The 144,179-nt window shown below is 48.0% G+C and overlaps 5 protein-coding genes across 5 annotated transcripts in view; 2 read left to right on the top strand and 3 right to left on the bottom strand.

Moving 5' to 3' along the window:
- The window catches only part of kiaa0930, a 37,570-nt gene extending 11,659 nt beyond the window's left edge, over window positions 1-25,911 (top strand). The window contains exons 2-10 of the mRNA XM_084448238.1: window positions 1,980-2,128; window positions 17,641-17,745; window positions 18,017-18,094; window positions 18,240-18,341; window positions 19,210-19,350; window positions 19,571-19,759; window positions 21,417-21,576; window positions 22,606-22,758; window positions 24,099-25,911. Coding sequence (XP_084304364.1) covers window positions 1,980-2,128; window positions 17,641-17,745; window positions 18,017-18,094; window positions 18,240-18,341; window positions 19,210-19,350; window positions 19,571-19,759; window positions 21,417-21,576; window positions 22,606-22,758; window positions 24,099-24,139 — 1,118 coding nt within the window. The 3' untranslated portion in view covers window positions 24,140-25,911. The remainder of the gene's footprint in view (window positions 1-1,979; window positions 2,129-17,640; window positions 17,746-18,016; window positions 18,095-18,239; window positions 18,342-19,209; window positions 19,351-19,570; window positions 19,760-21,416; window positions 21,577-22,605; window positions 22,759-24,098) is intronic.
- LOC311316710 (uncharacterized protein) lies at window positions 4,400-12,669 on the bottom strand (the record flags this gene model as incomplete). Its single annotated transcript, XM_084447643.1, has 10 exons — window positions 12,487-12,669; window positions 12,221-12,317; window positions 11,653-11,835; window positions 11,133-11,376; window positions 9,742-9,866; window positions 9,170-9,252; window positions 6,227-6,409; window positions 5,339-5,435; window positions 4,845-5,027; window positions 4,400-4,665 (listed from the first exon to the last, which is right to left on the bottom strand). Exons 1-10 carry the CDS (start codon window positions 12,622-12,624, stop codon window positions 4,400-4,402), a joined length of 1,599 nt encoding a protein of 532 aa, XP_084303769.1. The 5' UTR covers window positions 12,625-12,669.
- A 235-nt stretch (window positions 25,912-26,146) lies between the features above and the next one.
- On the bottom strand, window positions 26,147-35,489 carry nup50 (nucleoporin 50). The gene is made up of 8 exons (XM_084448153.1): window positions 35,373-35,489; window positions 33,942-34,024; window positions 32,551-32,634; window positions 31,354-31,552; window positions 29,346-30,032; window positions 28,614-28,698; window positions 28,113-28,231; window positions 26,147-27,542 (listed from the first exon to the last, which is right to left on the bottom strand). Exons 2-8 carry the CDS (start codon window positions 34,008-34,010, stop codon window positions 27,343-27,345), a joined length of 1,443 nt encoding a protein of 480 aa, XP_084304279.1. The 5' UTR covers window positions 34,011-34,024; window positions 35,373-35,489; the 3' UTR covers window positions 26,147-27,342.
- An 8,238-nt stretch (window positions 35,490-43,727) lies between these two features.
- On the top strand, window positions 43,728-107,973 carry phf21b (PHD finger protein 21B; the record flags this gene model as incomplete). Its single annotated transcript, XM_084447602.1, has 15 exons — window positions 43,728-43,781; window positions 44,179-44,211; window positions 44,476-44,541; window positions 86,230-86,487; window positions 96,888-96,980; window positions 98,835-99,239; window positions 101,966-102,097; window positions 103,195-103,246; window positions 103,660-103,736; window positions 104,014-104,068; window positions 104,456-104,478; window positions 105,367-105,525; window positions 105,646-105,712; window positions 105,960-106,063; window positions 107,710-107,973. The coding sequence occupies 15 exons, from the start codon at window positions 43,728-43,730 to the stop codon at window positions 107,971-107,973; spliced, it is 1,842 nt and encodes a 613-aa protein (XP_084303728.1).
- A 5,703-nt stretch (window positions 107,974-113,676) lies between these two features.
- On the bottom strand, window positions 113,677-124,346 carry LOC311317199 (rho GTPase-activating protein 8-like). The gene is made up of 13 exons (XM_084448239.1): window positions 124,279-124,346; window positions 122,737-122,804; window positions 121,030-121,182; window positions 120,310-120,397; window positions 119,869-120,000; window positions 119,252-119,338; window positions 119,059-119,157; window positions 118,281-118,391; window positions 118,082-118,155; window positions 117,098-117,175; window positions 116,335-116,463; window positions 115,234-115,337; window positions 113,677-113,911 (listed from the first exon to the last, which is right to left on the bottom strand). The coding sequence occupies exons 2-13, from the start codon at window positions 122,774-122,776 to the stop codon at window positions 113,714-113,716; spliced, it is 1,293 nt and encodes a 430-aa protein (XP_084304365.1). The 5' UTR covers window positions 122,777-122,804; window positions 124,279-124,346; the 3' UTR covers window positions 113,677-113,713.
- Window positions 124,347-144,179: the final 19,833 nt, after the last annotated feature.

The raw sequence follows: 144,179 nt of genomic DNA, 5'->3' as shown, positions 1-144,179 counted from the left end.
TCAGTGGTTAAAAGAGAATAATTCGCACTCCGGTCAATCATTTTTATGGTTTTATTCCATAGCAGCAGTTAGTGAACGGACGCGTTTCGGCCGTAAGGCCTTCTTCAGCGTTTAAAGCCGCTCTTGCGGAACTGACCTCTATATATACTGTCATCAATAATCAGTAGCCTACGTCAGAAAGGTGAAGGTCCGGCTACCTGTGCGCATATGCAGAGGATCGCACATTTACATAATACAAATACAATACAATACAGAGTTACAACCATAATACAATATATACAACAATTTCATCAACAATATCACAAGAGAGAGACCTTTACAGAAAACAACCTAGCAATAGTTCTTCATTCAATCCTTTCGGGCACTCTGTCTTCAGGGCGTGAATCCAATAAGCTTCTCTCTGTAAAAGTAGGCGCTCTCTGTCACCACCTCTTTTCAATGGATTCACCAATTCAATGCCCTCAGCCACACGCCACCAGAACGTGCGCCCGCGGTGACGTCAGCGCCAGGCGCCGGCTTCGATGTCGCCCGGGGAGGCGGAGGAGGACCGCGTGCTCGGTCTCAAACTCAGAAGGTCGGCGGAGATGTGGGATATTGAACGTTGCCTCCGCCGTATGGAGCAGCTGCGGTCTTTTAAAATGTAATCACTGTTTGGAATGGACCTCTGTGAGGCGGAGTGAGATGGTTAACTGGCCTGCTACAACGCACCGTGCAATAGCCAGTTCTCATACTACTCGTTGGAATTGGGAAAGCTTGTTGCCCTGGCAACATCCATGTTGAACCAGTAGATCCAGTCTTCATCATGCTTGTGAATCAACAAGCTGCCGTCGGGCCCAATATACACTGACCTTTACTTGTTTGCTCAGATCTGGTTTTTGTTAAGTTGTGACCTTTCGATAGGCAGTCTGGTGTGTTCTGTATGTTCCTTCGTTCTTTAACTGTATTTGAGGTGGAAATTGGGGTTTGCAAGGAAAACTGGGGATTTCCATACCTCAGGTATTTGCTGTAAGAGGTGTGTGTGTGTGTGTGTTTGTTTGTCTGTGTCTGTGTGTGTGCCCTTGCACGCACTTCAACAAACATCTCTCTTAAATCATATCTCAGTCTGTCTGTGTGTATGTACAAGCACTTCTAGGGTCCTACCTTAACAGGGCAGACACCTGCCGATCGCTCGGCAACAGGGTTGCCTGGCAACCGGGTCCAGGATGACATTGCAGGGAGTGACACACGGGTTGCTCTGGGAAACCGAAGCCCGGCCTTTTAACACTGACCCCCTGTGATGCACAACACAGTGTGACCTGATGTTCCAGCTGTCCGTGGAGGGAAGAGAAGGCTTTGGTGGACAAGCTGTAAAGACAAGAGTCTAGATTCATCTGATACACAGCCTCTTCTCCCTACCGTACCTTGAAGAATTAGACTCTGAATGCTGCTTTAAATATGCATGAACTGTATTACAAGTTAACCACACTGAACATGCTGTTTTGTCTGTATTTGTCAACCATTTGACCAGCCTCTCTGTTCTGTATACTTTACTCATCATCTGCCAGTCAAAACTATCTCCACAGTCCTGAACTCAGTCAGACACCTGAACTTTCACCCTTCTGTCATTAAGACATCAGGTGGATCAGAACATTCCAGAACACAGTCCTAGTCACGATCTCTATGTGGCATTATATCAGAACATTCCAGAACTGAGTCCAAGTCACGGTCTCTATGTGGCTTTAGATCAGAACATTCCAGAACTGAGTCCAAGTCACGGTCTCTGTGGGCTTTAGATCAGAACATTCCAGAACTGAGTCCTAGTCACGATCTCTATGTGGCTTTAGATCAGAACATTCCAGAACTGAGTCCTAGTCACGGTCTTTATGTGGCTTTAGAGCAGAACATTCCAGAACACAGTCCTAGTCACGGTCTCTATGGGTTTTGCGGCCCTCCATCTCAACCTCCCTGTATCGTGTTTTTTTCCCCTCTTTTCTTCCCAGGTTGTTTTAAAGATGACCGGATTGTGTTCTGGACATGGATGTTCTCCACCTACTTCATGGAGAAGTGGGCTCCCAGGCAGGATGACATGCTGTTCTACGTCCGCAGGAAGCTTGCCTACGTCAACCCCGACAACACAGAGGGGAAGAAGGTTAGAGTTCGCTTAGTCTCTCACAGCTTCCACACGGCCTATCTCCATGGCTCGCTGTACCAGCTCTGGAGAAACGTCTGGCTCTACTTGTTACCATTCGGGGTTAGGGTTTAGTCTTGTTTATTTTAGGGCTGTCAATTTAAGTCGTTAATTTGATTAATTAATTATGCAAACATTAACGCGTTAATAATTAACGCAAATTAATCGCATTCATCAATTTCGTCCAGCTGTAGGTGGCATAGTTGCCTTGATATTGCCTGATTTAACATTATTGAAGCGACAAACTTCATTTTGATCTGAATGACCCCCTAGGCTATGTTGTATGTCACGCAAATTACCTTCAAACAAACTCGATGAGGCAGATAATCAGACTTTGCTTTGCCCTCCAAACGGAAAGTTTACTTAAAAAAAAAACTCACAGATAGGACAGTTAATAAGAGCGTGGTTGTGTGCAATATCTGCAAGAAAGAATTTGCATTCCATCGGAACTTATCATCTCAATGCTAAACATGTTAACAGCTGTCAGTCCCCATAGCCTACTAGCGCGCTTCGCCAATCCACACTCAATGAGAGCAGGATCCGAATGAGCTAGTCTACCACTGAAATATGTTATTTGCGAAGTGGATTGCTGTGGACTGCAGGCCAATTTCAATGGTAGAGGACAAGGGCTTAATGGAGGCGTTTCAAATTGCTTCCTCCAATGCAACTTACAAACCGCCTTCAAGAGGCACCGTAGTTACAAAAATCCACCAGCTGTATGGCATGGAAAAGATGACAAGAATGGAAGTACTGGCGCGGGCCGAATACGTTGCTCTGACCGGGGATCACTGGACGTTGGTCAGTAATCACAATCACAAAGCCACAATAATGTAATGTCTTTGAATTGAAATATCTTCATTTGGGGGCTTTTGCCAGCAAGAAATGGATGTGAGATTAATCGCAATTAATTAATTACACATCATGTGATTACAGATCATGTAATTAATTTGAATAATTAATTAATTTTAACTTTTTTTAATCGTTTGACATTCCTAGTTTGTTTGTTTATTTGGCAGGGACAGTGTACATTAACGAATATACCAGAATTAGCTAAGAGGGCTAGTTTTCATCTGTAATGCTACTCCCAGGAGCTACAATGGGGAAAACACACTGTATTTCTTCAAACCAATCACAATTGACTGTTTAACTGTTAATTCTATTCTTTTGTGTATTTAAGGCGACCTTGGGTGTCCTGAAAGGCGGCCAAATAAAATGTATTATTATTATTATTATTATTATTATTATTATTATTAACAACAATCGTCTTGGCGGGGTGGTTGCTGTTGTTGTTTTACATATTCTGGGAGAATCTACCGTCGCAACTGATTGGCCGACCACATGAATCAGCGCCACTCATTGGGCAGTAATGAGAAATGACAAGGCTCATCCCCAAAACCTACATCCGTTGGGTCAGACTAGAGTTCACTCCACACAAAAAAATAATTTGTCTTACTTCCACAAAATATTGGGTGTGGAGGCTCATAACAGCATTAGGGCCAACAACTGAGTTTTTTTTGTTGTTTTTTAGCTTCTGACTTTAAAGTCAGAATTTCTGAGAAAAAAGTCAGAATTTCTGACTTTATACTCAGAAGCTGAAAAAAAAATATAAAAAAATGTGGCCCTAATGCTCTTCCGTAGGAGGCTGTGTAACAACTGCACTGCAGATAAGTATTCAATAACAACGAGTTGTTCATACCTGTACATGGAAAGTATGGTAATTCAGTTAAAACATGCAGGGTAGTTCAGTTAAAACATGTAGGGTAGTTCAGTTAAAACATGCAGGGTAGTTCAGTTAAAACATGCAGGGAAGTTCAGTTAAAACATGCAGGGAAGTTCAGTTAAAACGTGCAGGGTAGTTCAGTTAAAACATGCAGGGTAGTTCAGTTAAAACATGCAGGGTAGTTCAGTTAAAACATGCAGGGTAGTTCAGTTAACATGCAGGGTAGTTCAGTTAAAACGTGCAGGGTAATTCAGTTAAAACATGCAGGGTAATTCAGTTAAAACATGCAGGGTAATTCAGTTAAAACATGCAGGGTAGTTCAGTTAAAACATGCAGGGTAGTTCAGTTAAAACATGCAGGGTAGTTCAGTTAAAACTTTATTTTATTTGAGCACAGAATATACAGTATATACAGTACATACATAACAAAATACATGTTAGAGTACATACGTCATTGTTTAAACATATAATTCTATATCTACAGAGAGAGGCAGCAGAGATGTCGAAGTTAAGCTACTCTAATAACATACGACGACGGGAGACTGGCCGTATCTTCATGGAGATGGATTTCAGGGAATAGTGATTATTTTTGAAGTGATACCAGTTTACACCTCCAGTTCTTACTGCTCCCCACACATAGACTCCATTTGGATTGGCATGATAACAATTATTGTACCAAAATGCACCCATATAGGTGTAGGCGCAGTTTCCTGAATGAGGGTCTTGGTCTCGATCAAAGGTTGTGAATCGTTGTCCGCTGTGGTAGGTCAAGGAATCCCCTAGTTGAAGAGAGAACATGGTGCCATTAAACATAAGTCATATTCCGGTGAAAGGGTTTGTTTCTGTTAGCTATTTCGATCACATTTTAAATGTTGGCCATCTTGTGTGGGCAGTGCTATACTCGTCATAATGACCAGCCGTGTACAGTGATGGCTCGTCCTACGCCATGCGCTCTTACCTGCCCCTCCGTTTCTGAAGCCGCTGACCCACAACCTGTAGCCGTCCACCTCTGCGTTCACCGCTCCGGGAGAGATGGAGAAGGAGGAGTAGGTGGCGAAGACCTTCCTCCCATCAAAGTCCTCCATGTCCACCCTCAGCTCATAGTCCTTCCTCAGAGTCAGCAGGTGGATGGTCTCCAGGCCTGTAACAGGCACAGAGAAGTACAGAGAGAACAGTTTGTCACGTGTTATGTTGCATCATCTTTTTTCTTTAGTTCTCTGTAGCCTACTTATCATCGCATGTCTTACGCCTGGTCAAATTAAAACTAACCTATGGCTCTCGTTGACAGAATGTGTTAAGTAAGCTAGGCTAGTTGTGCTGTGCTAAGGCTAGTTGCTTGGCTAGTTGTGCTGTGCTAAGGCCAGTTGCTTGTCTAGTTGTGCTGTGCTAAGGCTAGCTGTTTGGCTAGCTGTGCTTTACTAAGTGGGCTCCGGTAAGTTTATTCCTGCTTACCCAGCCAGTACTCGCCAGCTGCATGTCCAAACCCGTTCTTGTACTCCTCCCATCCTCGGTAGAAGTTCACCGTACCGTCCATCCTCCTCTGGAACACCTGCAGAGACAGAGATGGGAAGAGAGAGGGTTGAAAGAACAAAATGATGGACAGTTCTCTCATTTACAGTTTTAATGTATGACAGGAAATTATATCGACAGATTCTAAAGGGGATAATGGCAGTTTTCAAATCCAGTCATATTCCAGTGTGAAAGGACTTAACTATTAAATCAGTTGTTTTACCTTTTGTGTTCTCAGCAATTCAAGGTTCAAAGCAAATTAAAACCTGATAATTTTGGAATTCTATGCAAGTGTTGCTGAAGATGCAGACATTTTCTTCTATTTTGACATTATGAATAGTAGGAGGTTCTTCTCATGGCCACGTCTCTCTCAAACAAGACAAACATGGGCTGTGTTCAGAATCGCATATTTCTACTTTTTACTACAAGTACGTATTACAGCTGCCACTAGAAAGTACGTACTTTGCATGCAGTATGCATACAATTGGGACATACCACTTTGTCATACCATTGCGCCTTGAAATTTGACCACATCTGTCGCAGTCCATGAAGCGTCAATCGTCCACAGCTGTCGTGACTTTCATCAATCATTTCTGCTGTGCAATGGATTGTGTGCCAGAATAGCCAGAAAGGCCTGCTGGCTTGCATATGACACTATACGACCCGATGTAGTAGGACATCCAGGTATTTTTGTCATACTGCTTGTGATGTATTGGGACATATTACATTTTTAGGCATACTGTAAATATGGAAGTATGCTATTCAGAACGCAGCCATGGTGAAATGAAGGTAAAAACGTAAAAGGAAGTTAGCGTAACTCCGTCGACTCACCGTCCACTTCCCTCCCAGGGTGTCCATGTCGCAGTAGACGTAGCGCGGGGAGTTGGGTCCTGCTGGGTAGATCCTGTAGACCCCACTGCTCCCCGAGCCGCCGTTGTAGATGTCCGCACAGTCCAGGGGCTGGAACATGAGGCCCTCCGCTGCTGGGAAGAGTAGTGCTAGCATGAGAAGCACCTGTGAGAGACAGGAGACACATGAGGTTTCAACTCGCACAGATACAGTTCATTACTGTAACAGTGTTAGTAGCTTCAATGTGTTTTTGCGAAGAGCCCAATATTGTTTTAACGAGTCAAAGGGTTCCCTCTGTAATTGTGTAAATGGATATATTCTTACCTTCATTGTCATGTTTCTTTGTTGTTTGGTGTATGTGTCTGCAGCTCAGAAGTTAGGGATATGAATGCTTCACAACACCTTGTTTATATAGCCGACAGTAGGTCTCCAGAAATGTGATCACAACCTTATCTCAACGTTATCAAGGAGCAGAAGCTATAAAGGTGGGAATGTGACTACCACCCATATGATATACATATGATAACAACATTAGACTGGCGGGAAGTCATTAATGGTGGGTGTTTTATTGTTACTGTAGGTCTGTTTTCATTGGCCTGTTTGTTGCTAATCTGTAGCGACCTTCTTTCTGTGTATTATTGATAAGTTCTTCCATACAGCTTCCCTTCTCCATTCTCTACACTAGCTCCCTATAGCAGCTCACATCCAGTTTAAGTCTCTGGTGCTATCCTACAGTGCAATGAAAGGAACAGCTCCCTCCTACTGTACCTCCAGGCCATGGTCAAGCCCTACACCCCCTCCTGACCACTACGCTCTGCTACCTCGGGGCAACTGGTTGCCCCGTCACTCCGAGGCCCCTGCCGTCGATCGACCTGGTCACGGCTCTTTTCAGTCCTAGCACTGCAGTGGTGGAACAAACTGCCCACTGACCTCAGGACAGCAGAGTCGCTGCCCATCTTTCACCGCAGGCTCAATACTCACCTCTTAAAGAAATACTACCAGGATCCTCCCTCTTAATCACCTATTGTATTTAGCTGCACTTGAACTTTGACTTTAGTATGCTCTTATTCGCTTGAGAAGATGCACTTGTGAGTTCTGGAGAGTAGTAGTACACTTCAGATTCAGATTCACTTGAGGTTAAATGCAGTTATTGTAAGCCACTTTGGACAAAAGTGTCTGCTAAATGACTGTAATATAATGTAACCTAAATATAAAATAACTATGATCATATTATCAAATAATTTAAGGGTGATCAGGTGTGCTGTATAACATTACTTCAACTGGAATATGTTTGAAAACATTTGGAATATCGACTAGGCATATTCTACTGGTGAGAGCCGTTTGCCAACATGCAAAAAATATTGCGCAATATGTTTTTGCTGATGGCGTAAGTAATTTCCCAGAGCCACTTCCTTGTCTGGCCTGATAAAGCTGAGTCTGATTAACGATACCCATGAAACACATGATCACTCTCTAGCTTTGAAACTGCCGCTTCTGAGGTCTTGTTTGATGCGGCCACGTGTTGTCAGCAATATTGTTTGTATAATTTGGTGAGTCACATTAGATAATTGCTCTCGATATGAATGGTTGACTATCATTTCTGATGACTTTGAAGTTGAGGTTTTTACAGTTTGGTTCACTAACATGAATCTCAAAGACTTTGAGATTCATGTTAGTGAACCAACAAAAGTCAGTCAGTTTTGTACGTTGCATACTCCAATCATAAAAGTATGTCGGATGTGCAGCGAAATGTTGAAAAATTGAAATAATTGGAGAGAAAAAAAGTGATCTGCTGAAATTTGGGCAATAAAATACAAACACTCCTGTTACGACCCAAACACTGGACTCAAACTGTAAAACCTTACAACAAGAACATAAGACTCCACAGCTAGCTCCTGATGTTTACCAGGCTTTGTGTTGAAGAATAGTACTGTTAGTCGAAATGCCTGTGATGCTTAAGCCGGGCACGCGTTCCTGAGCGCAACAGCTGTGCCTGGACAGTAACACTGTGCCCAGAGCTGGATGCAGCCTATAGGGCACTGAGCCAAGCGGCCACACAGCGCAGGCTATGGAATATGGGGCTGAAATTAGAAGCGGATCTATATTGAATGAATATTGATTCCTTGTCCTTGGTAAGCGGCGCCAGGTGACATGAAATCAGATGTGTGGCGAGTAATGCAGTCACCCTATCAGAAAATGACTGAGACATGTGTGAGACTGGGGGCATGGTGTATGATTGATCATGGCAGTATGTCCAGGAAGATGATATTGTTGTGTTTGAGACTGGTTTGGATTATTGCGGTACTGTTGTGCTGTGCCCAGCTGTGTACGTCTGTGTCCCTCTCTACCCCCAAGTCCCTCTCTCTCCCGCCGTGAGGGTTAACCAAACCAAACAAAAAAACAGCTGTCTATGGGCTCCGATAGTCTGCTGTATAGTCCTACAGTATGACAACCATAGTATATCGAATTATTTGATATAGTCAATGGCCTTAATGTTTGACACATAACTGAAAGTCCGAAAGCATGAGAAAATATGAACAAAAAACATATTCAACCATTGAGTTTGTGATTTCAATATCGGACATTCAGCTGCACTTTATTTTGATTAAGCAGAAGCTGACAGGTGATAATGCTTACGATGCAAGGAACAGAAAAGTGGCCCTTTCACCAAGCTGCTTCGGGAACTGTCGGTACTGTAGTTTCACATCATTGCACATGTGAATGAAACGGTATGGTGAGGTAAAATATGAGTCTGAGGTAGTTTAGCTTGCAAGGTAGTTTTTCATGACTCTTCGCCATGCACAACATCCTGAACCTGCAAAATTAAAACAACATTAAGCAGGTTAAATAAAGGTGGAGCTGGATATGCTAAACGTGAACCCATTCTGGTCCACAATGCCCACAGGCCTACCGGAACTAAGACACAGGTCTGATCTTCATGGAGATGGCCTTGAGAGAGTAGTGGGCCTTCTCCCAGCGGTACCAGCTGACCCTTTTGGAGCCGACAGCTGCCCACACATAGAGGATACTGGGGCTGGTGCCGTAGAACCAGACGCCACCCTTGTGTTTCAGGCTGGAGAAGAGAGTATCGTCCTGATCGCGGTTTTGGGTAGAAAATGTCATGCTATTGTGGTATTCCAAGGAATCTCATATTGGATTGACAAGCAGATTCTGATTCAGAAAATGTTGTTGTCCATCAGATTTATATCAGACAAAAATGGTCTTTGACCTAATGTTCATAGTTGCGTTAAGTAAATTGCACTTACAGTAATACTCTCTTATCTGAGCAGTACAGGAAGTCAGTGACAGAACAAGGCTGGGGTCAACAATTGAGGAGTAGATCGTAAAATATAATGATAAGATATAACTTTATTGATCCCCAGGAGGGGGAATTTGGGCATTACAGCAGCAGAAAGATGGAACAGAACAGCAGAAGAACAGAATAATATCTAGAATCAATCATATAACACAAGACATGTGTAACGTGTAAATCCCACCTTCTCCGTCTTTGAAGCCGCCAACTTTCAGAGTGTAGTCGTCTTCTGAGCTGATGGAGGAGTACTGGGGGAAGTCTTGCTTTCCCATCAGAGTATGCTGGTAGAAGAAGGATACAGGAAGTATCCTGTTTGAAAAAGGGAGATTGGCATTCTGTAATGTCACCTGCCCATAATGATTAGCTAGTGGCTAGTTCCCATAAACGCAGAGACCGGTCAGAACCCTGAACCTAACCCTAACCTTAACCCAACTCTAAACCTTACCCTAACCTTAACCCAACTCTAAACCTTACCCTAACCTTAACCCAACTCTAAACCTTACCCTAACCTTACCCCCCCAGTGCTTAGCTGCATGTCCAAACACATTACCACTCCTACCCTCCTCTGGAACACCTGCAGAGATAAAGAGATGGAAAGAATGAGTGTTGATGCGCTGCATTAGTGAAGCGTGTCATTACCTCTGGCTCTCCACACAACCTGGTGCACCGATGATAGTCACAGGACCTGCTTCTCCACAGCCAGTCAATTGCACAAATTAGAGAGAGGGGGCAGAATTTTGTGGAATGCCCCTGACCACATGTAAATGTCAATATACCTTCACCCCAGTATAGGATCTGAGTCAGGAATTAAGTCAAGTAAATACATTTTTAACACCTAAGATTTGAATAGTTGATCATCAATGGTTGAAACTATCTGTGTAATATGTACAACCTCTACCTGCAGGTAAATTGTCAGTTCATTGTCATTTTGAGGTGCATCAGCAAAGGAAATGTAGAGTCCCATAGAGGAATGTCCAGATGAGTAGTTACATTCAGCTGGTGGTGTCAGTGTTGGCTTGATCAGCGGCCATATTCAAGCCCATGCCTTCATTTTGTAGTCCTGTTGGTAGGCTACAGGACAGGGTTAGACCTCAGTGTTATCTCACCAGCCCTCTCAGAGCTGAGGAGGAGATTAGGTTTGGCTGCTGTACATCTGTTTTCTGTTTCCCAAGTCTGGTGAACTTTGACCTATTCACACACTGTTTTTTTTCTATTAAGATTATTTTTTTTTAGATAGAGGTATGGGAGAATCCTGAATATTTCATATACATTTATTTAATAATACCATCATAATATTTTGATTGGTTGTTTTTTTGTTACCCAAAAGATATTGGTTATAACTCCCTTTAAATATAGTTTTAATGGATCACCAAGAATTGCAAAAACATGTTTTGCTCTATTCTAAAAAAGAAAATAATCATTGACACGTACAGTAAGGCTCTGAAGGTGTTTATAGGTCAGACAGCTAGTTTGATCATAGACACTGAAGCCAAGACGCACACTACATTTGCTAATCCCATGATGCACCAAACCCTGTGGGATACATGCATGGCCATTTGTTATTCCTCCAAGTACCGAAGTGACACAGGCCTGATCTTCATCGAAATGCTTTTCAATGACGTGTGTCTGTTCCGCCAGTCGTACCAGTTACAGCTGCTATTATGAGTAGCTCCCCACATGTAGACTCCATTTGGATTGGTGCGATAACCACTTGTATACCAGAATGCTCCCATGTATGCTGATGCAGGATTGCCGCTGGAAGCATCTTGACGGTCAAAGGTGGAGAACTTCTGTCCATTGTGAGCCGTCAATGAATCCCCTAGAAAACGAGAGCAGATGAAATATAACGGACGGAAAGGCTTGTCTGCCTCGTCTGACAGTCTCGTCATAAATAGTCATTATATTGAAATGCATATTGAAAAATAAAATATTTCAGGGGAGGGATTCTCCTGCAACTTTAGTTCCGACCAGGGACTGTAGTGGAAGTTAAACCCAAGTAAACTCGGTTTACCCACCTCTTTGAAATGAGGCTGAGTTTGATCAATAAGGGGAAACGATCAATGAAGGGAAACTGCACTCGTCAGAGTTCACCCACCTGCGCCTCCGTTGATGAATCCGCTGACCTGCAGCCTGTACCCGTCCAGCTCAGCGTTGATGGCCATTGGAGAGATGGAGAAGGAGGTGTACTTGGCGTAGGCCGTGGCTCCGTGGAAGTCCTCCATGTCCACCCTCAACTCGTAGTTCTTCCTCAGCGTCAGCAGGTGGATGGTCTCCAGGCCTTCGGGTCAGGGAGGGAGAGAACGAGACTGGACAAAGGAACACTGACTGACTGTGTCGCCATTTTCGTTTCACCTCATTATTCAGTCTGAACAGACTCCTGTCGCAGACATTTTCCGAGATGGGCGTCGCCGAAGGAGGGAGTCCTCATGCGATCAGTTCATCCCCCTAACCAATCACATTAATTCTAATTAATTCTGCCATCGCATTCAGAGGACGCTGATTGGCCCGGTTGGAATTCCAACCGAGAAATCATTCTGGATGAGAGCCTTTCCAGACCCTGACACACATTTTCGAAAAAGGCTACTTGTGCACTATAAACATATGGATGGAAGTAGTGTGGTCTTTTCTAAAACTGGTCAACTGATAAGCGGGATCCTCCTTACCCAGCCAGTACTCTCCAGCTGCATGTCCAAACCCGTGCTTGTACTCCTCCCATCCTCGGTAGAAGTTCACCGTACCATCCATCCTCCTCTGGAACACCTTTCGGAAGGAAACAGAGTGACACGATGGAAAGAAAAAGATCAATAGTCGTATCAAGATTATGAGGAGTCTTGGTTTTAACGGAAATTAAGGTGTAAATTATGTCATTTTGGTTAGATGGTAAGTTTGACTAGTCCTGGAGTTTGGCGTTTTTAAATCCGGTACTCACCGTCCAGTGCGCCCCGTCCGTGGCCATGTCACAGTAGACGTAGCGCACGGAGGTGGGTCCCGCCGGGTAGATCCTGTAGACCCCGCTCTGCATGTTCCCGTCGTTGTAGACGTCGTCGCAGTCCAGGGGCTGGAACATGATGGCGTTGACCGCCACGGGGAGCAACGCGGCCAGGAGAACCAAGAACTGAAAAATAAATCCAGAAGGGAAACAAGTGATAGTCTCACCGCTCCACGGAGGGATTTGTGTCTGCTTACACACGGCTCTCCTCTGCCGTCTACCCACCGAGAATCAATGAGGCTCAACAGTCACACCAAGGACCTTGTGATACAGTATTATATTAGAAAGATGGAACAGAGACCTGGCAATACAAAGACACTTCAGAGAACGCTAGGCCAGACTGATGTAATCTACTATTGGACTTTGCGTGCTTACCCTCATCTTTCTGTCGTGCCAGTTGCAGTCCACTGCAGACTAAACGTGGTGATCGCTTTTTTTTATTTTTATGGGAAAGCCCCCCCCCCCCTCACATCTGATGGGCTCGTGGCAAGGTCATTTTCCAAAGCACATGCAGATGCTGAATTGTTCCCATTGGCATCTTGTCATTTTCCGTGTGTGTGTCCTACTCTGCATTAACCTGACACGCCAAATGATTTGCTTCGCATAGCCTTCTGGGAACTCTCCGTTGGAAACTGAAAAGGTCTATGACGCGCTAACTTCAACCGCTCCTCGCTGTCATAAACCCGCCCAGCATAGCTGTTTGTATTTCAAACTCCTCAGAACCAACGCTGATTGGCGAGATCGTTTTCCAATCGGGCTCAGAATTTCCTCTATCGAGAGTATCCAGATTGATTTGCGAGTAACAATGTGAGCTCACGACATCAGGATGGCCTCACGAGACTAACTCGGAATGACATTTCACAACCACAGGAAAACACAACAGTGAAAAGTGTCATGTTGAATAATCATAGCTTTATGGAGATCTGCACTATAGAACTTTAAAGGCTGTCACTAACATTTTAACTGTATTTGCCCATAAAGAAGACAAATATTCTTGGAAGAAGTATCCTACAATAGGGCCTACATTTGATATAACCTGTCAGCAGTTTGGTGTCAGTATAGTATAACATTCTCAGTTATATAACTGGTTGTTGCAATCAGCCGCAGGTGCTGTGTCCAGGATAGATGACCTTGCTGTGATGTCACCTGCTGCATTCCTTGAGGCAAAGTTGGGCGTTCACACAACTTGGATTTCGTGCGGTTTCTTGTGGTGTCTTGCGTTCTCACTTGGTTACAAAACGACATGGATGTACCTGTTATGCATAATGACACACACCTGCTCTGTTCTCTCTCTGCTGTTGTTCTGCTCTCGCTCGAGCGTCACTAGGCTACTGTCAGAGATTTACTGTTTTGAAGCACGTGGAAGTCGTGCTCTGTGGAAATTCTCTCTGCTCTACCTCAGTCCGCCGCTCTCAATTGTCCTCTCTCACCCCTCTCCCTCATCCCTCTCTCATCCATATCTCTCTCTCATATCTCCTCTGTGTGCCTCAATCAATTTTTTCTTTCTCTATTAGCATTTACATGATGTTCATATCCAGAGACTTCTCTTAACCTCTCTCTCTCAGGGGTTACTCTCTTAACACTGGCCAGACACGCGAGGTGGGGGGGCGGTGTCGGGCATGGCGCCGTCTTGCCATTGGCTGTCCCGTGGCTCGTGTTCCCCGGTGATCTCCCGCTCTGAGACGCCACCGCCACACATTCCGACGACATTCCGTCGTCGTTCCGACGACGGCCTCCTGGTTCACTTCACACCGGCGAAGGATCCTGTGACGCTGGCGTTCAGACGTCCATCCCCCCCTCTCCCTCCCTCCTCTTCACATCATTCTCTCTCTATCTCCCATCACTCTCTCTCCCTCGTTCCCTCCATCAGTCGTTCGTCCCTCCCTCCCTCCCTCCCTCCCTCCCTGCGTCTCTTCCCCTCCATCATTCCTCTCCCCGTCTCTGACACCTCATCCCGCCATGCGCGGCTCTTGTGATTGAGCGGCGCGCTGCCGAGAAGGAGGAGTCACTCCATCACCTTTAACCCTCGCAACCCAACCGTCAGAATCAGTTGTGTACCGCAGGTCCCTCAGGTAGATTGTAGAAAACTGGCAAATTAATAGGCTACTATATTTCTACGTTGCTCTCTTAATGAGCATGGAGAACAGCCTCGTCAGTCCCTCCCAGAATGCTTCACTGTGTGTTTCTCCAACGACCGTCTTTGAGGAGGAGAAGACCAGGAGCTTCTCCCGGAGGGGGTTAAAGCGAAGGCCAAACGCAATAACGCTGGATGAGATTACAGTCTCTGACAAATCCATAGAAAAGTATCAATTTCAGTATCATACTTTCATCAGGTTGTCATGTTTCCTCACTGCAGAGGGTCAAAAGTAATATTAAAGCTTTTTTTTTTTTTTGCGTCAACCTCCTTGTGACAAATCTGATATTTACTGTTCAGTCTGCTCCTCTAAGTCTCTCTGTCTCTCTCACTGTCTCTCTCTCACCGTCTCTCTCTCCTTCTCTCTGTCTCTCTCTCACTGTCTCTCTCTCTCTCTCCCTCTCTCTCTCTCTCTCTCTCTGCTGCATTCTGCTATTGTAATTCCCTGTCTGTGTGAGAGCCTAAGGTATTCCACAGTCAGATGTAGTCCGAGGCCCTGTGTCTGTCTGGCTTCTAATCGCTGCCCTGCGTTACAAACAAGGGGTGCCCCCCCCCCCCCTCTTCCCCCCTGGGTTGTCGTGGTAACACAGCGTAGTTCTTTTTTTCCCACAGCTTTCCTGTCTCTATCCCAGCCTTATTCTACTGAGTCTTATTAAAAACCCAGAATAGAAGAATAGAATAGAAAGTTTATTTGCCATGTGTAACCAGTACAGGTACATTGGATTTCTTGTAATCGCTTGTCCGTACAGTATCATATCAGTGCTAATCAGTTCCTCATTCCAGTCCTAAGTACTCAGCTTGACTTTTAAAGGTTCCCAAACTGGCAATTTACTATACTATCCATCATCTAGCAGTCTGAGTATCATCCTCATCTACTTATCCCATCCGATCATGGATGGTTGTCTGTGTCCATGATGTAGTGCTTTAATTAAGCACTTAAGTAATTAAATAACGTTTGTGTACAGTTGTGCATAGTGTTCAATTGTTCGAGTGTTGTCAGGTGTTGGTTCAAGGGTTCCAAGTGTACAGTAGTGCAGAGTTTGTTGTCAAGGTGCTCAAAGTGTCAAGTGATCAGTTGTTGGTCCGGGGCGAGGGTGGCAGGCCAACGGGGGGTTGAGGGGAGTGGGATTGAGAGACTGGTCCGTCAGAGGGGTGATGGGGGGGAGATAATGGGCTGTGGGAAGGACCAGAAAGGCCTGGGAGCTACGCTGACAATGGGGGAGGGGTATTCTGCGTCCGCGTGCGTTGGTGCTGCTCGAGTGTGTTTATATTTCTGGAGTTGTTCCCGCCATCGAGCCGTGTGCAGCAGGCACCGGCCTGTTAGCCGGCTAGCGATGTGTCATACTCTTCGTCAGGCTGACGCCAGGCCGGGCCTCGGAAGCCGCGGCGCCCTCCGAGAGCGCCACTCTCGCCCTCGCCAACCCGGCCCGACCCCCTCCACGAGGTAGACACCCCCCTGTCTTTATTTAAACAATCTACAGTCACTCGGGTCCAGCATCAATGTCTTCTATTGTCAAGCAGAATTAACACAACATAATGCTAGTTTATGTATGTTTTCCAAACCGAGACTGCCACAAGGACACGGTGTGTTTGGGCGACGAGGCCTCGTCTGACTGAGAGCTCAGCTCAGGGCTTCAGCCTCTATTCCATCCCATGTCTGGTTGTCATGGGTGCAGATTATTGTTCATATTTCCCTGCTGGTGCACAGTGAGAGATAACGGATACGGTAATGCCCTCTGGAGGGCATTCCCCTCTCCCTGGTTCATCACACGCACACACACACACACTTCAAACACACACACACACCAAACACACACACACTACAAACACACATGCACACTAGAGGCAAGTGACTGCTAGAATACCCACACTTATTGGACGAAGGTGCTGAATTCCAAATTAGTTGTCAGATCTGTATCTAGTGGAAATTGCTAGATCCACGGGGGAATGACTGAGGTCTAATAGGGAATAGAAACATGGTGGACTCATTCATCATCATCATCATCATCATCATCACCACCACCACCCCGCTCAGAGACGTTGGGCACATAATAATAATAATAATGCATTTTATTTGTAATGCACTTTACATTTGATTTTTTAAGAGAAACATGACAAAACTGTGAAGCATAAAAAACAATAAAGCATAAAAACAGATAAGTCAGAAAAGGCTCAAAAAGGAAGGTTTTTAGCCCTTTTTAAAGGCATCAACAGTCTGTATCAACATAACGCCTCGCTGAACACAGTGACCCAGCAGTGAGTAGCTGAACACAGTGACCCAGCAGTGAGTAGCTGAACACAGTGACCCTGCAGTGAGTAGCTGAACACAGTGACCCAGAGGTGAGTAGCTGAACACAGTGACCCAGCAGTGAGTAGCTGAACACAGTGACCCAGCAGTGAGTAGCTGAACACAGTGACCCAGCAGTGAGTAGCTGAACACAGTGACCCAGCAGTGAGTAGCTGAACACAGTGACCCAGCAGTGAGTAGCTGAACACAGTGACCCAGCAGTGAGTAGCTGAACACAGTGACCCAGCAGTGAGTAGCTGAACACAGTGACCCAGCAGTGAGTAGCTGAACACAGTGACCCAGCAGTGAGTAGCTGAACACAGTGACCCAGCAGTGAGTAGCTGAACACAGTGACCCAGCAGTGAGTAGCTGAACACAGTGACCCAGCAGTGAGTAGCTGAGGGCGATGTGGTTCCCTGGGTCACAGTGGAGCGAGATGAACGCTAGAGATAAGCTCTGGAGGCCGTCCGTCCATCCAGTCACTCACACACACACACAGTACACACACGCTCATGCTCACGTATATACACACACACACCCAAAATCAGTGCGTAGAGGTCAAGCGGAAATAGTCAGGGGAAAAGGCCGACACGGGGACCCTGTTGGGCAGAGCTGAGGGTGAGCGTGCCGCGTATGAGAGCAACGCTGACCAAATTTTCTCTCGGTGTTTCAGGTGGAGGTGGAGGTGTACAGGAGGGACTCCAAGAAGCTGCCCGGCCTGGGAGACCCCGACATCGACTGGGAGGAGAGCGTCTACCTGAACCTCATCCTGCAGAAGGTGCGCTCACCCGAGGGCAAACACACACTCACTCGCTTTACACGCACACACACACACACACACCATAGGATGTGTATTCTACGTACATATATCTAAATGTGAAATGTCCAAAATCCAGATCGCCATACTGTTCGCATGTAACTCTTAGAGCAGTGCTGTTGTGTGTGTGTGTCTGTGTGTATGTATGTGTGTGTGTGTGTGTGTGTGTGTATATGTACGTGTGAGCATGTTGGCAGTACGCGTTCATGACACCTCCTCCTCTGTCTCTCAGTTGGACTATGTGGTCACCTGTGCCGTCTGCACGCGCTCAGATGCAGGCGACATCCACATCCACCGGAAAAAGTCTCAGGTACGAGCGGGCGGTGTTTGGCTGTCCTGCGCCAAACACCGTCGTTCGCTTACAAACGCACACTAATTAGGTTCATTTATCACAGTGGCAGAAGGTAATCTCATCTCTCTCTCTCTCTCTCTCTCTCTCTCTCACACACACACAGCAAGTGTTTGCGTCTCCAAGCAAAAACCCCATGGATAGCAAAGGGGAGGAGTCCAAGATGAGCTACCCTAACATCTTCTTCATGATCGACAGCTTCGAGGAGGTGACTGTCTTTATTACCCAGACCCCCGCCCTCAGCAAAGCAAACATCTTAAAGTCACTAAAATGTGAAAATAGGCTGTATTCCAAACGTTAGGGCTCTACCCTTCGAAGGGAACATAATCAGGGCCACGCCCACCGCCACCATATTGAAGGGCGTTCCAATCCGAAGGGTGCCAAAGTTCTAATAATTACCACACACATAACATACAACTGGCAATAGCTAGGTCAATCGTGATGTAACTAAAATATCTGCAAAAAAAATATTTTTTTTACACCGACAGATTTACCTTCGAAGGGAGTACTTTTGCACCCTTCAATTTGGCGGTTGTGGCTGTGAACCCGATTGTTCCCTTCGAAGGGTAAAGCCTTACCGTTTGGAATATAACCTTTGAATTCAGACGCCTGAGAAGCTTTGATTGACAGAAGCGCTGTCCAACGGGGGCCTCAGAGAGGCGGGTCGATCGACCTTGTGTAACGAAGTGTGACCTCGCAAATGTAGCAGTTTAAAAACAAGCTCCTGAATTTAACGCCCATCTTCCACCAGGCTGCCGGTGAAAAGACCCTAGTTTCAAAATGCTGTTTCTAAGTAAGGAAATCAATGGATGTCTCTTGACGGTTCCAAGTTCTGTCTCTGCCCACAATTCAAGGAAACAACTTAAGGTTGATTTCCTGGTATTCCTTTTTGCTCTGTCCTAACACCAGTCCACCAAGCAGTCTTGCCTGCACCATTCTGGCTCCATTCTGAATCCCTTTTCGTCTACGCGCCTGTGCGTGTGTGCGCGTGTGTGTGTGCGTGTGTGTGTGCGTGTGTGTGCGTGCGTTTGTGCGTGCGTGTGTGTGTGTGTATGTGTGTGTGTGTGACACTGCAGGTCTTCAGTGACATGACGGTAGGAGAGGGGGAGATGGTGTGTGTGGAGCTGGTGGCCAGTGACAAGAGCAACACGTTCCAGGGCGTCATCTTCCAGGGCTCCATACGCTACGAGGCCCTGAAGAAGGTCTACGACAACCGCGTGAGTAGCAGCAGCAGAAGCAGCTGTTGGAACAACTGGAACGTTTCACCATGTGGAAATTGCTGATAGCTCGAGGGTTTTTCCTGGGGAATGCAGCTCACATCATTAAATATATTTCATAGTATAGATCAAGCACATCTGTTTTGTTTGGTAAAGTCCACCGTGTTTGTGATAGAGTCTCTGGTGTGTGTGTGTGTGCGTGTGTGCGCTCGCGCCACAGGTCAGCGTGGCAGCCAAGATGGCCCAGCGGATGTCGTTCGGCTTCTACAAGTACAACAACATGGAGTTTGTGAGGATGAAGGGGCCCCAGGGGAAGGGCCACGCCGAGATGGCCGTCAGCAGGGTCCCCACCGGGGACACGTCGCCCTGCAACACCGAGGAGGACCAGGACTCCCCCTTGCACGAGAGGGTGAGGACACACACACGCATATACGACATATATATACACACACACACACACACACACACATATGCACACACATACACACTCACGCTCTATCCTGTCATAGACAAACACACACACATACACACCAACACTCTATCCTGTCATAAACACACACACACATCCACTCTGTCCTGTCATAAACACACACATCCACTCTGTCCCGTCATAGATCCTTTCAATGGAATTTTCGGTCACTAGGGCAACGACTTGAGAGAGAAAAACTGCGAGAACAGTTGTTGTTTGGTGGTGGGATTATTATTTACATATCTCGACTGTTCTGTCTTTGGGAGGCGCAAGAAATAGCTGCTTGTCATTTATAATGTTAGCTAGCCAGCTAGCTATTGATGCTAACGTAAGCTAACTTGACAGTGTTGTCGTTAAATCGGATGTTGAGATGGACCAAAGTGGTGTTATTGTTTTGAATATGAACATTCTATGAAATGGTCTTATAGAAGGGCTAAGTCTAGGACTTTACCCATGCCACGATCAGAGCATTACAACTTTGTATGCATAGCCATACACTCGAGAAATACACTGCATACACTTGAGAAATAGTCTTTAATCACAAACCAGTAATGAAAGCGGTTAAGAAGATCCATATCCCACACACATTTCTGCCGACTAGTAGTTCTCTTGCTTTGAATAAAGCGTCTGCTAAATGTCTGTAATGTAATATAATGTAATATATTATAATGTCATGTAATAATGCCTGTGAATGGGGGGAGAAACCCTGAGCCCCTCAGTACCATATGTCTGTCTGTAGCTGGCTGGAGATTATGAAACGGCTAGATTTGTAGTGTGTGTGTGTGTGTGTGTGTGTGTGTGTGTGTGAGAGAGAGAGAGTGTGTGCGTGCGTGCGTGCGTGCGTGCATGTGTGTGAGAGTGTGTATACGTGTCTGTGTGAGAGAGGGAGAGAGATGAAGGGGGCGAGCAGGAAACCAGGTCACCATCAAATATTAATGCCGAATTGAAGTATACATCATTTATCAGGACTTCCACCAGATGTGGAGCTCTGAGTCCCCCCCCCCTCGCTAGCCAAGAGCTTGGACATACTGTATGTTTGTTGACAGTAGATTTCTTTAGTGTACATTGATCAATCTGCTGCTACCTTTTGTATTTACCTAGAATAGTGCCGGGGGCTGAGTTGCCATTTCGTATGTTTGAATTTCATTTTGCTTACACTGCAAGAGGTACTGTAGTCCTGCCATCGTGGACAGCTGCTATCACATAATTCTCCTCTTGGCAGTAAAGATGTTGGTTACAGAGAAAGTGCTATGTAATTACATGGTATTACTGTCTAGCAGTGTAGGTTATTATACGTCTGGCTAAGGGTGTGGGGAAGCTGGGAAACTCTCCAGGAGGATGTTGACGTTGATCTTGTTTAGGTAACAATCTTCACCTGGCCCTGGAGAACCCTCCTCCACCCCGTATTCCACCTGTAAGCTAAGCTACTATATAGTCATATAATTACATAGCATTTCCTAGCTTCTGTAATGTTACTACTGGTATTACTATGTCACCTTGAGATAAAATGTTCCCAGATGTCGTCACTGACTGGTGTGTACCCAGATGTTGTCATTGATACGTGTGTGCGTGTGTGTGTGTGCGCCTTGACCCTCAGGTGACCTCGTTCAGCACGCCCCCCACCCCGGAGAGGAACCGCCCCAGCTTCTTCTCGCCGTCACTAAGGCGCAAGGTGCCCCGTAACCGCATAGCCGAGATGAAGAAGTCCCACTCGGCCAACGACAGCGAGGAGTTCTTCAGGGAGGAGGATGACGATGGTGAGCGAGGGCGGTGCTGACGCGGTCGCGCTCGAAAGTGAAACCAAAACTCTTCTACTCTTCTAAAACTCTGTGGCTCAGGAGGAGGCAGAGTGGGGTCGTCCGATGATCGTAGGGTCGGCGGTTCGAATCCCGGCTCCTCCTGTCCACATGTCGGAAGTGTCCTTGAGCAAGACGCTGAACCCCCAAATTGCTCCCAATGAGCAGGCTAGCGCTTTGCATGGCAGCTGGACGCCATGTGTGTGTGAATGGGTGAATGAGAGGCCATTGTAAAGCGCTTTGTCTGTTGTAGAAAGGCGCCATGTAATCTAAGCTTGTTCGTATGGTAGACTGCTATAAAAGTCATGGGGAGGGAGGAACACCAGTCCCTGCAGTCCATTTCCAAGCAGGCACAGGGAATACTGTCTGACCCATCTCACATTCTATACGATGAAGCGTATAGTGATGAGCTTTTGCCGTCGGCTAGACGGTATAAAGCGCCCAATTGGAAATGAATCCGTTTCAAACATTCATTTGTGCCAATTTCAATCAGAATTTTGAATGGTGTTAAGTGAGGTTGTAGGGGTTGTGCAATGGGTCAAGGTGTTTTTTTCACTGGGGTACGTACAATACGGCTTATGTGCAATATATATATATTATGTACAATATGTGGTATGTACAATATGTGGGATATGTGTTTTCTGTTTCTGTATAGAGGCAATCTATATATGCGCAGTATTGAGTCCAAGACAAAATTCCCTAAGGGGACAATAAAGTATATCTTATCGTATAAGTGCAGTCCATTTACCATTTATAGAAAACACTTGGCTTGGTTCAGAGATAACACATTTGAGTAAAGTCACTTGTCGCTTGTACAGCGCTCCAAGGTTGTTTATTTCAAACGGCCGTCATAACCGTGTCCGTCCTACCAGAACTGTAAAGACGACCATCGTAGAATAAATACAGAGAGGAGTGTAACCTGTGTGTGTTTGTGTGTGTGTGTGTGTGTCTCCGTGTGCGCGTGTGTGTCCGTGTGTGTGTGTCCGGCAGACCTCAACACCACCAACCTGCGGTCTCGCTCGCTGTCTGGGACGGGGCGCTCGCTGGTGGGCTCCTGGCTGAAGCTGAACCGGACAGAGGAGTACTTCCTGCTCTACTCCCACCTCACCTACGTCACGCTGCCCCTGCACCGCATCACCACAGGTCAGATACGGTTTTGTACTGTCTGAGTCGGCCAAGGGTTGCCTTAAAGGAGAATGTTCGTTTTTGACAACCTGGACCTTATTCACGGCATATTATAAGACGTTTGACTCACCGAGATCACTTTGGTGTAATTCGAAGGCATGTAGAAGAAATTTAAAATCCAGCGCGAGCCAGTATATCCATTTAATGGCGGCGGACGGGGCACTGAGAATGCAGCTTCTAAAAAATCTATTTTCTGCCACGAAACGGTTGTTTTCATCAATCTGTTTTTATGAATGGCTAGTTGTGCTTACATATAAGATTAATAAAAGCAGATTGATGAAAACAACCATTTCGTGGCAGAAAATAGATTTTTTAGAAGCTGCATTCTCAGTGCCCTGTCCGCCGCCATTACATGGATATACTTGCCTCGCGCTGGATTTTAAATTTCTTCTACAGGCTTCCGAATTACACCAAAGTTATCTCGGTGAGTCAAACGTCTTATAATATGCCGTAAATAAGGTCCAGGTTGTCAAAAACGAACATTCTCCTTTAATGGAAATTATTTACTCGTTGTGACCTTGCATATTAAATTGCATTCACGGCTCAGTGGTTTACACATAGCAGGATACGTTGCGAACAGACACCCCAAAAACTCGACAAAGCCCGTCATTCCAACACCGCTTACACAAAACTGTCTATCTGAGGAGAATTGAGCCTCATGAAACACAATAGGCCTAACTCTTATCAGTTATTCAACTCTAGGCAGTCATCATCTTTAGGTTACAGAGAGAGAGAGAGTCAGAAATGCCCACCCAGCTGCAGGAACCGTGTCAAACGGGAGAAGACCTGCAGTCAGTGCAGCCATGATCAATCCATCTTGACGATGGCAGTTGGCATTTCGACCGCAAACATTACTTCGCATAATAAGCCACTTTAAGGCCAGCTTTTAGGCCAGCTTCCCATAAACAAAACATTAACGTCATCATCAGACGGCAAGGACAAACATGATTAGGTCAGAGGTGACCTTCGGGAGAGATCACCTCACTCTCCTTGAGGTGATCTTTGGTCGAGCGTGTCTGGATAGGTGAAAGTGTGTACTGTATTTGTGTACACATCTGATCGAACACGTCTGGATAGGTGAAAGCGTGTACTGTACTGTACACAGCTGTTAATCCAATCACATCAGCTATCTCTCAAATGAAGAACAAAGAGGGATGACCATTCAAACAGGACACGTTCACTTAGAGTTAAAGTTGAATCCACTAGTGTTCAATAAGTTGATTTGATATATGTATGTTGTAAGAGTTTGACTAGGGTATTTTTAAGTTTTTCATTCCAAACTGTGTGTGTGTCTCCAGATATCCTGGAGGTGAGACAGAAACCGATCCTGATGACATAGCAGAGCCTGGCCGACTCAGACCATCTCCACCAAGTGCCTACCTGCATCAGGTCCTGGGACAACAGCACCACCTAGTGTCGAGACAGAACTACCAAACGTCTAGCTAAAGGGACAGAGAGGCCAAAAGGGGAAACCTTTGAAACACTAAAACCAGCCAATTTAAAAAGTGCCTCTTCCCTCTATCGCATTCCTGCTCGATGAGGATTCGCAGGTGCAAGGTGGTCTCCACGGAAACGGGCCCTGGACAGTTAGGCATCGTGGGACAGCCTGGATGAGACAGTCCGTCAGGAGGACCACGAGACCAGGAAGGAGGAGGATAAAGAATGTCTCTCGTCTCTTGTAAATATCTTGCTGCTTTACTGCTCACTGATAAGCCTCGAGAAAGGTGACCGCGCTTTTGATGAAACATGAAGCTTTTTTCCCCCCTGTTCTGTTGGTGTTTTCTGGGATTGTATGTGTGTCTGCCATAGTGTGTGGTAAGAGGGACTTTGTGTCTGAACTGTTTTGTTCCCAAGAGTTTTAGAGAAACGTCCCTCACTTTCTCAGCACTTGCGTAAATGTGTCAGTGTTTTGTTACCTGTTCATGTTTGTGAGGAAGGTAGTGGACACTTAGGTAAAACTTAACATGCCATTGAAGTACATAGCAGTTCCTATGTAAGTGTTGTGACTACAAGTATTACTATGTAGTGAACTTGAGGTTAAGCGTTACCGACACGTGAAAACTACTCCAAGTTAGGCACTAATCAAATATTGTCAGCCGAGAGCTGAATTGGTCCTCATTTTATGAAAAAAGGAATTGACTTGGAAGGCATTTAAGTCACACATTAGGTTAGTGATCGACATTAGTGAACCAGGGTTTGCTTCAGAGTGGCGACCGTCTGCTCGCCACTCAAAAAAAAAAAATCTCCATACATTTGTAGTAAGAGCCATACAAGTTTGCCCAGGGAATACAAGTATGTAGATGAGAAACCATTAGATCCATTTGCTATCTGACACCGCTTTCCTCTTTTGTCCGAAAAGCCTTAATATCTGAGCTTGTATGTACGTGTTTGGTCTCCCACTCTGTTTCAGTATCTTCCAAAATGTTTAAACGCTGACCACATTTTTAATCTCACAAGAAAATAGAGTGCTGAATTTAGTTGAATAGCACTGGCTGCTCAGACATCATAAGGAATACTCTTGGGTCACACACTGACATTGGCCGTTCATTCAACACAGTAGCACATCTAAAAGTACAAAATGGCTACTTGTTTACACTTTTTTTTATTTCCAAATGGTTTTGATTTGCACCTGTTTCGGTTATTGTAAGATGTTGAGAACAGCACTGAGCTAAAGCCATTCACGATCAAAGTCAGCAGTGTTTTCATGGTTTGTGTATGTTTGTATGCATCCAGTTGGACACTAACACTATTGTCAGTGACACTTCAGTGTCGATCACAGGGCTCTTCAACCCGAACTCACCAAGATGTACGAGGAGAGAAGCCACTATCTCATCAGTGTTATACTGCTGTATAGTTTTATGGCTGAATGTATCCACTCGGACAAAATAGCAAAGACTGCTTTAACAACCATTTGATATAGAACGAGGAGAATGACTGTTTTGCTAGGTGTAAAAATGAATTTAGGAATCTTTTGGAAACCACATTTGTTTGTGTTACTCTCTCAACCTTTACCAGGACGTCAAACCTGTTTGTTTTGAGATGTATCTACTGTTCCTGATGCTTTAACCTTTGCTTTTTGTATCAAAACAGACCAGTAAATGTGCATGTTAGTTCCATACTTCTGTTGTATCATTTCCAGTCTATGAACTGTACGTTCCTCTTATTTATTACAATACACACTACCAGAAAACTGTCGTTTTACCTTTGCATGAACTTGCTCAAGGACCCCCTCATGTGGCACTTCTAGGTCTTGCAACTTAAAAACAGAATAGTATTGTCATTGGCAATATTAGTATTTTCAGTGAGAACCCCAGACAATATCTGTTGTGTATCAATTTATTCCCCAATCAATGACTCTACAAACGTATCAGGCGATGATTGCATGCCTCACCGTTTCTAAGGCAATACAAAGGACACTTGGAAAAATAACATCTATCACGTCCACACACTCACGTCAACTCACACACACACACACTTCCACATTCTCTCTCTCTCACATATACAGGTAGGAAAAGGACACATAAATCATACTTGCCTCTGAGAGGCTCCTAACTGGTGGGGGGAAGTAGCATACATATAAACCAGTTCCATGAGTGGGAGCTGGGACGGGTCCGTTCACTTACTCTGAGTACAGGATGACTTGTACGGGTCCCACTGGGGAACACATTTGGTTTCTACAATAAATAGTTACAGAGCAAATGTGAACACATTCAGAACAGACGGGGTCTGGGGGTTTGGGTGTGTAGGATACTAACCATGGCGTCTTTTCATCGACTCTCTGTTTCTGCAGATGGTCCAATTGTAAACCCAAATTGACTTGACTTTTTAGTATATTACTTCCCCATAGATTCAGTCACTGTGATAGATGCATGTCTCCAAACCAGATGAAAAGAAATGCACTTGAACTTATTAACGCGCTTCACCATTTGTGTTACTTTCTGAGAAAGTCAGACAGCCAGTATAAAACATTCAAGCTGAACATACGTCAATTCATACTTCCAATAATCTCACCCCTGGCCCTGACGATCGGAAACAAATCAAAGAGTTTAACATTAAAATAGCGTCCTGCTGATCTCTGAACTTAACTTAAATAAAACAATAGCAGCAGTACACAAACTTGACGGAATGTTGCCGAGTCCAGAATAGTGAATCTATTTTTCCAATATATTTAAATTGGTTTCTTCCCACAAAATAAGATTCAGACTATTTCTGCATTGGAGCAGTTGGACAGTGAAACGTTCACAGTATAAGAATAACCAATTTGTTTAACCCAGGTGAACAAAAAAGAACCAATTTGTTTAACCCAGTTGAAGGAAAAAAGAACCAATTTGTTGGAGAACCAAATTAAGCTGCCACAAGTAAAATAAAATAAAAAGGTGTGTGCTGGCCGTGTCCGGGCCGCGTCTGTGGCGTCATGCGACGGGAGAGCTCGGTCAGACAGAGACAGGAGAGGAGTACAGGAGGAGAGGGGAGGGGGGAAAGTCTGTTAAAATACCATGGCCTGGGGAGTGATGGTGGTGGTGGTGGTGGGGGGGGGGGGGCCTAGGCTTTCTTCTCCTGCAGGATTTTGAGTAGTTCGTCGGCGTCCTCTGTGGTTTTGACTCTGATGAGCATGGGCACGGGGGTGCTGGGGTTCTTGTGGTCCACGGCTGGGTTGGGCACGCACACCACCATGACGTTGTTCTTGCCCATCCTGGAGCACGGCATGCTGCCCTGCACCATGATGTTCAGCAGGATGTTCCCTGTTGACGAGAGAAGACCAAACAGGAAGGACAAGGGTGGGTTATTTCCCTGGACTCACGCACTAGCAATAACAAGTGACCTATATACGCACAATTCAAGACGTGGACAATTTAGGATAGAATATATAAATATGAACCATGACAGAATCAGTATCAGACGGTATCAGACGTCAAGTCAAGCCCCACCCCCACCGTATGGGAATGAGACTGCAAATACTCCTCAGAGTACTACCAATTCTGGCCACTAGGAGGACACAAACAAGCTTTTCTGTAGTTCTGTCACGTTCTCAGTTGCAGCAGGCAGGAGAACATTGAAGCCCAAGGACACTCCAGTTCTGGATCAGTGATATTCAATAGAACACACCTGGGTGGAGCCCGTGAGGCAGCAGAGATTTGTCAAAGGCCAATAAATAAGGAATGTACTCTGCTGGAAACAACAGCTTGGCATTATCTTTTTAAACCATTTTGCAATGTCCTGGTAAAGTATATAACTCCCAGTGATGTTACCGACTACCTCCCAGCCCTGAGTCTCCATCCCAGGCAGGCTGTGGAGAGTGCTCGCTAGCCTACCCAGATTGGTGTCAGCGCGCACTAGCAGCTGCGTCTTCCCCTCGGACGTCTGCTTCAGGTGCAGCGTGCCCACGCCTTTCTCCTTGAACTCAGCCTCCTTCTTGTAAAACAGTTTGCACCTGAAATGGACAAGGGGATCCAGTCAATATTAAAAGTCCACATCCTACCACGACCTGGCTCATCATCCATTCAATTTATTAGGGGGGTGATTAAACTACTAAAATGGTTTTGCAGATTTATAGTAATGTAGTCATGGATTTTTATTCAACATATAGGGTTTTCACTTGACGTGACAGTGTTGTTAATTGCAAATGCAATGTCATTGCATGAATCTTGCAATCTACTGTATATTTGATGCATTCAGCTGTACTGAGCTAGTGTACAGCGCAGCAGTGGTAACACTGCATCTGGGACAAGGTGAAGTAGGTACGCTGACCAACCACCCACATTTCATTCACAAGTCTGAACATCATACACCAGAGAAGCCCAACCTGAACCTACTTTTTGGAATAGAAGGCATCTTTCTCTTTGATCTCCCTGACCTCAGGCTTGGGGGGCTCGTCTGATTCCTCTTCTCCATTCTCATCTACAAGTAAAGACAGTTACAGAGTACACAAATACAATAGGATATACAAAATGGACAATCGTAGTAAGACGGATTTTGACGCAATTCACTTCATTCCATCATAGTGGTCAATTAAAAGGTGATTGTACATGGACATGACCCTTCTCAGTAAGATTTTAACATACCAGATTTTCCATCGATACCCATATCAAATTAATACTATATATCACAAGGTTTAATGTTCCAACCAATTTGTATGCCATTTTAAATAGCTTGTAAAGTAAACCTCATCACCTGCACCTTCTCCCGGAATGACTTAGATTTCTAACATTCCCAAACATACTGTACCAATACAGCTATGCAGTAAGACCATATCCATTACATTTAAACTTAGAGATCTGAAGTTACAATCTTAAATCCTTCTAGAAATAATTCTCATGTACCTGTAGTAACCCAGTTCACATGGCAGGACATTGTTATAACGGTTTTAAATCAGGGAAATAACATCTCTCACTGACACTGACACCTTCAGGTAAGGAGTCAGAAATTCAAGTAACTATCATCAACACTCATCGCCCAAATAGCCAAAATGTGAAGTGGTTGTTTCACGGTGCATATTTGGGCCATGCAAACTAACCGAGGACTAAGTGGAGTGAATGGTGTCTTACCTGTGGGCTGGACCGCCTCCGCCCTGGCCCCGCTGAAGGAGAAGGGGGCGGCGGCTCCGAACAGGGAGCCCGGTTTGGGGGAGGAGGAGGAGGAGGAGGAAAAGGAGAAGCTGGGGGGGGCGCCGCCACTGCCGGACCCCAGGGACCCCAACACCGAGCTGTCCACCTTCTGCCCGAAGTTAAACGTGGCCTTCTCCGGGGCGGCGGTCTCCGGCTTGTCCTTGCCGAAGGAGAACAGAGCGGGGGCCGCGGCGGCCGCTGTGCCTACCGCGCTGCCGCTGCTTCCAGAGGAGGAGGAGGAGGAGGAGGAGGGGGGTAGCGTGGCAGTGGTGGTGCTGCTGGCTGCCAGGAGCCCCCCCTGCTTCTCCCCCGGCGCCTTGCTCTCCTTGCCTCCGTCCGCTGCTCCCCCACCCCCCCCTCCTCCTCCGTACTTCTTCTCGATGCTGGCCAGGTGCCGCTCATAGTCCCGGAAGATGGGGTTGAGGTCGCACAGGGGGTTGTCGTTGACGTGCTTGGTGATCCAGTCCCTCACGGAGCAGTTGAGCGCCGTGAGCTGCCGGCTGTACTCCTTGTTGCTGCTGCTGCCGGAGCTCTGAGCCAGGCTGGGGGCGGAGCCGTTCGTCTGCTTGGCCGTGACGTCGCCAGACGCGGGCTTGGCGGAGGCGGGGCCGTTGAACATCAACGAAGCTGTGGATGAGGAGGGGGGCGGGGCGGGGTAGGAAAGTGTGACTGTTACAGTGCACACAGAGCAAGAAACATCAAGGAGGAGCCCTAGCCGTAATGGTGGAGGGGGGGGGGGAGCTAGCTGCGCTGTGTCTGCCCGTGCAGGCGTGACAGCGCCCCTCCCCCATGAGTGGCGAGCACTGGTCCCCCCCCCCCGCCCCCAACCCCCCTTCTGACTGAAGCACTGCAGCCCTGTCCCTTCTGCCCTGAAGCACTGAGCACAGAAATAAAAGGAGCAGCCACACAGGACAGAAACACACACACATGCACGCACACACACACATGCACGCACACACATGCGCGCGCGCACACACACATGCGCGCGCGCGCACACACACACACACTCGCGCACGCACACACACACATACACGCACAGCACCCTGCTGATTCAGCTACATTAGCTTCAAATGGCAAACTCCAGCCATTAACAATAGAGGATTTTCACCTCAATTACATATTAACAGTAGACCACACTGGTAGCAGACATTAACTGAATGTTCTAGGGATGTGTGCAGCAACTATTTTCACTGACGACTGGACTGCAAATAATGTGATGTATCATGCCAAAACTCAATGGGAAATAGTGAGATATATACACTATATTTCCCATCGAGTTTTGTCATGATACATCACACTATTTGCGGAGAAAAGCAAGTACAAAAATCAGGTGTAAATGAAAAAGGGTGTATCCACAATGATCAATGAGGCCCCAGGCAGAGACCCGCTCTGAGAAACGGAGAGAATGACAGTCATTTTCTGCGAGGGAGGAAACACAAGCAATCTTTTCAATCTTTCAATGCTTTCCATTGCTGAATCACAGATAAAGCATATAAACAGTGCAAATAAAAATACACATCAAAATAATAGCCTATTGTGGAAAAAAATAACCCAAAGAAATGTAGGCTATATTTGAAAATGTTCAGCATGGTGTAGGCTGCGGCCTACAAGCAAAAAAATAAAAAATAAAAATAAAATGGTGTGCTGACATTAACATTTGTGCAAACATAGCCATCAGTTTGTGAAAGACTGCAACAACTCCAAGAGCGAGCCCATTCACGCCCTGGCTTGGGGCCATTGTCCACCCTGGCCAACTAGCATTTCCTAAACGACTAGCAGAAGCTGCGTGACTAAATAAAATCGGACATATTGAGTAAACCTGGTCAATTGTTATACATAATGCACGACCCAATATTAAGATAAATTCAAAATAAACAAATACAATGGAATCACGTTGTTCACACATCACAAGCAAACAAATCCGGTGTGGTTGTAGAGAGTCTCTTACCGGGACTGGTGGTGCTGGCGGCTGGCGAGGAGAAGCCACTGAAAGTCGGAGCGGTACTGTTACCGTTAGTCAGGCTGGTGAGGCCTTTAAACCCGGCCCCGTTCCCGAAACCGGAGAACGCTGTGGTTCCACCTCCGGCAGCGGATGTCGGGGCCAGAGCGAACCCTTTGAAAACCTTGAAGGCCAATGGACTCTCACCCTGGAGCAAACGGAGGAAACTCATGAATCATTTACAGATGTAGGCTATGGGGTGCTGTGCAGGATAATGGCTTGTGCTCCTCTTCTCAGATTTGAGTTCTTTCATATTTTGAGATACGCAGTCAATCAGTCCGTCGGTCAGTCAGTCACTGCATGACTTGATTTACATTGTAAACAAGGTTTCCCCTCTACCGGGCCAGCATGTATGTGTGATAGTTACCTCTGTGTGTGTGTGTGATAGTTACCTCTGTGTGTGTGCGCTAGTTATCTCTGTATGTGTGTGTGATAGTTATCTCTGTATGCGTGTGATAGTTACCTCTGTGTGTGTGTCATAGTTATCTGTGTGTGTGATAGTTACCTCTGTGTGTGTGTGATAGTTATGTGTGATAGTTACCTCTGTGTGTGTGTGAGTTATCTCTGTACGTGTGTGTGATAGTTATCTCTGTATGTGTGTGTGTGATAGTTACCTCTGTGTGTGTGTGCTAGTTACCTCTGTGTGTGTGTGCTAGTTATCTCTGTATGTGCGTGCTAGTTATCTGTGTGTGTGTGATAGTTACCTCTGTGTGTGTGTGTGCTAGTTATCTCTGTATGTGTGTGCTAGTTATCTGTATGTGTGTGCTAGTTATCTGTGTGTGTGTGCTAGTTATCTATGTATGTGTGTGCTAGTTATCTGTGTGTGTGTGTGTTAGTTACCTCTGTGTGTGTGTGCGCTAGTTATCTGTGTGTGTGTGCTAGTTGTCTCTGTACGTGTGTGATAGTTTTCTGTGTGATAGTTATTTCTGTGCGTGGGATAGTTGTGTGTGAGTTACCTCTGTGTGTGATAGTTCTGTGTGTGATAGTTACCTCTGTGTGTATTAGTTATCTCTGTGTGTGTGATAGTTATCTCTGTGTGACAGTTATCTGTGTGTGTGTGACATGGTTACCTCTGTGTGTGATAGTTATTTGTGTGTGTGAGTTCTGTGTGTGTGTGTGATACTTCTCCGTGCGTATGATAGCTACCTCTGTGCCGGCATTGCGACGTTTGGCCTTCTTGATTGGCCTGCTCTTCAAAACATCCTGGCTCGCGACTGAAAACGTCCCTGCCTGATAGAATCAGAATTCATTTTAATGTCATGCCAGTTTTTCAACTTCCTAAGAATTTGCTTTCGGCCGTAGTGCATAACATGGAGACAACATTGGGCACGGTGCAGGGACTAGACAGAACAGTGCAAAGAGCAAGTACAAATGCTAGTGTGAAAAAGGATAAGTTAAGAAAAATTTACAAAAAGTAGTGCAGTCAGTGTAGTGAGTGTGTGTATGCGGCATGATATGCAACATACCCACGCACGCACCACACCCACCCACGCACACACGCACGCACACAACCACACCCATGCACGCACCACATCCAGACGGCGTATTGTCATCATGTTAGCTTTTACAGTTCTAAACAAATCATCCTTTCACTGCAAACATGGCTACAACAATATATTCTGATGGCCTAACTAACACACTCCCTTCACTACTGTGTAGTTACAGAACATGTTTTCATTCATCTCACATTTTATCATTCATGTTTAAAAAACAACTATTAATTCATTATTCCACACAACTATACCAGACATTTGAATAGAGAATGCAAAAAATAGCAACAAAGGGGGAGGGGGAGCTACGTTGAATACTGCCAAGAAAACTGTTCTTTGAACACATGCATGTTACGATTTAAGATGGATTCAAGACATCAAGGCATCCACACTTTCACTAGGATGCACCGATCCGACCGGCATGGATCGGAACCACACGGTTTTGCTCTTTAATTTTGGCCGGTTTAAAAAGGACATAACACGCACTAGAAGGCCTATGTTATATGGCTTAATTCATCACTAAATGTATCTTAATGCGAGGTTATTTTCCTAGATAGGGATATTTATTTGATGAAGGTTTAACTTGTTTGATGCAGCTTGATCTGGGGTTGAATAAACCTTGTTCAAAGCCTTTTGCAGTTGTGCACTTTTCTCCTTGGAACGACAGATTTCTTCTTGGCATTCTGCTGGTGTTTTTTCCTACAGCCCAAATATCCCACTGCTAATCTCAAAAATCTCTGAAGAGCTCTAGTTTGGAAATTTTTTACGGTTAAAAATAAGGACACGTTACATTCAGCAGTGTGAAACCACAGGAAACTCATGTCCGGCAGCGTTCTTAAAAGGAATTTCAAAATAAAAGGTCAAGCAAAACAATTCTACTTTTTAGCAGCTCCATCTCCTACTATTTTTGTTTCTTACATAATTGTGCAAAAAAACAGCCATCGGTATTGGAATCAGCCATTTTGGCTGCAAAAAAAACAGCAATCAGTGCACCACTACTTTTCACTGAAGGGTCACTCTACAGCTTGTGAATGATCTGTCACCCACCTCCTCACCCTCCTCTTCCTGGTCCCAGTTCCTGTCAGTCAGCTCCTTGTCAGCGATCCTCTTAGCCATCACAACTCTGCTCCCTGCAAACAAAACAAAAACAACATTATGACAACCCATCAAGCAATACAGTAACATTAATAACCTCATAATGTGTTACTGAGTCTAAAATCCCGCTTACTGTAGCATGTCCACAAATGCACGTTGATTTTGTTTTTCCATTTAAAACAAGCTGCTGGGTGGGTCTATCATAAATAGTGGTATTAGTGATGGTTTTGAAACTCAGCAACTCACTATTGTTCACACTGACCAAATAAACTCAACTAGTGGGAGAAAGGCCAGCTCTGTTGTTAGGAAACAACTGGACAGTCTGGAGGCTGTGATGGAGAGGAGGATGAGGGACAAACTGTAGTCTATCCTAGACAACCCCTCCCATCCCCTCTATGACGAGCTGGGGCAGATGGGGAGCACCTTCAGCCACAGGCTCAAACCATCCAGGTGCAAAACAGAGCGGTTCAGGCGTTCCTTTGTGGCAACAGCCATCAGACTGTACAACAGTGCCTGAGACACCACATACTATATACATAGTATATATGTACAGTATACTATATAGGCCTATAGTTTTGGTTTGCTTCTTTTGTATAATTTGTATCACTGCCGCTCTAACACCCGACCCCCCCCCCCCACCGGGGATTAACAATAGTGTGGCTCGCTATATCATATATGTCAGAAATGAGTTAAAAACACGCTGGCCTGATTGACATCTAACTTTTGCCAACTAAGCTATTAACTAGCTCGGATTGGAACGGGCCACAGGTTACTGGTTCACCTGCCTAACGTTAGTCAACGTTGGTGTAGTATTCAATATGACCAGATAAAGTTACATCATACAATAACCTTAACCAGCGCCCCTTTAAATGACAGCTAGGAAATAGTCGCTAGCCAGCTATAACTAACGTGACTGCCTGATGGCTTGCTGGGGAACTGGGAGTTTGCTATTTTAGTAAGCAACAGCTATCCGATCAAGTGTAATTGGAAAACCACACGCTTCTCAACTAGCTATCTACGTTAGCAGCTAGGCTAACACGCATACACCGGCATCCTGCTGCTATTCAGACCACGTCCAGGATTAACGTTAGCTAGTGCTAGCTAAGCGCATGGCCCGTCACACCTACAAGTAGTTACGCTAGCGTGACTTCATACCATGGCCATGTGAAGGCAGTACTAGATAAGCTAGCTAGCTAGATAGCTAAGGCCAGGTTTAACACACCGTCGTCATGCCTTCAAATGTTTCAAGCTAGCTAGCTAACGTGAGGCTAGCGAGCTAACGCGTTCGCTAAGCAGTGACTAGCACTATATACTGGCTAGCACAGGGTCACATAACCAGAGTGTGTATCGGTAAACGATGTCACTGAATATAAAGATACGTACCTTTTCTTGAATGAAGTGTTCGACAAGCACACCCTTTGAGTAAAACGATTCTGAATGTTCCCAAACTTTGAACTAACGCCGGCTTTGATGTAAATTGTGTCAATTTGAACTAGCCTCACTCACTCCGCCATTTTACAAAACGGGATATCCGCGCCGCGCGCCTCGTCTTCACAGTGCGCATGGGCGAAAACATGATGGGCATGGGATTTGTAGTGAACTGTACACTACTTGATAGCACAATCCTACACTAAAATACACTATATTTATGTTCACAATGACCAAATGCCTACACTAAACACACTATATTTATTTTAAATGAATGAGCCCAGAGTTCATTCAACAATATTATTCAACTTAATTTTACACACTTCACTATGTTAAACAAAGTGTTTGATTTTTGTAGAACCTGCGGCCAGTAGAACAGATAGGCTAATGCATAGCCTACAGGCAGTAGGCCTAATTTAACAACCCCTTAATCCATAGGCTACATCTAAATAGGGAATTATGTGAATAAAATCTGGTAGCTGATGAAAAAACATTTTACATTTTACTTGTATGATGTGGTATGCGATGAATAAACATTGACTTGATGATCTCTTATGCTGCTACGGTATATAAACAGTAGTCTAACAGTCATGTATAGTGTAGCGGGTACGTCAATATATCTATAGCCATATATGGGCTACAGTGGACTGTAATAGGCTATAAGATTCAAAACGGGTACAATGTGTGCTTGGGAGACGTATTGGATGCACACAGTCTTTCCTTTCAGCTGTGGCTCTGGGATTTGTGAGCCAATCCATTACACCTCTAGCTTGGTTTCAGCACCGCAATAAATTGGGATGCAGAGAGGCTCTGGGAATAGCTGGGGTAAAACGGAGCAGAGTTGGGGAGCAGATGGCTGGTCTCCAAGCTCTGAGGATTCTACACTGCTGTGCCAAACAGGAACAGGTGCTGCAGAAAGTAGGAAGTGAGCTGGGGGCCCTAGCGGCAGCAGGAGACCCTTGACCAGCTGGCGAAGAGAAAATGGGTAGCCTTGGCACTACACAAAAGGGAAAACCTGTGTAACATGGAAGAATAGGGCATCCAAAACAGAGACAAAAAACATAATTATTCATGAGACTGAGGGGAGCAGGAGGCATACTACATTTAAAGTACTTCAAAGTGGAATTAAAAGTGTGCACTGTCGTGGGGCCCTTAATGACAGGCTTACAGTTTACCGCACACCTCTATGTTTCATTGTTCGACAGAGTTCCAGAAAAGAGTAGCCTATAGGTGTGAGCGTCCATCAGGCCCATTTTAAGCTGTTTTGCCATTGGAGGAGGGGCATTATTGGGCTGCTAACAAAAGGGGGCCCCTCTGCCTGCTGGGTGGAGAAGATTGCAGTGGGCTGATGAGATGGGGGTGGCTGTGGGGGGGACTATGCTCTGTGCGGGAACCATTTCACTAGGCATGCTCTGTGCTGTTCACACAGCCAGCCTGCTAGGTGAAAGCCTGCTCAAGCCCTAGCACTCCACAGGACTGGTCAGATCAATTGATTTCAGATTTCTATAGTATTAGACTTCAGAGACAACAGAGTTGTTGCAGAATTAAAGCCTAGATGTCCCACAGGCAGGCGGAGAAGTTATTGATCACAACTTGTGAGGGGATGTTGAACATCAATGATGATTGCAAATGGGGTTATTCTGATTCTAGCATGAGACAAATCAATGTAGACAAGAGCATCACATTCTCAACCATATACAAGGAAAAGCACTTTTCAATACTTTTAGACTTTCACATCGTTATTATTCCTTGATTATTTTATCAAGGCCCAATTATAATTTAGCCTGCATTTCTAATTGCAGATCTGGTCTCAAGACATATTTAAATGTCAATCAGGCACCACAGATCAAGAAGCGGTAATTATACTCAATTAGTTAACTGTCACATTATAAGCAGCAATTAGTGTAGAGACAAATTAAAAGCAAATTAGATGTTAATGGAACAATTTTTGCCCTACACTTGAAATTGTAATGCAGGATAGGATATGAGGAGCAGCTGAAATTCAGGTTAATATTTAAAATCAATGGGATCAAATGTAAATGAAAAATCCTAACAAATAATTTTCTCAGATTTAGAAAAGGAAAATTAATCACACCATATTTTCTTTTAAGATTCAAATGAAGAACATAACATAATTTAATTTCCTCCATTCCTTGGACCTCAAGGCCAACACCATGAAATGTGATAGCATGGGCCATAAGAGAAGGTAAAGAGTTCTACTACTGTAACTAGACTTCTATCCTCTATCCTGCAATCAGCTCAATGCCTTCTAGTGGCTGGGACAGGTACTTGGCTTGAATGAGAAATATTGGCCATATACTTTTCTCTCAGTTGGTGCCAAATAAAATGTATCAATTGTTTTTCTCCTTAATATCAATGAAATAACAATGAAACACACAAGTTCAAATTCAAGCAGGTTAATTTGTCACACAGTAAGTAGCCTATGTACAGGACATGAGTAGACCTATGATGTACAATGGCATGCTTGAGAACTTCACAGAGCTCAGTCCATACTTGGATGTACAACACATGATAGTCTTGAACATATTGTCTAGCATATGCATTCACAAACAAAGACAACAATGAAAATACAAATACTTTCATGTATGAAACATTCAGCATGAAACATTAAAGAATGTGCTGCTTTTTTGTCTTCACATGCTTGAATACCTCATTACGGTGTTGTACCTTTTGGGGGATTCCCCTTCTGTCTGGAAAACCACATCACAGCTAATAACTTCAAATGCCAACCATCCACCTAGGGAAATATCCATCTGATAAATGAATTTGCCTGTCAGACTGTTCAAAGCCAGTTGATTACAAATTGGATGGTTCAATAAAGTGCCTTGGCAACATTGAGAGGAGTTTAGACCAATCAGGTTGAGATAATTGTAATTAATAATTCATTCATATACAATCCTCAAACTTAGACGCGGGTGGTGCCAAAGAGCTCTGTCATTGCTGTGAGGGTACAGGGACCAGCTTCATCATTCTGGGAAATCAGCCGGTCCCTGTGTCCATACACTAGCACTATTACTGTGGAAATAAACCCAGTGATGTTTTCTGTCACACTGCCAAAGGAAGAGGGGAGTCGATCAAAGCCTTCTCCTTTAAAACACCCTACAGCGCTGTCAAGTCATCCAATATTAAATATAACCTTTTCATATGAACTGTTCTGTTTGCCAATTTACCGTACCTCATTGTCTATTCTTCTCATGTTTCTTTGGCTCCATCCTTTCTCATTGCTTTTGGAGCTGCATGTCAAAGATTGTGCTGCCGCCCTCTACTGTTTCCACAGACTGCCTTAAGCAATCATTCCAAGTCAAACACCCCATGAGGCAGAAACACCAAGGAGGGGGATGTCAGGAAAACTGGCCCCTGACTCTGTATGGCTTACTGACAGTGGTATAGCTTCCTACACACCGTCACAATGAATCACCTACATCATTAATGAATGATCTTAGAATTACACCCCTGGATTGAAGTACTGGATAGACATTTGCAGTGCAACTAATGATGACAACTTGAGCAAAATGCAAAGTGATAAAACATTTGATGAGACAGAATGCCAGTCACAAACATGCCTGCTGCAGGGTTGTGAATTTGATTCAATCCTTTGTGTACAACACATTGGTATTCTCTTAATCTACAGAGACCAAAGACAGTACAGCAGTCAATCAGCAGCCCCAGCAAAGTACAGGAGAGATATCTTACTGTACATCCCTCATAATACACTGTTTCCCTTCATTTCACAGACTGAAACATGCAGAGAGTCATCTTACCTCCACATTCCAGTTTTTAACTGAAAAATTAAAGGTTTTAAAATAACAAATAGGATACATATAATCGTGTTATGCTCATTTAGTGGTGGAATGGTCAATAATATGTAAACACATTAACTCATTGTGTTTGATTCAGTGTTGAGGTAAGCCTTACATTTCCTGGGTAAATCGAAGTACTATTCCTGCAGTGAAAGTGCGTGTTCAACGAAAAAAATCAATAAAACAATACTTAGTAGGAAACAATGAATCCAAAACGGGATTATGCTGCACTACCCACTATGAGTAACTGGGCTGGCCAGCCACAAGAACGGACACACAAATGAACCTTTACACAGAGCTGAGCTAGCTGTTCCAAAGCTAAAGTCCAGTAGACAGCATTAAAAGCCAACGGGTCACATGCCTTCCCTTATCAAGTGAGGCTTTTCAGATGCTGAAAAAAGCATCAGGTTTGGTTTGTTGTGGGCACTGCAACAAGAGGAAGGCTAGTGAGAGGGAGGGGCGAGTACAACTGCTGTAGCAGGAGCTGTGGTAATAATGAGCATTAAAGCAAATATCCTTTAATTATACCTAGTGGGGTACTAAATACTGAATACTGCTGAATACCCACAAATTGAAAGCTGTAGGCCTAATTGTTATCTAAAATGAAATCCAAACCAAAAAGACTTTTAGTGAGCAATGCAGTATCTTTCCAGCCCTGTTGCCTAAAACCAGGTTTGAAAAATGTATGTCAACCAGAGAAAGGTTCAAACAAATGTCAACATATTTTTTCATCCGTTGAGAAGATTCCTTGGCTGGTGTACTGTGTGCGCAGTGCAATACAGTCTGCCAAGTCTCCATTTAGAAGACTGGATAAAAATGCCAGTGCATTTTCCATTAATAAAGAGCCTGTCTTGACATACTGTAAGAACAGATTTTTACAGTCAACCCAAAGCTGGCCTTTCAAGATGTTTGTTTGGCATGCATTCAGCATATGATTAAAAGTAATAGGCTGTAGATTTAAGTAGTACACGATTTCACAAACAACTCAATGGGAATGTGTAAATGAAAAGAAAGCCATGCACTTTTGTGATATAATAGTATGGTTAATGCTTGAATCAGGCGGTAGATTATCATACTGGACACGTTCAGATGTTTTGCTCTTGGGCTACAGTATATGTGCTTGGCTAAACCCCTCTTAATTCTTCTCCTGTCCAGAACAGTAAATACTATGAGGCTGATTACTGAACATCTCTAATCTCTAACCCCTCTCAAGTGATATTCCTCAGTTAGCACAATCTACTCCCGTAGCCCTTACAAGAACGAATCCTCAAATCCTTATGCTGTCATTCAGGGAAGTATGGAGTTGATTTACATAAACTAACTTCATTCCTTGATGTGAATATGGCGTTGCACCTGGAAAGAGAGTACAATTCTGGGGCCATCAGACACAGGGGGCAAAGGTCAGTTGTATGACGTCAGCAGTGGAACTTGGATCGTTTTGTTCTTTAACCAAGACAGTTGGACCTAGTGGTTATTCACTGGCCAGGCTCCTGTCTGTTCACCATCTTGTGCTGGGCTGGTTGAATGCTTACTCATAACTAGGCCTTGGGGTAGCGGGGCCTCATGGAGGATCATGATGTACGCCAGCTGCCCTGGGCCCTTCAGTCCACTCTCCACGGATGAGGAGCCCTGTAACGGCAGAGCGCTAGTGACAGTTTCTGCCCTATTCCAGGAAAGTGTGTTACTCACTCCATCACATTAGACACAGTGACTGCTGCTTTTAGTGGCCCGGACAGACACTTCCTTCATCATCAAGCCCTGAAACATAAGACAATTACTGAGGTCTTTCTTCTGGATATTAAACACAATAAATAAATAAAAAAGCCTCAAACCATCTGGCAAATTGTTCAGGTTTCAATAGAGGCTATAAGCATTATCATTGTGTTACACGGCTCAGCTACTACTGTTTCAGTTGTAATGGTCATTGATCTGTTGATGGTAGGCTACTGGTTTATGGTATATTACTGTAGGCTACCAGGCAGGGCAATCGTTAAGAGGACAGTTTAAGCTTACAAGATACTTCATGTGTTGGGGCTTAAGCAACAAAACAACATGATCTGGGCTAAAGAACTATTGAAACTTGGTCAGGTTTTATATTAGGGTTCAGACACATCATTTGACCGATCGCTGAGGACAAACCGTGATGATTTATTGCCATTCAAATCTACTCAAATTCACAGGCTAATTAAATTCTGCCAGCTGAATAATTACCGGCTAATTTATCATTTTGGAGAACAGTGATTGCCCTATATGCCTTAATACTGAGTACAGTTATTAGGTATAGTATATTTATTGACAATAGACTATAGGCCTGTTTGTGGATTTCCTTTGTTCAGGACCTGCACATGAAATAACGAGGAAGATATCAAAACCACAACAACACAGAATAACTATTTTGCTAGTTGTGCAGTGGTCTCTGTTCACTCTGAGCGAGTGACGCCACAGCGGCAGAGCTTTTACTCAAAACATCTTGCAATCGAAAGCGACTGCTGGTCGTTTTCAGAGAGAGGGGTTCAAGAGTTTCACCGCTGAGCCGTGAAATGAAAAGTAGCAGCTGATGTGGTGCCGCGGCAGCAACAGAGGCTTCGACCTGTGCTGGGGTGGGGGAGGGGACTTCATGCTGGGACTGAAAATCCGCTTTCCTAAAGTCCACAAAACAGTAGCCTAAACGCATTCTCTTGCGATATTGCATTGCGGTGGCATGGTACAGTTTATGGTTTTATCCGAATGGATTTGTCTCCTGAACGTATTTCTAAAGTAGGCATAGGGTATTCAACGAAAAATCGTTAGACAACTCCTTTCATTACGCCTTGAAACTGTAGGCAAAACCCCAAGGGAATTTCACGTTAGGCTACGTTCATCTGTCCAGTGGATGGCTTAAGGCAAGTGAACTAGCGGCATGAATAAATAACTTCCTTTCAACGTCGAAGGAATGATTATGCGAGCGTCCTGCAACACTTGGGAAACAGCGTTGCCATTCTGTCGCTGTCCATGGTGCTAGACTAGTCTTTTGTTAAAGCGTCCACATAGTTCGACGCCCTTATACTACCCATGTTTTGATTTATGTTTTGCTGTTTCTGTGTTTAGAATAAAAAACTATTTTTTCAAAAGACAGGACTAGACTATAGTCTAATAAACTTTATTTTGTGTGATACGAATTTCCTGGAAGCGTATTCATAATAAAGCAGGCTAGACAACCACACTCCTGAATTTTTCACAGAGTTGATAGGAAATGCACAGCAATGCTATCTCTCTTTCACATCAACTCTCAACTCACATCCTCCCTATGCCCGACCCACTCCGGAGCGCTGATTCGCTCTTCATCATCGCGGCTCGAGTCGCAACTCCTGGTTGGCTGCCGTCGCACCCCCATCGCACAACACACACAAGAAAATCTCCAATTGCGACTTGACTTGTGTGCCTTGAAGGAGGGCGGATGCAGGAGGGGGAGGGGGGAAACAAATCCGTGAGCACAGGGTGAGAGGGGCGTCAGATTGGGGGAAAAAATAAAATAATGTAGTTTATTTGTGCGAACAAACGTCACATCACACTTGCTGTTTTGAGCTGTTCCCAAGGACAACATGACACGGGCTACCGTCTTGTTTCTATTTAGATTCAGTCTGCTCATTAGTTAGTTTATTAAGCTATCGCTTGCTAAATATAGGCTATACATTTTATATAGCCTAGATTGTTTATGTTTGGTTGATTGCGCCTTATGATTTAGGCTATATAGCCTAGCCTACTAGGCTAACTTTGCTAAAAGGTTACTCATGTTTAACTTTCATAAAATATAGCCTAACATTATGAGTAAAATAATTAAATAATGTATATGACAATGTTCAGAGGGCAATAGGCCAGTGTAGCTATAGCCTACTTTACTGTCCAATATGAGACCGCTATTTCAGCATGAACTACATCATTTCTGTAGATTTGTGGGATTGCAGGATACTTGTAGAGTAGTTATTCATGCAATAGTAGACTGTTGTCTGAGTGTTTTTCAGAGAGTGCGCATGACTGAGCGCATGCTTGTGTGACAGAGGGGGAGAGAAAGACAGACGAGGGGAGAGTTCTGTTCTTTCACTGCTCCATCCGGGAACTTTCGAATTAGCATTGACAGCCGAAGCGCAACTTTTCCCCAGGCAAAGTGAAATCAAGCCGCGGACTCGGACAAAATATAGTCCCCTCTATTCAACTCAAAATAACCGAAAGAAATAGATAGCGGTCGTTTTGGTCGTATGCGTCGATGCGGTATTCTATTTGAAGTGGACCTGTCCAGGTGCTGGAATCTTTCAGCGGGCTTTGGAGCACTTTGCTCACTGGCGTAAAGTGGGTGATGAGTCCTATACCCAGCAAAGAAGCGAGAACTTGCTTTGCAGCCCGAGTAGTTCTTCTTTCGACTGTTATTGTCGCTTTTTAAAAATCTTTAATTCACTTAAACTTCGCATTGATTACATCGAAAGTGGGAGAAAAGTGCTTTTGAAGTCGGAAAATGGAACTACAAGGCCTGCAAGAGGCGTTGAAAGTAGAAATCCAATGTCATCAGGTAAATGAAACATCGTGTTATTCTACCCTTATTGCTCTTATGGGCTAAGCAAGTGAGAGCTGTAGGAAAAAATCAGGGGGATGCAACGTGAGAGGTTTACATTCTGAGGAAATAAGTATGCGATACAATGTTTCTCTGATGTGTCGGGTGACGCCATAACGTTCACTTTCAAATGTGATTAGTTTACTTTTTAGAGTACTTTGATATTGTCGTAGGTCTTTTTCGAGCAACAAGAATTTGGAAATAATGCGGCGGTGCTGTGTGGCGAACAGGACGCGACCTGAATATTTATGAGGTGCAAGAAACTGACTCGGTGTATGCTCACCGCTTTGTTCCTCCCTTAGATACTAACTTGAAACACTTTTGTTATTCCTTTTTCGTTCTCATCTTCGTTTAGAAACTAGTTGCACAGATGAAGCAAGACCCACAGGTAAATGTCTATTTCTGGAACATTGTAGTCGCCCACAAGATCAGGCAGTTGAATTGGGAGTGTAGGCTACGAAAAACTTTATCAGCATAAATCTCAATCGTTAACCCCATTTACTTAGCAGCGTTTCTCCGTTTGTCCTCAACATGACTTTGCTGAAAAGGGCAGCATATGGCCATAAGTTTTATTTGTGTCGACATTGTTTCACTTGGTGTTATGGTCCCTTTTAATCTACAATTATACTGATAATGTTTTGTTCAATTGTAGGATGGAGAGCTTAAGAAACAACTACACGAAAGGCAAACAAGAATAACAGCCCTAAGCGAAAAACAAGTAAGATCCAATACATATTTTGGTTTATTATGAATTAATATTTCTGATGTCACGGCGTATCCTTGTGTTGTGATAGATCTCCAGGCTTGCCATGTTGAAAACGTTTTTGACAAACGGTCCAAAAGTAGGATATTAGTATTTATTTTGTGTTAGGTCTAGTGTGGCAGGTTCCCTTACATAGATCTCGCCCCGATACTCTTAAGTTGTGTAACATGAAATGTTGAAAAATTTAGCGTCCATTTTGAGTAGGTCGACATGTTTCTGGAGAGTAGCCTAATAGGAAGATGCAGAAGTATCCGGTAGCTTACTTTTCTAGGCATCATGTGTCAAGTTTTTACCATCGTGTAGTCATTATTGTGCATTGAAACGGATGTTAAGTTTATTTTCTGTCCTAAACGGACTTGATTTGTTACTTTAGGCTATAGCTTGTCTTGAGATATTATTTCTTCTTGGTCACATGACGATAAGGTTGCATTTTGATTCGACCACGCTTACACTCTCACTTTTTTACTATCTTGTATCAAACGGTGTCAAAGATTAACTTTAGAGTACCAATAAGTGATTTAAACTCATTTGCACATCGGCCCAGTTGTTATTTTGAAGGGTTAGTGGCAGCACTTTGTGAAAGAACAGCTCCGAGGTAAGAGCAGAGGGAGCTATCCTTTCAGCACCACAGATGCCATAGAGCTGAAAGTCACAATGCTGGAGCTACAGTGCCTCGATTCTGGGAAGTTAACCAAGCTACTAAGGCAGACAAACTAGTCCCATGAAATCGTCATTTAGGGCAATATAGCACTATGAGTCGAATCGATCGATGTTTGTGCTTTATTGGTCGTTTTGTTATTTTAAATTTGCTTAAGTTTAATCGATCCCGTTCCTTATGGAATGCAGTTTTCAACACTTGGAAGCGCGCCTTGATTTTTTCTCCGTTCGCTATGAAATTGCTATTAATGAGTAGCGAACATTATTTCGACGGAACCGATTTAGTCTCAAGCAGTTCAATTCTATTTCTGGAGGCTAACCTTTCTATATTTTGTAGTGTGTTGCTAAAGCGCTTCAGTTTGGTAGTGGAAGCTTCCATTTTGAGAGAAGGGGTGTTGGTTTCCTCCTAACATGGAGAAAAAGTCTGCAGAGTTTCGTGGAGGGGGATGGGCCCCATTCATGCCTAACATTACCATTTTGATTGCTTTGATGCTGTTTTTGGAGGAGGGGGATGGGAGGTAGAAAAGGAGAGAGAAAGCCCGAGTCAGCATTGCACAGAGGGATGTTTAATCACCGGCTAGAGACGATTCTGTTCCTTTTATTTGCAAATATGACCTCTAGTTTCCCCTGCTCTCCTAGCAAGATGCTGCAAGCAAGTTCTCCTTTGCCATCTTGTTTCTCTTCATGATCCACTTTGTAGATCACTACTAACACATCACCTGAAGCATACAGAGCTTTGCTTACTTAGTTGTGCTAAACAAAAACAAAAAATATGGTGTATTTTTTAAGTAAAGTTGTAGGCCTATATAGACATTTAATAATAACTGTTAGAACTAACTTGACATAAAAGGCAAGCAATGTATCATTGTCTGATCTACTAATTTTATTTAGTCAATTTACTGTATTACTATGGGGGGGTCAAAACAGTACATTAACTCTACACCCAACCTTGTCCTGCATTTCCCTTAGTTAGAATTAGTCATAATTACTTTATTTGATTACTTAAGATTAGACCACACATTCTGTTTGCTTCCTTATTGCATTGCACTACTCACAGAGGGCATAGGCCTACATTGATGATTTAATGTCAGTTATTTAATCTAGTAGACAAGTTTTAAATTCATTCAAAGGAAATGGTAGTTTGCCTTTGTGTTATTACTATAGCCTATACACGTTGATTATGTGGCTGTAAAGAGAAAAAATGGTAAAAACCAGTGGCAACAGAACTCATAACAAATCAAAATGGATGTGTGCTTCAATGATCTGTCAGTCTGACGTTGTGTTACTTTCAGCACTAAGTAACCCACAGCATGAAAGCTGCACATTTACATTGCAGTAGAACTTTGTGATACGAACTTTAGAAATATGATTGATGGATTGTTATTATTTTTCATTTTGGCTAACTTACGCCCTGTTGCATCATCAGATCACTCTGCACTGGTAGGTTGTGTAGATTCTATTACGGTTTTCGTTTGGTCACAAACCCGCTCACCCGTCGTAGACCGGTACCGATCAGAACATGTTGCACTCTTCTGTAGAACTAGTAAACTGGGTTGGTTGGTGTGAATGGAGGACAGCAGTAATGAAGCCCCAACCCTGACTCCATTTGATAAGACCAATTTGTGAAGTCCTTTGGGCGGGAGCTTTTGTAACCAGAAGCACTCATTCTCCTTCCCCTTTTTAAATGTGGAAATCTCTTCCTCATTAAGTCCCTCTCTCCCGGTCCCCAGGCTGGCGGCACAAGGGATCACCTCTGCTTCAATCACTTATTTACTTGTACCTCGCCTCTTACTCATGCTACTGTTTGGAGTAGTATGCTTAATTAACACCACGGTCTGCAGATTTGGGGATGGTGGGTGTTACAGGGCTACAGTACATGAACACTGCTGCTAAAGTCAGAGCATTGCTATTACCCTGTTCTGTGGAGGTTGTTTTGATTTATTTATTTCGTAATCGCAATGTGGTTGAGGAGGGTTTGTAAATTGACGTGTGTTTTGAGAGTGAGTGAAGGAGGGAGTGAAGGAGTGGGGTCAGATGCACTGTTGGAAGATTTACTGGAGTGATGTCAGCGCTTAGAGTCACACAGAAGAGGCAGTGGTAAATAAACCAGTAGAGAGAGAGAGAGAGAGAGGTGGGGGGGGGGGTGTTGAAATAGGCAGAGGGATGTGAGAAATAAAGGGGTATGGGTTAGAGCATGGGGAGGTACAGTTCGAGATGCAAGGGCAATCAATGTATGTATGTGTGTATGGATGGATGTACTGTATGGATGGATGGATGAAGGTATGTATGTATGGATGGATGGATGGATGGATAGATGAAGGTATGTATGTATGGATGTATGGATGGATGGATGAAGGTATGTATGGATGTATGTATGTATGTATGTATGTATGTATGTATGTATGTATGTATGTATGTATGTATGTATGTATGTATGTATGTATGTATGTATGGATGAATGTATGGATGGAGGGTTGGATGGATGGATGGATGGATGGATGGATGGATGGATGGATGGATGGATGGATGTATGTATGTATGTATGTATGTATGTATGGATGGATGGATGGATGAATGTATGGATGGAGGGTTGGATGGATGGATGGAGGGTTGGATGGATGGATGGATGGATGGAGCAGGATGTTCACCAGGCGAGTGAAACAAGCCTCTGTGAGAGTGTGTTAAGGCAGGCGGGAGGGCGAGCGGTGTCGGTTTGCTCTACAGCAATTCAGCACCCTGTCAGGAGAGATCTGCCCAGATCTGTTTGCACAGGCAAGCGCGGCCTGCGGAAAGCACCCGTCCGATTGGTCGAATTCACCTGTGGCAGCCCCTTTCAGGGTAGCTGTGATTGGTGGAGGTAGAGGTAGAGACGGACAGGTCCGCTCGGAGGGTCCGGCTGGACCAGAGTGATCACACGGCGCCCTGTGATCAAACTGGTAAATGTTTTTTATTGGCTGTGTCATAGCGAGCAACAGTGTGTTCATGCCTGGCTGAGTCCTCAAGACTCATTGTCAGTCAGGCCTGCAGGACATTACAGATGCTTTTAGGAACAGCCCACTCAGATATAGACTTCTGTCTCTGAGATAGCCAGTGACAGCACGTTCATCTACATAGAGAAAAAACAACTTTTGCATAGGCTACAGTAGTGCGCTTGTTATGGTTATTACATATTAATAATAACAACTGTGTCTTGAGCTTCACAGCAATTGACTCTCAAGTCCACAGAGTAATGCCCCTTCTGTTCAAGAATAGCCAAGAGTCCGCAAACATCTGAAGTGGTGTCCATCAGTAGCCATTATGATTGTTTTAGTTGGGCCTCGGATTAGACGTTTTGGCAGCCGCATCGTGGAGCTGTGGCTGGGATAGGAAGGGCCTGGAGCCAGGAGCATGCTGGGAAATCTGTTCCCCGGTCCTGTGGGGCTGAGCCCCCTCCTGCTGCCAGGGTGGGACGCGACTGCCAGCGGCAGCCCAGCGGGGGTCAGAGTTCAGGGGTTAACCTATCAGGGGGCGGACTTCGCACTGCTCTGTTCGCCTGCCCATATCCCAGGCAGTGCAAAGGGCCAGGCTGGAGGAGTGGCTGTGGCTCAGGAGGTAGAGCGGGTTGTCCAATGATCGTAGGGTCGGCGGTTCGAATCCGGGCTCCCCCCGCCCACATGTCGAAGTGTCCTTGGGCAAGACGCTGAACCCCAAATTGCTCCCAATAAGCAGGCTAGCACCTTGCATGGCAGCTGCCGCCATTGATGTGTGAATGTGTGTGTGAATGGGTGAATGAGAGGCCTTCATTGTAGAGCGCTTTGGATAAAAGCGCTATATAAGTGCAGTTTTTTACCATTTAACCACTGTCAATACGCGTTGATACCCAATGAAAACTGCACCTAAAAGCTTCCAATCAGAAACAGTCTGTGGACAGTTTTGGGATGCAGATGTCTCAAAATAATAAACAGCTGGGAAGTCTCCAGGCGATGGAAATAAGAACACAGTGAGAAAACCTTGATCACTTTCTTCTGTGACAAACCATAACCATCTCAATCCATGCAAAAAAAGCCATGGCATCGCACAACCTAACCTATGTTTTTATATTAACAGATTGTGTCATAGAAAGACATTTGTAGGAATATTTCACATTTTTACTTACTGTTCCTTGCAAATTCCACTCCGCACATATATTAAGTCACCTTGGGTCATCTGTTCCCTGCCCGCGCTGCTATAACGACGCCGCTGTACATGGGCTTTGCTCGGTAATTGGACATCGGAGAAGGACTGGGGAAGCTGTTCTTTGTCCCCAGTGGGAGGTAGGGATACTGCTGTTTCCGACCCCCTCCCCTCCTACACATACCCCTTTTCTGCAAGGGGCTAAAGAGTTTGGGGAGTGGTAGCCAGCGAGCCCCCCCCTCCCCCCGGCCGCGAGCCCCCCCCCCCACCCCCAGCCTGCGGTAGGAGGTCGTGGAGAATGCCTGTTGTGGCAGGTGAGCGGAACTTTCCCAGCGCTCGGACTAAACTCGGGCTAATCCCAAGACGACTCATTACAGGCAGCTGCAGGGCCATTAAGCCAGAGGGAAGGTTTGGGGTCTTTCAGACTTACCAGAGGTTTTACACAGGAGCAGTGACTGTGGGCTACTCTGTTTCCACAAGGCTGCTTTTAGTTTTTAGCCGTTTTTGAATTTTTCCAATTCAAATGTAGCATTTTGTTCTTCGGTCGGGCTTGTTTCAAAGGGGGAGGTATGCTGAAAAATCAAGCTCTCCAACACATGCCTCATCAGAATATCCTCCCCTACGGCTGCTCCGAGGCATGGGGGTTGAAGGTATATAATGCCGCATAAGAGATCAGCCTGCAGGGCCTACCCAAGGACACAGCCTGGGCCTCCAGTGGGAGGCACAGCCTTGGAAGCAGTGAGGCTTCCTGGCTTGGGGGAAAAGCCACACTCCCAGGTTTTATCACGTGCCCACAGGCCTGGCAGTTACAGGCATATAAATGAGCTAGAGAGCAGAGGGAAGGACAGTCTGTGTGTGTGTGTGTGTGCGCGCCTGCGTGTGTGTGTGTGCGCATGCTTATTGGAGGGTGTTGGGGAAGGCAGGGGGCATATAGAGGGCACCCACACATCACTAGAGAGTAGTGGCAGTTCCCCTGCTAAATCTCCCAGGAGCGTAAATCTCCCTGCTTTTGTCCCCGTGTACTTCAGGCAACGGCGAATCGGACCCCTTTTGTTTGAACATTGCCTTTAATCACCACTGGAAGCCCTGCAGAAGTCCCCCCCCCTCTCCTACTAGTAATTAAGAGCACCGTCACTGAAAACTCCGCCTTGACTCCTCCCCCGACGGGGCGTCGCTCCACCGCTCCCACGGTGCAGAGCGGGGGAGGCCAGGTGGGCAGGAGGGAGTCCGTCCATCTGTCCGTCCCACAGATTGGACCGTCTTGAGTAACGCCTCCTCTGGGCCGCAACGCCCCCGCTGGTCCAATATCCCGCCGGACTGGGACCGCTTCGGAGGCGTGTACAGTCATTAGCCGCGGAGCAAAAAAAAAAGACATTTTAGGAGCGCACATGGAGTTAACGGTCACTCCCGAGTGCCGCCGCAAATGAAAGGTCAAAGATGTGGCAGCTGGCGAGAAGAGAGAACGGTTCGTTCCAAGACGTTGAGGCGGAGCACGTGTTCGCTAAAGACCTCGGCGTTTTGAAATAGAGGATGACGAGAGCGTGGGGGGGGTGGGGGCAGGTGAACAAGTGGGAAGCACTTGGCGTGGGCCTAAGCACACCGCTCCTAATGACGGCAGGCCCCGCCCCTGCCTCGGTCGGCGAGAGGCGCGCGCCAACCAGCAGGCTAGTCGTTTCCGGGGAGCAGGGGTACTACTGACTCTCTCTCTCTCTCTCTCTCTCTCTCTCTCTCCCTCTCCCTCACTCTCTCTCTCTCTCTCCCTCACTCTCTCTCTCTCTCTCTCTCTCCTAAAGCCCAGACAAAAATAAGTCATCCAACATCCAAATAACATTCCCCAGAACAGGGTCATGTTTGGCATAACTTCCATTCCCAGCCCTCATGCACAGATTCAGGAAATAGGCGGTGAATGACTACTGTTCTATCCATCGTTTATGGCTCAGAAAGAGGTAAACAGGATTATTAAAGGCGTAAACCGGTGGAAAGAGACTGAGTAGAGGGAGGCGGGGGTTGGAGGAGGGGAGTTAGCTTCGACTGGGTAATTGGACTTTTTTTTTCTCCTTTTTGCGAAACAGTGCTCAGAAGTAAAATGGCTCCCTCACTCTGGCACCTAGCTGCTCACTGGCCGGGGACGGCGATGGAGGCCTCAGCACCTCCCCCCGGGCGCGCACAGTAGAAGGGCACCATCTTTGATGTTCTCTGTATTTTACGTGAGACACAGGTCATGAAGTTCCATGTCCTCTCTATAACTAAGAAATACGCTGTTAAAGGAGGGGGTGAAAAGTTTTCCGTTGAAAGTGCTCCGGGTGGTCACGGGGTGCCGCTGAGGAAAGTGTCCTTGAGAGCTGCGCTGTGGGAGAAAAGAAGATTTAGAACACGATGATCCCCGAATCGGGTGAGATGCAGACCACCGGGAGAGATATGGCGAGAGAGAGAGAGAGAGAGAGAGAGAGAGAAAGAGAGAGGAAGAGAGAGAGAGAGAGAGAAAGAGAGAGAGAGAGGACGCGCTCAGGCTGAAGGGTGTCTGGTTCTGCGAAAGGCGTCCGCTCTGCCGATGACACGCCCTGACCTCAGAGTAAGAGGATGAGGGGATAGAAAGCTCTCTCTCTCTCTCTCTCTCTTTCTCTCTCTGAGACCAAAGCTGATGTCCCGTCCAAACGTTCTGCAAACATTCTGACAACCCACAAGATCAAAAAATACTACCAAACGAGCCACAATGTGGAGCGTGCCAACTTCAATATGATTTCATATCTATGCACACAAATGGCACAGACCAAACTACTGATGCCCCCACATCCTCCAAAAAAAGCAAGAGGAGGTGTTTAATTGGCATCAGTTGGGTGTATGTTTTTCTGTTTTTTCAGAGCAGCTGCGGTGATTATGATAACAACACAGTCCTACCCTAAACAACAACACAATCTACCCTAAACAACAACACGCTCTACCCTAAACAACAAACACAGTCCTACCCTAAACATCAAACACAGTCCTACCCTAAACAACAAAGTCCTACCCTAAACAACAAACAAAGTCCTACCCTAAATAAGAACACAGTCCTACCCTAAACAACAAACACAGTCCTACCCTAAACAACAACACAGTCCTACCCTAAACAACAACACAGTCTACCCTAAACAACAAACACAGTCCTACCCTAAACAACAAACACAGTCCTACCCTAAACAACAACACAGTCTACCCTAAACAACAAACACAGTCCTACCCTAAACAACAGGCAGTGCATAGAAGGGAAAAAAGAGAAGTAGTGAAATGAGACATCCCTGGACAGGGTTTGATTAGTATTAGCCAGGGAATTATTGACTTTTCAAGGTACAAGCAGGTAAGAATATCCTTCCACACAGCCAGATTGTCTTGTATTCCCTTCTATGGAAAAGAGAGACATATACTCAAGGGGAAGCAGTTCTTTGATTTCACATTCAAAAGGCTTTGGAAGTTGCCTTGATAATTTCCAAAATTGTGTCTGTGTAGCTCACTAATTCTCCTCATTTGAATACACATTTGTTGATGTATGGTTACAAAATGCTGCCATTGTGGGATACATTTGAGTATCCTGTTTCAAACGAGCTTTTTCGAAGCTCTGTGGTGCTATATGATATTCAGTTTTAGCATTAGCTCACTCAATGACTCAATTTCACACTGTTCTACAGCATGGTTGAGATTAATTTTCATAGTTTCACATGAATCAATGCTTTTCACTGTCATTTAGTGGGGTTAACATTTATTTTCTCCAGCAGTGAAATCCCATACCTGTGCTTGTTGCTGGAAAATGAAAGTTCTAATCAATTATATTGGCAAATTTGATATTTACAAAGTTCAACCAGATCTCATTCACGGAACTGACTGTAACCTATGGCAACGGTTCTCAATATCATGGACATTGTGTATTGATGTTCTTCTTGGTGCAAAGTCGACAGGTTTCCCAGTGATACCATTACTGAGAGCTACAGGTACTGTACCAACCCCCATTGGTCAACTGGCTCCAAGCACAGCAAGTAGCGTAGGGCTGGACGCAAAACCTGGCCACTGCATGTGTGTGTGTGTGTGTGTGTGTGTGTGTTTGTGTGTGTGTGTGTGTGAGTGTGAAAGAGAGCAAAAGTGAAAGAGAAGGAGAGAAAGAGAGCTATCAGGGAGTGCCCGTGTGTGTCTGTGTGTGTCTGTGTGTGTGTGTGTGTGTGTGTGTGTGTGTGTGTGCGTGAGTGTGTGTGCAAGTGCCAGCCACTCAGAGAGCAGTACATTTACAGTGTCAGGTCTGAATGGGGAGCAGCCTGCTACACATCCGGATGTAATTATGAGCGCGGGGGACAAAAGCCTGTGTGACACTCCTCTGTGGATGGGCCCAGACTCCCTCATTCACAAGCTTCTCCCTTAATCAACTACCGCAAGTTGTTTTTTTTCAACCCCTGTATCGTAGCAACGCATTCTATCGCAGTCTATCCACCTGTGTGTGTGTGTGTGTGTGCGTGTGTGTGTGTGTGCACGTGTGCTGCCTACCAGGTCAAATCCATTCGCTTTGCCTTTTCAGCCTCCTCTATCTGTCTCCACCATGCTCTGTTTTGACTACAGAGTGGGGCAGACTCGACCAGTAACACTTCCATTGGAGGGAATGTTGTAAAAAGCTCATTCCGGAATACACAAGCAACCTGTGTACGTGAGTAAGGCCGCCCATAACCCAAGGTCTGGCGAGCTTGGATTCAGCTGCCGCCTGCGTGACTGCTGCCTAGCAGACATCAGCTATGAGAGGGGACAGGGGCCGGCCTTGTCCTTGGCGTCAACCTCTGCTGAAACAAACAGGACAAACTAACTGTGTTCACTCCCGGGGATGCCAACCAAAACAAATTCCTAAAAAATAAAGAAAAGAATGCATTATGTTACATTACCATTACGGTCGTTTAGCAGACGCTTTCATGCAAAAAGACTTGCAATAATTGCATTTAGCGTAGGTAGTCAGTGCGCTGCTACTCGCCAGAACTCACAAGTGCATCTCCTTTCTAAACAGGTGAGCGCGATCTAGCGATGGCGCCGGAGCGCGAGAGCAGAGGCGCTAGTGGGCGGCACAACCCGTCCGGCGGCGGTGTTTAGCGACGGGCTGGGAGGCACTTTTGGCAGAGATTACAATCAAGTCCTCTTTTAAAGGGCAAAGCGTTTGGAATGGCAGCCCCGCGCCCCCCTCCCCCTCCCCCCTCCTGATAAGGTTTTCCATCTCGTCTCTGTGTTGATAATGCCCAGTTGGTCGGTAGGTCGGTGGTTCGGCGGCCCGTGGTCAGCGGCCCTCTGGCCGACGCGACTGCTGTGTCAGACAAAAAAAGGGCCAAAAAAGAGCCACTTCATCAACAAAAGCTGAGCCTAATTCGCTCCAGCCTCGACTCCACAATCGCCCTCTCTCTCTCTCTTTCTCTCTCTGTCTCTCTCTCTCTCTCTCTCTCTGTGGATTACGATGACAGTAACCGCGATGACAACATCTGAGGCGTCTTCTTGCAGCGCTTCCAAAAGGGAAACGTTTTGAGTTCAGACGGAAAGTGTAGTGGGAGAGACAGAGAGGGCCCCGGCGACCCACTTGGGCTTGTTATGTCACAGGAACTTTGCATCATTTAGCAGAAATCCACCGGTGAATCTTTTCTTCTGTTTTACAAATTCAAACTCAGAGGGTAAAGGAGGGTTGAAATCCGACTTTGCTTACACAAGCAGAACATAAAAACTATTCACATTGGCTTTGCAGTGCTTTTGTTAATAACAGGGTTATATACAGTGCTTTTGTTAATAACAGGGTTATTACACAGACACAGACAACCTTAAGGAGCTGGTTTGGGCCATGGGCCATCATCATCTCCCAGTGCCTCACCTGAAGTGGACTATATAGTACAGTATGTAGGGTTCTTACATGATCCTACCAGGTAAGAGGTACCAGCATGCAGCTCTGCTAACCCAGTTCACCTCCATCTGTCTGAGCCAGGGAGGGAGAGAGGGAGAGAAGGAGGGAGGCAGGGAGAGGGGGAGAGCTGAGACTGCAGTCGGGAAATGTCAGCGGCATGAGGCCCCGGGGTCGGTGTACTACACGCGCATGACAGGGAAGCCCTTCACGCTTCCAGTGTGAACTGGTTAGACTTGTGTTAGATTACAGGGAAGACGAACTATAGTGTGGTACTTTCACCTGCTCCGTTTGACGGCTTCTCATTGGCATTTTAAGTCGTCCTGGTCGCGGTCTTCCCAAGCTTAATTTGCATCATTTTCCGTCAGACAAGACCAGTGTTCGTGTATGTGTGTGCGTCCCTGAAATGAAGCATCTCAACTCCGCCAAACTGAGAGGAGCTTGCAAGATGCATTTTATTATTAGTGTCAAAAAAATCTGAATTGGCACAAGCTTGAAAAGTTTCTGGCACACAGAGTCTGATGCTAACCCAGAACAGCCAGTCTCTATGTGACGGGAGCTTCTCTCTAATCTTTTATTCATCCTCCTAATAAAGAGGTCGTCCCCATTAAACATGGAGTGGGAAGATGGCGATGGGGGAATCTACAGCTCAGCTTTGGCGAACAACAGCAGAAACTCATTTAGCGCCACCTCCACAACCATCTGGGAACTCTCTGTTGGAAACTGTTTGGAAAAGGGCAGGCACTTCCAAAAATACTTGGCGGGTGATTGGAGGAGCCCTCTATCTATCACCGTCTATCACGCGCTAACTTGCTTTCTTTGCCGTCGTCGCACCTAAACGCGCCCGGCGTCGCTGTTTGTATTTCAGATCCCTCAGAACCAACGCCGATCGGCGAGATCCGTTTTTCCGATCTGGCGCAAACACAAAAGTGGAGAGTGTCCGGACTGATTTGCAAGAGAAACGCAACGGGAGCTCTAGAAATTAGGATGGTCTCACGAGGCTAAGTCTCCCATGTCTGCTCCGTTCTCCTGCCGGAGCACCAGTCACACGGGCCTCTCTCTCTCTGGCCGTCGGGCCGCCTGTCTCGCTGAGGGAGTAACAGGATCACACACCATTCTTCCACCAATGGGATTAGTCGATTAGGCGGATGGGGCGACACTTTTTAAAGATGGCTTCATCAGGGTGTCTGGTGTAACCCCCGGCCCTCTCCCTCCCTCCCTCCCTCCCTCCCTCCCTCCCTCCCTCCCTCCCTCCCTCTCCTCCACTCCCAGCGCACCTCTCCTCCCCCAGCTAGGGGACTACCGAGGAGGAGGTAGGGGACTATCAATCAATCAATCAATCAATCAATCAAAGCTTTATTTGTATAGCGCATTTCATACCCAGAGGCAACACAATGCACTTTACAGAGAACAAGGGAGGTGGGCATACGACCCACTCTCTACATATTCCAGAGGGAAGCAAAAAAACAGTAATCACCCGGGGGCCAGATAAGTGAGCACCAATGGGGACTGAGAATCCATTTCTTGCACGATTGAATTGAAAAATCATCCGAAGCCCAAACTGTCACACTTTGCTGGAATATGATGATGTGCTGATATTGAGGGTGATGTGCTGATATTGGGGGTGTGGGCTGATATTGGGGGTGTGGGCTGATATTGGGGGTGTGGGTTGGCGTGGCGTGAGGGTGGGCGGAGGAAGAAACAATTACCGCAGATGAAGAAAACCCCGGCGGCGTGATTACAGATAGACCACGCCTCCGCACCCGCCGCAGGGCCGCTTATTAACACCCCCCCCCCCCCCCCCCCAAAACGCCGGCCCACCGCCATCATCACGCGAAAACAGCTGAATCAGCACCTCTGCGTATCCTGACCTCAGATCTCAGATTGGTTCAGGGGAGCTCTAATTGTGTAAAGGCCAAGGGTGTCATTGCCATTAAGAAATGGTGGAAACTACCCTGTGAATTATTAATTGTTTTACTCTTCCCATTCCACTTCTGGGTTCGTTAGCAGTAGATTATAATTAAGGTGTCTAGTGAGTTATTCGAGTAATCATTATAAGGGAGGCAACACAGGTATAAGGAAAACAGTGTGTGGTTTAGTCAACAACTGTGTTGACTAAACCATGTTTGTCAGAATGCTTTGCTGTATACAAGTAAAATATTGAGAGCACCTTTTTACCGACTGCAGTTTGGTGTGGAGGGTGAGGGAGAGACGTTATGTTGTATCTTTCTTTCTTAGCACCTCTCTCTCTCTCCCCCCATCTCCGACCTCTCTCTCTGTCTCTCGTCTGTATGTGGGTGAGGAAGTGCTCGTCAAGGCTTTTCTGCTCTCAGTAACAAACAAAGGACACACTCAGCCAGCTAGAGACGTCAGAAAGAGGTCAATTATAGACCGACTGAGAAACATCACACTGTTAGCCTGATTATTCTTTGTTATGGAAACCATTTTCATATCTTGTTTGGCCTTTACCTCCACAGACGACATTAGTTCTTGATTATGATGAGACTGTGTTACGGACATGTTGTTTTTTGATTTAATTGAAGCACGCTTGGTGTAAAAGGTTCTGTGGCACTTCGAGCTGTCATGCTCGTCGGAAAGAGTCACAGTAGCTGAAGGACCTAACTTCAGGGGAAGCATAGTGGTTCAATTAATACGATTTTTCTGAATACACAGATGCTACAGATGGCTCCTCTGAGGCCCTTTTTGGGGGAGCGGTCTTCTCCTGGACACGCCTTCTCCCCCAACTCTCAATTTACATATTCCTTCAAGACCGACATCCCACAACTCTGCTTTTTGTGGGTATTATTGAGTCTCCTCGTGGCGCCCTTACAAGGTAAGAGGCTCCGCCTTGAAACTAAGTGGGGCTCTTTGTATTCAACCAGGGTGACTTCAAAGACCCTTTGAAAAATGGATCAGGTGGGGCTCGTACCTTAAGACCACTGACAGCCCTTTTCATCAGGTCTCTCTGTCTCCAGCCTGCATGATAACAAACAACAACAATAAGTGATTTATGTTTCAGGGGAAAGATATGTAAATGATGCCTCTGGCGTCGGTGACTTTTAATAGGTCAACGGGGAGCTGGAGATCGGACAGCAGAGATGGCACGCTGGGACCTTTCGTACAGAGCTCGGCCACGGCTGAGAATTTTAAAAAGTGCAGAGGCGTCAGAATTAGATTGTAGTCCGGCATTACCACTGGCTCTTCACCCTCTTCCCCTGGCGCTGCCAAGCTGACAAATGCCACTCCTGTCTGGGTGAATTAGCGGGCTACGCCAGCCTCTTGCGCCCGGTCTAGGAGCTCCACCAGCCCGGGCGAGGTAGAGAAACTCTGCCACTGTCCCCCTGGTTGTCAAGTGCTTTATCCCTGGAGCAGGGCGGTGAGCTCCAGGGAACGCTGGGCGGAGTTATCAATCCGATCAGTCCTTTTGTTACGGGTCGAGGTGTGGCGCGCGTACGTGCGCGTGTGCCCGTGTGTGTTTGAGAGTGACACCCCCTAAGCCCGGAGCTGCTGAGTGTCCGCACGTTAGGCCGATGATGCGTGTCATCTGAAGAAGCCGTCCGCCATCCTCTGGGGGAAAGGTCACGGGGTCAGGAAATGCATTACCCCGCGCACGCACGCACGCCATGATACAAGAGACACTTCTAAAAAGCACATCTCAGTGCATGCTAATGACCCCCTCAGATTCCCAGTACGGAGGGTTAAAAAAAAGGCTCTTAAAGGAACATGCGTTCCCTTTATAACCTCAATTACGGACACCTGATACAGATGGAACGTCCCCCCGTCGTTGGTTATGGACTACGGGGACGTGGAGGGATCTGCTTTTAGCGCGGCCCAGACCAGCCCCAAAGTCACTGATACAGTACATCACGCCATGGGCACGGATCACAGAGGATCTGGCTCCCGGAGTCACGGAGCCAGGAACCTTATCTCTGGATGCCGGAAGCTGTAGGGGGTGGGCCTTCCCAAAGAGCACGGGGAGGGAGAGGGGGGGGGGGGGGGGGGAGTTGTAGAGGCATGCTCACACACACACACACACACACAGTGGAACTGGTGGTGGACCAGGAGAGGTGGGGAGCGATGCTTTTGTTTGCGCTGAGGCCCAGGAGTTGTCCTGATTTTACTAAGCGCTCCCCCGTCGTCGTCGTAGTCCGCGGTACACGGGAGGATGGGCGGGGTGCGGCGGGGGGCAGGGCGGGAGGCGGCTGGGTGTGCGGGCGACTTCCTGTGTTCACTGTGCTTCCTGTGTGTTTCTGCCCACAGACCCCGTGTGTTTAAAGATTCTCGGCAGACATCTTCCCCGTACCGCTCCTGAGATCTAAAATGGTCGCCGTGTTTGCGTTTCTGTACCTCATTACTGAGTCAGGCCTGAACTCTTCGCTTGCAGCCCATTCTTTCAAGTCGGCGTCACGTTGGGGGGGTGGCAGGAGGGTCCAGGGTCCGCGTGTTTACGGACAGAGGGATGGCGTCGGTGTCTTGGGGGATCATCAGCAGTCGTTAAGCTGTGATGAGCTGTCAAGGTCTACGCCTCTGTGTGTCTAATCCTGCCCCCCCCTCGATCTGATCTCACCCACAGATCTCCAGCGTGACTCAGGGCATTGCTGCTTTAAGGCCGATAATACCTTCCTAGTTTGCGGGGAATATAATCTTTCAAAATCCGCCTTAATCAAAGGGAAGATGACATAAACACCGCCTAAGAAAAAGGAAGAGCGAAGACATAATGGAACAAATCGCCTTTTTTTTCTCATTTTCCTCCGAACAAGCTATATTTCCCGCCGTTGAGTTTCCAGCGGCTTTTGTAATGCCCATGACCTCTGGCCAGGAAGTGATAAGGCGTCACAATTATCACAATTGGTGGTGCCACATCGCCAGAGTCTATTCTGGGTGTCCCGTTACGCCGCGGCTGTGACTGGCGGGGAAGGCTGAGGGAGGTCTCGTCCCGATATCCCAGAGCCTTTGACTCCCGAGGAACACCTAGTCTCCGACGCCGCGCCATAGGCTGGTAGCGAAGGCGCCCCTACTCAGACGATCAAAACGCGGGCGAGTTGACGAAACTAGCCTCGCCGTCTCTCGGGACAGCCGGCAGCAAAGCAGTCAGTAATCGAGTTGCCACCGGGGGAAGTGAGGTTCTACTTTGTTGATGTGAGCTGTTTTTTCCCCCCCGATGTCGTTAAGGACTTTGGGGAGCTGGACAGCCTCCCATGGTCAGCTGCTGGTGGGCAGACTTCCCGATTGACTTCAAAGTTTTTCGCCTCGATGATGAAACGCGGGCACTTTGAAGTGTTGATGGCGGAGTTGTGATGGCGCTTTGGTGTTAACATTTTTAAAAAGACAGCAGGTACGCTGTGCACTTTGGTAATTCGGCACTAACATCCAGATTTGTTATTGCCGGTGAGTGCTCAGAGGGTCCTGGAGTAATGAGGTGGAAGTGGAACTAACTATGACAAAGTACACCCTGCTTCTGTGACAACACCACGCCCTGCGTTCAAAGGCAGAGCTAATCTGCTGTTCCCCATGGCTATTATTCCACGCACACACTTTTCCCCGTTCCTGTCTCCTGGACGATTAGTATTCTCGTACCCAGCTCTCCAAACTTCGTGAATCAGATCCAAACAAATATTAGAGGAGATATGCTCGGTCGCTCATCTTATTTATTAGCCTCCCTGCCGGGCGCCAGAGGCATGCGTTGTGCGTGCAGTATGAGGTCTGCTTACATCTCCGCTAATGAAAGCACACCATCCAGCCATGAATGGCAGCTTTCTCCTCTACTGCAGATCCTCCACGGTAGGTCATTATTCGCCAAGCACCCTGTCAAGACATTAAATCAAGTGAGAGTGGGGGGGAGAGACGCGCACGCATGTGTGTGTGTCTCTAACCCTCTCTGAGTCACTGGCCTAAAAATACAAACCCATATCCGTTCACATTCACATGTTCCTGCCAGGCTGAGACGACCTGTGAGTCACAGTTGGGGACTGGAAGGGTTGAGGAGCAACCGTGGACGACAAGCAGGCAGGAGGAGGAGGAGAGGGGATTCTGAGACCCGTCTGGAGTCGGGACGTACAGCGTCCAGCAATCGGCTGATCCTAAAACCCGGCAGCCGCGCCGGCCGAGGCCGTGCGCCACGGCGGCGCGGTACGATTCTGTAGCGCGGAGCCTCTCGTCAAAATGGCTTCTGTTCGCAGCGCGTGTTCACCAGAGGAACAGGCCTGGCTTACCGGCGTGATATCACACGTTAGGCACGGACAGAACCCAACGCGACGTCCTGGGTGAGATGTGCGTTTCACTTACATCTCGACGGCAAATTAAATTAGTTCGCCGGTAATAGTCCTCGTCTTTTAAGCGTAGCCTCATCTGTGCCGGTTTCAGAACCTGTTTTTTTCCCCTACTCCGGCACGGCCTCTCATGACTCTCTCTGCTGCATCCAAGCAGCCAGAAGATGGCATGGTTCGTATGCAGACATCTCTAGAACCAGAAGATGGCATGGTTCGTATGCAGACTGCTCTAGAACCAGAAGATGGCATGGTTCGTATGCAGACGTCTCTAGAACCAGAAGATGGCATGGTTCGTATGCAGACTGCTCTAGAACCAGAAGATGGCATGGTTCGTATGCAGACTGCTCTAGAACCAGAAGATGGCATGGTTCGTATGCAGACTGCTCTAGAACCAGAAGATGGCATGGTACGTATGCAGACTGCTCTAGAACCAGAAGATGGCATGGTACGTATGCAGACTGCTCTAGAACCAGAGATCAGGCAGCCGTGCTATTAATAGTCTTGGAGAGATGATAAACAAACAGGAGGTAATGCGACACACTGTAAATAAAGCACTAGGAGTGTACATCCGTGGCTTCTAAAGGTGAAGCTCTGTTCGTGCGCACACATGCTCGCGCTCACTTACCGTTATCTAAAAAAGGACCCGTCTTTGTGAGCACATGAAAATGTAGACACAGGTGGTATCTGAGATACTCCTAAACATATTTGCATGTCGTCAAATAGAGTTGCTAATGGAGTGGGAAGTAACACACACACACACACAGACACACACACACAAACCCACACACAAACACACGCCCCGGCTCTCCGTTGCAGGTCTGCATACAGAGATAGACCATTGCAAACTAAGTACCTTTTCCAAGCTGGGGCTGTTTGATTCTGGTACAGATCTGCCTGGCCCCGGGGCCCTGCACACAACTCTCCGCTCTCTTATCACAGTGCAGCACGGTCTCAGGGAGAGCGCCAGTCACTCTGTGATGTGAAAGCCAAAGGGAACGAAGGCTGACATGCCCCGGCCGGGCGGTGAGCGTGTGTGTGTGTGTGTGTGGATATGGAGAGGGGGAGGCCAGGGGAGGAGAGAACGACAGGAGAGCGGGCCCGGATTGAAGCACGTTTTCATCAGGCACTCGGAAAGTACAGTACCACGGTACAAAGCAATAATTTGTTTTAGACATTTTGGTTTGATTACATTTGGCCCGAAAATGTTTTGGATATAATTATAAGAGTCCATTTCAAATTTTTCTTCCGATTGAAGCATCTGTTGCTAAAAAAATCCAAATGTTTTCATATGATTTGAAATTGTTGTTCTGGCCACGTCACAATATATATTTTCCCATCAGGAAAATCCGGTTCACAAATATGTAGGCCTGCTGTATTTAAAACCTGTTTTGCTAGTCGAGATAGTGTCAGGATGACCTTGAGGGAGGACATCTGAAAGAAGCGCTCTTGAACCAACCTCTTGCTTTAAGTAATTCCGATTAAACATGCATGACTGAGAAATGACCACTTGATTTATTCATCTCCCTGCTCCAGCAACACCTCGGCCAGATTTACAATGGGACGGAGACTGGTGTCAAAACATGGAGAGGACGAGCGTTGACAGTTTTCATTCTCCTCACTCCCTGACAAGCAACTAGAGCCTCCAACGCTGCCAGCACACACACACACACACACACACACACACACACACACACACACACAAAGAGATAGATGTGGCCCACAGACAGCATCAGCCCAAGGGTTGCTCAGGTGAACAGCACCACTGGGGCCCGGTTTACCAGCGTTGGAGAGACCCAAACGCCACCTCGGTAGCAGAACCAACCGGGGTGGCGGCCTTAGAAACGACTGCGTGTTTGTAATTGTTGCAGGTGTCGACAGGACCATGCATTTTGAGGATGGTCGGTTTTGGAAGTGATTGTGTGTGTGTGTGTGTGTGTGTGTGCGTGCCTGTGTTAGTGGGCCGGGGATGGGGTGAGGAATATAAAAGTGAGAGAGGGGGGCTGTTCTTTTGCCGTCAGTCAGGCCTGCAGGCACTAACAAAGAGTGCAGCATAATGAATGGGGACTTTAATTTGTTTTTCTCTGGCAAGGTCGCCTTGAGTGATGGGTGAACGGGAGTGAAGGGATGCAGTGAAAGTGAAAAAGAGAGTGAGAAAGGGAGATGGGGAGAGAGAATCGCAAGGGTGACAGAAAAGGAAAGCGAGAGACAATGTGGGATGAGATAGAATGGTTCTCCTCCCTCTGCCTGTGATATTTTAGCCTACAAGCTAACATGGCTAACGCTGCTGGCCTACATGCTAACACGGCTAATGCTGCTGGCCTACATGCTAACGTGGCTAACGCTGCTAGCCTACATGCTAACCCGGCTAATGCTGCTGGCCTACATGCTAACACAGCTAACGCTGCTAGACTACTTGCTAACATGGCTAACGCTGCTGGCCTACATACTAACACGGCTAACGCTGCTAGCCTACATGCTAACATGGTTAACACTGCTAGCCTACATGCTAACATAGTGAACGCTGCTGGCATACATGCTAACACGGCTAACGCTGCTAGCCTACATGCTAACACGGCTAACGCTGCTAGCCTACATGGTAAAACGGGTAACGTTGCTAACGCGGCTCTAATCCTACCAGGTCTTCATAGCAAGCAGTCAGACTCCTCAGCCCATGCCCTTGTCATGTAGGCTAGACTCGCCCAGTGGGGGCCCCCTCTCTCTGGGGTAATGAAGGGGGGGGGGGGGGGGCGGGGGTAGACAGAGAGTCATGGGAGGTCCCACTAGTTCACTCTCACACCAGGGATTACTGAAATCTTTTAAGTGGATGGCAAGACCAGTCAGTCTCGATTGTTGATTAGGATGAGCTGTACACCCCCCCACCTCCCCCAACTCGGAAACAGTGCATTAACCACGCTAAAAACCTTACCCAGCTATAGCTCCACGACAAACACAACAACAACAACAACACTATCAAAACAAACACAACATCAACAACACTATCAAAACCACCACAAAGGGTTAGAAGAAGAATAACAACAACCGAGTCAAAGACACTAAGACGAGTTCACTTCCTCTCCTCGAGCTCAGCCGGCGCTCTTGTGGCGCATTCCTGTTGCAGACTCATGTTTGCCCCTGCCGTAACCTTGCCTCGGCTGTGTGTGTGTGTGTGTGAGTGTGTGTGTGTGTGTGTGTGAAGGAGGCGCCTGCCGCCGATTACGACCGCTGCAAACCCCTCAGAATGGCGACGGAGGTCAATGTCACCGCCGGGGGAACTGCTGTGATGTATGGGTTGTCGCTCCCCCCCCCCCCTTTCGCGGAGGACTAAAGAGGAGATGAGGAAAAACATGAAATGAAGTCCAGAGTCCCAGCATCACGTCTGCTGTTGAATAAAGACGTTGTGGTTTTCTGAGAGGCCGGCGGCCAGGTCGGCTGAGCCACACACTTCCTGCATACCAACGTGGAGGAGAGGTGGTGACTTCAGGGGATAAACCATTGCTTTTATGAAAAGATCAAATGTGTTTGTGCGTGTGTGTGTGTGTAGAGGCTTGTATCTATAACTTATTTCAGTGATGTGTACATGGTGTTGGGAGAAGGCCTGGAGCAGGTTCGTGTTAGAGTGCAGTATGAGGCTTGAGGAGGGCCGGTCATTATTTTTCATTAAACAAAGCTGTGCGGTCATCATTCTGCCTGTAGAGGCTACCGCGTTCAGCTGACCAGTGAGTAATGAGAAGCCTATTCCGCCTATTCCGCGCATGCACGCACGCACACACACACACACACACACAAAGCAGGCCTAGGGGGGTAGTATTATGGGATGGATACATAGAGGCTGGCAACATACTACCCTTTAGGCAGTAGTGGCACTTCAGCTTGGTCAAAATAATTGGATTAATTTAGTCATTTAGTCTTAATGAAGCCCCGAGACAATGTAGGAAAAGACCAACAACAGCAGCAACAAGAAAAACAAAAACAAACAACGACAACAACTGGTGTGACAAGCTCAGCAGCATGACCTGCAGTAGTCCCAATGATTTTCCCCCTGCTATCTCCTTCTCTGGGACACTTCTAACTAATGCCCATTTATTTTTTAATTGGTTTTCAGCATTTGTCTGCATCTTTGTTTCTGTTTCTGTGGCCTCCGATAAGGACGGCCATAATGGGAAATTTATTTGAATAACGTTTACAGTAGTAAAATGTCAAGCTTTAAGAAAAACGGCATCACAAGAGAGACACATTTTCTCAAATGCACAGTCGGATGCGTGTGGTGAGGAAAGTTGTTGATAAGCTTGTTCGTTGTGAAGGGCGGACACGTTCTAAACAGATAACACGTGTGTCTCAGGGGAAGCAAGTACAGCGTCCCACAATAAATTGCAGATAAAATAATTCATATGATTATCGGGTGGATAAGATGGGCTAGTTCTGACACCACCCAACACAATTCTCCTTCTTGAGACATCACAATGTCAGTGCCCAGCATGGAGAAAAGCTGGAGAAAAAACTCACAGTGGATCTGCCAGCCTAAATAAAGTGCTTAGCCGCTAGCCATGCCCTCAGGATGTTGAAGAAAGACAAAATGGTGGAGAGTTCTGTCTTTAGCTCTGAGCCTGAGGGAGTGTGTGGTCTTGGGCTAGTTTGGCTAGCAGGAGTGAAAACATAAATACAGTTATTTGCTCTCTGTAAAATAAACACATTTACCCACAAAAAATAGTATGTATAAACTAGCCAACCTTTTGTCCAAAATATATGAAGCCTAGTGTCCTTTTGAGGCCTTTATTTGTTTATTTATTTATTAGAATGAAACTGAACACAAAATGGCTGCCATACCCCCCCCTCCCCTTCTATGTCTTCTATGGGACATTATTTTGACTGTACCTTTTGCTATCACAGTAATGAAAAGTGCTACACGGATTTAATTGGTTGTTATGATATGGCGCGACCAGGAGTCACCGCGTAGACCTGCATACCAAATAAGTGGAGGCAGGGAGGGAGCATTTCATATCTGTCTAATCACGTCTAAATAAACGTGAATCCATTCATCACACCCGTGGCCCGCCCTGTGCTGCGGCCCGGGGGGCGGGGCCACGTTTGCATTTGTCTCGGTGACAGACAGAGCAGGGGAGAGGGAGCGGGCAACGGCGTGGTAATGATATGTCCCTCTGAAGCACCATATGGATCAGCAGCCTTTATGGGCCGGGACTTTTAATACTCTCGGAGCCCACTGATTGGTGCTGGAGGGCTTCTATGGCGGCCTCGCAGGGCGTCGGTGGCGGGGCGAGATCTTTAATGGTGTTCCTGACTACATGTGCTTCTCCCCTGCGCGGAGGTGTGAGATGAGGCCTTTATCAGGTGTGTAATTGAGGACGTGGCTGTCCGGGGCGACTTGTCTAACACAGTCTCACGGGCCTATGGGTGGCTTATTATGGGATGGACCGAGAGTCTGGCCACCGCCCCCAGGGACAGCTGTGAGAGGTTTCATTTCAGTCGTTTGAGCAGCAAAAGCTTTGTCGAGAAGCTCTGATGAGAGTATTAAAAATGTCAAGAGTAGGCGTGTATACGATGCTCCAGTGTACACATTACACGGAGGCTTTTGGGAGAGCCTGGTCATTCAATGCCGTTAATCTTCGCGCAGTAGTTTTTCAAGGTACTTTAGGAGCTCACTCTAGCGGTAGTCTGTCCTACAACTATCAGCATTCACACAACAGAGTCCAGTGATTGGACAGTAACACAAGATGTGCGCAACCAGCAGCGAAATAACATTGCACACTGCAGATTTCCTCGTAATATAAATTAAATGCCCCATGTCATTCTGAAAAATACAAACAGATAAATCTCTCAATATGCATCATACATGTTATTTACATATAGCAGTACAAATTGTAGCATCATATGATAAAACAAGTGCACAGGCAACATGAAGGCATTTAATTCCTGTGACGCTTAAAAACGTTGGAAATGAATGCTTTCATAACTTGACCGTGTGACATATTTATACGGCGGCTGGATGACAGTTAAATATGCGCGCTGCATTTCCTGTCATACCGCAAGGCGACAAACCATTACACAAGTGTCCGCTCACGATCCAAAGCGATGATGTCAGCACTGGTTTGAGAGCTGAAACCATATTGTCATCACATCAGGCTTGCACTGGCACAGCACAGACATCACTCACAGTGCGACAATATATCTAACATATAGTAGTGCTATCTATTCATTAGCTATGTGATTTCACCACACATAAGGCCTATTATTAGACAGCAAGAAAATATGGACTTCCATTTTTCAGCACCAGAGCCTCAACACATAGGCCTACATATTTAGTCGATGCACGACCGTATAAAGAAATAAAACAGTCACAAGCCTACAGTCAGCTTGATAGACTGAGAAAGCATACCAACATATCCCTCCCCCCACAATTTTCCTATTTCCTGGTTTCAAGGGAGCTCATACTGTATCTCTTTCGAGCCTTCATTTGCACCCTGCAACGCTCTCAAACAGATCAGGGAGCATAGTGCTGAAATTATGACTGTGAATTATTTCAATTATTCAGAAGGGCTAAAGGGATCATGGAGACTAAAGCCAAAACACCATGTTGTCTAGGGAGGGAGCCTACATTTTATACTAAGAAAGGAAGCAGTAACATAGTAGAAGGCTATAAAAAGGATGAAGTCAGAGCCTGCAGCAGAGTGACTCATATTGGGGGTGGATACTCAGGCGAGTCCCAGGCTGCTCCTTGGGCCTAGTTTCTAGTCTCTTTATGGATGTGACTGTAAGTGAAGGGGATCCAGACGCACCACGTCTATGACACCAGTGTCACGTGAGCTCTTCCATGCCCTCCCCGTTCCCCCTCCCTCCTCTGAGATGGTCTGCTCCAGTCCGCCAGAAGCAGAGCAGGCTTGACCTCTGCGACCTGGATGTAATGAGAATGTCAACCTACGACCCTGCACCCAGGGCCTTCGCACCAGCCTGGACAGACACACGGGGAAGACCTGCAGATCTAGACAACTATAACAGCACTCCTCAATAGAAGACTGTGCAAGCGCAACATGGCTCATGGTAAGCTAGGAATCAAAGGCTAGAAGCTTTACAATTATTCTTTGGTCTCAGAACTAAGAACAACAAGAACACAACACGAGAACCTTGAAATGCATTTCACATGTAGACCTGGCTTCCATACAGAACGTCGTCTCCATGGACACAAGCACGCTGTACGACTTCTAAACTGACAAAGGAACACAGTATGAAAAACAAAACGGCCCACATCTCATGGCCATGACTAGTGAGCTCTCTCTCTCAGAGAGAGAGAAAGAGGATTTGTGGCTATTCTTGGTTCTAATTGAGGAACACAGTAATGAAAACCGCCTCCTCTAAGAGTTACGGTTTGAGCCTCCTCAGAAGACTTTCTTGAGAGACAAAAAAATAAGTAAGATTGACTCTGAAAATTGCGGTTCCGGAGGAAATGAAGGTTCGTAAATGAGAGGTGGAAAATTGGAAGCCTGTGGAACATTATGTCCTGGAACATTACACGGAAACAAACGATCAAAGTCTAACAGGAATCGGCCACATTTGAATCCCGAGCAAAGTGCACAAAGGCACACTTTTAATTCAGAGCTCCTTTCCTTTCTGCTATCAAAGCAGGAAGAGTCTGGGTCTTCAAGAGTGAAGAGACCGGGCTTTGCCGACGTGGGCCTGGCCAACGGAGACGTCTACACCGCGGATGTGAGAGCTCTGTGCCCGTCGCCGCTCAAATTACCCCCGCTGCGATCTGTCACCGTAGGTAGAGAGACCGCTGTCTCTCTCATACACACTCAAACGTGCACACACACACACACACTATGAGATTTCCGCCAGTGCAGGATATTGCCTCACGACGGCGTGTTGGCACAAACGCCACTGTCTTCTATCTTCTCTGCGTGCCGCTGTTCGAGAAAAAAAACAAAACAACTCTTTATCTTCCAAATAAAACTTGTCTCCTTCAACGAGCCAGCGTTTCAAAGCACGGGGACACGTCTCAAAGGAACTAATTTAGGAAATGTTTGCGCCAGCGCCAAGTTTATACTTATTACAGAAAGGACCCCGAACAAAGACGGAAAGAGGAGACTGATTTAGTTTACATACATATTTTTCTTTGTTTTCTTTTGATCTGCCTTTATTGTTTAAATCATGTACTTCTGGAAAACATCAGGTGCAAACTTAACATTCGCAAATGAGGCCCCAAGATGGCATCTGCTAATCACCACTACTGTGGAAAGGCTTTGCGCAGGTGTCTGGGTAATGCTAGAACAGTCATTTCCAACACGGATACTCTGGGAAAGCTCGGACGCCTGTCTTCCAAGTGAACCGGATGTCGGGAGCGCACCTCTAATCGAGTGGGAAGATGTCGGAGCATGTCCGGCCCCTCGGTCAGGAAGCAGCCCTGGCCGCAGTAGCTGTCACGCTGGGGAACAGCTTCCCCCCTGGTCCTGGTCCTCCTCCTCCTGCACATTTCCATATCTCAGCCCTGGTCCCTGGTGGCTGCGTTTTCCTCTCCCTCACCAGCGAGATGGAGCAGGAAGGTGCTTCTAGGAGGCTGGGGGGAGAGGAGGGTGACCCTGGCCAGGTGGACTTGAGGGGTCTGTGGTGGAGAGTGGTCCTATAGCCCTGCCCCCCCCCCCCCCCTCCCAGCGGAGTTAGCCAAACAGCACTAACACGCTCCCTAGAAAGGCTTCCCCCACAAAAGGGGCGGTTTAGGTTTAGGTTGCGCATGCAACTTCGACCGAAGTAGTGACTGTGTGAACAGTGGTAAACTTGCTATTTATCTTCTTTACACAGCTTTGGGGGGTGGCAAGTATGCTTCTCATGAGTATAGTCGTCCTAATATACTGTAGTCACGCTGAATAAAGCTGTAATGTATTTGGAAGTCTACCACAGTTTCGAACTGACGACGGCGTGGACACCGAGTAATCTGTCAATTCAGGAAATCATCTCCTTCTAAGAGGTATTCGTTCATTTCGTCCTGTGGCAGTCGTCATCTCTATCGGGTCCATTCACTGTAAAAGCCAATATTTGCTCTAAAAGATTGGCGTCTTTTCCTCGTGAGTACATTCTTTTTCCGACGTCGGTGACCTCGCCTCACCTCAGCGTCACCTCACCGGCGGTTTGTGAATTCTCAGTACTCTGTGGCCGTAGTGAGCGGACAGGACAGAGCCTGTGACGGAAGAAACAGTGGAGTCATGACGTTGTAAAATGGAAATACCGTGTAGACGTTGTAAAATGGTGTAGACTTTCTGCCGAGAGGTAATCTCTGTGATGCAGCGATCCTCGGCACCCTAGTCAAACTGATTTGGAGACTATCAGCACTCTGCTTATACATTTCCCCAGTGTGGAAAGCAATGCATACAGAATGAAGCCGGCTGCATTTATCTGTCCGACCATCTCTCTCTCACTGTCTTTTTCTCTCTCTCTCTCTCCTTCTTTCTCATACACAGTGTCCCAATAACCTTCCCTGCTGGTGAGCAGTGATAGTAGACTCGGCTTCCATTTTGATTGCACCCGTCCCTGGACATTTGTACATGTATCCATTAGGGTTACAGACGACAAACAAACAGAGCTATTCCTATAACAGCCTAGCTGTGATAAAACATCCATATCTCTCTCTCTAGAGTGTCCCTGGTTTGTGTGTTTGTTGAAGCTAGGGGTGTGAGGAGGAGAGAATTGCTGCAGCATGAAGACTGCCTGAGAGAGGACTGGAGAGGAGGATTGAAAATCGACTGGTTGTTCTTTTCAACTCGGCCGTCGGCTAGGTGGAGCTGAGTGGTGTTCGGCCTAATATACTTGTTCCTAACAGGACTGAGGTACAGTACAGCACACACCCCCCCTCCCCTCGTGAAAGCTCCAGGGAGCAGTTCCCCCTAAAACTCTGTACGGGACCGCAGTCCATCTCTGTCCCATTCCCGGCGACAGTAAGCGTTGGTGACTGCGGGAAAGCGCCGAGAACGGTAACGGCTTCCCCTCGCCCCCGCTCTCCAAAGAGCTAGACAAAAGAGAGGAAAAAGCGCCACAGATTCATTAGGTGTCAGTTTAATTTCCGAGCCGCGATTCATTATGGAGAGCGAGTCGATTTCCCCCTTGCCTTGTGACAGCGGCGCTTTTCCAGCCCCTGCATATTTTTTTCCCCTTGCTGAGCATGCTATGCATAAGTACTTAAAAAAAAAACTAATTAAAATGAACTTTGCGCTCTGTGATGGGTGGGTAATTGTAGTGAGGCATCGGCGTGTGTAATTGAGGCAGGATTTGTTTTCTATTATAGCATGCAGTTTTACCTTGTAAAATGGCTGAATTTGCATTTGGGTGGTTGTTGTTGTTGTTGTTGTTGTTGTTGTTGTCTGATGGTGTCTGGCGTCAGTCTGAATCCTGTCAAATCATTCCCTACCTGGAATTGAAGAGGTGTTTTTTAACAGTGTGCCCTGGGCGGTACAGGCTACAACTGGAAACATTTGTGGATACTGTACTTCCATGAACAATACTGCAGGTACTGCACGGCTTATAGACTTCACAGTGTTATAAAGTTTCCTCCAAAAGTACAGTGATCTAACATCACATGAATATTTCATTACACATTGTTAGTGAAGTTACAACTTTCGGAGGAAACTAGCGTAAGGTAAAATATGACATTGTTGGATTTAAAACCAGTAGCCTCAATTCACATAAACACAGGTGTTTGACTGACTGAAAGCGCTGGGTGTTATCGAGGCATCCTCTGATAATTTGCCGTGTGACACCTCTCTGGACAGCCAATCAGCTCCCTGCCTGTCTGTTTTTTGACAACAATTAATGACCTTTATTAAGACGGGCCCTGCTCCCCCTGTTACGGCCCTGGACGCCGCGCGTCGCTACCGCGTCCTCGCTGGGGGCTCTCAGGCCCCTCTCAACATGGAGGACACGCCCGCCACAGAGCCCGCCCACACCCGCCACGTCTCTGGCTGAATTACCACCTGCTATGAGCCAATTAAATATTGACTTGCGGTATTGACTCGTAGATCTAATTTGAAGTGATTGCGGACGACCAATAATGGAGCGAGGGGAAAAAAGCGAAAGGGGGGGGGGGGCTTTTTGGAGCCGGAGCCGTCTGCCACCCTGCTTAGGGAGAGGTAATTCTCCGGATGACCGAATCATGAAGTGGCTGCTGGAGAGGACTACAAGAGCCATAGGTCCATTCAGCCGGCTCCAGAGTTCCGCCGGGCCAGATGTAATGAGCTTCCTCCGCAAAGCGCTTAGAGAAGCCTTCCACCGGCAACCCGCGCTCCGCCGAGCTCACGCCGAGCTCACGCCGGGAGATATTTGTCCGCGTTCGAGAGGCGAGAGGAGCCTTTTCCGGGAAGAATAGGGGACGAGAGAGAGATGGAGGAAGAGAGAGAGAGAGGAACGGAGAGCGAGAGAGTGAGAGATGGAGAGAGCGATCGAAAGGATGGGGTAATTGGCATGTAAGTGAGGAATTGATGGTTCTGGACCAGCTGAGTTGATGACAGCTCCGGTCGGTGGGGATGGGTTTCGACAGGGGGGGGAAAAAATAATGAAAAGAGAAATGGCTGTGTTGACCGAGGGGGTCCCCAACGCATCTTGAGAGCACACGCTGAGGTCACAATAGCCCCCCCCCCCCACACACACACACACCTTACCCTCAGCTTCAGCCTCAATTACCCCTGGCAGCCGTACTCGCTCCCCCTCACCGACGGGGGGGGGGGGGGGGGTGCAGTACATCCGAAAATGAACGTTTCTCATTGAAATCCGCTGTGTCAACATTTGCCTGTGGGCTCAAGCCAAATACACCGATTTCCAAAGCCAAGGTGAGGTTACGGGGGGGGGGGGGGGGGGGGGGGCGGGGGCCCAGGCAAACGAAAGAGTGTGTGTGTGTTTACATTGATTAATGGTTTCTCTCTCTCCTCTCCCCAGAATGTAATGGCGAGGGTGGCGGTGTTTTGGCCAGAGAAAACATGCTGTAAAACTAGGGACAATTTCTAAAGATGAGAGCAGAGAGACAGAGAGGGGCTCTGAACCTAATCAATTGTACTCGACAAGGCGTCTGCTGAGAGAGAGAAATGAAGGAGAGAAAAGAGAGAGGGGATAAGTGTATGAGAGAGAGGGAGAGAGAGAGAGAGAGAGAGAGAGAGAGAAAATACGTGGGGGAGAGAGTGTGAGAGAGTGTATGTGTAAGTGAGGGTCTGGACGAGGCCTAGCCGCTGATTAAGACTGAAGGGCCAAATCGGAAGCCTTCCCCTGACATGGTCGATGTTATCGCGCTGCCTTCACGCCTCGGCAGGCTACAAGGTCCTCCCCTTCATGTTCTCCGCTTCCTCCCGCTCCAGTCTCCTGCGTTCCCTCCCTCTGTTGCTCGGCGAGGGTTAATCACCCAGCGCTCACCGCGTGCCTGCAGTGGGATCAACACTTACTTAATCGCCCTCTCTCTGTTTGGACAAACCTGGATGTTAGTGTTTCCATTTGCATTTCCATTCACCTTGATGCTTGGATCTGGTACCGATTATTCAAAACGGCTCCGAGACAGAACTCGCTTGCTCTTTAGGTCTTTAGCTAATGACGAATGCGTATCCGCTCAAGGCACTTTTAATCACTGCTTTAAGTACGACTCTAAAGTTAAACATATTGAGGGTAACAGCGTGTGCAAGTATAATCTGTTGGATTGCAAATAGAGATTGAACTCACACAATCACGCACACAGCCTGAACTAGCTTTCAAGCACGCTACTTCCGAGTGCTAGCCAGGGGCATGGTGGGATTGTTTTGATGGAGCTTGGTCCTGACACTTGGTCCACAGAGGGGTGGGGGTGAGGCACGTGTGGGGGGGTCTCCTCCCCCGCCCCAGGCAGCAGGCTACGCCACAGCGGGTGCTTTCTCCCCCCCTCCCCCCCCACCAGAACTCCTGGGCAGATACAGGAAGTCCTCCAATTTACAAGAAACGAAAAACCAGGGTGCTTACTGACCACGGGGGTCGACTATTCAAATGCACCTGCCTGGTTGACGGTTGAGTGACTCCTGGCTAAAGTGACGAGGTGTCCCATATCCTGTCAGGGATGAGGGATCATGTGTTAGGAGCAATCAGGCGGGCTCAGTCTTTTGTGGTTGGAACCTTCTGTTTCAGAGTTGATCTGTAATCTGGTTGTGTGCGCGTGTGACAGATGTCACAGAGAGTCCTGGATTAGTAGTTTGAGCTGCTCGGGGACCTGTCTGCTTGTTCTTCTTAAGTTGCCCACTTTGTATTTCAGGACAGTAGTGCCCACACACCCCCACAGTCTCAAAAGTAATTTCCAGTCTGTCTGCAGACTCTTTCTCCAGTTTCTCATCAATTATTTTTCTGTCTACAACGTGTGTGTGTGTGTGTTTGGCATGAGGCTCCTCTGGAGCGTGGCCTGCAATCCTCCGTTGTGTATACGTGTATGTGTGTGTGTGTTGCGTTGTGTATGTGCGGTTGATGCTCTTTGTGGCTGCATCTGTCTGAGCCTATTGTTAGCGGGGGTCCATCTGCTGGCCTCCAGCACCCCCCCCCCCCCACACCCTCCCACCTCCATCAGCCTCCCACTGCATGGGCAAACCCCCTCTGCTCCTTCCCCCTACCCCCCTCCTCATCAGCCCCCCCCCCCCCCCCCCTCTCTCTCTCTCTCTCTTGGAGTGCCAGCTGTCCTGTTTCCCTCCCTCCCCCGCTCCCTGCTCTCCTCCGTCCCAGCAGTGCTACAGGCACTGGTGTCTAGAGGCTTCCCCGGGCCCCTAGCTGCTACGGGCCCCTGACGTCTAGAGGCTTCCCCGGGCCCCTAGCTGCTACGGGCCCCTGACGTCTAGAGGCTTCCCCGGGCCCCTAGCTGCTACGGGCCCCTGACGTGTAGAGGCTTCCCCGGGCCCCTGACGTCTAGAGGCTTCCCCGGGCCCCTAGCTGCTACGGCCCCCAGTGTCTAGAGGCTTCCCCGGGCCCCTGACGTCTAGAAGGCTTCCCCAGGCCCCTAGCTGCTGGAAACGCTCCTGACAGAAGCTGAGGCAACGTTGGGAGATTAAAAGCAGCAGCGACGAACACCATCCCGTCGGGGCAACGCGCCCAACCTTTTGTCAGCACATTTTTACTGTAACACTGGAAGCAGCTCCTGGAACACATTCAAGGGAAAATAGATGGCAAATGCAAGGTCCTTTAAGTTCAGCCCCCCCCGTTAATGTAGGTAGTTCAACATTTTTCTTGCTCGGGGTCGTAATGAATGCAATCATGGTCGTTTTTCACTCATCAGGAATCTATGAATGCTAATTGATTTCTCCGGGTTTATCTTTCAAACACTTGTCAGTCATCGACTGGCTTTGAATTCTCATTCTGATCTCCGGCTCAATAGGTTGAAATGACAACAGCGAGTTCAACTATCGATCGCTTCGCAGAGCGCCGCCCTGAGGCCACGCTGGAGCCCATGCCAACGCTGAGCGCTCGCTGTGGCGCTGAGAGAGCCATTCCCGGTTCAATATCCCTCCCTCTGCTATCGCGGCTGAGAGAACAGCAATGGAAGTGTCCGATTCTGCTCCGGCAGATGTCCTTGATCCGGGCTAATCTGAAACGTCTGGACTGGAGATGTGCCGGGGCGGGTGAGGACGGCCCGGGCGGCACTTTCTCGTAGGAGACGGGCGATTCTCTCACCCCCCCCCCCCCCCCACTCCCGGTCTAGAATCCAGTGCCGACGGTGTCACGGCGCAGGACGCTCCACAGCCCACCCAAACTGACGCTCTGCCCGGTGGATTAAGAGACTGTAAGAGGCCATATGTGAGGATGTCTGTGATAGTGAGGATGGAATTGTGAATGAAAGAGTTCAGCGGAGGAGGGAGGAGGGAGAGAGGGAGGGAAAGAGAGAGAGAGAGAGAGAGAGAGAGAGGGAGGGAGACGGATGGTGCTGTAACTGCAGTGTGGTGTCCGTCCACCTGCCTGGTGAACAAGGTCAGACCTCTGGTACGACAGAGAGAGAGAGAGAGAGAGAGAGAGGGAAGTAGAGAGAGAGAGGGGGGGGGCAGTGACTAGGGTTAACAGAGACAGCTAGATCAAGCCACCGCTGATGACAGACATTAACCAGGCGATAATCAGCACCCATAACTTCCCATGGCCGCCTGCGTCTGTCCCGTATCTCATTCCTCCTATTACATCCTATTAGGAGACGCCGGTTAAGATGATTGGTCGCCGGCGCAGCCGCTCCGCACTCCGTCTCCCCTCGTCTCTCTCACGCTCTGACCTTTCGGCAATTTCTGATTGTCAACCGCGGCGAGTCAATATGCCCGGCGGCGCCCCGGCGCTCGGCGAGGAGGGGGGGTGGGGGGGGGGGGGCGGGCGAATGTCTTCATTAGGAAGAGGGGGCCAGGAGTCACATCTCTCTCCATGATCCTGAGATCGGTTGTTCGCTTGATTAGTAAATGATTTGGCCGGCCTTAGTTACTGCCATCGCTACCGCGCTGCCATCGCTCATACGGTCTCTTAGAGAAGAGAGGGAGGCTCGGGGTTCGAACAGATGATCCGCTTTGAAGTTGTAGCCTGCAGGACATGGCTACGGTATACCACTAGTCTGTGGTAACTGGGAGAGAGAGGAACGGAGAAATGCACTCACATCCAAGAGTGCAAAAGTAACAGGTGCTCGACCCACAAATGTCAAGCTAATAAGAGAAATAAGGTCTGCACACTGTTTCAACAGCTCCCAACATGATTTAATCATTAAATTAATTCATTAGATCACTTTGGGAGCTATTGAAACAGTGTGCGTACCTTGCTTCTCTTATTAGAAGAGCATATCACAGCGTTAACTATGAGGAACACATTTACTGTTGAAAGGCAGGTAATGTAACCAACTACAATCTGACAATCTTAACACCAGGGTTCCTACAGCTAAGGGCGAGTTGGATTCTTAACACGGACACGGCTGCTCTTTGAACTGAGAGAAAGGAGAGGGCGCGGAGAGCGAGGAAGCATGAGAGCGTCCGCAGGCGGAAGGTCGAAGCTCCACGCCGACGCCGGCCGCAGGCGCCGCCCCCCGAGTAGTACCGCACCGTGTTCTCAGCCACGACCGTTTACCAGATCGACACCTGACCCGAGCGCTTCCGAACCCTCGCGGGCGCCCGCCAAACGACACGGCCCCGGCCCGCCTTCCTCAGTCCAACTTCCTCCGGACGACCATGGCCTGTTTGCATGCGTTAGGCCCGATTAGGCTTTCCTAGGCATGGGCGCCCTGTCTGCTCCTGTAGCTGTTGTAGCCCACCTGAAGGGCCGTCAGGGCTGGGGGCTGGTGTGGGGGGGGAGGGGGGGAGGGGCTCCCCTCCTGCTCCTCCACCCAGAGGAGTCACGGCCAGGAGTGATTACTAATTACAAGACTGAGCTTACAGAGAGAGAGAAGAGAGAGAGGGAGAGAGAGAGAGAAGAGAGAGAGAGAGGCCACTGTTAGAAGTGGAGATCCTGGAATTGGAAGCGGAATGCGACTTCTATAATCGCAGAAGAATTGACACGCGGACAAATGACAGTACAGTAGCCCTACACTACTGCATTATTTTCCATATCTATGTGATTTCCACATGCATCGTGGAGTAGGGGGGTAGTACGTCATCGCCGGGCCTCCTGACCGTATGTTCAGGTGCTCATCTGGGGTGGAGCCAACCTCCAGTGGGCCTTGGCTGAGGACTGGGAGGGCTGATGAAATGTAACTCTGAATATAGCCATCTGTGTTCTCTCTCTCTCTGTCTCTCTCTCTATGAAGACTGCCTTCTATCAGTTAACATTGAGATAGTACTATTACTATATATGCTGACTGTCAAGTGAAGGGTATAGGATATAAGTCTCTTTCACTGGCAGGGGGAGAGAGAGAGAGAGAGAGAGAGGTAGGGAGAGAGAGGAGAGGGAGGGAAAGAGAGAGAGGAGATAGAAAGGGAGGGAAGGAGAGAGAGAGTGAGGGCATCTGTATTTTATGAGTGGATAAGGAAGACATTATACACAACAGCTGATATCCTGACAGCGTGGGACGCGCCGTTCACCGATAGGCAGTCCCGACACCTTTCACCGAAGCCGGCGCTCTGCCAAAATGGCAGCGTGAGAGCGCTCAAAAATAGCGCCACCCCGTTTGACTGGCGCCTGCCTGCCTGCGCGCCCGTCCGGCCGGCCGGCCGCCGCTTCCCGTCTCCACGCCCCTCGCTGAGGCTGATGGGCAGTGACAGGAAGCAGGCAGGGTCTGGTATGGAAATGAAACGACGGCGAGGTGGGGGAGCGCTGCAATGCAAACTGGGTTTTTATTAAAAAAGGGGGGCCGAGCCGGCGAGGTCTCCCACAGAGCCGTGGCAGGCCTGCAGAGGATTCAGACCAGCACAAATTGAAGGTCTAGTCATTTTCTCTTCCTGTATGGACATCTATTACCCTGCATTTACATAGAGGCGGGGCCCTGCTGTGTGACTGCTCAGCTGTGACTGTGATCGCAGGGCAAGTCTCAGCCGGAGCAGTTCTTATCTTTCACAGTCACACTGGGATGAGATTATTGTTATACAGTAAAGTGAAGTAGCATAAACCACAACCACCACTACTACCATATTATTACTAGTTAGCTAGTAATACTAGCTATTATCTACTACTATTATCAATAGTATAATATTATTTATACTACTACTACTACTGCTACTACTACTACTACTACCATCACCATTATCATTTCTAACAACATAGCTAATCTATCTATCTAGTAATACTACTGTAGCTATTATCTACTACTACTACTACTAGTATTATCATCATCAATATTATATTATTTCTACTACTACTGTACTACTACTACTACTAATACTCCTCCTACTACTACTACTACCACCACCACTAGCATTACTAGCAACTACTACTACTACTACTACTACTATCAATATGTTCTACTACTACTGCCATTAATAGCCACTACTACTACTACTACTACTACTACCACTACTACTACTACTACCACTACCACTACTACTACTACTACTACTACTACTACAGTACTACTATCAGTATGATTACTATTCCACCTAGCCTAGTTGTACCTTTAAAGTGTCTGAAGAGTGTTTTTACACAGACTGCCAAGTCTGAAATTGGGTAGACAGACATGAAACGAGCTGACAAGCTATTTGACTTCTAATAAAGCAGGGGGTGCGGTGTGTTTGGGGGGCTGTGGTGCCCAGGGTGGGGGCTGGGAATAGAGAGCGTGAGATTCGATCATTTTTTGATTGAGAGAGGCTGTGGAGAGAACAGCAGGCAGTGTCAATGTGTCACAACAGTCTAGATTACATTTCTATTTTTCTCTGATGGTAAATCATGCAGCGATGCAAACATTTCTTCTGGGTATGGCGGCATTTCTTCAGGGTATACTGTGAGGCCTTTTTTATTTTTAAACATGCAGATAAAAGGTTTGAAGATGTGACAAGGGCGTTTCATCCTTTCACACTCAATCCCCATCTTTTTTTATCGGGTTAATTTCATCTCTGGGACATGGCTCATGTACGTCAGAAAATGTAATTAGCAGCGTTTGTTGATAGAAATCTTGATCTCGCCAGCTGGAAATTAACAACGGGGTTAATTCGAGAAAATATGATTTGTTTATGTTTCGAATGTATTTGTTCTGCAGGAAAATACTTCTAGGGTGCTTGTTTTAAATCTGCCAGGACTTTTAATAGGCTGTGTTGATATGCTGGGGTGTACGTTTCAGTTTTATTCCCTTCTTACAGTAACAAAGAAGAAATATTCACATGCATCAATGCCCATAAGAAGGTCTCGACAAACAGAAGGATTATTAGTCTTACTGATCACTTCTCTAAGTAGCTGCGCCATCCAGCTTATTCCCACAACCATGTGACTTTTTCTCCTAGGCTATTCACACATGATGACATTCCTCTTTGCACACGCCAAAATATCAAGTCCATCTTCTATATCTTCTCGCTGGGCAAAGACACCGGTGGGCTATGTCTCCGAAAATAAGGCACAAGACAGTCGGTCAAATTGTCTGGAACACGCAATGAAATGGGGGCAAAGACACAGCCTTGCCTGGACTCCTGGTCCCACGCCTGTCCTGTCCTGTCCTGTCCTCAGGTCGCTGTCCCTTTCTGACGGACCTTGTTTGGTTTTCCTTTAGTTGAGGGGTGGTTGTGTTGCGTGTCGCATTCCAATGAGTCCAATCCCAGATGAAGAAAATGAGACCCAGGGCGAGTATGATTTGCATTTAAATGGATTTATTGTCTACAGACGGCGTGACGGGCAGTGACCACATCGTCAAATTGTTTCTCTCTGGGAGGAAATTGGGTGGCTGGGAAGATTTAATTCTGCTTCCTCCACATACTGTCACATCAAAGTTGGACTGGGCTGTGACTGTATTTGTTGTGGCTGATATAATGAGCGTTTCATGTGACGCCCGCCCGTGGTTGGACAAGGCCAGAAAAACGATAATAATAACCAATAGCCTATTGGGATAGTAATGCCATTGATGAGCTGTTGTTTATCTCCGAACATCGTGCCTAATTTGCCGCACACCGACGCCTGTGATTCCTGCCAGAAGGATGTTCTCAAAAGGAGTGACGCTAGAGTGTCCTCTGCAGTGTCCTCTCACAACAGACAGCAATCATGGCCGCCCCCTTCCCGTTCTGCTTGTTTGAGCGACCGAATGTACGTTCTCTCTCATGCGCGGCTATCTCTTTTGACTATCAGAGTATCTTTGGACCTGGCGGATTGTGGGGGGGGGGGGGGGGGGGGAATTAATTGAAAGCGCGGCCTCTCAGATGAGGTCCAGAGTAAAGGTCAGCCGTCATCAGGCCGGGGCTCTGTTTACCCGGCCTCCGCTAAACAGACACGATATTATCCTGTCTCATTAGGGGACTCTGTTCTGATAGCGCGGCGCTCCGGATAGCGCCGTGGCAGTCGTTCGGATTGCAATCAAAACACCCCCGCGGCCATTTTATTTGTTTACACTCCATTTAGCATGGCGCCGATCAGACTCCTGAAAGGTGGCGCGGAGTCGGTGAGGGGCGGAGGGAGGAGGGAGGAGGGAGGGAGGGAGGAGGGAGGGAGGAAGAGGAGGAGTCTGCTGTTGTCATTCTTAGTTGGCCGGGCTGTCTTGTCCTCCTGGCGGGGCACAGTAGGCCCACGTCGGTGATTGATTCCCCCCAAGAAGATGCCCTGGCACACGCCACGCAGGCCTGGTGCTTATCTAGGGGGCACACGAGAGGGCCCTGGCCCCTGGCCCGGAGTTTGGCACAGGGCATCGGGGGGGACCAAGGGGCGGACCCGGGGGGGGTGCTCAACAAGGGAGCCCACGGCCAAAACACACAACAGGGAGCAGAGCACACCAGACGCCGCCTACTCCGTGCCCCCTGGTAATCCCCAACCTCGTTTTTTTGGATGGCGCCAACCCAGGGGGGGGGCATGTCTCCTACAGTACAGGGAGAGATCCCTCTCAGCTGCCTGTCGGAGGGATGGGCGCGAGCTGTGTATCACCGGCGAATCAGATTTCAGACACGAGTACTCTCTGCGGCGGTTCTGCGATCTGATTTGGTCGGTCCCTGGAGAGCGGCGGTGTTCAGGTTGACTACACGTGGTGTCGGTGTAGACAGGGAGGTGATGGAACCTGAGCGCTTTGATAAACTGCTCGACTGAGCTCCGCTTTGTCTTGCTTTGCCGTGACTCTGTTATGCCTTGACAGAATGATCTGAGGTCTTCAGCTAGGTCCTGTTGACTCGAGGGACCTCCTCGGCTGCCCACCATGTTTGTAGTCATGTGGTTGTATTTGTAGTCCTTCTACAGCATCAGATTTCGGCTCGAGTACAAAGCACTCATTAGCGCGCTAACACGGTACTTCGATCGAGGTTCACGCCCGGGACCTCAAAGTGGTCTCGACAGCTTTGAGCTCGACGGGCCGTAGATGATAGAGACGTTTTTGTGTGTGTGTGTGTGTTTGTGGGGGGGGGGGGATATGCAAAGTGAATCATCAACACCCAAGTAGTGAAAGCAGCTCCAGAAATCGGGCGGACAGCAGGGAAGTCGTCGGGTTTCCCTCGTCAACATGGCCGGCGAGCAGTTGCCGTTTCCGAGGGAGCGAGGAGGAAAGACGCGGCGCCGCGGGACGCTGATGAGAGCGGAGACGCCATAGAGAAGCGGAGCTTCTCCATATGTGTCCGTCTCGCCCGTTCGCCACCGACACGTGAGGGAGGAATACGGCTCATTAGGACGGGGGGCCGCCGCTCTTTAACGGGTGTTTTAACACGCCCTCCCACCGGTTCCTGCTCTCCCCGTCACCGCCGGGGTCAGGGGGTCGTGGCCCCGCGCCGTCGCCCATAACAACACATCTGGACGCCTTGAGCTCTGCTGGCCAATCGGAGCCTGTCCTTCACCATGGGCTTGGAGCTTCTCTCTGTGGTCGCCCTCACAAACAACACCTGCCCACCTGCCGCCACACACACACACACACACACACACACACACACACACTGTGTGTAACAGCCCACCTCACGAGACGTGTAAATGGACACGCGCCATTGTTGTTGACCGATGTTCCATAAACCACCCCCCTCCCCCATGAAGCATCTTATTCCCATCGGGACCAAAGAGCTACAGTACAAAAGACAACGAGCTCAGAGGTCACGTACGGCCGTCTTCTCGTGGTGTTTCCCTTCCCTTCACGCACTGTGTACATTAGTGACTCATCTCAATCCACACCGGAGGGCCCTGTAATGGTGTAATATGTGCAATTAAGTCTCCTCTCAGAGGCACTTTGTGTGTGATCCCGCATGGGGGGGGGGGTGGGCAGGGGGGACAATCTCGTTTGGCAGCCGGCCCGCTGACGTATCGGCTACTGCAGCGTGACACCAAAAGAGCCGGGCGCCCGCGAAACACGTTTGAAAAAAAGTGAAAAGAAGAGAAAAAGAAAGAGAGAACTCCCTCTCTCTCTCTCTCTCTGTCTCTCTCAGGCCGGGCTTTGGTGCGCCGCCGCTTCTCCCCGGGGCTGCGACGAGACTACCTGTCGTCGTACGTACAGGGGGGGGGGGGGCAGGAGAGAGGAGGCTGTTTACTAACCTGTCACTCTGGAGACACCGCTGTGGCTCCTCCGCGCGCCTTTTTGTCACATCTCTCTCCCTCCCTCTCTCTCCTTCCCTCCCTCCCTCTCCCCTCTCTGTCTCTCCTTCCCTCCCTTTCTCTTCCCTCTCTCTCTCCCTCCCTCTCCTCTCTCTCTCCCTCCCTCTCCTCTCTCTCTGCCCTCTCTCTCTTTCTCTCACTCCCCCTTCAACCCCTTTTCTCTCTCTACCCCCCCCCCCCCTCTCTCTGTCTCTCTCCAGGAGGGATGGGACTGTCCTTCTCTGGGGCTCTGGGGTTTAAATGGCCGACCTTTGAGACAATCGGCGGTGCGGTGGGATGAATGCGCGGCGGCCGGCGGGCCCAGATGCGGCCCCGGTTCATGGCGGCCGCCCGCGGATTACATTGATCCCCGAAACAATGGCGGCCCCCCGCCGCACTCACTGTGGAGGGAGTCAATAAATAACAACACATGAATGAGGTCCCTATTCACGCCGGTGGGGGAGGGGGGGGCGGAGACGCCGGGACTTCATACGCTCTTACAGTCTGTATTAGTCACCCGCTACGCCCGCTAAGTCCATTTGTGGAACGTTGATAGATGATTTTCCCCCCCCACCCCTCTCTGAAGCTTTCTAGCCCCCCCCGCTTTGACTCCAAATCTGGGTTGATTCACTTCGCAGGCGGTCGCCGTCTTTTACGTGTGCGCCCCCCCCCAAAAAAAGGAGAGTTACAGTTAGCGTAACTTGCTTTAATCAGCCCGTTTCACGATGTAGCAGAGACAGCCGTGGCTGTTTGTCGCCGCTACGTTAACGGTTAAGAGCGGACGACTGGCGGAGGAGAATCAGAAGTGCTGATTCCTGCCCGGCCGGGTGCAGATAAGCCTCCTGGATTCACGCCGCGTCGTGTCGGCGCGCGCCGCCTTTTCCGCTCCCCGTGATGCGTCGTAGTCGTACCCGTTCGGAACTTTATCCGGCGCCGATCTAATCTTTGGATTGCGAACGCTGCAAAAATAAAATAAGTGTTAGCTGATTCGGTCGGCGTTCGCCCCCCCGCTATGCGATGTTTCTATTTCTGTGACTTTTGTCGTTTCAGTGAATCTGGCCTGAAGCAGAGATGGCGAGAGAAGGAAGCAAGGGAGGGAGAGAGAGAGGGAGGGAGGGGGAAGAGAGAGAGAGCGAAGAAAGAACGAAAGAAAGAAAGAAAGAAAGCAAGCAAGCACCCTGGTGCGTCTCTGAAACATTCCCTCTCTTGTTCGACATGCTGATTAGAGTGGATTTGGACACAAAGAGAGAATTTTGTTTCCACGGAGACTCCCCCATCCCCTCCTCTCTGCTCCAGACTAACCCCTCCTTCCTCCTCCCCTCTCATACACTCCTGCTGTTCCACAATTCACCCCCCCCTCCTCAAAACACAGGCCTTCTACAGGAGAGAGGAGGGGATGGGAGGAGAGAGGGGAGGAGGAGGGGATGGGAGGAGGGAGGGGAGGAGGAGAGGAAAAGAGAGCAGAGGAGAGGTGAGGAAAGGAGAAGAGAGGAGAGGAGAGAGGGGAGGAGGTGGGCTTGGCTACCTGATTAGGCATGCAGTGTCTATCCTCTACACCTCCCTCCCTCCCTCCCTCCCTCCACACTTCTGACTGGCCTGTGAATGCAGGTCCTGTCTGGGTCATACTGTGATCGGGAGGTTATGACTGTAAAGCAAAGACCGCTCTACTCACCTCTGCCCACACTCACCTAAAACGCTAGTCTTCAAAGTATTTTACGCAATGGAAATAAGGTATGCAAGGTAGGTAATGAAATGCATAAAAAGCACAGAATAGTTTAAATGTTTTCATGTGCTCAAGCAGATTTATGCCTTGACCAGGTTCGTTCACGGTATTCTACTTTTGAACAACTCTTGAATATGTTGCCGTCATCGTTGTTGCTGCCTGGATGCTACTGCACCTGCTACAATACAAGGACAATGCAAAAAGAAAAACACAAGTGCCCTTGCTGTACAAAACAACATTTGGGGTAGGATGAGGAGAGGGAGAAATGGAGACGGAGTCCTTTCTCCCGAGTGCAGATGAGAATGAAAGACCTCTCCTCTCTCCCTCTCTCCCCTCCCCCTCCCCAAAACCTCTTACACCATAGAAAAAAAAACATAAAAGCGAGCGGTCGAATAAGAAGAGGGCAGTGAAATGGAATATAAAATATTTAGAGTGCCTCTTCCAGCAGTTGTGCGAGGGTGGGCGGAGGAGAAAGCAAGATGTACTTATCTCTGCTTTGGAAGATCTATTTTCTCTTCCCTGAGCAGAGGGAAGGGGGAAGGCCAGGGCCTGGGTGAGCAGGGACGCACTGGAGGACGCTGTGTGTGCGTGTGTGTGTGTGTGTGTGTGTGTGAGGGCAGTCTGCACAGTGTGGCCAAGCAGCCCGTGTCAGACACGGGGGGGGTTCTCACAGTCTGAAGCAAGGCCCAGAGTCCAGACAATGTTTTCTCCTATCCCCCTTTCAAGCTTGGAAAAGTAAACTAACAACCCACAAATCTCAATTACTTCAAATGCAGGATACTGCTGCGCAGCCACTTCCTGTTTTGAATCTCTTTGCAATTATTTCTCTCTCCCTCTCTCTCTCTCTCTCTCTGTGACAGAAGCTGGCGGTAAGAAGTTGTCCAGTAGGGACGGCCAAGCCCCTCTCCCTCATCAAGCCGCCCAGCCAGAGCATAGCCATCTCCGTGGTGCCGGCCAAGGCTCCCGTTTCCATGGTGACCGCACACATTAACGGACAAAAGCCGGCGAGCTCGGAGCTGCTGCAGACGTCCCCCATCAACCTCCAAACGGCGAGCCGGGTGGCGAGCGGCGCCGTCCGCCCCTTCAGCAGGAGAGCTGGCGAGACGCCACACTCCCAGGTACGCTCATCACCGCTGGTACACTAGCAAACTCAAAACCTACACTGGTATACTAGTACACTCAAAACCCACACTGGTATACTAGCACACTCAAAACCCACACTAGTATACTAGCACACTCAAAACCCACACTAGTATACTAGCACACTCAAAACCCACACTAGTATTCTAGCACACTCAAAACCCACACTTGTACACTAGCACACTCAAAACCCACACTAGTATTCTAGCACACTCAAAACCAACACTAGTATGCTAGCATAGTCAAAACCAACACTATTATACTAGCATACTCAAAACCAACACTAGTATACTAGCACACAAAACCAACACTAATATACTAGCATAGTCAAAACCAACACTAGTATACTATCATACTCCTGCTAGGACGCTCAAAACCAACACTAGTATACTAGCATACTCCAAACCAACACTAGTATACTAGCATACTCCTGCTAGGATGCTCAAAAACAACACTAGTGTACTAACATACTCAAAAACAAAACTAGTATTCTAGCCTACTCAAATCAGCATAAGTATACTAGCATACCCCTGCTAGGATGCTCAAGACCAACACTAGTATACTAGCATACTCAAAACCAACACTAGAATACTAGCATAGTCCTGCTAGGATGCTCAAAACCAACACTTGTATACTAGCATACTCAAAACCAAAACTAGTATACTAGCATACTCCTGCTAGGACGCTCAAAACCAACACTAGTACTCGCAATGTACTCGAATAAAACACTGGATCATATAAACACTCCCAGGTAGTGCACAACAACAACGGCAGAGTGAATTGATCGAGCTGAGAAGTTGCGTTTCTGTGTGCAAGAGAGAGAGTTAGCGCGCTGCTAGCCAAGCAAGTTACGGGATGAAGAGGGCAGAGGATGCAAAATGTCATCCGATAAGAAGTCCCCCGGGCGCCGTTACCACATCCCCCCTCCTCCCATAATCACCCCACATCCTATCCTCACTTTATGACCATGTGAGATTTTATCCAATCAGTATTACAAGCCCTTTTTTATTATTATTATACTTCCCACTCTCCCAGCTTATGACAGTTCCAGTGCCATCTCTCTCTCTCTCTCTCTCTCTCTCTCACCCCTCCATCTTGCTACCCACTCTATCCCCCCCATAAACCCCATCATCGCGGGGCTGGATTAGAGCTTCACACGCACTCCTCACACTATTACTGTAATTGTGCGGCGAGAGAGAGAAAGAGAGAGAAGGAAGGGGTCACATCTCTAGGCTGGGGCGGGGTGATCCCATCAACACCAGTGGTTCCGGCTGTGGAGAAGTTGTGGTGAGCCTCCGCCCCCCCCCCCCCCCCCCCCACACACACACACACTCACACACGGTCGTTGGTATGGAGAGCCCCCCCCCCCCCCCACATGATCGTTGGTAGGGGGAGCGGGGCTCAAGGCCGGCGAAGGGCAGGTCTACAGAAACAGACGTAGCACGGCGATAAAGCTGCCATGTTTCATCAATGTGTCACCGGCGGAGAGGCGTGGCCTCAGTCTCCCCCTCCATTCCTGTCGTTTAGGCTCTATCATCCCTCCCTCTCTCCTCTCCTCTGCTCCCCACACCCTCCCTCCTCTTATCTGTAGGGGAGCGAGGTCAGGCAGAGGGATTGTTTTACTGCTTTTTATGACTGTATTGTCTGGAGGAGAGAGGGGAGAGAGGACCTACTCTTCCCCCAGCTGCCTGCCTCCGTACGCGGGGGTGGCCTAATAAAAGCAGCCGGGGATCCACAGCCTGTCTGCATTGTCTTGCTTCCCAGCTAACACCAATCAAAACACTACAGCCTCGAGGCGCGGGCCAATCAAGGGCCACTCTCGCCGGGGGAGCGGAGTGCCGAGCGGAGGGGGGGTTGGCGGGTCTCTCGGACCACCTGGCCACTCGTTTGGAGATCGATAATGAGGCGTAATTGAGGCTCCGTGCGAACGGACGCGGTACGGGCACGTCGCATTCGGGAGCGCCCGACGCTTCAGCGGGGCTCCGAGCACTCCGCGGACGAGCGACTCGCGGGGCTACCGTCGGAACACGGTGCCTCTGACGGCAAATGAAATGGGGAAAAAAGTGGATTTCAGACGCCGGCTACTTCCTATAATTATCTGAGCAGTTAGTGGTTAGTGGTGCAGCCTGTAGTTATAACAGCGTGTAGTATGATGTCACTTGGAGAAAGAGAGAGGCAGGACAGCGTGCTCCCTTGGCGCTGGCTGTTTCATTGTTGGAACATTTATTACGACATGAACATCAGACAAATTGGCGTCATCAGCATCAAGCAGCTTTATTTCCCTATAAAAAATACTTCTAGCTTCAGGTAAATGATGCTTACAGGCATTTAGACTTTTTTCTCTTGATGGCGAAGGATACTCACTTTCCATTCATGTTACCTTCCTAAAATAGACGGCTTAAGAGATGGTAAAATAATTGGTGTAGCCCATGTTCATTTAATGAGAAACGGTACTGGGAGCATTTCAGGCCATTATTCAACTGTGACAAAATATCACAGAAACTCTCACTTGCAAATGTGAGTTTTCAGAGCAGTTAGGAGTGGGAACTAAGCAGGCAGAGAGTGGCCTGGCTCCACACCGGGGACCAGACCAGCGCCTGGCGTTTCCAGTTCTCCTTGCTCTCCGATGCAAAACCTACCTGGCTGAACACGTGAAAACAATAACAACGTGTGGGCGAATCCTTTCAAACCAGCCTTTCCGCTCAACGGTTTCCAGGAATGCCTTCTTTGGCCTCTTTAAAGAACAGCCAAGGTCGCCCCCCCCCTCCCCAACCCCCCCCCCCCTCCTTACCACCCCCATCCATCTGTGAGCCTTGTCAAAGCCGGGAGAAGGTGGCTTTGCTCAAGTGGCCACATTTCCAGTTCTACAGTAAGCTGCTTTTTTGAACGACTTAACAGCTGCCCGGATCGGAATGTAATATGTGAGTGGCTGCAGGCAGATAACGCTCCGGACCCATCGACTGTCCAGAATGACACGACTGGCCGGCGCGACCGTTAACGCACGACCATTAACGCGCCGCGTTGAGCTGCCGCTCCGCCATTACCCGTGTAATAGCCGGGCGGGAGCGCGTGGTGACGTGTTAACACGTGAGTTTTTAGCGACGAGCGGCGCGGAGAACGTTCCAGCGCTCTAACCGGGGCCCAGGTACACACACGGCCTCCTGTAAGCTGTCACGCCCAATCAACACGCTGTGTTCTTCCTACTGCACCGGCCAGATGTGCTGCCGATGTAGGGTGTGTATGTGTGTGTGTGTGTGTGTGTGTGCGCCCATATAGGAACAGCTGATGGTGGTAGACTAGTATAGACTCTCTGTGCCCATATGCATGTCATGCAGGCCTTGGCAGCGTGGCGAGCGGGTGAGGGGGAGGGGCTTGTAGCCCTCCGGGGAGCGAATCAAACTGCTAGGCTGGCAGTAAATGAACGAGATGGGCCACATGCCCACCGCTCTGCCCCGCCGAGACAGAGCCAGGGTACAGCACTCACAGACGTGCCCCCGTGTGTGTGCGTGTGCACGCGCCAGTCTTGACAGCTAGCACTAATAGGTTCCCACACACACACACTGTACACGGGGAGTGTAGCGCTAATTAAAGAGCAGCAGATCCGCTCGGGGTTGACAGAGGCACGGGGCGTGGTTTTGTCGCTACCTGTTGTCTTCATTTCCTAATCCCTCACGGAGCTTCCTTGAGGGAGCACTAATGAATTGGTCTCAATTTATTTCTCAGATAGCAGTGGCACACAAAGGCCTTGCACTGTGTAGTATATACTGTACATCTGCGCCTTTCACAACACTGATTTAATGGTATTAGGCGGCATTAAGCTCGCATTTCCCCTTGTTTGACATATTGCAGTGTGTTCCTGTTTAAGAGAAAAATGGGTTAATGTATGTACAATAGAGATTATTTCCTCCTAAACTCAGTTATGGTACTTCCTCATCCCCCCCCCACAACTTTCTCCTCATGCAGATCTGGTTTATCTGTATTGCATCATCACATTACACTGCAAAATTCATATTTCACAGGCAGGAGCCCAGGCGCCGTGCATGAATGAAATTAAAAGCTACACAGAGAAGATGGAGTGTGTGTGTGTGTGTAAGCATGCGCGGTGGAGGCCGTGTGTGGCGTCGCCCTCTAGTGGTGCTTGAGGGAACATCAGCTCAGGAGATGAGGAGAGAGAGAGAGAGAGAGAGAGAGAGAGAGAGAACCGCCCTCTGGGCTCTGTAATGACCTCTATGCAACAGTGCACGTTCTTTGATCTCCACTCTCTCTCCTGAAGATGCAGGCTCTCTCTCCGTGTGTGTGTTTATTTCTTTGTACCGGTAACTAGGCCTGGGCTGTGCGCTGCAATTTACTATGTGCTTGAATCAATTATAAATGGATGCAGTAGAATGATACTACAGCTCATAACATGAAAACAACAATCATCCAAAACTTTTTTGTTGTTGTTGTTGTTGTTGTTTACTCAGCCTGAACTAAATGGTTAATCTACTGCATCTGGTGCCCACATCGTTTTCCAGCTATCTTCTGGAGGGTTGTTAGTATTCCTTAACAGTAATTTTTTTCGACGTTCGGCTGCACTCTCAGAGGACAATAATGATGTCTCCAGCAGCTAAACTACATGCAGAAGTGTGATGGCGAGACGCGTCTTATCGCAGGTGATTGATGAAGATTGCCGTGCGTTTGACACGGGCGCCGCCGCACTCCCGTACTGAGACGCTTTACGGCTCCCGCCGCCTCCTACACACGCAGAAATACACACACACACACACACACACACACACACACACACACAAAATTAGACCAGGAGGCCACAATCAGCCTGATTATTGCAAACGGCAGTAAGCGAGGGTAATCTCTGCAATTACACATGGCAGGCATTGGTGGCGGACCAGTGTTTGTGTGACAACAGGAAGTTCCTTTGGCGGGGTGCTCCATTTGCCTCCACACAGGACGTCAGAACCGTGTGGAGACGCTCGAATAACACGTGGTCTGGTCCCACGGGACATACATGCTTCGGTCTGAAGGCTTACTCAGCAGGGTGCCGTTTTTAAACGCGATGGAGGCTGTACCTTGCTTTTCAGCTCGCCCCCCCCCCCGCTGGTGCACGATACCCCATCCGGTTCATTCGTACACGCCTGTGCGGTCGGGCGGTGCATCTTTTGAAATACAGTCAGGTATCATATATAACGGTGCCGGTGACAGACAGACAGACAGACAGACAGACAGACAGACAGACAGACAGACAGACATCGGTGTGAAAGCGCCGTCGGTGGGCCGCTCTCCGCTCGCGCCGGCGTTCTGAGAAACGGGCCAGGGGGCGGGATTAATCACAGCGCGAGGAAGCACGATCATCCACTGAGCACCCCCCCCTCCCCCCTCCCTGAGAGGAAGACGAACCAGAGGAGAAAAAAGAAAAAAACAAGGAGAAAAAGCAGGCTTCTTCCAGATGAAACAGTCTGTGGCAGCTCCCCCCACCCTCTCCCTCTCTCTCTCTCCCTCTCTCTCTCCTTCTCTCCTCGTGCTGCGTGTGCATTTCCTCGCGTCCTCCCTCCTTCGCTGTGAGTAAGGGTGATGACAGGACAGACGATAACAAACACAGACTCCGGGCTGGAGACAAACTGCTAGTCGGCGTAGCACTGAGGAGGAGTTGATATCCAGCCTCCCGCATAACCCCCCCCCCCCCCCCCCCTCCCCTCCTCTCCCTCCATCCCGTCCTCCTCTATGAGAACCCCCCCCCTCCCCTCCTCTCCCTCCATCCCGTCCTCCTCTATGAGAAAGAGAGCGGGCTACATTCACAGGAATAGCTGAGTTTGTTGCTCTCCTATTCCTGTATTCAATGCTTTGATTACAGAGCCTGGGAGACGTACAGTACTTATTAAGATGGTTTAAAAATTCACCACAAGCTTTTAAGAGCTTTCGACAACTAAGGCTGGATTTGATGTGTTGATATATAGGCCCGGTCTCTTTGATCTCGATAAGCGATGGCCGCTAATGGTGCATTAGGCCTTACGTGTTGTGTTGAGCTTGGTAGTCAAGGACCGAGACACTAGGAAGACTGTTTTTTTCCGCTGTACTTGAGTACATGAGATTTTTTTTCTTTGTAGGACAACTACTATTCAGAGCGTGCCAGAGAACCAAACCAAACAAAAAGGCACACTTGTCCTTGTCTCTGAGAAACGGCTGGTGTAAATTAGCGTTTAGCGATTCTCTCCACCCCGAGCGGTTTTGGTGTCAAGCTTATCTCTGGTCCAAAAATTGGGGTGAGGGAGCTGCCCCCTGTTCCCGCCTGCGTCTTTTCAAGCAGTGGCAGCACTCGGCCGGCAGCCAACAAGTCACCGTCTGAATAGAAGAGGGTGTGCATGCTGAAAAGGTGCGCTCTCTCTCTCTCTCTCTCTCTTCCACTCTGTCCCTGTGGCGAGTGGGAATTGCTAGGATCAGTACTTTTGGGGGAGTTTATTTTTTCTTCATTGGCAGAGCATAAAGGAGTTGGAGGCATGGTCTGGAGAGATGGGAGAGGAGTACACTACATTGAGAGCTGCGTTCCTTTCTCTCTCTCTCTCTCTCTCTCTCTCTCTCTCTGTGTGTGACAGTTTATCTCTTAACGGGGCAGTGATGCTGGACACTTGGGCCTGTCAGGAGGGCGGGCCTGCCCCCGAGTTCCCAGCATTCACTGCAGCAGGCGCTCGCCACGCTCAAAGACAAATCTCAAAATGACCCCCCCCCCCTCCCCCTTCTCTCTCCCCGCTTCTAGGGGGCGGGGATAGGGGGCAGGGCGGGGGGAAGGAGAGAATGATTTGCAGAGCTACCCGTTGTCTCCGCGGAGCGCTTGCTTGTGCGCGGTCGCCGTCCAGAAGACGGGAAAAGGGGCGATGGCGTGTCCAGGCTGGGCACCGTGTTCACACTCAAGAGGAAGTCTCCGTGTGTGTGTAGGCGCCTGGGTTTGAGGAAAGCGGTGGCAATTACCAAAATGAATGCCCTCGCGGTGCAAGAATTTTCATCTTGGCTGTTGCCATGGGAACAGGCCTTCACTGGGCCCCCAACCCCCCCCCCCCTCTGCTCTCTGTAACACAATGGAACGAAAGGATTTTTACAGAAGAAGAAAAGGAGGCCTGGTTGGGTTTGTGCTCTTGGGGAGGGAGGGGGGGGGGATAAACTTCTACTCTGTCCCTTTTCTTAATTCCCTCCTGTCAGAGAGGAGATGGGCTTGAGTAAAAGCTGAACCGCTCCGACCGAAGGGGAGCAGCGGCAGGAGGAGGACGCCGACGCAAACGAGAAGGCGTCGCGTTTGTAAACAAATCACACCTTAGCCCCCGCGCCGCTTTCTCCGGGCCAGGGGTGTCTCGCTTTACGCCTTTGTTACGCTACGCTTAAAGCATCGCGAATAACGCAGACGTCTTGAAAAGGGGCGTTCTGGAGGATGGAACCGCCCCCCACGGCCTGCTCCTCGGCTGGGAAGCGCTGTTTCATTATCCCTGGTCTAGTCCGGTCCGCACTTTAATGTCCCCTCACTTGAAGGTGTGACCTTGGTGAGACTGGACCGTAAGTCAGCTGATATACAAGCAGGACTTAGCTCAGTAAACACCATTGTCTCGTAATCCTCTAACCACACACACACACACGCACGCACCCACACACACACACACACACACACACACACACACACACACACACACACACACACACACACACACACACACACACACACAGTCTATATACTTCACTCGGTGTCTGGCCCCAATTCCGTTGCAGCGAGCGAAAGAGAAAATCTCCCCCATATTGGCGTTCTCCCCACTCTGTCCGTATCTGAAGGTCACACATCCCGTCCTCCCTGCCAACGCAGTACTGCCCCCCCCCCCACCCCCCAGCCCTGTGAAAGCCCAGGTAGGTCCAACGCCGGCCCTGTAACCGCGTCAAAGGACCAGTCTCGGGGGGGGGGGGGGGGGGGTGAGTTGATTCCCCAAACCGAGCGTGCGGTGGACAGATGCTAATCGGCTAATCAGATTGTGGCTTGGCCGTTTGTTTGATCTGGCGGGAGTGGGAATTTACCACAAACATGAAGTGGCTCGGGGTGTGAGTAACGCGAGGAGGTCGGGTTTGACACCACGCCACTGTTGACAGCCTCTGAAAGCCCTCTTGTTAGAGAGGAGAGAGAGAGAGGGGAGGGGGGGGGTTAGTGCTTGTGGTTTTGATCTTGAGAGAGGAGCGAGAGAGAAGAAAGGACGAGAAAAGAGTACTTTGGGAGCTCACGGAAGCTACTTTAACTAGAGCACAAGCGAAGCTGAACCACACACACACGTACACACACACACCGACATTTTCAGTATACTGTGGATTTTCTAGGTGTGGTTTAATTATCCGAGCATGGAGGCAGTGTGTTTGATGAGAGCAGCCTGAAGCAGCCTGGGTTGGAGGTGGGAGACCCACGGAGAGAGGGGGGGGTGGAGAGATGAAAGCCCTGAAACTCTGAGATGCTGTATTTTTAGTAGCCGGCGGCCACCATCCACCAATATTATGCAAGATGACAAATGAAACGGTCAGGCAATTCTCATAAATACTTGTCTAGCATATTAATATACTGTAGTTGTGTAATTATTAGTGTAAGAAGAAGTGAATTGCCCTCTCTCCCCTTCGTCTACGACGTAGCTGGCTCTACATCATCGCTCGGTGCAGGAGGACTCCCCAGAATGGGAGAGAACACATCTGAATGGTTTTGGGGGAACTCATTCCTTTGTAGTCGGTTATGCAGCAGATAGTATCTACACAGTTTAACAAGACTGATCAAATAGTGGGCCACAGTATTAAAATCATGTTTCTTTTAGACACACACAAAAGCGTAAAGGAATGCTTTATTTTAATTTCCCCTTTATTTAAGCAGGAGGTCCCATTGAGATGAAGAATCTATTTTCCAAGGGAGACCTGGCCAAGACAGGCAGCAGCATCATTAAAAAATACAGTTGCACCCATAGTTACAGACAGACAGTTACAGACAAGTGAGGCAACACAAATGGAAACAAAGTTAAAAGAACTAAAAACAAGCATGGGGAACTCACATATTAAAAGAGAAATGTCAGTTTCGTGACTAGACGAATGAAAAACATTGACAGCTTAAGGAATCTGCCTCGAAATTCAGTCATTCTGCATTTAAACACATTTACCAAACATAATCGAGTGAGTTGCAAGACCTTCTGCAGCTTATTCCACAGCGAGGGATCTGAGCCCTTTCCCTACGGGCATTAGGGACCGAAAGCGTTAAAAAAGACGCAAAAACGAGTATTGTCCAGTACTTTTCCACGTGATAAAAACACACAGGAAGGGGGCAGATCAAGAAGGGGTGCCAGTGACAGAGGCCACGCGTGTCCAGAGCCGGCCTGCCTACTGTACCTGAGAGTAGGACTCACAGTGGCGGGTCAGAGATGTACGGTTCGTGATGAACCTCGAGGGAGCATGGCAAGCTGTGTCAACCTTATGAAGACACCGGTCAGAGGCATGGATATAGAAAACATCATCAGGCTGCTCTGCGTCTGCCACACGCTAGTTTGGAGCAAAATGCAACAAAACATGGGCAGAGGGGCGGAGCCAGCGCCTACCTTTCAAATCCAGCTGCATTTGAACATAATGTCATTGGGAGTGTATAGTTGGAACCACGCTAGCTACCTGTACGCAAGGCGACGTTGACGCGTCCCGGCCCAAAATTTGAATTTAACGTGAGCAGAAGTGCTATTTCAGATCAACCGATAGGGGCACTGACGCAAGGCAGCGACCCCCGCGGACTCAGAGTGCACCAAAATACCTGCGTAGAGCCCGCGTTCACAGCCACGTCAGCGTAGCTTGCGTAGAGTATGAATTAGGCCTAAATGAAAACACATCCAATCCCGAAAAGGAGTAAACTGTAGCTACTGTTGCCAACTCCATTAAGTGAGTTAACGTGGAAGAAAGTCCAAGTAGCCTCAATCGTACTTTATGTGTCAGATACGCTACCGACAGCTTGACTCGTTGGCAATACTTGAAAAGTGGAAAGCTGTGGTCAGTGACCTACAGTAGGGGGACGAGGAACAACGCAGCGCTCACCACCTCACGGTGTTGTTGTGTTCCATCTCTCACCCTACTTCCTGTCTCTCAGACCAAGGAGGTTCTATTAAAAACAACAGACCTTCCACTAAAGTGGCCCAGGGTAATCACTTCCTGTAGGTTGTAATGGGAACGTGTGTGTGTGTGTGGGCACAGATCTGCAGCTTATCCAATCATGTGTACAGTACATTCATACTGCCATGTTTTTGTTCTGGTGTTTTTGCAATGAAAACATGCTCTACAGAAATTAACTAGGGATTTAAATAGGGTAAATTAACACAGCATTTGTGTAATCTCTCTCTCCGTCTCTCAGATGCTGGGAACCCTCACAGCAGTGCCCATCAAGGTGCCTCAAGTCAGCTCTCTGCACCGGCTGACAGGACAAGCGCCCAATGTGCTACCTCAGGTATGTACTGTATAGCACTGTGCTAGTTCAGGTATGTACTGTATAGCACTGTGCTAGCTCAGGTATGTACTGTATAGTACTGTGTTACCTCAGGTATGTACTGTATAGCACTGTGCTAGTTCAGGTATGTACTGTATAGTACTGTGTTACCTCAGGTATGTACTGTATAGCACTGTGCTAGCTCAGGTTCATACTTTTTAGCGCTGTGCTAGCTCCGGTTCGCACTGTATAGAATAGAACGTTTATTTGCCATGTGTAACAAGTACGGTTTACACAGGTACATTGGAATTCTTGTAATCGCTTGTCCTTACTGTATCTTATCAGTGCTAATCAGTTCCTCATTCCAGTCCTAGGTACTAGCTAGACATTTAAAGGCTCCCAAACTGGCAATTTACTATCCGTCGTCTAGCAGTCTGTCAGTATCATCATGTATAACACTGTGCTACCTCAGGCGTGAGCGGTCTGATCTACACAATATCTTTTCCATTTCAACGCTGAGTTAAAAAGAGTCCAGCTGAAGCAAAGTTCTCCATGCAGAGTCATTATTCTGCTTCAGAGAGGGGGGGGTGGGGAGAGAGAGAGAGAGAGAGAGGGAGGGAGAGAGGGAGGGAGGAGGGAGAGAGGGAGGGAGGGTGGAGAGAGAGAGGGTGGGAGGGAGAGAGAGGGAGAATGAGAGAGAGGGGGGAGGGAGAGAGAGAGGGAGAATAAGAGGGTGGAGAGAGAGGGAGGGAGAGAGAAGGAAGGAGAGGGAGATAGGGAGAGAGAGGGTGGAGGGAGAGAGAGAGAGAGAGAGAGAGTCCTGATACACAGAGGAACATCCCGTTCTGCCAGACTGCTCCTCCACCAGGCCAAACCTGCCGCTTGGCACCATTGATCCAAATGTTATTATAGTTCATCTGCTCTCACTGGTGTTGCCGAATCAATGGAGCCATTGTCTGAAGAGGTCTGCTGTTAATCAGCATCACTGCTGCTCTGGGTGACCGGGGAAGCCTGCGACTGCTAAGCGGGCGCAGATGTCAATGAGGCCACTGGGTGGCAGCACAAACCCTTACAAACCCCTTTATGATCTCCAGTACATTAAACAAACAGAGCCGAAACTGAGCTACCAGCTAATCTAATAAGCAGAGTCAAATGTATAGCTAATTTGTTAGAGCTCAGACACTATTGTATAGCTGGACTTTATTGTGTCCGTTTTGTATATTTTGTGTCACATTTCTCATATTACAGAGCAGACGCAGCAGTAAGAATATGATATAAAAGAATATAAGAATATAAAGTTTATTCTTGCCACATATAACCAGTTCAGTTACAGGTACATTGGAATTCTTGTAATCGCTTGTTCTTACAATATCTTACCAGTGCTAATCAGTTCCTCGTTCCAGTCCCAGGTACACAGCTAGACATTATAAGGTTCTCAAACTGACAATTTACTATCCGTAGTCTAGCAGTTTTATCAAGTTGATCCTCATCTATTTATTCCATCCGATCATGGATGACTGTGACTGTGTCTGTGATAAAGGCGGTGCAATTAATGTGCAGAAAAGTTCAAGTATACAGTTGTACCGAATCAATTGTTATAGTCTATTGTACAGGCAAGGTGTTCAATTACAGGTGGGAGGCATGCTGGGATGGTAGAATGGGTTCCATCATCCTGTGTTCCGGTGTTCCTGTACAGTACATTGAGTGTCAATACATGTGTTGTCTTGAATCAAAAGAATCAAAAGAATTTATTTTGGGGACTGAAGCTCAAATTATGTTCTTCTCCTAAAGGATAGATAACATGTGTGTTGTTTACAGTTTAATGTCCGAACTACAGTGTTATGAACCAGTCTCTGCCCGCTCCGTCGTCCTCAGGTTAGGCCAAAGACCCTGATCCCAGACAGCCTTCCACACAGCCCCCGCCAGGCGCAGCAGAGCGGTCAGCCCCTGAGCCTGCAGAGAGCCACCGCCCTGGTCAGCCCCAAGAACCAGGGTCCGGCTCTGCCCACCGCCAACAGCACCTTCAGCCTGGACCGCCTGCCCAACGGCCAGGGAGACTCCTCGCCTCCCCAGCCCCTGATCCAGCCCCTGGTCCAGCCCCAGGCCCTGTCCAGGGGGGTGTCCACCAGCGCTGGCGGCATGACCGCCACCTCGACGGGCCCGGGGGGCGTGGCCTACGCCATCATCTCCGCCTCGCCGCCCGCCGCTGCCAGGAACGGAGTGTTGGTCCCCGGCGAGGTCGTCAAGGTGCAGCCGCTGGTGTTCAGCGCCGACAACAAGGTGAGATTCTAACTTGGCCGGCCTGACGTGTAACAGTGTAACCGAGTGAAAAACGTCTGAGCAGTTGATGAAACTCGCTCCTCAAAGGAGCTCCGACAGTCCCTCCTATTGGCTGTCAGTCCCTCCTATTGGCTGTCAGCGCGTCCGTCTCACACGCGCGAGAGCTTGTTGAACGTGGGTTCGAATCCCGCCCTGGGAGAGCCTTTATAACACGGGTCGAACAGTGGAATGCAACGCAGACAAGTGTACGACGGCTACTCTAGTTGCGGCCCCCTTTTCACTCTCACGGGAATGACCACGGCTCGCCTTTTGAGGAACGGAGCTGTCCTGACCGCTGGCGCTGCGTCTGGGAGATTAAGAATAAAATAAAGATGAGAGATGAAGCGCGTTATGACCAGCGGGCGTCCCCAATGTCAGAACTCAGTCAAGGACTCTAAAAGCTTCATCCGTTTCCCCCCTGAGAAGCCGCTTCACTGGAAGATGCTGGTCATTGAATCTTGCCGCCACTCTGACGACTGCGACAAGTTAAATGATTGTTCGGAGACCATCTTTTTTATTAAGCGCTGCACCGCACACTGCTAACTGCCAGGGGGGGTCGTTGAGCAAGGCACCTCAAGAGGCAGCGGAACGCAAGACTGACGACCTGGAAAGCGTTCTGAATCACGTACTTCCATAAGACATAGTATGCCAAAAATGTATGTCATAGTATGCCACATGCAGTATGGCAAAAATACCAGGATGTCCTACTACATCCGGTCGTATTTTGCAGTATGCAAACCAGCACACTTTTCTGGCCATTCTGACCCACAATCCTGTGCTCAGCGGAAATTATGTCACATGTGCGAGTCACGCCGGAGGCGTTTTGATGAATCCCAGTTGTGGGGGAATGTCACTTTATGGACAGTGACGGATGTGGTCAAATTTCAAGGCGCAATGTTATGACAAGATAGTATGTCCCAATTGGATGAATACTGCGTGCAAAGTATGTACTTTCTAGGGGCAGCTGTAGTACGTACTAGTAGTAAAAAGTAGAAGTGTACGATTGGGAGCGCAGCCCTGGTGTGGGACTGGTTGTAGTAGTAGTGTTCATTAACACAACGAAACACAAGGCTTGTTCGGGAATAATTATAGACCATCAAGCCATTACGGTGTTGTCTTACAACAATTCTTTTGTCTACTGACCAATAGGCCTAACGGGTCAAGATATTTGTGTGGAGACATTTTCTGCCGTCCACGTGTGGCTGTTAACAGTTCTGGCTGTCTACCCGTCCCACACCAGGCTGTCGGTCTTGCGTTCACGGCACCGAGATGCCCTCATGATCAACTTGTTGAAATTTCACTGTGTTCTGCTGCCTCTTGAGGTTGCGAGTGGCGGTGCATTTTGAAGGATATAAACATACTGTATGTACCAAGCCCCCAGGATTCGAAATCTAAAGTGAAGGCCTATTGAACCGCGCCATCTTGGCTAGATTTGTAGTCATTTTGCTATTTCCGGTGACTTTTGTACTTGCGCAGTTGTGCTTTTCTGTCCGACGCGCGTCCACGCACGTTCCCGGCTCTCCCCGCTTTGATTTAGCAATGAAAACCGACTTGCATATTAACCTGTTTTTGTAAAATATATCCATTGGAGATTTTTTTTTTTCATCCAGGCATCTTAGTTTTAACAGGTTAAATATAACTGAACATGTTTTGTTTGCTAGTAGATGGTATATATTCCGTTCGCGATAACGTTATTGCAGCCAGGCTAAATTCCTCCAGGGAGCCAGTGACCGGCGAGTTGAAAAGCTTCCCTCCCCGCCAGCAGGAGCTTTGGCCGCTGCTACCGCATCTCGGATAACCCGCTGAGTTCGTGGCTGCTATTTCACATTCGCCCTTGATCAATCCCAATACCGATCCATGGTAATAATGAATCAATCGTTCAGATCGGCAGTGCTGCATGCATGTTACAACATCATTGTTAGCTTTATTAACATAACCATAGACTACATTTATCTCTCCAACGTTAGGCTATCCATCTTACACCAGTCGGCCATTCGATAGCTAGAAGCGGTCAACGCCAACGTTGACCGTGGACGTGGACGCGCGTAGGACAGAAAAGCACAACTGCGCAAGTACAAAAGTCACCGGAAATGGTCAAATGACTACAAATTTGCCAAGATGGCGCAGTTCAATAGGGCTTCATTGTTGATAGCGGTCAGTGAATGGAGTGGCTGTATCCAGTTCTATTAATACATCCATGGTATGTACATGCGAAACTCTGAGATTGCCGTTTAATGAATCTATAAAGCAATGCTATTACAGATCCCTTCGAGTGTCGGTCGCCCCCTCCTCTCTCTGGGTGAGACCTCCCTACTTTGTGCTCCAATAGCAGTCGTTTGGTTCCAGAGGCTGATGAAAGGTGGCTGTCATATGAGCTCCACACAAGATTGGTGGGCCTCATTATCCTGTCATTAACGGACAACGGTGGTCCTGATGGAGCGGCCATCTTTGCGGAGCCGATGCACGCAGATTTAATGCGCACACGTGCGTGCGCTCCCTCGTGCTCGCACGCACTCACACGAGAGCGTGATCAAACGCGCAACGTGCGCAGAATGGCAAACGTGCGGCATCGGCCAGGGAGACGAATTCTGTTCATGATTCTCCTCCACCAAGCACGCGCTGCACTGTACGTCGTAGCTAAAATTCTCCCTGCGTGTGTGTGTGTGTGTGTGTGTGTGTGCCCCCAGGTGATCATAATCCAGCCACAGACCCCCAGCAGCAGTTCCCAGTGCTCCCCGGCCCCCCAGGCCGACAGCCCCAAGCGGGAGACCCCCCCGGCCCCGACCCCCCCAGCCAAGAAGAAGGACGAGGATCCTGAGGTTAGACCGCTCAGCCAGAACGAGAAACGCACACAGAACGAGAACCGTACGCAGAACGAGAACCGTACGCAGAACGAGAACTGTACGCAGAACGAGAACCGTACGCAGAAGTCACTGTAGACCAGCCGCTACCGTCCTGCAGTGTCCACTCATACAGCCATCAGACCTGGATCAAACACGGAGACACAACACCTGAAAGTATTTGAAAGTTGTATTTGAAAGTACTTTGATTGATCCCAGATGGGTGACCCAAACCAAGCACCTTCCACGTATGTGTCAGTATTTGCGGCCAGTATATGACCCAGATTGGGCAGATGTTTATCTCGTCCGCCATCATTCCGTTTGGGTTAACCGATCCAATTATTCTGGGAGCTAATCCCAGATAATCCCATCCCTGTCCCAGCTCCCCCCGCTTGGCTTTCTCTTCCCCTGGCCGGCCTGAGCAGTCTGGCAGAGACTACGGCCTCCTAATCCACTTCCTGCTGTCCCCCCACCCCCAAGCGGACGGGAGATTAGGTCCGCTCCTAGAGAGGAGACAGTCGGGTCACTTCACTTGGCGGAAGGATACCGACCCGGAACGGGATAAAATGAACACGCTCCAGATCGATCTCATGAAAGTTTGAATGGGGATTGTGTGGGAAGTTTAAAGAGGAGAGGGGAGGTGGGAAAAAAAGATGAATGCAAAATGAAGACAGAGGGAGGCAGTGGGGGGTGACGGGGTCGAGGGGGAGCTGGTCATGAATAACCCATGAGCGGGAAGCGGTGTTTTCAGAAGAGCGCACACTCTAGTCGTAACCTCGGGGTCCTCCGGTTGGAGAACACTCGGGCTCGGGAGAATTGGGGTGCCTCTGGCCTGACTTCAGCCTGCTCCATATCTCATTTCCCCTTCGGATAGACTCCTCTCAGAAAATACACACGATTACACACGCACACACGCACGCACACACACACGCACACACACACACACACTCTACCTCCCTCTCGCACACACTTGTATTTGAATCTCCAATATGTCACATTTACATGTCCCTGTATTGGTAGGCGCTGTGGGGCTTCTCAGACTTATCATGTCTCCTCTCCTCCTCTCCTCCGCTCAGAAAATCGCCTTCATGGTCGCCCTTGGCCTGGTCACCACCGAGCACATGGAAGGTGAGTTGTTGCGCGTCGGAAGACGCCACCGTGCTCGCGGCGATGCATCACGGTAATTATCGCCGCCCCCCCTACTCGAAGCCTCTCGGGACGGAGAGCCGAATGAATAAAAACGCAGCGTGACGGAAACACTGCATCTTGGGTAATTACCGTGACCTCCGATTGTGTCTCTCCAGTTCAAGTCAAGTGTTTTATACAGTCGTATAGCCTTGCTTATCCGGCGGCCGAGCCTCCTCTCGGGGTCCCTGGGGGGGCTTTACCGTCTCTGGGGGGGCTTTACCGTCCCTGGGGGGGGGGGCTTTACCGTCCGCGCCTCGCGCTCGATGACAGGTTTCCTCACGGCCGCCCGGCCTTGTTCATCTCCGAGCCGGTGACACAGGAGGCCCCTCTGTTTTGTCCCTTGTCTCCGGCAGAGCTGCAGACCAAGAGGCAGGAGAGGAAGAGGAGGAGCACGGCCAACCCCGCCTACAGCAGCGTGCTGGAACCGGAGGTGAGGACCGCGTATGCCCCGACACCCCCGCGTGGCTGCTGCCGCGCGGTGTGTGTGTGTCCGCCGTGATATTTAGACCGCACAATACCGCTGCACGCCGCTAGAGGGCAGTATAGGTGGCGCATTAAACCTGCCGCCGCCTACTTCGCCGCCTGGGTGTGGTTTTTCTTTCCACGGTAGTATTCGTGTTTTCATTTCGGAGCCAGAAACACGCGCTCCCAACGAATTCCAGGGGACGACTGGAGTAAACGTGTCTTCTGTCTCGTTTGCCTTTCAGCGTAAGCGCCTCGCATCGCATTACCTGAGCAACCCGCTCTTCCTGTCAGCCAGAGGTAACGCACCCTTCCCCTCCGCTGCAGCGCAAACACGGCCGGACTGAGGCCGACACACACTCACGCATGGGCGGGCTGGTTAACAAACGTGTTAACAAACCAGCCACTCTCCTGGGGGAGTGCAGCTGTGCACGCGTGCCGGAGCGTTGTCGGCGGGCACGCGTGCACAGCTGCATGATCCAGAACTCTTTGGGTTTTATAATTATGTTCACTGTGAGATGAAAAACCCTGAGACCGTTTTGGAATATGTAGCTGAGCCCCCCCCCCCCCCCCACCCCTGTGCATGGCATCACCCTTGTAGCCCCCCTCTCCTCTCCTAACTGCTGCTCCTGTTCCTCCCCGTTGTCTGCTTACTAATGTGTTTTCTGCTTCCTGTCCGCACGCTAGACACTGAGGATCTGTGCTGGAAGGTACGTAGCATGACTACAGATTAGGTTGTGTGTGTGTGTGTGTGCGTGCGCGCGTGTAAATTATCAATGTGGTCGATGGTGCCCAAGAGACCAAAACGAACCCAGAATTACTGTAGAGTGCTAGTTATAATAGTGCCTGGCTTCGCTGTAGGGCTGTAGTCTTGTTAATTAAGTTCTTCGATCTCGTTAACTCTGGAATTAACCTACCTTTGAGGTAATAGACAAAAAAGAGAGGGAAAAGAGTGCATGTTACTGTTACACTCTAATACACACACACCTGAAGCCGTTTCATAGCAACGGACATGACAGGACTCGTCAAGCCAGAGTCTCGTAACGAGAGCCAGGCTGTGGAGAAGCAGGCCCGGTTTTCCATCCCAGAGCGGCGGATTCATTATCGTTACGACGGCCCGTCTGATCCCACCCCATTGCTCCTCCTGTCTGCGGCGTTCTGCGGCGCGCGAGACGAGACGTGCCCGTGCCTGCCCCCGGCAAACTCACCGGCTTATTCACCCTCCCGATTGGTGTTCGACTGTCACTCTATTTCAACCTGCTCTCGGCGGGGAGAGACACGGTTTGGGGAGGGTGGGGGTGTGGGGGGGGGGGGCGTCAGTTTGAGACGCCGGTGATTCCTCATGGTTAAAGTGCCCCCCCCCTCACACTGTACTTTGAATGTAATTACAGAGATAAGACCGGGACAAGCGCTGAATGCTTTCTCTTTAATATTATGCTACCGGCCACGCATCCTCTTAGTGAAGTACACTCGGCGAACTCTGAACAGTTGGTAGCGATTACCTCAAAAGCAGCGCCTTATTACCGGCCCGCCGCGCGTCATCACAGGGGCGGAGACTGTCTGACTGACGGGTGATGTGTTTTTGTCGCCGTTGACAGGAGGACGTGGAGCATGATGACCACTGCGCCGTCTGCAAGGAGGACGGCGAGCTGCAGCCGTGCCACAACTGCGCCCGCGCCTACCACCCGGACTGCCTCCACCCGCCGCTCAAAACCCCGCCCAGAGGGGCGTGGTACTGCCCCAAGTGCCAGAAGAAGGTTTGGCTTCGGATGGGGACTGGGAATATATATATATATATAGTGGGAATACGGTCGACTTTTAAGGAAGCCAAGATGTGAACCAACAGTGTAAAACGTGTTGTTCTTTTTTTCCTCAAGGTCCTGAACAAAGAGAACATGTCGTGGCCACAGAATTTTGTCCAGTCCTACGTTACACACAAGACAGGTAAGAGTAAACGTGCACGGCCTAAGACTGTATTGTGTATGTCTGTGTACAGTTAGGTGTGTGTACTATGCTTGTGTGTGTGTGTGTGCTGATGGGTGTGTGTGAGTGTGTGTGTGCTGATAAGTCTGTGTGTGTGTGTACTGAGGGGTCTCTGTGTGTGTGTGTGTGTGTGTGCTGATGGGTGTAATTGTCTGTGTGTGTGTGCTGATGGGTCTGTGTGTGTGTGTGTGTGTGTGTGTGTGTGTAGTGAGAGAGGAGGAGAAGCGCAGGCTGCTGAAGAGGAATGTTGATCTGAAGAAGGAGTGCTCTCACCTGGAGGAGCAGGACAAGAGACTCAGCAGGTCCCTCACGGTAAGACGCCCTACTGGAACCCAAACCACCATCCACACGTTCCTACTGTCATCATGTTCCCTACCGTCGTCATGTTCCCTACAGTCATCATGTTCCCTACCGTCGTCATGTTCCCTACCATCGTCATGTTCCCTACAGTCATCATGTTCCCTACCGTCGTAATGTTCCCTACCGTCGTCATGTTCCCTACAGTCATGTTCCCTACCGTCGTCATGTTCCCTACCGTCGTCATGTTCCCTACCGTCGTCATGTTCCCTACAGCCATCATGTTCCCTACCGTCGTCATGTTCCCTACCGTCGTCATGTTCCCTACCGTCGTCATGTTCCCTACCGTCGTCATGTTCCCTACCGTCGTCATGTTCCCTACCGTCGTCATGTTCCCTACCGTCGTCATGTTCCCTACCGTCGTCATGTTCCCTACCGTCGTCATGTTCCCTACAGCCGTCATGTTCCCTACCGTCGTCATGTTCCCTACAGCCGTCATGTTCCCTACCGTCGTCATGTTCCCTACAGCCGTCATGTTCCCTACCGTCGTCATGTTCCCTACCATCATCATGTTCCCTACCGTCGTCATGTTCCCTACAGTCATCATGTTCCCTACAGTCATCATGTTCCCTACAGTCATGTTCCCTACCGTCGTCATGTTCCCTACCGTCCTCATGTTCCCTACCGTCCTCATGTTCCCTACCATCGTCATGTTCCCTACCGTCGCCATGTTCCCTACCGTCGTCATGTTCCCTACCGTCGTCATGTTCCCTACCGTCGTCATGTTCCCTACAGTCATGTTCCCTACCATCGTCATGTTCCCTACCATCGTCATGTTCCCTACCATCGTCATGTTCCCTACCATCGTCATGTTCCCTACCGTCGTCATGTTCCCTACCGTCATCATGTTCCCTACCGTCGTCATGTTCCCTACAGTCATGTTCTCTACCATCGTCATGTTCCCTACAGTCATCATGTTCCCTACCGTCGTCATGTTCCCTACCGTCGTCATGTTCCCTACCGTCGTCATGTTCCCTACCGTCGTCATGTTCCCTACCGTCGTCATGTTCCCTACCGTCGTCATGTTCCCTACCGTCGTCATGTTCCCTACCGTCGTCATGTTCCCTACCGTCGTCATGTTCCCTACCGTCGTCATGTTCCCTACCGTCGTCATGTTCCCTACCGTCGTCATGTTCCCTACCGTCGTCATGTTCCCTACCGTCGTCATGTTCCCTACCGTCGTCATGTTCCCTACCGTCGTCATGTTCCCTACAGCCGTCATGTTCCCTACCGTCGTCATGTTCCCTACAGCCGTCATGTTCCCTACCGTCGTCATGTTCCCTACCGTCGTCATGTTCCCTACCGTCGTCATGTTCCCTACCATCATCATGTTCCCTACCGTCGTCATGTTCCCTACCGTCGTCATGTTCCCTACCGTCGTCATGTTCCCTACCGTCGTCATGTTCCATACTGTCGTCATGTTCCCTACCGTCGTCATGTTCCCTACCGTCGTCATGTTCCCTACCGTCGTCATGTTCCATACTGTCGTCATGTTCCATACTGTCGTCAGGTTCCATACTGTCGCAATACAAAGGCTGGACTGGTCCTCCCATTTACTAAAGTGTAGAAGAGACCGATGAGCCTCTCTTCCCTCTGCCCAGAAATGCATGGATCAGCGCGAGCGCTTGCTGGGGCAGCAGAGGGACACCCAGGCCTCCCTGGAGCGCCTCAAGGCCCTCATCAGGCTGATCCAGCGGGACCAGATGATCCAGGTCACCATGACAGCCACCACCACCACGGGCGCCTCCCTGCTCTCCCTGCCCTGGATCAAACCCGCCGGCGCCGCCGCGTCGCCCCCCGCAGGACCCTCCATGCTACTGCAGAAGAGCCTGCCCCACCAGACCCAGACCCAGGGGAACAACTGACCCCCCCCCCCCGGCCGCGTCCGTCTGCGAGCGTTCGTAGCGCAGTCTTCAGCCAAGTGTGGCGCCCGCCAGCCAGCCCCGCCGCAGGTCACCTCATCCAACGATGTCAAAGACCAGGCCTTTTTTTTTTGTTGGACACGCCTGAGGCGACGCCATGGAAACCATTGAATAATATCTAACCATAGGGTTTTTTTCAAGAGCTGTTGGGGAGGGGGAGGGGGGGGCGTATAAAATGTACACAAAAAAACAAACTATATCCTCCATTTGATTCATAAGTATTTTTTAAACTTAACACCTACAGTGCTTACGAGATTTCTTTTATAATTTGTTATTTTTTAATTTATTAAATGTTCTTGGCCTTAATGTATTTATGACAAAAGAGTTAGATCAGAGCTCCCACAGCAATATGGAATAGGTGTTCTGTGGGGCCCAAATGATTTTTACTTTTTTTTTTTAAACTGGTATAATTATTGTTCTGCATATAGTGAGAGAGAACATTAGAATAGTATTACAGTAGTTGCAAATAAACAGTGGGATTATGAAAGTGAAAGGACTGTACATTGATATATGGGAGTAGTTATGGTTGTTCTCATTCTCCTAGGGACAATGTTTGCCATAATAATTCAGGTGACTGAGGGATGGGGAAGTTGTTTTTCATTGTGTATGTACGTTTAAGCATACGAGCCTTCAAAACAAAACAGAGAATAACTTTTTTTCAGTATTAATAGAGTTAAAGTCAAAGAAAAATGTATTTAAGATAACTACAGAATTTAGCATTTCTAGAGAATTTAGTATTTTCATGCTGATGCCCGTTGATGAATACTGAGTTGGAGTATTCAAGGAGGATCACTGTACATACCTTGTATTGTTACTGCAGATCTTTCTGTTTTTACTGACTCACGACAACCCCAAGGTGTTTCCTTTAGACCCAGATGCGCTCAAAAGCGGACATTTTGAAGGGCCATTTGAGTTCCTGTGTTTGTGTAATAACATCATTCGATCCCTTGACCCTTTTCCCTTCACCAGTATAGAAAATATGCCAAAAAACCTTACATTTTTGTACTGGGGACGACATCCATCCAAACGGTCTGTTGTGATACTTTCCCTGTCTGTTCTATTTTATTTAATTTTGTATCATTCTTGCTCTCAACACTTTTTTACTCTCATGTGACGTTCTTCTATGATTGAGATTTTACAGAGGGGAGCTTATTTGTGCTTTCTCTCATTCATTGTCTGCTACATGGGACAAATGAACACTGCCTCAAGGACAAGTAGATCAATCCAGGGTTTCTTTCTGTACACACACACGCGCCCACACACACACACACACACAAACACACACACACACGACACCAGTCAGCTGGATTGAGGACAGCAGCTTGGTCATCTGCAAATGTGTTTTGTCTTGTTGGTTTCTACGGTTAGAGAGTAGTCTTCCTGCTCCTTCAGCGAGGTCCAGAATAACAGTCACTGTCAGGTTTTCTTGGGTTTGCAGGATCCATATAAATTGCAGGATCTATAAATGCACACTAAACGGAATGAAAATGACAGCAAATTATTCAGCCTAAGAAAATTCCAATTCATATCAACAAGGGCCTGGGCCCTGGAGTTACCGTGCAAGAGATATCTGGAGTTACCGTGGAAGAGATATCTGGAGTTACCGTGGAAGAGATATCTGGAGTTACCGTGGAAGAGATATCTGGAGTTACCGCGTAAGAGATATCTGGAGTTACCGTGTAAGAGATATCTGGAGTTACCGCGCAAGAGATATGGCCAGCTTAGCGAACAGAAAATGCGGGACTGCTAATGACCAAGGCCTGTCTGGCCTCACCTGCGACGCCCCCCCAGGGGCCTCTGGGAAAGAGAGTTCCAGTCAAGCAATACGATGTACTACGTGTTGGATGGCAAGGCTGCTGTAGCCAGGATGAGTCTGCTCTTATCTGTGGTTCTACTCAGCACGCAGGGCGCCGCCTCCTCATACTGTGCATGGGATGAGGTGGAACCTTGGATGAGATCGATTCTGTCCGCATCTCGTCTTGGGCCTGTCTAGTTCACAGAATGAGGGCTACGCCGAGAGGTCACCCTGTCACTCGGAACACACGGGCTGTCCCGTCAAGATCGGCCATCCTATCAAGATCAACATCCATATCTGTCACAACACACGGGAGGGCTCTTCAAATAAACACCAGACTTTCATCAACATCAAGCTTGCCTTTCTAAATGAACAAAAGTAGTTGACTCTCACACTAGGGGAATCACAGAGCGATAAACAAAGCAGGTCAGATAGTGTTTGGTCTTTCCCGTCTGGGAGGCTCGTCAGTAGCATACAGAACCGATTCTTGCATCGGGCCGACGTGCACAAGCCAGTACCAGAGTGCACGCCGGGCGGGGCACATGACGCGCCCTCCCCATACGTATAGTCACGCACGGGCAGATGTGAGGAGCCGATGATGGAAGGCTGCTGAGTTACAGCAGAACCACTCGGAAGGGAACCCAATACCGCCAGTATGAGATGAGATGGATGTGAGAGATGAGAACCATATCTGTCCTGCAAGTTTGCATCAACAAGTGTGCCCTTCATACATGATCTCCACCCCCCCCCACCCCATAGTCCTCTGCCCATTTCCAGAATCTTCTCCGGGGAGAAACTGTGCCGCGCATATTATACAGATCTATTTTAATACACTCGACACAAAAACGTTTGAACAAATACGATTTTAAAAACAACCTTTTTTTATATTCTTTTATCAACGAACAAAAAGAAAAGAAACACTGGATTTTTGTTGTTTTCCAATTATGCATTCTGACTTAATGTTCAGTGTATTCCCTTTGCCATTAGGGGGCGGTAGCAAGGGAGCAAGGAGAAAGCGACAACAGTTAGTAGATGAAGATGGAAAGGTCTGTTGGCTGTTGAAGTAGTGTTGTTTCTTGGTCATGACTAAGGGAACTGTCCAGTGGATAGCGTGTATAGGAAAGTGTTTGTCTTGCATATGCCAATGTAGTTTTTCTTCATTATGATTGACATTAAAAAGTTGATTGATGGAAGTTGGTAAATGGTAAAGAGTAGTATCACTTTTTTTGTACCAAGTTCTTATGAAAAATTGAATCATTAATAAACAAAATTCAAGAACAACCCTGTTGTGCAATGATATTTTTTTTTATGTGTGTGTGTGCCACCATGTCACTTCCATGTTCTTGGTACAGGTCACTGATAATTAATTATATATAGGATTGTCCTCACTTTGGACACTAGGTTTATGGATTTGACTACTGCCACCACAAATGCTGTCTGTGTTTCAATAAATAAGTTTACAAGATCAAGCGACGTAACCCAGTGCATTGAAAACATACTGCACAGACGCAAACAGACAGTGTATCAGAACATAGTGTTGAAGACGGTGTGGCAGGCTATGCAACATGAAGAATACAGTGAAAGTATTTGGACACGGCTTTCAGTACAGTGACATACCGTACGTATCTAGTAACATACATATTTCAAAGCAGCAATACAGGTTTGAAGGACAATGACAACATTAATTACTTGGCAAGTGTAGTGATTATGTTTTGCGTTGCACCTTTCTTAGTACAGACTGATGGAACACTGCCGTCTCGGTGTCCAAACACAATGGCATTATAGAATGGGGGGGGGGGGGGGGGGGCAGCACAGTTGAAAAAATGACACCTACATGAAAGCTTTTGCTTGTACCCTCTAGTGCTGGGAAAGCAGAACTGTAGACTGTGTATTCATATTCAGGGGACATGGAGAGGGGGGAGGGGAGAGTGAGAGAGAGGGGGGGGGGTGGAGAGGGAGAGCCAATGAAAGAATAAGTGTTTTAATTCTAAACGGCTACTGTCAACTGTCTTTGTATCCCAGGGGGGCAGGCGCACTGTGCAAATCGCTTCTCTCCGTCAAGGTTAATCGTCGTGAGCACTGCTTGGTGTGTCGCTTTAAGTTGCCATGGAAACCCCGGCTCCACTAAAGACAGTTTTGACTGAAGTGTTCAACAGGGGGAGGGCGCTCCGCGACGTCATACTCCCACGCCTCCATCGTCACGGTGCACTTTCAGCTGGCAACGTCAATTCAGTGTTAACATTTTGACAAGGCTGCGTCTGTCGTTCCACAGGTGCGGCCTCCGGACAGTCTCGCGTCACGTCAGGCAGATCTTAGAGTTAATCCAAAATTCCTGTACCCTCGTCCCAAAAATCCCTGTGATGCTTAAATCAGGCTCAGGTACGGCCTATGAGCAGAGGAGTGGTGTGTGTGTGTGTGTGTGTGTGTGTGTGACCAGGGGCCAGGAGGAGCAGGTGTGCTAGGTCTTGCGCTGGCTAGCTGGTTCAGGGTGTTACCTGTCGGGGCGGGTGGGGTGAGGTTCAGGGTGTTACCTGTCGGGGCGGGTGGGGTGAGGTTGAGGGTGTTACCTGTCCGGGCAGGTGAGGTTCAGGGTGTTACCTGTCGGGGCGGGTGGGGTGAGGTTGAGGGTGTTACCTGTCGGGGCGGGTGGGGTGAGGTTCAGGGGGTTACCTGTCGGGGCGGGTGGGGTGAGGTTGAGGGTGTTACCTGTCGGGGCGGGTGGGGTGAGGTTGAGGGTGTTACCTGTCGGGGCGGGTGGGGTGAGGTTCAGGGTGTTACCTGTCGGGGCGGGTGGGGTGAGGTTGAGGGTGTTACCTGTCGGGGCGGGTGGGGTGAGGTTCAGGGTGTTACCTGTCGGGGCGGGTGGGGTGAGGTTCAGGGTGTTACCTGTCGGGGCGGGTGGGGTGAGGTTCAGGGTGTTACCTGTCGGGGCGGGTGGGGTGAGGTTCAGGGTGTTACCTGTCGGGGCGGGTGGGGTGAGGTTCAGGGTGTTACCTGTCGGGGCGGGTGGGGTGAGGTTCAGGGTGTTACCTGTCGGGGCGGGTGGGGTGAGGTTCAGGGTGTTACCTGTCGGGGCGGGTGGGGTGAGGTTCAGGGTGTTACCTGTCGGGGCGGGTGGGGTGAGGTTGAGGGTGTTACCTGTCGGGGCGGGTGGGGTGAGGTTCAGGGTGTTACCTGTCGGGGCGGGTGGGGTGAGGTTGAGGGTGTTACCTGTCGGGGCGGGTGGGGTGAGGTTCAGGGTGTTACCTGTCGGGGCGGGTGGGGTGAGATTCAGGGTGTTACCTGTCGGGGCGGGTGGGGTGAGGTTCAGGGTGTTACCTGTCGGGGCGGGTGGGGTGAGGTTGAGGGTGTTACCTGTCGGGGCGGGTGGGGTGAGGTTCAGGGTGTTACCTGTCGGGGCGGGTGGGGTGAGGTTCAGGGTGTTACCTGTTGGGGCGGGTGGGGTGAGGTTCAGGGTGTTACCTGTCGGGGCGGGTGGGGTGAGGTTCAGGGTGTTACCTGTCGGGGCAGGTGAGGTTCAGGGTGTTACCTGTCGGGGCGGGTGGGGTGAGGTTCAGGGTGTTACCTGTCGGGGCGGGTGGGGTGAGGTTCAGGGTGTTACCTGTCGGGGCAGGTGAGGTTCAGGGGGTTACCTGTCGGGGCGGGTGGGGTGAGGTTCAGGGGGTTACCTGTCCGGGCAGGTGAGGTTCAGGGTGTTACCTGTCGGGGCGGGTGGGGTGAGGTTCAGGGTGTTACCTGTCGGGGCGGGTGGGGTGAGGTTCAGGGGGTTACCTGTCCGGGCAGGTGAGGTTCAGGGTGTTACCTGTCGGGGCGGGTGGGGTGAGGTTCAGGGTGTTACCTGTCGGGGCGGGTGAGGTTCAGGGTGTTACCTGTCCGGGCAGGTGAGGTTCAGGGTGTTACCTGTCGGGGCGGGCAGCGGGAGCTGAAGATGGTGTGGTAGTGCTCTATCAGGTGCTGGGTGAAGATGTGGATGGGGGTGAGGGCGCCCAGGGACACCGAGCCCTGGGGGGGGCGGACCAGGTTCACCCCCAGGACGCACGCCAGGTTGGACGGGCTCATCTTGTTGACGATGCTCTGCTGTGACACCTGGTGTGGGGTGGGGTGGGGGGAATCATGACAGAGAGCTGAAATGACAACAGCAGGTTCCCCAGAAAACAAACCAATCCTGTTTCAGTGGCAGGCTCAGCGCAACCAGAGGTGGGGTAAGAACCCGTGGCCCAACCTCGCCCAGAGAGAACAACAGGATGAACTATTACATGAATAAGAGCCAGGTGGTTCATCCTGGAGAGGAAATGTTGTTCCTGGATTCTGTCTCTGATCACACATCTATTGTTCTAGTAAAATAAATAAAGAAAAAAAATGGCCTTGTTCTGCTCTCTGGGTCAGTGCGCCAGCTCCCCCATACAGTATATATACAGTATATATATAATCCATCCATACTGCTATCTTGCCTAATCCTTATACTCTATAGATCGGTACTTTTTGTGTGATTGGTAAATTGTGTATTGTAGTTTATCTGTATATAATGAGCACATCTTGGAGCCGGCAGCAACATTTCACTGAGACTGCACACTGTACATTACATGTGATCAATTAAAGAGTCTTGAATTTTGAGACTGTACCACCACCACTACCACCATCTTGAGACTATGCTATTACCCTCCGCTCTCCCTGATTAAACCGTCACTTGTCGGGGAGGACTAATGGCGTCCGGAGGGGATATCAGGGAGAGATTATACAGTAGCTGTGTATTGATCCTCCTCAGAGGGTCCGAGCAGTGCTGCGCTAGCGTCGGGGCGCTGAGTGTGGGAACGGGGCAGCCAGGTGAAACCCAGCGTCGGTCGGCTGGAGAGTCTGCCGTGTGCAATAGGGGAGTGCACTGGCTCCCTGTTCGCTTCAGGGTTGACTTCACACACTCCAGCTAGAGCACTGAGGTCATCAACGGCTCCAACTGGATGCAGTGGCTGCCCCGAAGCTGTGGAACAGCCTGCCGCTACAAATTGGGTCTGCCCAGACCCTAGACATGTTTAAATCACAGCTAAAGACTCACCTGTTTTCATTGGCTTTCTAAGGCTAGTTAAGCCATACTGTACATCCCTGGCTCTGCTATGACTGTGTTGTTTTTAAATGGTGCACTTTTATATTCAGTATTGTTTGTTTTTATTTTATTTATACTGTAAAGCACTTTGGTGCAACTTCGGTTGATTTTAAATGTGCTATATAACCAAAGTTGACTATATTGAATAAAGTGTTTTATAACACTGATTAAGTGGCATCATAACAGTTAGTGCTACGTAACGCTTGACTGATATCTTAATATCTCTCATGCATAAGAATCACATCTATAGCCTTCACGCCATGTTGCTATGCATGAGAAAAGTGTGTGTGTGCACGTGTGTGTGACTTACCATATGTAGGAAGCACACCAGGTACTTCAGCACAATGAAGTTGTGTTCAGGCATGCTCTCCACAATCTGTTTACAGGTGATCACTCTCAGACTGCTCTCCACTCCTGAAACAGTAGAGAATAGAACATCCATGTGTTCTTTGTACCTGGAAATAACTAGAATAATGTAGAATTTGACACCGAACTCTCTCTCTCTCTGTGTGTGTGTGTGTGTGTGACAGGCAGCCCTGTACAATCCATCATGTGGACCCATCAGTCTCCTCACCTCCACGGATCTCTCTGCTTCAACAGTCTCCCTGTCTCCACTCATCTCCATTAAAGTCTAAGCACTTGAGTCGCTGTCTTCTTCATGCACCTGCTACGGGCTAATTATCGACCCGATCGCCGTGGGAAACGGCTGTGAGGGGAATTGCACTTGACCGTTTGTGTGACAGATGGCGGCGCATCTTTGTAACAAATGACCCACCGGGCGGCCTCGCCGTGGAACAGATGCGCCACGTCACGTACAACGCATACCTGTAGCCTTCTACATCCCGCCGGTCTGGCCGGCGAGACAGGCTTCCGGAAGGGCCGGTCTGGGCTACGCCTGGTATGTGAGGCCGGATCCAGTTTAAGACTCTGGTACTAGCCTACAGGGTAATGAAAGGAACAGCTCCCTCCTACCTCCAGGCCATGGTGAAACCCTACACCCCCCTTCCGACCGCTACGCTCTGGTTGCCCCGTCACTCCGAGGCCCCTGCGGTCGATGGGTCGGTCACGGCTCTTCTCTGTCCTGGCCCCGCAGAGGTGGAATGAACTGCCCACTGACGTCAGGACAGTCAGGACATATTTCGCCGCAGGCTCAAAAACTCATCTCTTCAAGAAGTACTACCACAATCCTCCTCCCTCTTAAGCACCTATTGTATTTTTAGTTTTCTATTCTTGCACTTTGCCTTCAGCACTAGATTATCTTCTTAGTCACTTGTTTTAAAAAGGAGAAGTACTTCTTTCTGGTGAGTTCTGGCGAGTAGTAGTACATTGGCTTTTCCTACGTTAAATGCAATTATTGTAAGTCGCTTTGGATAAAAGTGTCAGCTCAATGACTAATGTAATGGATACTCACGGACAATGTCCTGCACCTGGTCGTACAGGGCAAAGGTCAGCAGCGGCTCGGGCAGCTCTCGGAGGAAGGTCTTCAGGATGACGGCGGGGACGTGGACGTCACCGTGTGCCTCGAAGCTCACCGGCTTCCCTGGGGATGTGGGCGGGGCCGACGCAGGGTCATAGAGAGGACATACACTAAAGACCAAGATCTTAACACTTCTTTGATCTTTTTTTTGTATTTATTTTGATTTTGTGTATTTTGTATTTATATTTGTATGTTTGCATTTATATTTTATCGTGTGTGTTTTGTACTCAGGGCATTCATAAATCTCTGTCTTAATGGGACTCCCTGCTTAAATAAAAATGTAAAAACAAAGTCATAACACATGACCGTAGATGCAGGCTGTCTGTGCAGTATGTGCGACTTCATGCTTCAGTATATCTGCAGTCCAAACTACAAATGGGTATTGAACCCAACCCTGATAGCAGTACATGTATGTGTGTGTGTGTATATATACTGTATAAAAAGCATTGTGCTGTATGTAGGCTAGCAAAGGATTGACTATTTGATCTCCATAAGTAAGTGGGAGGGTTAATTAAGTGGAAACTTGACTGAAATGGACACTATCTACACTATCTGTGTGTGTGTGTGTGTGTGTGTGTGTGTGGGTGTGTGTGTTTGTGATGGCATCTGAGCCAGTGGAGATTGAGCATTATTGATCCCACTTCCTGGTAGAGGGAGATAAGGAGTCGTGGTGCCGGGAGACCCTAGAGGCACTCACCCTGGTTATAGAGTTTCTGGATGTCCTTGATGAGCTGGACGCGTGCAGACCTCCTGAAGATGCCCTCTGTCTGGAGCCCTGACCACACGGGGGGGAGAGAGGTTTGGGTTTTGCTGGTTTTAAACTATTACTTTAATTTAAAGGCGCAGTGTGTCATTTTTTGCGGCATCTAGTGGTGAGTTTGCAGATTGCAACCACCTGAATGCAGTTACATGGTGCAATATGGCGGCCTCCGTGGAAGGACCCACTCCCCATGTCGATAAAAATGGCTCATTCTAAGCTAACGAAAATCTTTTTTCATGGGATTATACACTAAACACTATTAAAACATACTTGTGAATATTATATTCCATTTCTGCCAAGTCTACACAAAATTCTGCCACAAAATTCGACACATTGATCCCTCAAGACGTTATTGCTAGCTAGGAGAGCCGAATCGGCGCTCTCCGCTTTGTTTAGCCTACTCACTGCTGCCGCCCATGTCGGGGATGATGCATTACATCTTAAATGGTGTTGAGAGACTTTAAGATGTAATGCATCATCCCCGACATGGGCGGCAGCAGTGAGTAGGCTAAACAAAGCGGAGAGCGCCGATTCGCCGGTAGAAGAAGACAGTCGATGCGCTGTGGATATAAAACATTAAGTGTACAAAATTTTCCTTTTATTTGAAAGGTGGGGGACTACAAACTGTAGCGACTAAGAAGAAAAGGCTTTCATCTTTCCAACGATGTGTTTACTTTGGTGAGTAACGAAACGGTTTTGTCTGTAGACTCGGACGACCGGGCCGATGAAGCGCTTTCATAGGCAAATTGCATTGAGAGTAACAGGGCGTTATCCATAGGATATCCCCCTGGACCAGGTCTAGGAGAGCCATAGCATACTGAGTCATCCCCGAGCTGTTCAGAAGTGATTGCATTTGCAGTCACACACGCTATGACAACATGATGACCGTTGTGTCATCATGAGAGAGTTGTGGGCTCCTACCTCTCTCTTTTAGATAGGTGACAGTCTCGGAGACAACAGGTGGGATCACAGCACCTTTATTCTTCTCCAGGATGCTGTCGAGGAAGCACTTCCAGTTCAGCACCAATTAACACGACACAATCATCTTAGACGGCATTATCATGGTTAGAATATCACTCTCAGTCTGTAAGAGCAGACTATGATAAAAGTGAAAACTTACTACTGCAGACTGACTCCGAACTGCTGGGTGGGGAGAGGCGGTCGGGGGGGAGGGGACTTCACCGGGGGAGGGGGGCCGCCCTTCTGAGCTGCCCGTAACCTCTCATCGTGTCTGCGGAATAAAACACGGGGGTGGAGGGGGGGGGTCACCGTGGCTGTGTGAAGCATAGATATGAATACGAGATGACTCGTAACGGATTGAGCAGCGCAAAATACGGCTGCTATATTGGTCCGGTACCGCTGTCACGTGACAACCCTCCTCAGCAGTTTGTCAGTATAAGTAACCCTGCATCAAGAGATAACATGGAATAAGTGGAAAAAAATAGTTTTGTCTTTGAACTATCCATAACAGTCAAATGACATAAATAAATAAAATCAAAAATTACAAAGTGCAAAACAGCAGCATCCAACAGTTTTAGTTTTTATCCATCAGCTAACAACTATCTATTTATCAACTAGGCCTACCTACAGTCTTGTATTTATTTACAAAAAAAGAAATCGGCTCTCAGTTGGGAGCCAGCTCCCATCGTTAAAAGAGCCAGTACATAGAGCCATATCGTTCGCGACCGACCCATCACTAGTTCACTCGCGGAGCTCCGTACCGGACCAAGACGGCGGCCGCGTTTTTCGTCCGGCAGCAATCAAATCAACGTCAATGCGGCGTCTAGTATATATGTATATGGTAGTATATATGTATATGGTGTGCAGACCCAAGAGGGACTGAGATCGGTGGTTCTTCTCAGTCGGGGTTCGGGGATTCAGGTTCGGGGGACGCGTACCTGAGGACGTCCGGGGGGATGATGAGCTGCTCGTGGCCGAGGTGTTCTCGGAGCTCGGCCAGGTAGTTGACGTACGTCAGCTTCTTACCGAACTTGTGGCTGTGCGTGACGGCAAGGGGGGTCGACAGGAGAGTGAGGGGAGGTCGCTGGCAGGTGGATCTGATTGGGAGACGTCTTTAAGGCGGTCCCTTACCTTATGAGGGGTTTAAATATGTTCCAGATGATTCTGATGAAGTTTGTTGGGTGGACGACGTAGAGCGCTTTCAGGTTCTTTTTGTACCTAAAACATGATACAACATGTCACCATGGAATGTTATGGAACCCCCCCAAGACATTTGTACCTTCAAAAAATGTGTCAAGACAAGTTAACCCCCCCCATCACCCATCTGCCTTAAATCATTAAGCAGAGCTTTTAATAGAGCAGCTCTCAGGGGAAGAGCTAAATGATGAGCCTGAAAGTCTAATGTAAACACACTTCATCCTGGGGAAGCTCTGCTCCGTGGAGGCTGGTGTGCTGGAGGGTAGTGTGTGTGTATGTGTGTGGGGTGTGTGTGTGTGTATGTGCGTGTGTGTATGTGTGTGGGGTGTGTGTGTGTGTGTGTGTGTGTGTGTGTGGGGTGTTTGTGTATGTGTGTGGGGTGTGTGTGTGTGTGCGTGTGTATGTATGTGTGTGTGTGGGGTGAGTGTGTGTGTGTGGGGTGTGTGTGTGTGTGCGCATGTGTGTGTGTGTGTGTGCGTGTGTGTGTGTGTGTGCGTGTATGTGTGTGTGTGTATGTGTGTGTGTGTGTTGGAGAGGCCATGGTGACGTACTTCCTGTCAAACTCCCTGTAGGCGTCGCGGAGCCAGCGCAGAGAGGGTTTGTTGTTGCTGCGCAGGCCGTGGTGGAAGTACACCACCGTGTAGTCGCTCTCCACGTACCGGTCCAGAGTGAACTTCAGGTACCTGCGAACAGGCGGGCTGGAGACATCAGTCTGTCGCTGAGGTGACTGAGCTGAGCTCAGTGGTGTCCGAGTAGTAGGTAAACACACAGAGAATCAACCACGCAGAACTATATATGCCATTACACGATAAAGAAAGATCTGCTAATATCCGTAGAGAGAGAGAGAGAGACACACAGACAGACAGTCACCCTCTCACTCACTCTCTTTCACTCACTCACTCACTCACTCACTCACTCACTCACTCACTCACTCACTCACTCACTCACTCACTCACTCACTCACTCACTCACTCACTCACCCACTCACTCACTCTAATAGGCGATGGTGGTTGAGCTGGTGGGAGGGGGGCATGCAGCAGCTACTGAAGATTACCAGCTTCCTGCCATAATTGTCATCCCCTGGGGAGGGGGCAGAGAGAGGGGGAGAGAGACAGGGGAAGCATCAGTGACCATGTACAGTAATCCCCCCTCAACCCATGCCTTCCTCCACCCCTCGCTCATACAGAGTCTGATCTCAGAGCCCCCAGCCATGTGAACCTGGGACACGTTGATTTTGATAAGCTCGTCCAGCTCTTTGGCAGTAATCAGGGAACAGGCTCAAGTCAACACAGCTAATGGGAAAAGGCTTTGTCCGTGAACGTTATTATAAACAGATGCTGTCGAACTGAACTCGTTATCTCTGTTTAGTGATGCGAGTGGTAACTACAATGGAAAACTTTATCCATTGGGTACATCTGGGGTGGGGGAACACAAGCGGATCCAGCTTTTCCTGCTTTGGATGGGGATCCAGCTTTTCCTGCTTTGAGTTGGACTTTGTCTTGTACAACTTAACAACAGAAAAGCTTAATACAAAAGCGTCTTTCATGCCAGCATAACTGCATACCCAGTCTCAGGTATTAGCATGGACCCCAGGAAGAATAGCTGTTGCCTTGTTTGTAACAACTAACGGGGATCCAAATAAACAACAATAAACAACAACAATACCAACGAACGGCTGGGGAGGCTGTCACACACCAGGGTGTCCCGCTCACCTGTCACCTGGAGGATTCCGTGGCGAGCCACGTCGTAGTACGGGTGTGACGAGTCCGGGCTGGCCCTGCTCCCGGGGGGCGGGGGGACGGGGGGGCGCCCCCTCAGGTCCCTCTGCTCCTCCGCGGCCTCCTCCTCCTCCTCCTTCTGAAGTTCTGATGGGAGGAAGGGTCAGATCAGAAATAAGGTTGGCCTGAGGCATTCTGGGTAATCAGATATGCTGTTGTAATGCTTTTTTTTTTACAGAGTAGTCTTTACAGAAATACATCACTGATGTAACACTTTTGTTGACAATAATAAGGAAACAATGTAGCGCTAACATACTGTAGGCGTTTCCCATCACTGAATTCACGTTTCCTATCACTGAATTCACGTTTCCTATCACTGAATTCACGTTTCCTATCACTGAATTCACGTTTCCCATCACTGAATTCACGTTTGGATTGTTCCCAGAGTCAACGTACCCGCTCCTGTTTTTGCACCTCAGGAAACTGATACACACACAGGAAAAAACTATGCTCTAGTGTCCAAAACTTTGGCTGGAAATTCCAGTTCAATTTGTGGCTCGTATTTGTAATTCTTCTTTTCGGTGGGCAGATAAGCAGACTATAAATACACAGACTGATAGAGGAGAGGAAGTGCCCCGAGGACCAGCTGTTGATTTTGGGTGGACAACGGTCTTCCATGTTCAAGTTTCTTAGCCAAGAGCGTCTCTGTAACGACTTGACAGGGAAAGGGATTCCAAAAGCAGAATACGTGGTCAGGCCAGAGAAATGTGCCCTCCATCTCATGACAATCACTCACTGGACTCAGGACAAACTAGGAAAAGGTAACAGTATCAGATACTACTACACTGTTGGAGGGCGGGAGGAAACAGTTTTCTAACAAGCAGCAAAAGAAAAAACGTTTGCCGACAATTACGTCACACAAAAAGGTTTCTGGTCATTGTCGGTTCTTTCCAGCTCGACTTCCTTGAAGTCATAACGAGAGCGGTCAGTCACACAGCTTGGGCTGAGTGACCTCAAAGCCCATGGCAGAGAGAAAGAGAGAGAGAGAGGTAGAGAGAGTCAGATAGAGAGAAAGTGAGAAAGATTGAGTGGTGCAGGGCATCGAGTGCACTGACTCACAGCCGAGGGAATGTGGTCCGGTCGGGTCCTGCCAGACTGTTTAATTAACAAAGCACATCCAGCAGCAGTACCCCCCTCCAGATGTAATTATGGACTTGGCCAACCTCATCAGGAGAAGGACTTGTCCTCTGTCTTGATGGCTACTTATTGTAAGCTTGCCACGACCAGAAATAGCCTGAGTGTGTGTGGCAGTGACATGGTGCGGAATGTCTAATGGGAACGAGCGGTTTAGAAGAAACACACCTCGTGATTGGTTCCCTGGTTCCGTGGAGTGATTCACTTCCTCTGTGTTTGATAGCCTACCGGTCACAGGCTGACTCACGTTGGGTAAAACCCAAACTGGATGTTGTTGGACTCACTGGCATGGTGAACGAGATCACTACTGAGCAGTGAGGATCTGGATCTGCTTAGTTTACTCATGGGTTTCACAAGTATTGAGCCCAGTTTCTGTTTTTTAAGTGACTTAATGGCCTCCCTTTTGTGAAAATGACAATATATCCCTTGAGTCACCCAACCTATGACTTCATTTGTAATAGCTATATCCTCAGCATGGTCATGGTGTGAAGAAACATGCATTCTCACCTATTTCTGCAAGCTGTTCAAGATCAGTTGCTGAAATCATTGTGGAGGATCTGTATTCACTCGAAGAACTAAGGGGAAAAATATGTTTTATTAGACACAAGCTCTTCATAACAATTTATGTTGATGGCCTACAATGTTTGGATAAAAGAAGAAGTCTGGGACAATATAAAAACAGTGAGGTACAGTACATCCAATCAACTCCTCGCTATGGGATTTCTCAAATACAACTCCAAAACCAACATGAGTGACAGAAGAGGAGGCTTTTTGTTTTTCAATCATTTCCTAACTTGAAGACACAGACTGTGGCATTCCGCAGACCTTGACAGCCACGAGAATCGGAAGTGAAAGCAGGATGATTTCCTTTCAACACGAAAACCCTCTGTGACTTGGAGATAACCGCTCTCTCTCCTGACAGCTGTGCTGCCGCTACAAAGGGCTCAGCAGCATGTGATATGACTGGCAAGCCGGCATCCAGGGAGGGAAATGAAACCCGGCCACATTAGCATAACACACTGGTGACAGTAGCAGCAGGACGTCAAAGACATGCGACTCCAGTTGGTTTGACTGCTGGACTATGATGATACCTGTTCACCAACAGCACATTAGCACAACACTTCATACACTAGTGAGCATTATTAGGTGAATTGTGTTCTCCCAGACGAGAGCGGGTACCCAAACGCTACAAAATGAGACATAGTCGACATTGGCCCGGTTTCCCCGAATGAGTTAAGAAGCACTTAACTCCAAAGTAGCCCACTTCTTAACTCCCATGCAAAGGGTTGCTTAAGAAGGGTTCCTTAAGAGGGTTCTTTATCGGGAAACCCGGCCATTGTCGTTCCAGATTATAAAGTATTTGCAAATATGATCATGTATGTTTGGTGTCATATACTGTAGGCGTAGGCTATTATAACCTGCTAAATGACTGTAATGTTATGTAATGCAGTGTTATAGTAGGCTATGCATGACACAATAATAATAATAGAAAAAAAATCATTCATTCATTCAGTCAGGAATATGCTGAGTCAAAGACGATTGTATTTTTAATCTATATTGGAATGAGCAGAACGGTCATCATGTTAGGCCTACTGATTGCAGATGGTTGATACAAGCAGGAACACCGAAATATAAACTATGTGACTCAAATCGAGTCTATCGTTTGTAGGCGTAAGACTTCTCTTGAGCATATCCGCTGACTGCGTCAGGCCCATTCATGTTTATTCAGTACTAAACCTGCGCAGCGTGTAGCCTAGGGTATGCGGCCTACTTTCAGTTTACATTTAGTCAAACTCAGTTAATTTCTCAACAGTTTGGCAATGGAATAATCCTGCTGGGCATTCCGGTAACGCAGAGGTCGGTCCACGGACAGACTGGGGAGCAGATCACGACTCCCTCAACACCTGGACCGAATTAGAATACCTTGATCACCTCGAATACGTGGAATGACGGAGAAAAAAGTCTTAAGGCTTATCGCATATAAAAACACTAGATAGTTTACATAACAGAAAGAACGTAATAACAGAACTGGAACCTTAATCACCTTACCTTAGTCGTTCCTGTATTGGTCACGGCGCATTTTACGCTGACTGTCTGTCTGGCACTTTCAAAAGTTCCTCAACTCACTACGCTGACAGGCGGGTGACGACTGCGCATGCTCACACATTGAAAAATTCACACAATGATTTGGGATTTAATCCGATTTGTGTTAAATTCACAATTATTATAGTAAGTGTGTAGATTGATAATAAATTCGGTCCATAACCGTCTCTCTTTCCTGATTTTATTTTTATTTTTAAAGTTAAGTCCAGAAATAGCCGAAATACGCACTTTTCCTGGGCAATGAGGAGGAGCAATGAGTCTGTAGATTCTCTCTCAAACTCTCACCAAATAATCACAGCAAATTAAAATACTAGAATAAAAAGAACTCAAAACACACTTACTTTTTGTTTTGTTTTTCTTATTATTTTCATGTATTTTTAATTTCATGTAGTAGGCTATATTTTGGTTTGGTATTATTTGATGGGTAGGCCTGCCCTATACAGTATAGAATATAAAGCATACACTAAAATTATTGTTACAATCTGCCTCTTTTAGCTATTGCATGATTTGTCTGTGAATTATTCTTATATGAACACATCCTTGAGGCCAGTCTCCAAGTCACAAGTGTTGAAATTCCAGAGGGAGATGATTTGTTGACACAAGATATTTCATAATCTCTATGCCCTATCAGAAAATGTTGCTATGGCAGACAGTCACGTCAGCCTGTCTCCCCACTGTCTTTTGAAAGTTCAGTTAATTGGACACAAGCGTCAGTCAAGTGTCTCCTTGCCTCTGCTTTACTTATCCTCTGTGTTGAACATTCGGCTACTTTAAATGTCAACGCCTGGCAGAAGCTTAACCTGGGAGTGACTGGCATTTTGGTTGCTGGTTCCCTGAAGCATGTAGGATCTCACTGAGGCCTCTCTAAAGCTACTGAATATGAGCCAGTCAAAATGGTTGCCATGTTCTAATGTAAACAGGCCTATACAGTAGCTAGAGCTGGTGTTTCCATGATCTCATAATGGATCATGTTTTGCATTTTCACAGACAGCAGGGGATCTGGAAGGACCAGCACACTGTGAAGTATGGCTGAAAACCAGCTACTACAAGTTGCATCCCCTGTGTACACTATTGCAATACTAAAATCACAGATTGTTGCTCAGAGGACATAGGCTTATTGTACCATAATACTGGTCGAATGTCACAAAACTTCTCATTACACTCTTTCCTTCCTCTGAATGAAACTCAATTCGATTCAAGGGCATAGTGTTCTGCTGTCTGGCAGCTATCTTTCTGTGCCATTAAGAATCAGAACACTACATGACTTGAATACACTGCAACGCCTAGTGCACATCAGCCGCCTCCCTTGCAAAATCTAGGGAAAGCCTGACATCTGCTGGAAGAATTTAAAACTACACCCAAGTCTCTGGTTTTGACCTGCTGTTCCTGTCTATGTTTAGTCTGTGGTGAAAATGTTCCAGGAATGTTATTGTGACTGTTGCGCTTCTTTATGAGGTGGGTGAGATTAAATATACCATCACAGACAATAAGTGTGTGAGGCTTGTATACAGTAGTTCATGTTAAAGTGTTTTATAGCAACAGTGTAAAACACAACATATTTTTCCCAAACTAAAAATGTGTATATTGATTACACGCACGCACGCACGCACACACACACACACACACACACACACACACACACACACACACACACACACACACACACACACACACACACACACACACACACACACACACGCACACACACACACGCACACACACAGCCAAAGCTCTATAGCACCAAGATACTAGGAATGACACCTCATGCCAGCCATGCAATTCAAAAGCCCTCACTAACCCCCTCTAGCTGTGATTGGCAGGGTCCAGAGGTCACAGTGACATCAGGGAGCTGCAGACCCACACGCCGGCCGACCCCGCCGTCGCAGGCTGAGCTACAGTATGCGCTCAACATCTGCACCGCAGTGAGACTTGGCCAGGCTGTTGCATGCTGCTAATCCTCCTCCTCATACAATACAGCTCAAATGTCTGGAAACATCAAGCTGAACTAGGGGTGGTGTGTGTGTGTGTGTGTGTGTGTGTGTGTGTGTGTGTGTGTGTGTGTGTGTGTGGAGGGGGGGAGTGGAGGTTGTTGCTCACTCTCTAAAATCTCTATTCGCCTCAGCCGCTGAGCCTCCTGGCCCAATGAAGTAAGCCAGAACTGAATCAATGTGAGTGCTATCAGGTTCTGCGCCCAAACAGCTGCTGCTCTAATGGCTCCGACTGTAGCGGGGCCCCTAAGAACCACCCTGGAGGACAGGATTTTCTAACAAACAAATTATGGGAGGGAGACATTCCAGATAGAGAGGTTTTTGTATTTTCCAAGCCCCAATATCCTGGGTTAGAATTAAAACTGCATTATCCGTCTCCAACAAAGAGGAGGGGGGTTAAAGGAGAATGTTCGTTTTTGACAACCTAAGGCTAAGACTGGTCGGCTCTAAAGACTGGTAGGCTTTAAAATATTTAGAAATGCATTTATTTATCCTAAAATGAACCCAGATGCACTTTACCCAGTGCTATCCAGTTTTATAGTTATACTAGTTATAGTTATTGGGATGCATCAAACTTGTGGACATAGTTGAATAGAGCGGGGCAGATATAATGTTCCGACAGATCTTTAACTCAAAATATGTTTTTTTTCTGGTCATTGGTGTGTTATTTCTACAATATGCTTAAATGTAGTAGGGGAGGAAGAGAAGGAAGCACTGAGAGTAACACTGTTTACTCTGGGTGCCTTGTCAAAGTGACACTGCTACAGCGCTGTAGCCAAAAAAGTCACCGGCGTGTCTCAGGGTACAATACTAGGCTCTGTGCCATTTCCCATGTACAGCATGTCAGTTCCAATATGTATATATACAGTAAGAAGCAGTTCTGACTTCTGAGACCAACAATTCAGAGAGGGATAACTAGTAGCCTAAGATACCCGAAATACCATTGGATTTGAAAAACATGTTTCTGCTGTTGAGGGGTAAGGACTAACAGGCATTAGTCTTGACCTGTCCTGTCAGACACAATGAAAGGTTGAGAAATATGTCACCATCTAAGAGCAAATAAAAACATTCACTGTGAGGCACTGTGGGAAACAGTTAACCCTTCACTCTTCCAGACAAACACCATTTTTTCTATTTATTCTCCACTCAGAAAACGCTGTGCGTGCCATGCGCTGTACAACACTACTACTACAGTATTGTGTCTTAGGTCTATTCCGAGCATGTCACCCTCCATCACAAAACTCATTCATTGTTCGCGAACAGTGATAATAACATTGCAATCAGTGTTCATTCTTTCACCCCCGCCCCCCCTCTCTCTCTCCGTTTGTTGATTCGATTCCAAACGGAATCACCAAAGCCCATCCAGCCTCCGTAACGCAGAGACAAGAGATTACTCTACATCCTCACCCACAGGAAAGAGAACAACACTGCTCCAAACCTCCCCTCACCATTCATTCATTCATTCATTCATTCATTCATTCATTCATTCATTCATTCATTCATTCATTCATTCATTCATTCATTCTACTACAACCAATGGAAACCTATTCAGCCACTCTGAAATACACCTCATCAAGAGGAGCATCTCCAGGCTGTGATTAATATATGCAAATGTATGGATCCCGTGACTTGAGTATGGAACAGAATAATGATGAGGCAGGTCAAACCCCCTTGGCACTTACAGTGTGGTTATGTGGGGCAGATAGGGGACGGATGGCGTGGTTATGTGGGGCAGATAGGGGACGGATGGCGTGGTTATGTGGGGCAGATAGGGGACGGATGGCGTGGTTATGTGGGGCAGACAGGGGACGGATGGCGTGGTTATGTGGGGCAGACAGGGGACGGATGGCGTGGTTATGTGGGGCAGATAGGGGATGGATGGCGTGGTTATGTGGGGCAGATAGGGGACGGATGGGGTGGTTATGTGGGGCAGATAGGGGACGGATGGTGTGGTTATGTGGGGCAGATAGGGGACGGATGGGGTGGTTATGTGGGGCAGATAGGGGACGGATGGCGTGGTTATGTGGGGCAGATAGGGGACGGATGGCGTGGTTATGTGGTTCAGATAGGGGACGGATGGCGTGGTTATGTGGGGCAGATAGGGGACGGATGGCGTGGTTATGTGGGGCAGATAGGGGACGGATGGCGTTGCCACTACTGTGATTGCGGCGCCATTCAGAGTACAGATCCTGGTAAGTTGGCTGCGCAGCCCGAGCCTACTATAAATACACACACGCGTGTTCCTGATGAGATTAAAGAGACTCCGTGGTGCAAAAGAGAAGAATGATGAGAGAGAGGGAGGAAGGAGAGAGCAGCATGTGTGTGTGTGTGTGTGTGTACAGTACATAGGTGCAGATTTCTCCCAGCTGTAGCCTGAAATCTGTTTAACATCGGCTGTCTCTCAGAAAGATGCTCAAACCACACGATGGCATGAGAGGGTTAGCGAGTAACTTACCCTGACAATTTTAACATTCAATGCTGAGAGCGAGACATATAATAATAATAATAATAATAACAATAATAATAATAATAATATGAAAGGAGATGATAGGACAGATAATGAGCGTCATGTGTATACGGCACACACAACGTGTGTGTGTGTGTGTGTGTGTGTGTGTCACACTGGATGTCTTTCACAACACGGACAAAAAACAAACAAACTCAACACACTCTTAATAAGAGTGCCTATACAGTACGTGGCTGAATCACACACACCCCCTCCCTCTCTGTGGGACCCAGAAGACTTTGAAAACAAACGCCTTTCCTGTCTGATTAGGTTTCCTGGAGAGGGGGGGGGAAGAAAAATAGCAGCCCCATGGACCGCGACCATCTTTATTTGTGTGTGTTTCCACCCGGGGGGGGGGGGGGGGGGGGTTGGGGGTTGGGGGTGGGGGCGGAATCACAGAAGGGATCCGGCTGGGGTGGAGGGGGGGGGGGATCCCTCTGTGTGTGGTGGTGATGCTGCAGGCTATGTTCAAGCTGAGCCAAGATGTTCCCTCTCTCACTGACGCGCGCACATGCGCAAAGCAAAAACATACAAACTAAGGCACACTAAGGCATGTATGTAGCACACACACACACACATGCACACACACAAACACACACACACACACACACACACCCCGTTGTAGCCATTTCCAAGCAGATGCCATCAGATGCACCAGTCACCAGCCAGACAGAGAGAGAGAGATGTGGTGTAGAGAGAAAGAGAGAGATTTTTTTTATTTTTAACAAACCTTTAATTAACAATATTCAACAAATCACATGCTCATGGATTACACCATCCACATACAATCCCAACAATAAAAATAAATCACATACCCTAAAACCTATGCAAATATAGTATTAAAAACCAGCCCCCCCTCAATAACCGAACAGACCACATAATTAAAACACCACTGCAATATGAACTCATCCACATTGCTCATCAAGGAGAAAAACCTCAAATCAACCCGGACTCTCGCTTTCACCAGAGCAATAAACAATGAGTCATGCCGTCGACCCTTCTCAATTTGGCATTTCCTAGTCTTGTAAATTGACAACTTTGCTTGCCCCACCACAAAATTCAACAGTTGCCACTTGGCCGCATTGACTTTCTGGTACCCAGCCCCCAAAATAAACCCACTCTCCGTCCACATCTCCTCACAGTGCAAGAAAATAGTTTGAAGGGCGTCTACCAGCACCCCCAATCTTTCGCACTCAATATAACAATGAAAAATTGTCTCTGGAGACTGACAGAAAGGACATTAAATGGAGACAGCCGGATTGATTCTGGACAGAAAACTATTAACGGCCAGCGCCCCCCTGCAAGATGGAGACAGAGAGGCCAAGAGAGAGAGAGAGAGAGAGAGAGAGAGTGAGAGACAGAGAGAGAGACAGAGAGGCCAAGAGAGAGAGAGAGAGAGAGCGAGAGTGAGAGAGAGAGAGAGAGAGAGAGAGAGAGAGAGAGACAGAGACAGAGACAGATAGACAGAGACAGACAGACAGACAGACAGACAGACAGACAGACAGACAGACAGAGAGAAAGTGAGAAATGTGGTGGAGAGAGAGAGAGAGAGACAGACAGACAGACAGAGAGAGAGAGAGAGTGAGAGAGAGAGAGAGAGAGAGAGAGAGAGAGAGAGAGAGAGAGAGAGAAAGACACACACAGAGACAGACAGACAGAGAGACAGACAGAGAGAGAGAGATGTGGTGGAGAGAGAAAGAGAGAGAGACAGACAGAGAGAGAGAGATGTGGTGGACTGTGCTGAACCTTAGTGGCCAGCAGATGTCAACATTGCAGCAGAGGGCCTCTCTCTCTCTCTCTCCCTCCCTCCCTCCCTCCCTCCCTCCCTCCCTCCCTCTCTCTCTCTCTCTCTCTCTCCCTCTAACCCTCCCTCTCTGCCTCCCTCTCTCTCTCCCTCCCTCCCTCTCTCTCTCCCTCTAACCCTCCCTCTCTGCCTCTCTCTCTCTCTCCCTCCCTCCCTCCCTGGATGTGAAGCAGCAGCCCCCTGCCCCCCCCCTCCCCGCTGAGTGTGTCTCTACCCTGAGGGGATCTGTGTTGCATGTCACTCTGTGTGCGATGATCTGGGCAGGAACTGTAGAGCTGAATGATGCACTCTCTCTCTCTCTCTCTCTCTCTCTCTCGCTCTTTCTCTCTCTCTCTCGCTCTCTCTCCATCTGTCTCGCTCTCTCTCAGGCGCGACCTACAGTAAGGCCTTCTCCCACAGGCAGTGGCACACAGAGAGAGAGAGAGAGAGAGAGAGAGAGAGAGAGAGAGAGAGAGAGAGAGAGAGAGAGAGAGAGAGAGAGGGAGAAAAAGGAAAACACTGCCAGTATTCTCAGGCTCAGTCTGTGGAGATCAAGTTGGAATTTCAACTAGTAAAAAGAGATGGTTGAACTGATCAGGGATCAGCACGAGTGTATTTCTGTCATGACAGAGATGTACCCTTATTTATGATGGGGTGAGAGAAAGAGAAAGAGATAGAGAGACAGACACAGAGAGAGAGAGAGAGAGAGAGAGAGAGAGACAGAAAGAGAGAGAGTGGCTGAATGATGGGAGATCACCGCTGTAATCAAGCTCCCTGTTGTTTGTGTTTGTGAATGTTTCTGGCGTGGTGTTGACCGCTGCCGAGGCCAGGGGACAATCAGCTGAGGAGCCAAGCCCCTCTAGGGCCGGGGAGCAGCATGCACAGTCTCCCCTGCCTGTCTCTCTGCATTACGGGGCCCGTAAATGATTTTCCGTTGTAATCTCAAGGTCCTGATGACATTTCGGGGGGGGGCAACACTCGGGCGTGTAAGCTCGCACACAACGCTAATTATTTTTCACCGTCTTCACCTGCGATGCACGGATACGCTGTGCGGATCGCCGCCTCTGGTCACGGTCGGTGGTAAAAAAAAAGAAAAAAAAGAAACGTCGTTTCCTGACCCGGCATAATTAACGATCGTTCATCACGTACCGTCTAGGGCCGTAAACACGACCTTGGGGTGTGTTTGTGGCCTGCAGGAGAGACTAATAGGGGCTGTTTTCTTTCCACGGTCTAATGAAGTCCACACACGACACGACCTGCGCAGCGTGCGTGGCATCGATTGGACGCTCTTGCGGGATAACGAGGGAGGACAGAACTTCTTTTGTTCTTCTTGAAGGTCTGCGTTAAGGCGTCCTTCGCACTGTCGGCGCCTGCCTCGTCAACAGAACAGCGGGCCGCGTCCACCTCTAATTGGCCAGACATCCTTGCCCGTAGACCTGAAGGGGAGTGGGTGATGGGGGTAGGGGTGGGGGGGCGGGGACTAGAGACGAGGAGCCGACAGGAGCAGTGGGGTGGGTGGACGTGGGGGTGGGGGGGTGAACTTTCGAGCTGGCATTCACAGAATGCTCTCCTCTGTACGGCCCTTGTTAAAATCCAGCTGTGTAAATACCAAAAGAGGGCAGGGGCGCTAGAGGGAGGAGAAGAAATAAAAAAAACATCCTCCGAATCAAACGTGAGCGGGAATGGGCTCTCACATAACGAGCTGCCGAGTGATGCGGATGGAAACGTTTGCTTTGGACCTGGTACAGGTAGTCCAGCAGAGAGAGAGACAGAGAGAGACGGAGAGAGAGAGAGACAGAGAGAGAGAGACGGAGAGAGAGACAGAGAGAGAGAGACAGAGAGAGAGAGATGGAGAGAGACAGAGAGAGAGAGATGGAGAGAGACAGAGAGAGAGAGAGACGGAGAGAGAGACAGAGAGAGAGAGACAGAGAGAGAGACAGAGAGAGACGGAGAGAGAGACAGAGAGAGACGGAGAGAGAGAGAAACAGAGAGAGATGGAGAGAGACAGAGAGAGAGAGAGACGGAGAGAGAGACAGAGAGAGAGAGACAGAGAGAGAGACGGAGAGAGAGAGAGAGACAAGGAGAGACAGAGAGAGACAGAGAGAGAGAGAGAGACAAGGAGAGACGGAGAGAGAGACAGAGAGAGAGAGAGAGAGAGAGAGGGGCCATAGTGGACCAGTCTTTGACTGCATGCCTCCCTCCACCCTAGCCTGTGTACTGACGGCCCTGTGTGTCCCGGTCCAGGGGTCAGGCCTGGCGGTGGAGGTGAGGGCCTCTGGGCTGGGGAGGCTTTGTTTCTCTTACTGGGGGGGGGGGGGGGGTGTTGGGCCCTGAGGGAGCTCAGGCATCCAGCACACAGCTTATTTGGGGCGGGGCTGTAGACTGCTAAACAATATTGTATTTATGCGTGTGTGAGAGAGAGGGAAGCAGAGAGAGAGAGAGAGAGAGAGAGAGAGAGAGAAGCAGAGGGAGAGAGATGCCTGGTGATACTCAGTTGATCCCAGAGAGAGAGAGAGAGAGAGAGAGAGAGAGAGAGAGAGAGAGAGAGAGAGAGAGAGATGCCAGTGCTCCACCAGGCTGGACTGTGTTCCTGGGAGGAGGCTTTACAACACACAGGCCCTCAGTCCACTAGTGGGTCAGTCAAGGCTATGCGGTCCAGGACATAATACATACACATCTATTCCATAATGAATCAGCTGTGATTCTAGTTCCAGACACAGGTGCTCTGCAGCACTGGGCTGTTTTACTGTATCTTTCCTCTCTCTCCCTCCCTCTCTCTCACTCTCTCTCCCTCTTTATCTCTCTCTCTTTACCTCTCTATACCTCTCCCTCTCTCTCCCCCTCTCTCTCTCTCTACAACCCCCCCCCCTCTCTCTCTCTCTCTGTCTCAGATCCCTGGATGAAAGGAGTGATTCAAGAGTCATTATCCTCATCGCCGTGGAGACGGGGAAGGGTCTCTCTCGTGCTAAAGGATTTAGGCTAATGGAGGGATGAGTGGATTGATGGACGGACAAACGGAGGGAGAGACCGGCGGATGGGGAGACACCAGAGAACACAGTCTCCAAAGAGAAGTGACACCGGGCCTGAGGCTTGCAAAGTGCTAATGTTTTAACACGGCTGTTTAAGTACCGAACTCAGAAGGGCACAGTGTATCCGGGACCTCCTGGTGTCTCCTGACGCGACCGCTTAAAAGTCCCTAATGGTCCTGGTCTCTCGTTTCTCAGGTCTAATCCTGCAGCTGATTGAATGACTGCAATGAAAACCAATCGGACCCTGAAGACGTAGATGGACCGGACCGCACCAGGATTGGGGTCCGATAGAGGGTTATTTCTGGACTAGCTCGGGGATTAAAGTAAGACGAACCAGGTTGAGTTTAGCAGGGGGCTCGGATGACGAGGGGAGGCACATTGAGGCATTTGCAGGAGAGCGCCCGAGCTAAGTCACGTCAATGACTACCTTTCGCTCAATGTCGCGCAAGATCGACATGGATGCGTAAATATTTAATGGGCGTCCTTAAGGAAGTGGCAGGGGCCGGCATCGCGGGCAGAATCGATTGCGGTAACACAACACTGAGTGTATTGAACATGTGAATGTGATCGCTGGGGAATTTGCTGAGTCAATGTGCGTTTGATCACTCACTGCGCTAACTCATACCGGTCAAGTCATTGATAAATTACTTATACTCACTGACAAATGAACAGCCATGAACTGAACCTGCCTTAAAAGAGCATTCAGACACGCCACAGCCATGAATGCATCCCTTCCACACAGAAAGTGTGAAATGATGGAAAAGATGGAAATGTTTTGCTACACTCTAATCTACACTCTAATCTACATTTATAGTGAAACCATGTGAAATCCCCTCCCTTTGAAGTAAACAACTATGTTTATCTTCACAGACAGCTTTTGGAAAAAATGCTTTTGGAAAATATGAAAACCAGGCCAGGTCCAGCCTGGCTTATGTGCGTGGCTGGCTTGTTTCTGTTCAGGACTGGTAGGATGGAAGCTAGTCATGCCACTGAAATAGCTGTGAATTGAAATGATATGAAATAATGTCTGATAAATTAAGATAGGTCTTGTCGCCTGGACACATCAGTTCCAATGCTTCCAATGCTAATCCAGCACAATAAGAGCGAGATAGCCAGTTAGCTCATGAGCTCACAACAACTAGCAGCAGCTTCCATAACATTAATGGTAGCGGTCAGTGGCTAAAGCAGTTACACTGATGATTCCTGTAACGTTATCTATTTTGCTGCAATTGGTTCAACTTCTGTTTCTGGATAAAGATAAGGGATTAACCCAGATAACACCCGCTAGCGGACCTACAGCGGGTCCCCGATGGACACCTCATTTTGTACTTGCTTTTCTCTGCAAATAATGTGATGTATCATGCCAAAACTCAATGGGAAATAGTGAGATTTTGTACTTGCTTTTCTCCGCAAATAATGTGATGTATCATGCCAAAACTCAATGGGAAATATTGTGAAATATATACACAATATACCCATCGAGTTTTGTCATGATACATCACATTATTTGCAGAGAAAAGCAAGTACAAAATCAGGCGTAAATGTGGGGTCTGAGGGTCCAGGAAGGCCTTCTGTCCACCTGAAAAAACATTTACCTGTAAATACATGCAGTATAGGCTTATATATAATGGGTAATTACTGAGACACCTACAGTATACTGTAGGTATAATTTCAAAACAGGAGTATTTCAAATGTTCAATTACTGCACATAAATTCAATAACTGACATAGCACCACCAGGTAACCACATTTTACATAGCTTCTATAACATCCAGTGACAAAATATTGTCCACCCCAAAGCTTGAACCCACAACCTTTGGGATGGGAGGCAGAATCTGGAAGATGTGTGGTGTCATAGTGTTTTTGTTTTGATGTTCTGGGACCACTGCCTCTTGTGGTAGCAACATAGAACTACAGGTCAACAACACGACAGAGGAAGGGAAGGAAAGAGGGAAGGAGGGAGGGAAGGAGGGAGGGAGTGACAACCGGAGATTTGCTATCTTTGGTGCACTGGCTTACAGCCACGCACAAAAATACCAGTGAAAGAGGGAGGAGTGAAACATACTGTATGAATTGAACGTTTATCTATGGCTGACATATGTCCATTAATCACAGCCAATCTTGTGCTTGAAGTGCAAGCGCTGTGCAGTGATGTACTCAGCAACGAGAGGGCGGGGATGGTGTTGACCTCAGGCTGGGAAGAGAGAGACAGAGGAGGGAAAGAAGGGTGGAGAGAAAGAGGGAGAGAGGGTAAGAGACAAGCAGAGCTAGAGAGGGAGAGAGACAAAAGCAGAGCTAGAGAGGGAGAGAGAGACAAGCAGAGCTAGAGAGGGAGAGAGAGTGTAAGAGACAAGCAGAGCTAGAGAGGGAGAGAGAGAGACAAGCAGAGCTAGAGAGGGAGAGAGAGAGACAAACAGAGCTAGAGAGGGAGAGAGAGAGACAAGCAGAGCTAGAGAGGGAGAGAGAGAGACAAACAGAGCTAGAGAGGGAGAGAGAGAGACAAACAGAGCTAGAGAGGAAGAGAGACAAACAGAGCTAGAGAGGAAGAGAGACAAACATCTAGAGAGGGAGAGAGCCAAGCAGAGCTAGAGAGGGAGAGAGACAAGCAGAGCTAGAGAGGGAGAGAGAGAGAGAGACAAGCAGAGCTAGAGAGAGAGAGAAGAGATGAGATGAAGTGCTGGTGATCCGGTAAGCCCTGCTGTGTGAGGGTTCTCCATAAATCACAGACACCGTTAAATGGGGCGGGCAGCCATTATCCATATACTGTAGGAAAAAAAAAGCTTTACCGTTAATTTTCTCCAGTAAACCTACTTCCCATGCTCCCTGTGGGACTGGACCAGACGTCGAGGCCATCGCCCCGGTCACATGACCTGGGGCCCTTAATTCATTTCGGTCCCACTTTACGTGTGAACACAAATGTGGAATCAATCCTGTATCTGCTGTGGAAAATGTATATGGTGACAAGGCCTTTGATGAATGATTGATGAGTGTGGGTCTAGCTAATGATATTCAGTTTACTGTGCGCATGGGGAAGCACACACAGCATCTGGGTCTGCTCAACATTACCGTTCAGCGGCTGTGCCACTGTTTCTAGACTATTGTAAGAAGAGTGACTATTGTATTTATTATACACATGCCCTGTACTGTAGGACTACCTTTTCACGGCAACTCTGCCCATGAAGGCTATCCTGCTGTTGAATGTGAATAACCTGGGTCAGAGGAAAGAGCTCCCAGTTTAGCCCTCAAATGGCTAACGTTTGATTTATGACTGCCCAGCACAGCAATGCACACCATTTACACACAAAACAAGGAGGACAAAGGAGAGATTAGAGATAAGCCTTGTGAGTTAAGTGGTAGAAGTTAGAACTACATTATACAGTATATACTTTACAATACAATTTATATACAGTATATACACAATTCTCTCTCTCTCTATATATATATATATATGCCAGTAGCTTTAGACTTAAATCTGTCTACAGACTGTAGACTGTAGTCACTGATGCTGTGCTTTAATACTGTACAGAACCATACATTAGGGTCCATTCTTTTCACCATATATACAGTATATATATATATATATATATATATATATATATATATATATATATATATAGAGAGAGAGAGAGAGGACACTGAAATGGTCAATGATGAATTGTTGTTTTGTCTCATACTATATAAACACAATCCTATACGGCAAATGTGTATATACATACTGTATATATGGTGAAAAGAATGGACCCTAATGTATGGTTCTGTACAGTATTAAAGCACAGCATCAGTGACTACAGTCTACAGTCTGTAGACAGATTTAGGTCTAAAGCTACTGGCATCAGTGACCTGTCATGAATTTATTCTAATAATTAAGAAAAGCGTAGTAGAGAATGCCAATGTTCATCTTTGCAAGTCCAAGCTGGTTACTTTTATTCCAAATAGTTCACGAGTTTGCAAAGCCGGGCTCTCTGAGTGAGAAAATCCACTAAGAGCAATGATTATCCTCAAACACACCATTATAAACACCGTGGGTACGACCTATACATGCATACTGTGTGCAAAACTCACCTAACCAATTATCAGTGAGTGGGCTACTGTCGGTCTGAGGGTCAACAGCTGAACTGAACATTAACAAAGATGAAAGACAACTGGCAGGAGGGGGTCCTGCCATAAAACTTTTAAAGCCTGGAGAGGCGCTACCAGGGCAAACAGGAGACAGCTGTTCTATTGTACCAAAGGAAGATTTCCTATGACAATGTCTTCAGCAGAGAATACACTTTGAATTGATTTGAATTAATTTATTACAGACCCTATACTGAACACTACAGTCGATGACGGCTGTGGTCTACTGAACACTAGTCTAAGACAGCTGTAGACTATTGGCATCAGCGAACCTATATACCGAACACCACAGTCGATGACAGCTGTAGTCCACTGGCCTCAGAGGCCCTACTGAACACTGCTGTGTGCCCTTGATCTCCCTTTGGCTGGAAGGCAGGTTGCTATGACACCACTGGATCGAACACTGCACATGATCTGTGGAATCAACCAAGAAACGGTGACTCAATGTCAAAAGTCAACGCATGTTCGATTTTGCTCTACAAATATCATTTAAGGGCAGCGTTTGCCCTAAAAAAAAAAGCTCACCCCGAGCTCCGATCCTCACACGTTTCTGCCGTCTCTGGAGACGCCGGCCCCGACCGGGACGCTTGCTGCAGAACCTGCATTCTATCCAGGTCATCTGCTAAACAGCTGACCGAGAGGAAATAAAACCAAACTGAAAAAAGATGTATTGGGTAATCATCCCCCTCATCTCTGGAGGATAGTTTTGGCAGAGGCTGTGACACGACGCGTCTGGCCGAGCCTCTCCCTCGTAGACCTACAGCCATCTCCCGGAATGAATGGCCGTGTGTGCTCCAGGTGGGATCTGTTGACGTCACGGCCGATGAACTGTGCAGTCCGACAGTTAGATGGTGTTTAAAGATGTTAAGGGCTGCTAATAAACTGGCGTTGAGTCACCTCCCTGGGGACGTTCAGCTGGACCGGTCCAATGACTGGTTCCTTTCTGGTGCTGAGGTCGCCGGTGTGCTTATGAGTTAACTGGGAACTGGGTTTTATTCAAATAGATTTTCTTCCTGTCTCTACTACAGTAATCGTCTGAAATGAGATCAATAAACCAGATCAATAAACACAGCCTTCTGTTTGGTTAAAGGTGCTATAGATAACATTAGTATGCAGATGAATAATATTAATTTAAAAAAAAAACAAGGCCCAGGAGCCAATAGTATTATGACTCCTGATCGCTCCTGACAGAGATGCCTTGTGGTACCAACGTTGTAATACTATTGGCTCACAAGCCTCGTCACAGACAGGAACCAAACCTCAGATGTCTCAGACAGAGATAAACACAACATTGATTTTGGGCCAGTTAACATTTTTAATATGATATTTCATTTTCAATTATTATTTTTTTGGAGGGGGGGGGGCAACATTGCACCTTAATAAAAGCTCTGTGGATATACAGTATTATTATTATTATTTAATTATTTGTCTACATACAAATGTTTTCTATTGCAGCTTTTAAATACTGTATCCGGAACAAACAGATCTGTGTGAGTGAGAGAGAAAGAGAATGGCCTGCAGATGACTGTGTGTGTGTGTGTGTGTGTGTGTGTGTGTGTGTGTGTGTGTGTGTGTGTGTGTGCATTACTGTGAAAATGTATATTTCTGTGTATCTGAATATTGGTGGTGCATTTAAGCTGGTTGATATGCGTGCATTATGCATGTGTGTGCGTGTGCGCGCGCGCGTGCGAGTGTGTCTGTGACAAGGCTGGAGCCATTTGCATCTGCAGATTCCAGTGCCTTCACACCATCAGGCGAGCGGCCCTCCATGACAAATGGCAGAGTCTGCGCTCACATGCAGAAGGCTGGCCAGAAACACAGCTGCTTATCAGACCCAGCCAGACTCCATCTCCAAACAGTCACACATTATGAGAGAGAGAGAGAGAGAGAGAGAGAGAGAGAGAGAGAGAGAGAGAGAGAGAGAGAGAGAGAGAACCCCAGAACCAGCACCACTATCAGAATGAGAATCAGAATCAGACTGTATTGCCAGGTAGGGAATAATATTGTCACATAATAGGAATTTGTTCTGGTCAGTTGATGTATAACACTGATGGGTAGACAACGCTACAGACAGGGACACTAGACACCACACAGGACAGTGCAAAATATATACTGTGACAACACAGGGAGCAAAGGGCAAATACAAAATGATGTACAGTGTATATACAGTACATGTGCAATGTGTTAATATATGTGCAGTGTGTTTATATACAATATGTGTGTTGCGTTTATATATGTGCAGTGTGTGATTCTATGTACAATACAGTCAGAGGTCACGTGCAAGTAGTGCTACAAAATCAGAGTCAGAGACAGAGTCAGTGACAGAGTCACAGTCAGAGTTAGTCAGTCAGAGACAGAGACAGAGTCACAGTCAGAGTTAGTCAGTCAGAGACAGAGACAGAGACAGAGTCACAGTCACAGCCACAGTCAGAGTCAGAGTTAGTCAGTCAGAGACAGAGACAGAGTCACAGTCAGAGTTAGTCAGTCAGAGACAGAGTCACAGTCAGAGTCACAGTCAGAGTTAGTCAGTCAGAGACAGAGACAGAGTCACAGTCAGAGTTAGTCAGTCAGAGTCACAGTCAGAGTTAGTCAGTCAGAGACAGAGACAGAGTCACAGTCAGAGTTAGTCAGTCAGAGACAGAGACAGAGTCACAGTCAGAGTTTGTCAGTCAGAGACAGAGACAGAGACAGAGTCACAGTCAGAGTTAGTCAGTCAGAGTCACAGTCAGAGTCAGAGTCAGAGTTAGTCAGTCAGAGACAGAGTCGGAGTGGGTCACAGGCCTTGTTGATGAGACTGGTAGCAGTCGGGAAGAAGCTGCTTAGAAACTGCCACCCCAATTCCTTACAGTATAAAGATAAGATACCGGTATGAATGGATTATGTACAGTACATGCTGTATGGATGTAGATAACCTGGGTAAGGGGGGGGTTATGTACACGCTATGGCTATAATAAATAATCCCGGGGTGAGATATATTGTCATTTGCATGTATGGTTATGTTATACTGTATACACTAGATATTCTGACCCACTAGATATAGTGGCACTGTACTAATTAGTTAGATTAATTCAGGTGCCAGATGGCCTGGAGGAAGAAGCTCTTCCGGAGTCTCTCCGTGTTCGCTGTGTGTGCGTGTGTGTGCGTGTGTGCGCTACCTTTTCCCTGACCGAAGCAGATACTCCTAGCAGCTCCCCTCTCCCCTGTTTTTATACCCAGTGATTAACTGGGTCTTTTAGCTGTTTTCAGCATTTATAGTGTCACGTCTTTCCTCGCCTTCACGGGCGTCTCTCGCAGGTCGGGGTTGGGGGGGGGGCGAGGGTCGGAAAGCCTTCCCCCGACTGAATCTTAATGGTGCATCTGACAGCCTGTTTCCACGGTAATAAAACCGCATCGGGACGCTTTTGTATTTGTGCGCCCGTGTAACTGAGAGGAGACAGAGTCACTCGCAGTGAGCCTCTCCTAACCGAGGTTGCTGGACAGGTCACACCTCTGCATCTGTGGTAAAACGTCGTTTATGGAAATGTGCCGTTGACCTGTCAGATCTTATTCCAATTTGCCTGCTGTCGCCGCAAGCACTGACTAAAACAATATCCCATATTGTGAACCGCGTCACGTTCTGGAGGCGTATCTAGATAATGGTGTTCAAGGTGAGTCTCCTCGTCATGAGAGGAGCAGGGAAGATCCACCTATCATAGTCCCCTTTCATACATCACAGGAGATAGTATACATCATTTTGATGGATGTTCATATCCTCCATGTCGTTGATGTCCCATCAGGAAGAACACTAGGTTCTGCTGTGGTGTGTAAACATTTCCTTGATCAGAGCCCGGCAGCTCTGAGAACACAGAATAAGTCGACACCATCTCCTTCACAGTCTGTTGCAATCGAGGACTAGGATCTTAACAGAGAGGTCAGTAATGATATGCTGATGGTGTGAAGTACAGTACACAGATATAGTACTGGTGATCTTAAATTACATACAAAACTGCAATTTTACTTTAAATACAGCGGTGAGGATTCACAGCAATTTAAAAAAAAAGAACACAGCTGTTATAACGTAAATATTCCAGTTTATATAAGCATGAAGCTAGTCTACAGTATATGGAAACAGATAAAATATGATGAACTTGTATACAGGAGCAGTTATTCACTAGTGAACTTTCCATTACCAAACAAGTCAAGTCTTTCGCAGAACCATGGTCATCATTCCCGCTCCCCCTCTCCACCCTACACACACACACACACACACACACACACACACACACAAGCCCATGCCCCCCCCAACCCCTTCCCTGACCCCCAGCTCCGGCCCCCCCCCAGTTGTGAAATGAGACCTCTCTCCCTGAAGCGGTGTTTACTCTGGGCCGGGCGGGTCCATTTATTTCAGGGAGAGAGCGCGGGCGGGGAACACCACGTATCTGCCTCCGCCGTCACCAGGGAAATAGAAAACCGTGAACCGCAGGTCACTGCTCCGATGAGACCGTGGCGGGGGGAACGTACCTTTTTTTCCCTCAAAATGGCCTCCGCTATTGTGCACGACAGAGCTGTTCCATAGAATTGTTCCATGTTCACCTATCTGGCCTCAGAGATTGTCTTTAGCCGCCTGTGAGGGAGACAGCTTTATTTCATGTGCTTGCGAAAGGTAATGGAAAGTATGTGGGTCATGCCATGCATTCCATGTTCCTGTTTCTTTGGCAATTAAAATTATGCCACACATTCTATGTTCCTGTTTCTTTGCAAATTGAAATTAAAACAATCAAAAAGGAAGTGAGATGAACAGAAACACGAGAGGATCTGCATTCCACTGATTGGCCCTGTGACTGACAGCTGGCTTAGAAAAGTGGGACATACTTAGAATACCCAGCTGTCAATCACGTACAGGCAGAGTACCCACACACACTCAGCACGACCCTCCGCTCTCTCACTGTCTATTGTCTTCTAGGCACTCTGTGTATTCTTGGTATCATATCATAGCTGTGTGTGTGTGTGTGTGTGTGTGTGTGTGTGTGCATGTATGTGTGTATGCATAAGCACATGCATGTTCGTGTGCATGTGTGTTTGTGCATGTGTGTGCATGTGCGTGCATGTGTTTGTGTGTGCATATGCATGTTTGTGTGTGTGTGTGTGCGCTCATTGTGCATGCATGTGCGTGCGTGTCTGTCTCAAAGAGGTCCGTGTCTGTGTGTGTCACTGGCGTTGATGGAAGCCACTGACTGTCTCTGGCGCCTCTGGATGGAGGATCATGTCTTCCGGGGGCGCGTCGGCAGCTCGGGGAACCGTCGTGGCGTGCCCAGACGAGCAGACATCTCTCCTCAACAACACGCCCAGGGACACACACACACACGCTGGGAACGCTGACAAAAATGGGTCAAATTAGAAACGGGTTTCCACGGCCACATGAGCTGACTTCCAATACAAATGTGTTGGGGGGTTGTAATTATATAAATCCTTCCGTTTAAATCCATTGAAGACTTTAAATGACAGGCTTATGCATGCTGTACTGTACTACACTTTTCAGGTGCCCCGGGTGCTTAATCCCTGGAAAATTAGGGGTAGGATCAGTACTGTATGTACCTTCTCCCCTCCCTCCCTCTCTGTAAAGCGCGCTGTGTTGCCTCTGTGTATGAAATGCGCTATACAAATACAATTTGATTGGATTTGATTAACACTGTATCATGGTGATTCTGTTTAAATGGAAAGACAGTATACCGTGTCTTGTCCGGATACAGCTGAAGTCGTAACTACCAATGGCCATGCTCATCCACTGTGAAGAGTAAAGCTGGCCATCTTGTGTTTAATACAGGCCTCAGATGGCTGATCACATGGCCCTACTGCGGCTGTTTTATGGGATATGCGGTCAATCACTATTTCACAGATGATGATTCTTCGCCCACACATACACGCGCACTCACGTGCACACACACACACACACACACTGTATTGTCAGGATGTCACTGCAAACGTAAAACACATTCAGTCAAAGGGAACACATTTGCAAAGGTCATTAAATAGGGAAATTGCTTTGCAGGATCAGTGAGGTGGTGGCCATTGTTCAGGCTTCCTTTGAGCAAGTTGACCACCAATATATATTTGAATTTTATGTCTTAACTAAGCTGCACTGACAGTGTTATGGTTGGATAAAAGGACTACGATACAAGGTCATTTACATTCAAATAGTGTGCCGTTGCTACTTGAAGAGTGCAAACAGTCTTGTAACTGGCAGCATAATGTCAGTGTTGTATGCTAATTATTGCCACGGCTACGTGGTTATGTTTTTATGAGGTTAAGTTCAAGTGTTGATGACGCTGTGAGCAGAGTGAGGTTGCATGAGGAGAAAAGCTGAATCACTGCTGTGCGGTGGTGACTCACAGAGAGCTAATGGTTCTCCAATACTGCTCAACAGATGTGAAGAAAGTCCAGGAGACA

The sequence above is a fragment of the Borostomias antarcticus genome (assembly GCF_949987555.1).
Source record: "Borostomias antarcticus genome assembly, chromosome: 13".
NCBI lineage: Eukaryota > Metazoa > Chordata > Actinopteri > Stomiiformes > Stomiidae > Borostomias > Borostomias antarcticus.
This window is presented reverse-complemented; position numbering and strand designations above follow the sequence as displayed.

Coding starts and splice junctions, on each gene's coding strand:
- LOC311317199 (XM_084448239.1), bottom strand. CDS start 122,776: ATGATTTCAGCAACTGATCTTGAACAGCTTGCAGAAATAG. Junction 118,392..119,058: donor ATCCCCCCGGACGTCCTCAG/GTACGCGTCCCC, acceptor TTTATTCCGCAG/ACACGATGAGAGGTTACGGG. Junction 117,176..118,081: donor CACCTATCTAAAAGAGAGAG/GTAGGAGCCCAC, acceptor CCGTGTGGTCAG/GGCTCCAGACAGAGGGCATC.
- nup50 (XM_084448153.1), bottom strand. CDS start 34,010: ATGGCTAAGAGGATCGCTGACAAGGAGCTGACTGACAGGAACTGGGAC. Junction 32,635..33,941: donor AGGAAGAGGAGGGTGAGGAG/GTGGGTGACAGA, acceptor TGATTCTATCAG/GCAGGGACGTTTTCAGTCGC. Junction 28,699..29,345: donor GGAGGCGGTCCAGCCCACAG/GTAAGACACCAT, acceptor CTTTACTTGTAG/ATGAGAATGGAGAAGAGGAA.